Consider the following 144,179-nt stretch of genomic DNA (forward strand, 5'->3'; position numbering starts at 1 on the left):
ATCTTGATATCCGTAGCTAATAACGAGATTGGACGGTACGAGTCAGGGATTGTGGGATCTTTACCCGGCTTGGGCAGTACAATCACAACGACCTCACGCATGGAAAGAGGAAGACTATCACGTTCAAACAAAGCATTAAATAATGTTAGTAAATATGGGGCAAGAAATTCCTTGAATTGTTTATATACCTCGATTGGTATTCCATCCCCTCCTGGTGCCTTTTTGTTAGGGAATGAGGCAATAGCTGTCTCTATCTCGGGAAGGGTAATATCCGCCTCTAAAGAGTCTCTCGCCTCTTGAGATAAACAGGTCAATTCTATAAGGGTCAGGTACTCTCTCAGTTGTTGTGAAGAGTATGTTGCCCTAGATGTATACATAGTTGAAAAATAAGAGAGAAAGACCTGAGCAATATCCGGTGTAGTGTAGTGTATTATACCCTTCTGGTCTCTCATCTGCTGTACAGAAATATTCTCTCTCTCGTTCCTAGATAAGTAGGCTAAATAACCACCTGCAGCATCCGCCTGCAAATACATAGCATGTTTTGAGAAGAGCAATTTGCGTCTGGATTTATCCAGCAGGCAATTTGTACATGCCTTTTTTGCCACATCCTATTTTAGTCTAGTTTCAGGGGTGCCAACCTCCAAGTATATTTTCTCAGTTATATGACAGTCCCCCTCCAATCTTCTTTCCTCCTCCCTCGCGCATCTCTTTACTCTAGCAATTTGTTAAATAAAGGATCCCCGTATTGTGGCCTTGAAAGCATTGTGTTTAATTAAAGGGTCCTCATATGAGGCATTATGTTGTATAAATTCCCTCTAGTTCATAGTCACGTCTAAATCTTTATTTAGTAGAGTTAACCAGAATGGGTTTAATTTCCACGACCTGGAACCTCGTGACGGCGCACAGTCTACAGTTACCACAATGGAGGAGTGATCTGAAATACTTCTCTGTAAGTACTGTATATCTTTTAGTTTAGGGACCATGTCAGTGGAAATCAAAGCCAGATCTATTCTGGAAAAGGAGTGGAAACTCGCTGAATGACAGGAGTACTGTTTTGTGGCTGGATGCCTGATTCTCCATACGTCAAGCAAGCCCAGCTCCTGTAACAACCTAGCAAATGGGGTAGAAGATGCAAGGGGTCCCTGAAATACACTTGGTACCTCACTCCACCTATCCAAAGATTGATCTACAATATTATTGAAGTCCCCAATACATAAAATAGGAGCCGTGCGGGAAGTGGGCACAAAAGCCATAGCATGCCTCAATACTTTGTTACTATAGGGAGGGGGGTACATACACCGCAAGAAGATGCATAAGTACCCTATTAAAATATGCTCTCAAAAAAATATAACGGCCATATGGATCAATTTGACTATGTATCATATGAAAATTAACAGTTTTTTTTAATAAGAATGGAGACTCCCCTCGCATTATTGGAGAAAGTGGAATGAAAGTGCGAGCCCACCCAGGGTTTCTTGAGAGCCAAGGTCTTTGAGCCAGTTAAGTGGGACTTAATGGTGGTTTTACCAAAACCAAAACGCAATGATGATTTAGAACCAATACACGGGGGTTTGCGCCAGGGTCGTGCGGTGAGCTAAATAGCTCATGATGCACTGGCTGGCACCAGAGCAGGATTTACATGCAATATATGAGCCAAAGGGTACATCTGGGCATTATACACAGGTGCAGTAGTATAAACTGCTGGAAATTTGGTGAGTTTTGATCAGAGATGTGCGGAAAAGTTAGACAGGTGAAGCACTGCCTCACCTGCCATAGACTTTTAACTCCAGAGTTTTGGCTATAAAAATTATTAGAATAATGCAAAGAAGATATTTCAAACATATCTTTGTATTTTTCATATACTTTATACAATCAAAACTCTGGTACAAACTTTAGTATGACAGGAAAGGCTCTGCCTCACCCCACCGCACGTCACTGGTTTGCGCACATCTCTATCTTATAGTCATGTGAAGTAGAGCTATATCAAGCTTTGGAGAGAGATAAAGTGAATATGTTGACCAATTCAACCAATCAGCTACTGTCATTTATATAACACAGTCTTTGAAATGACAGTAAGAAGCTGATTGCTTTATCTCCAAGACTTTTTTTTATATCTCCCTGTCAGGCTTTCTACAAAATGCACAGAAATCATCAACTTACTACTAGGGTAGTTTCATCGAACTGCCTCATACTTCAGATTAGGCCCCTATTGGAGAAGGTCTTTCTTGTGCTCTTGGGCATCCCAGACATCATGGAGCCATTGCAGGAAGAAGGGACCCAAGCAAGAGTGGACAGTGTCTGATGAGCACCAGGAAGAATGTGTAACCAATGAGACATCTGGGAAAGATGAGGATCCTCTGTGAAGGATAAGGGCACCACTGAGCACTGGCATATTTATAATGGGTGCAGTGTGTGCGGTGCATGCGGGCCCTCAGGGTCCAGGGGGGCCACACCGCAAACCCTGCACCAGTTATTTATAATACTTACCCTCCAGAGTCCTGCGGAGAAGCAGCAGCCCTGCAGAAATCACTGGGAAAATGGTGCATGTACAGTAAGTAAATCACGGGGAACATGGGCGGCACACCATTTTCCTGGGAGCTCTGTATGTGCTCTAGACTCTGCTGGCTAGAGAGGAGGGGGCCCAAACAGAGCCTGCACACGTGCCTCCTCCTCTCTAGATACGCCCCTGCCACTGAGGCTGGAAGATGGGACTGTATAAGATCCGCCTTCTCGGACTGTTTGGGGTATATTTACTAAGGTCCCGATTTTGACCGAGATGCCGTTTTTTCATCAAAGTGTCATCTCGGTAATTTACTAAGCAAAAATCACGGCAGTGATGAGGGCATTCGTAATATTTTGGAAGTCCTAGGAAAAAAATCACGAATCAATACACCATCGGTCAAATACGCCTGCAATTTGCTAGAAATCGTGAATTTACTAAAAAGTGCAAAACACAAACACTGCCGACAATAGCCAAACACTGCCGTGATAAAATACAAATCGTGAAAAAGTGCTAAAAAAAAACAGACCTGCTTTTTTATCCCGTGTGTGTATAGGCATGCAGGGATCCATGAGATCCGTGCATGTTTTTCAGTGGGAAGGGGGGTGAAATGTTCTAAATTTACAGAAAAAAAATTGCGTGGGGTCCCCCCTCCTAAGGCAAACCAGCCTCGGGCTCTTTGAGCCGATCCTGGTTGCAGAAATATGGGGAAAAAATGGACAGGGGTTCCCCCATATTTAAGCAACCAGCATCGGGCTCTGCGCCTGGTCCTGGTTCCAAAAATACGGGGGACAAAAAGAGTAGGGGGTCCCCCGTATTTATGAAACCAGCACCGGGCTCCACTAGCTGGACAGATAATGCCACAGCCGGGGGTCACTTTTATACAGTGCCTTGCGGCCGTGGCATCAAATATCGAACTAGTCACCCCTGGCCGGGGTACCCTGGGGGAGTGGGGATCCCTTCAATCAAGGGGTCCCCCCCCCCAGCCACCCAAGGGCCAGGGGTGAAGCCCGAGGCTGTCCCCCCCATCCAATGGGCTGCGGATGGGGGGCTGATAGCCTTTGTGATAAGTGTTTGATATTGTTTTTAGTAGCAGTACTACAAGGCCCAGCAAGCCTCCCCCGCAAGCTGGTACTTGGAGAACCACAAGTACCAGCATGCGGCGGAAAAATGGGCCCGCTGGTACCTGTAGTACTACTACTAAAAAAATACCACAATAAAGACATTACACACACACCTTGACAGTATAACTTTAATACATCCATCCACACCTCCATATACACATACTTACCTTATGTTCCCACGCAGGTCGGTCCTCTTCTCCAGTAGAATCCATGGTGTACCTGTTGAAAAAATTATACTCACATAATCCATGGTTGAAGGCTCCTCGGTAACTCCTTTTGTAATCCACGTACTTGAAAAAATAAAAAAATGGATACCCGACCACGAACTGAAAGGGGACCCATGTTTTCACATGGGCCCCCTTTCCCCGAATGCCAGAAACCCACTCTGACTGATGTCTAAGTTGGTTTCTTCAGCCAATCAGGGAGCGCCACGTTGTGGCACCCTCCTGATCGGCTGTGTGCTCCTGTACTGTCTGACAGGCGGCACACGGCAGTGTTACAATGTAGCGCCTATGCGCTCCATTGTAACCAATGGTGGGAACTTTCAGGTCAGCGGTTGACCGAAAGTGACCTCACCGCTGACCTGAAAGTTCCCACCATTGGTTACAATGGAGCGCATAGACGCTACATTGTAACACTGCCGTGTGCCGCCTGTCAGACAGTACAGGAGCACACAGCCGATCAGGAGGGTGCCACAACGTTGCGCTCCCTGATTGGCTGAAGAAACCCACTTAGACATCAGTCAGAGTGGGTTTCTGGCATTCGGGGAAAGGGGGCCCATGTGAAAACATGGGTCCCCTTTCAGTTCGTGGTCGGGTATCCGTTTTTTTTATTTTTTCAAGTACGTGGATTACAAAAGGAGTTACCGAGGAGCCTTCAACCATGGATTATGTGAGTATAATTTTTTCAACAGGTACACCATGGATTCTACTGGAGAAGAGGACCGACCTGCGTGGGAACATAAGGTAAGTATGTGTATATGGAGGTGTGGATGGATGTATTTTTCCGCCGCATGCTGGTACTTGTGGTTCTCCAAGTACCAGCTTGCGAGGGAGGCTTGCTGGGCCTTGTAGTACTGCTACTAAAAACAATATCAAACACATCACAAAGGCTATCAGCCCCCCATCCGCAAACCACTGGGTGGCTGGGGGGGGACCCCCTTGATTGAAGGGGTCCCCACTCCCCCAGGGTACCCCGGCCAGGGGTGACTAGTTCGATATTTGATGCCACGGCCGCAAGGCACTGTATAAAAGTGACCCCCGGCTGTGGCATTATCTGTCCAGCTAGTGGAGCCCGGTGCTGGTTTCCAAAATACGGGGGACCCCTACTCTTTTTGTCCCCCGTATTTTTGGAACCAGGACCAGGCGCAGAGCCCGATGCTGGTTGCTTAAATATGGGGGAACCCCTGTCCATTTTTCCCCCATATTTCTGCAACCAGGATCGGCTCAAAGAGCCCGAGGCTGGTTTGCCTTAGGAGGGGGGACCCCACACAATTTTTTTTTTACATTTAAACTTTATTATTTTTTTTAACAAAGTGCACAATGAAGCCCAGCACGGATCTCTCAGATCCGGCCGAGATTCATTGTATTAAAGTCGGCAGTGTTTTACAAGTCACTCACGTAAAACACTGCCTAAAAAAACGAATGACATCGACATCGGAAAACCCGAAAATGCAGAATACGGCAGCTTAGTAAATTAGTCGTAATCAATTCAAAAAGTTGCATATTTACACTTTCAATGTCATTCGTGATTGAACTTTGACCTCAAACGGGAAAACACGAATCTTAGTAAATTTACCCCTTTGTCTCACTTGCAGCAACTGACATCTATTAGAGGTTTTAGAATCAAAATAAAAAAGCATTACATTTATCTAGGAAGAAAAGCATAAAAAGCAAAAGTACTGGCCATATGCATATTTATAATGGGTGCAGAGTGTGCGATGTATACAAGCACCACACTGCACACCCTACAACTAGAGCATACTTACCTTGTCCTGGCAAGCACATCCCTCCTCCTCTTCCATGACGCCATCTTCCCTGGGATATCTATGGGAAGATGCGCATACCCCATCTTCCTGAAAATCACCAGGAGGAGGGATCCGCTTGCCAGCACAAGGCAAATGTAGGGCTGAGGGGAAGGCGCTACACATTGCCCCCCCGGCCATTAATATGTCCTGGTACTGGTTGTTCTTTTAATGATCAGTCATAGAAATTATCTGTAGCATTATGATCACAGTCTGCAGTGACCATTAATCTATTTCCTTTAATTATCTGTCATTTGAGGTAACCAAAAAGAGTTTACAATAAATGGGGTCAATGCAATTGGAAGGCGCCATACCTTTGATGCAGTGGTGGGCGTACCCCTAGCATTGTGGCAGAATCCTGGATTTTTTTTGTGCACGCCTTTATGGGCGTGAACAAAAATCTGTGACATAAGTGTGATGTAAAATTGTGATTCGCATATACCTAAATAGACAATTTGCTAATGTTTTCCAAGGCCTGGATTTGTAGACAGGCCATGTAGGTTTCAGCAGCAGAATTGAAGGGGTTGACACATTTCAGAATTTTAATACTTTTTCTCTGACGTCCTAGTGGATGCTGGGGACTCCGTAAGGACCATGGGGAATAGACGGCTCCGCAGGAGACTGGGCACAATTAAAGAAAGATTCAGGAATATCTGGTGTGCACTGGCTCCTCCCCCTATGACCCTCCTCCAGACCTCAGTTAGATTTCTGTGCCCGGCCGAGCTGGATGCACACTAGGAGGCTCTCCTGAGCTCCTAGAAAGAAAGTATATTTTAGGTTTTTTATTTTACAGTGAGACCTGCTGGCAACAGGCTCACTGCAACGAGGGACTAAGGGGAGAAGAAGCGAACCTACCTAACTGGTGGTAGCTTGGGCTTCTTAGGCTACTGGACACCATTAGCTCCAGAGGGATCGCACACAGTACCCGACCTCGTCGGACGGTCCCGGAGCCGCGCCGCCGTCCCCCTTACAGAGCTAAAAGCAAGAAGTGTCCGGAAAATCGGCGGCTGAAGACTTCTGTCTTCTCCAAGGTAGCGCACAGCACTGCAGCTGTGCGCCATTGCTCCTCATGCACACCACACACTCCGGTCACTGATGGGTGCAGGGCGCTGGGGGGGGGGGGGGGCGCCCTGAGCAGCAATATTAACACCTTGGCTGGCAAAACTGACACCATATATAGCCCTAGAGGTTATATAGGTGTAAATTACCCCTGCCAGATTTACACAAACAGCGGGAGAAAGCCCGCCGAAAAAGGGGCGGAGCCATCTTCCTCAGCACACTGGCGCCATTTTCCCTCACAGCTCCGCTGGAAGGATCGCTCCCTGGCTCTCCCCTGCAGTCCTGCACTACAGAAAGGGTAAAAAAGAGAGGGGGGGCAATAAATTTAGGCGCAGTATATATAATACAAGCAGCTATAGGGGAAAACACTCTCTATAGTGATATCCCTGTGTTATATAGCGCTCTGGTGTGTGCTGGCATACTCTCCCTCTGTCTCCCCAAAGGGCTTTGTGGGGTCCTGTCCTCTGTCAGAGCATTCCCTGTGTGTGTGCTGTGTGTCGGTACTGCTGTGTCGACATGTATGATGAGGATAATGATGTGGAGGCAGAGCAAATGCCTGTGAATGTGATGTCACCCCCTGCGGGGTCGACACCTGTGTGGATGGACTTATGGAAGGAATTACGTGACAGTGTCTGCTCCTTACATAAAAGGTTTGACGACATAGGACAACCGGCTACTCTGCTTGTGCCTGTCCAAGCGTCTCAAATGTCATCAGGGGCTTTAAAACGCCCGCTACCTCAGATGGCAGACACAGATGTTGACACGGATACCGACTCCAGTGTCGACGACGATGAGACTAGTGTACCTTCCAATAGGGCCACCCGTTACATGATTGAGGCAATGAAAAATGTATTACACATTTCTGATAGTACCCCAGGTACCACAAAAAAGGGTATTATGTTTGGTGAGAAAAAACTACCAGTAGTTTTTTCTGCATCTGAGGATTTAAATGAGGTGTGTGAGGAAGCGTGGACTTCCCCCGATAAGAAATTGATAATTTCTAAACGGTTATTGGCAGCGTACCCTTTCCCGCCAGAGGATAGGTCACGTTGGGAAACACCCCCTAGGGTAGATAAAGCGCTTACACGTTTATCAAAAAAGGTGGCACTACCGTCTCCGGATACGGCCGCCCTAAAGGAACCTGCTGAGAGAAAGCAGGAGGCTACCCTAAAAGCTATATATACACACACGGGCATTATATTGCGACCAGCGATTGCATCGGCATGGATGTGCAGTGCTGCTGCTGCGTGGTCAGATTCCCTGTCGGATAATATTGATACTCTGGATAGGGACAATATTTTGCTGACAATAGAGCATATAAAAGACGCTGTCTTACACATGCGTGATGCACAGAGGGATATTTGCCGGCTGGCATCAAAAATAAGCGCAATGTCCATTGCCGCCAGAAGGGGGTTATGGACTCGGCAGTGGTCAGGTGATGCCGATTCAAAAAGGCACATGGAAGTTTTACCTTATAAGGGGGTGGAACTGTTTGGGGATGGTCTTTCAGATCTCGTTTCCACAGCTACGGCTGGGAAATCGACATTTTTGCCACAGGCTACCCCACAGCAAAAGAAAGCACCGTATTATCAAGTACAGTCCTTTCGGCCCCATAAAAACAAGAGGGCTAGAGGCGCATCCTTTCTGCCGAGAGGCAAAGGTAGAGGGAAAAAACTGCAGCATACAGCCAGTTCCCAAGAGCAGAAGTCCTCCCCCGCGTCCGGTAAGTCCACAGCATGACGCTGGGGCTTCACAGGCGGACCCGGGTACGGTGGGGGCCCGTCTCAGAAATTTCAGCGCACAGTGGGCTCTCTCACAGGTGGATCCCTGGATCCTTCAAGTAGTATCTCAGGGGTACAGGCTGGAATTCGAGGCGTCTCCCCCCCGCCGTTTCCTAAAATCTGCCTTACCAGCAACTCCCTCTGCCAGGGAGGCAGTGTTGGTGGCTATCCAAAAACTGTATTCACAGCAAGTGATTGTCAAGGTACCCCTCCTTCAACAAGGAAAGGGTTACTATTACACAATGTTTGTGGTACCGAAACCGGACGGTTCGGTGAGACCCATCTTAAATTTAAAAACCTTGAACACATATATCAAAAGATTCAAGTTCAAGATGGAATCGCTCAGGGCGGTTATTGCGAGCCTGGACGAGGGGGATTACATGGTCTCCCTGGACATCAAGGATGCCTACCTGCATGTCCCCATTTACCCTCCTCACCAGGAGTACCTCAGGTTTGTGGTACAGGACTGTCACTATCAGTTCCAGACGCTGCCGTTTGGGTTATCCACGGCACCGAGGGTCTTTACCAAGGTAATGGCCGAAATGATGATACTCCTTCGGAAGAAGGGGGTTTTAATTATCCCGTACTTGGACGATCTCCTGATAAAGGCGAGGTCCAAGGAACAGTTGTTAGTGGGGGTAGCACTTTCTCGGGATGTGCTGCAGCAGCACGGCTGGATTCTCAATATCCCAAAGTCACAGCTGGTCCCGACGACACGTCTTCTGTTCCTGGGAATGATTCTGGACACAGACCAGAAAAAAGTGTTTCTTCCAGTGGAAAAAGCCGAGGAGTTGTCATCTCTAGTCAGAAACCTCCTAAAACCAGGACAGGTGTCGGTACATCAATGCACGCGAGTCCTGGGAAAAATGGTAGCTTCGTACGAAGCAATTCCATTCGGAAGGTTCCACGCAAGGATTTTCCAGTGGGACCTGTTGGACCAATGGTCCGGGTCGCATCTCCAGATGCAGCAGCGGATAACCCTGTCGGCAAGGACCAGGGTGTCACTACTGTGGTGGCTGCAGAGGGCTCATCTACTAGAGGGCCGCAGATTCAGAATACAGGACTGCGTCCTGGTGACCACGGATGCCAGCCTTCGGGGCTGGGGAGCAGTCACACAGGGAAGAAATTTCCAAGGGCTGTGGTCAAATCAGGAGATTTCACTACACATAAATATCCTGGAGCTAAGAGCCATTTACAATGCCCTATGCCAAGCAAGTACCCTGCTTCAAAACAAACCGGTTCTGATCCAATCAGACAACATCACGGCGGTCGCCCTTGTAAACAGACAGGGCGGCACAAGAAGCAGGAGGGCAATGGCAGAAGCCACAAGGATTCCCCGATGGGCGGAAAATCACGTGCTAGCACTGTCAGCAGTGTTCATTCCGGGTGTGGACAACTGGGAAGCAGACTTCCTCAGCAGACACGACCTTCACCCGGGAGAGTGGGGGCTTCATCCAGAAGTCTTCCGATTGATTGTAAACCGTTGGGAAAGACCACAGGTGGATATGATGGCGTCCCGCCTCAACAAAAAGCTAAAAAGATATTGCGCCAGGTCAAGGGACCCTCAGGCGATAGCTGTGGACGCTCTAGTGACTCCGTGGGTGTACCAGTCGGTTTACGTGTTTCCCCCTCTGCCTCTTATTCCCAAGGTGCTGAGAATAATACGAAGGGGAAGAGTGAGAACTATACTCATGGTTCCGGATTGGCCAAGAAGAACTTGGTACCCGGAACTTCAAGAGATGCTCTCAGAGGACCCATGGCCTCTACCGCTAAGGTGGGACCTGCTGCAGCAGGGGCCCTGCCTGTTCCAAGACTTCAGCGGCTGCGTTTGACGGCATGGCGGTTGAACGCCGGATCCTGAAGGAAAAAGGTTTCCGGAGGAAGTCATTCCTACCCTGATCAAGGCCAGGAAGGATGTGACTGCAACCCACTATCACCGCATTTGGCGGAAATATGTGGCTTGGTGTGAGGCCAGGAAGGCCCCAACGGAGGAATTTCAACTGAGTCGTTTCCTGCATTTCCTGCAAGCAGGGGTGACGATGGGCCTCAAATTGGGGTCCATTAAGGTCCAGATTTCGGCTCTGTCGATTTTCTTTCAAAAGGAACTGGCTTCGTTGCCTGAAGTTCAGACTTTTGTCAAGGGAGTTCTGCATATTCAGCCTCCTTACGTGCCTCCTGTGGCACCTTGGGATCTCAATGTGGTTTTGGGATTCCTGAGGTAACATTGGTTCGAGCCACTTAAAACCGTGGATTTGAAATATCTCACGTGGAAAGTGGTCATGTTGTTGGCCCTGGATTCGGCCAGGCGTGTATCAGAATTGGCGGCTTTGTCGTGTAAAAGCCCTTATCTGATTTTCCATATGGATAGGGCAGAGTTGAGGACTCGTCCTCAGTTTCTCCCGAAGGTGGTATCAGCGTTTCACTTGAACCAACCTATTGTGGTGCCTGCGGCTACTAGGGACTTGGAGGATTCCAAGTTGCTGGACGTAGTCAGGGCCCTGAAAATTTATGTTTCCAGGACGGCTGGAGTCAGGAAAACTGATTCGCTGTTTATCCTGTATGCACCCAATAAGCTGGGTGCTCCTGCTTCTAAGCAGACCATTGCTCGCTGGATTTGTAACACTATTCAGCTTGCGCATTCTGCGGTAGGACTACCGCAGCCAAAATCAGTACAAGCCCACTCCACAAGGAAGGTGGGCTCATCTTGGGCGGCTGCCCGAGGGGTCTCGGCACTGCAACTTTGCCAAGCGGCTACTTGGTCAGGGTCTAACACTTTTGCTAAATTTTACAAATTTGATACCCTGGCTGAGGAGGACCTTGAGTTTGCTCATTCGGTGCTGCAGAGTCATCCGCACTCTCCCGCCCGTTTGGGAGCTTTGGTATAATCCCCATGGTCCTTACGGAGTCCCCAGCATCCACTAGGACGTCAGAGAAAATAAGAATTTACTCACCGGTAATTCTATTTCTCGTAGTCCGTAGTGGATGCTGGGCGCCCATCCCAAGTGCGGATTGTCTGCAATACTTGTAAATAGTTATTGTTCCACAAATCGGGTTGTTATTGCGAGCCATCTGTTCAGAGGCTCCGTTGTTATCATACTGTTAACCGGGGTTCATATCACGAGTTGTACGGTGTGATTGGTGTGGCTGGTATGAGTCTTACCCGGGATTCAAAATCCTTCCTTATTGTGTCAGCTCTTCCGGGCACAGTATCTTAACTGAGGTCTGGAGGAGGGTCATAGGGGGAGGAGCCAGTGCACACCAGATAGTCCTGAATCTTTCTTTAATTGTGCCCAGTCTCCTGCGGAGCCGTCTATTCCCCATGGTCCTTACGGAGACCCCAGCATCCACTACGGACTACGAGAAATAGAATTACCGGTGAGTAAATTCTTATTTTTTTCCTAACATTTACTAGCACCACAAAGAACAATACAAATTTTAAATTAGTGCCTGATTCGTGTTTGTAAGTAAAGCAAAAATAGCAAGTAACTTTGTGTCTGGAACAAAGCATGTTGCCATGCAAGGGGAGCAAATACATTTATATTTTGTCTGTGCAGGGTAAATACTGGCTGCTTTTGCATGAAGCCCGCAAATGTTAGACAGCTTTATTTTTGAGCCACAATTTAGATTTCAGTTTGAACAAAATCCACCCAAATCTAACTCTCTCTGCACATGTTAAATCTTCCCCACCTGCAATATGGTTTTACACAGTTGCTTGCTTTTTTGTTTTATTTACCGACATGATTCGGCCTTTAGTTTCTTTACTTATTTATTTTATAGAGGTGATATGTGAGCAAGGATAGTGCAATGAGTGATTGGGAAGAACATAGGTGAAGCCAAACAGTTGGGGTGACAAATAGGTAAAATTCCAATCAGGGACGTTTCTAGAGAGGATGAGGCCCGTGTGCAGGCTCCGTCTGGGCCCCTTCCTCTCTAGCCGGTGGCAGCGCTTAGCTCTGGGCACTAGGGTGTAGACCCTGGGACCCTAGTGCTGTCCCAGAGTCTACAGTGCATGTGCACATCTCTGTGAAAATGGTGCGGTGGCCATTTTCCCAGTGATTTTTCTACTACGCATGTGTGAAGCACTGGGAAAATGGTGCCGCACCAGTTTCCCAGTAATGTCTGTAGCGCTGCTGCAGCGCCGCTGGACTCCGGAGGGTAAGTATTCAAAATATTGGATGCAGGGTGGGCCATGTGGGCCCCCTGGACCCCGGGGCCCCGTGTGCACCCCACACAGTGCACCCATTATAACACGCGAGTGATTTCAGTATTTGGGCGGGATGTACTATCCTTTGCCCTCGCGTTAATTGCCGTTTTCTCTCCGTTCACACTCACCGCTCCGCTGCCCGCCGCTTCCCCTTAGCTCCCCCATCTGCTTTCTCATTTCCCTCTCCCTCCTCTTCACCGCCGTGGCCACTGAGTTCTCCTCTTGCAGCGCTCCCCATGGCCATTGGCGCATGCGCACCACTCACTGTGTTTTCCGGGCATGCGCACACAGCCTTCCTGGACGGATCCTGGAGGCTTCCTGCGCCGCAGTTGCAGCTTCCGGCCTTGCGCATGCGCCAACGGCCATGGGGAGTGCTGCGAGAGGAGAACTCAGTGGCGGTGAAGAGGAGGGAGAGGGAAATGAGAAAGCAGAAAGGGAGCTAAGGGGAAGTGGTGGGCAGCGGAGCGGTGAGTGTGAACGGAGCGAAAACGGCACTTAACGCGGGGGCGAAGGATAGTACATCCCGCCCTATGTTTGTTATTTCTCCCCCCCCCCCCCAAAATTGCTTTTTCTTCTTTCATAATATAATTACTAGTCTTAGTCTACCAAGTCACACCAGCTTTTATTCAGCTGTTATTTGCTAAAATAGTACAGTATGGGCTGCTAAAATATGCCAGTAGTTTCTTTTACCCTGACTGTTTATGCATTGTGTTCTACTCTTAGGCATGAGGTAATTCTGTCATTACTAAAACCAACTGCAATTGTAAATACGTGTTTTAATCATCCTATATTACCACTGCCAAGTGCGTCTCTTAATACCCTTTTCTCAAATGACAACCTATATAGGTTTTTTAAGCAATATGCTAAACAAAAAAATTGCATCCATGTCATTTCCATAAATACCATTTTTTTCAATTAGATATTTTAGTACCTGGCCTATTAATATTAAGGGGACCATTGAGTACAAGAGGCCCACATGGCAAGTGCAATCTAGCACAACTACACAAGAGCAATAAATTATTCCCATGATGACATGCTAATTAAAATTTTGATTGTAACTCATGTAAGTGATTCAGGCCCAGCAAATTCCTTTTTTCATTTGTGAAGTGAGATGGTAAATTGCTCAGTGTTAGTAGAACATCTATAACAAGTGCAAATTGAATAACATGCTATCTTGCACTATTAGTCCCGGCTAGAATGGCTGAATTAGATATTCAGTGCGTTTGCTATTGTAGGCCTGATTGATAAATGCTGAGGCAAATTTGTCAAAACAACAGGGGCTGCGCCCAGTGGGACATCAATATGCTCCATTCAGGCTCCCAAACGGCATTTCCTACACAAAATTGTCACATTAATTAAGACTAGCCACTAACCAGCCAGCAAGATTGCAGCAGACATCAGACAGCCTGTGTAGTGCTATATGTATATCAGTCATGAGCGAAGCAGTTTTGGCTGTCGTGACTGAGGCCTGCCGTGACCTTTGTAGTAAAGGTTGAAATTTCCAACTAGGCCGAGACATCACGCTCAGCTGTTGAAGCTTTTAGACCATTTCCTGCCAGATATGTTCACAGATGCGATGCCCTAAGCTATAATCTGCGGTCTAGTCCAAATGACAAATGGCACAGCATAGATTATTGCATTATATATTAAGTACTACAAGTCTGTAAATTATAAGAAAGCTACTGTTCCGTCCAACTGCTTTCTGCTGCCTTTAATGCAATCACTGTAATAAAGTAAAATAAAATAAAATCTTCTCTTAGTCACTTGACATAAATATGTTGTAAAAAGAGTAATCAAAAAGTTAGCTAAGGGGAATTAACTGTTTATCTCATTGTTGATGCAACAAATAAGCTGCACAGCCCATCTGTTACACAATAGACATGACTCTGTCTTGTTTTATTATACTGTTTTAAAGAAAAGTGTTTACTTGATATTTATTAGCCAGGGATATTTTTTTCTTCTTCTTCTGCCCAGAACGCAGTTTGTATAAATGAATGTACCAGTCGCTGTGTGAAATTACAGTGTTTCCCAGAACCCCACAGTAATAATCTGTTGAAATGTCACAAATAACTATAATGGCAATCCACTTGCTGTCATCGGATGAAAGAAGCAAAATTGTTCTTTGCATCAGCGGACGGACAACTGCTACGGTGTTAGGGAGGTGTAAGGAGACGTTTTAAATTAGGCCCATTGACTCAACACTTTGAATGCTGAAGATGGTGTAGACTAGCTTATTTAAAAATACATGCACATGTTATTTTTAACATTTAAGGCTAAGTATACTTGTAAATCAATTTATTAATAGACAAATATCAAAATTCCAAAGATCCATACATTTGCAGATTAAAAACACAAGATACATAATATAGAGATACAGGAATAACAAACTACAGTAAAGAGAAGTAGGTGTTTGTTTATTTTTATTTTTAGAAAATAAAGGGACATTTAAAAAAATGCAGCACTGGAGCAGATTGGTATTCCGCCCATCTGTACTGTGTCCACCTTGCCACCAGGTCTTGTGACATGATGACGTCATGATGTCACAACTAGGGGTGGGGGGGGGGCAATGGGGTAGGCTTGGGGGGGGGGGCAATAAACACCAGGAAGAAGTGCTGTGCCCAGAGCATCCTTAGGGAACTCTGAGCAGCTCTACAGGTTGCAGGTTGTTTATGTGTGAGGCGTGGCCAAGGGCGCATTAAGAAAGGAGGGGGCCCATATGCAGTCCCCGTCCGGGCCCCCTCCAGTGAGACATTATAGTGAACACTAGTAGGCTGGCATGGTGGCTATTTTCCTTGTGATTTTCCCAGCGATTTGTGCAGTACTTCCGCTGTTGACGTGGGTCTCCGGAAAGGTGAGTATGGAAGAAATAGGTGCAGGGTGTGCGGTGTGGGACCCCTTGGACCCAGTGGCTCGTGTGCACTGAAAATTCTGCACCCATTATAGATGGCATGGGCACTGATGCCGATGAGTATATTCCTAAAGACACCGTCTGTGACCTAATAGTTAGAAACTATTTGAACCAGCCTAGGACTGAACTGTCCTGTCCACAGAAATGTTTCAGGTGCTTCTTTAAAGTCTTATGATCCATAATATCAAATGCTGCATGGAGGTCCAGGATGATTCATATTGCACAATTACCACTGTCTATCGCCATCAGAGATCATTAGGCATACCTCCCAACTGTCCCGATTTTCACGGGACAGTCCCATTTTTTTGGGACTGTCCCGCTGTCCTACCCCCTGGCCGCAGTGTCCCGCGGTGGGAGGGGCAGTTGGGAGGCTCCTGCACTGGCTGCTCTGCTGTGAATAGACGCTGTGCACATGCGCACAGCGTCTATTCACTGGAGACAGAGGTAGAGGGGGCATGCCAGCAGCTCACAGAGCGCTGGGCATGCCCCCTCAGTGATGAAAACGAGGCATGGCTCGCGATCTTGGACCCTCCCATGAAGCCATGTCCCCTTTTCCATAGGCCATGCCCCCTTTTGGCCGGGCGTGCGATACGCGTGCAAAGATGTCCCTCCTTCCACAGGCATAAAGTTGGGAGGTATGCATTAGGCACATGCATGAGGGCTGTTTCAGTGCTCGCCACAGGTTCTATTCCAACTCTATGGGTGTCATGGACACCCACGACTGGGAATAGTTCCTGTTAGTCGGCATTCCCACTGTCGGGCTCTGAATCGGCTGGGATCCCGGCATCGGTATAGTGACACAATTACATCCTGTAGATAGATAGATAGATAGATAGATAGATAGATAGATAGATACAGTAGATAGATAGGGGGAGATTGATGAGCTTTTTGACTGGAAGTATCCTATGAGATGTGATGGGAAGGGCATTTCATAAGAATGTATATTGGTAGGGACAGTTCTTCATCTTTGCTGTTTGTATTGTCCAGTTTGTATTGGTTTAAAGTAGAGATGTGCGGCTGGCTTTTTTCGTGTTTTGTGTTTTGGTTCTTATTCCCCGCTCATGTTTTGGTTTTGGATCTGGATGATTTTTGGAAAAAAAACATAAAAACTGCTAAAATCACAGAATTTGGGGGTAATTTTGATCCTACGGTATTGTTTTCAATAACAATCATTTCCACTCATTTCCAGTCTATTCTGAACACCTCACATCTCACAATATTGTTTTTAGGCAAAAAAGTTGCACCGAGGTGGCTGTATGATTAAGCTAAGCAACACAAGTGGGCGACACAAACACCTGGCCCATCTAGGGTTGGCACTGCCGTGGCAGACAGGATGGCAGATATAAAAAAAGGCTCCAAACAGCATATTACCCAAACATGTAAAAGAGGTGCAATGAGGTAGCTGTATAACTAAGCTAAGCAACACAAGCAATTGGCCCATCTAGGAGTGGCACTGCAGTGTCAGACAGGAGGGCAGATATAAAAAAACGTCCCCAAACAGCACATCATGCAAAGATGAAAAAGAGGTGCAATGAGGTAGCTAAGCGACACAAACAATTAGCCCATCTAGGAGTGGCATTGCAGTGTCAGACAGGATGGCACTTAAAAAAAATAGTACCCAAACAGGACATCATGCCAAGAAGTAAAAGAGGGCAATGAGGTAGCTGTATGACTAAGCTAAGTGACACAAGTGTGCGGCACAAACACCTGGCCCATCTAGGGTTGGCACTGCAGTCCCACTGCACTAATGGCAGATACCGCACGCACGTCTAACACCAGCATAGTTGTTATGGCCTCAGTAATCCGCTTTGCAATAGGGTATATATGTACGTCAGTATCACTGAAATTATATGGCAGTACCACTGGACATATACGGCAGTGTCACGATCCGGGTATCTGGACGCCATTTCTTACCCATCAGATGCCTCCTAAGGCTGGCTCAGCGCTCCAGGACCGGATCCCATCTGTTATCCTAATGTTCACATTCCTGCATCCTCTCCTGTCTCTCTGAGACGCTGTCACAGTAACGCCTTATTACATCTGGCATGGCGTCTCCCGCGGCCTCCGCCGCCGTCCCTGAGCTTCTGCATGCAGAGTGTCAGAGTGGCGATTACGTCAGCCGCGGACTTCGCTGTGTCCGCGTGGTTGGATGTGCACTTGTCAGCCTGGCGTCTCCTGTCTCCAGTGGCCGGCGCCGCCATTACTGTTTTCATTACCACATGGATTACAAACCAAACTTCCCTCCAAGTGTCTACATGGGCGCAGCCATCTTGGATTCTGTCAGCTGATCATTTCCTCCAATCTGTTGTCAGTATTGTTAATCTGCATAATTGCCTAGCCAATCCCTTCCTTGCTGCAGGTATAAATACACTGTGCCTGAGCAAGGAAGGCGTCAGTGCTTTGGTTGTCAAACCTAGTTCCTGTTTGTCTCTCTCCTGTGATTGTCTTCCAGGTTCCAGCTCCTGTCTCAAGACTTCCACCATAGAGATCCGCACCAGCATTCCACCTGCGGTGTAGCCTGACTCTCCAATCCATTGTGGATTCATCTGTTTCCAGCTACAACATTACCTGCTTCCAGCTCAGCTTCCAGCAGAGTACAGCTTCCCTTAAAGGGCCGGTGTCCTTTCTACACTTTACCACTCTCCACCGGTATTATTATTTCTCCGCTCTCAAGTTCTACATTTCAGTTCATATTTCATCGCTCCCAAGTTCATTTATTATTTAACTGGTTCCAGCCAGTATCCACTCCGTGCTAACAACAGTCTGGTTCCAGCCAGTATCCACAGCAGCTGTTTTATCTTCAGCAACCCAGCTTTTCCTGGAACACCAGCTGGCACAATCCTGGGTTATCTCCATTGCTACAGTCGGGCCTGGTAAGGACTTTCCATCTAGAAGATCATAAGAACTATCTCACACTACCAGTGCCCTGTGGCTCCTGCCATCCTGTAGTACCCAGGAACTGTATTTATTCTTTGCTGACTTTTACGTTTTCTTTTACTGCTGCTGTGTTGCGGAGTTGTCATAATAAACATCATTGACTTTTATCCAAGTTGTCGTGGTCACGCCTTCGGGCAGTTATTATTCATGTTACTTACATGTCCAGGGGTCTGATACAACCTCCCAGGTTCCGGTACATCTCAGCCCCTACAACTGAGGCTGCCTCCCGTCAGCTCAGGCCCTCAGTTGTGACAGTAAGCACTGACCTAATGAATCCAGCCGGAGACCAGGATCAAGCGGCCAGGCCGATGCAAGAACTGGCAGCCCGACTAGAACATCAGGAGGCTGCACAGGGCCACATCATCCGCTGTCTCCAGGATCTCTCTACTCGGCTGGATGGGATTCAGACAACTCTCCGTGGGTCAGGCGCGTCTGGTGCGTCAACCACAGTGACTCCAGCTATAACCCCACCCACCTTACCCATTTCTGCTCCACGTCTTCATCTTCCAACGCCAGCAAAATTTGACGGATCTCCAAGATTCTGCAGGGGATTTCTCAACCAGTGTGAGATTCAGTTTGAGCTACAACCTGGCAATTTTCCCAGTGACCGTACAAAAATTGCCTACATTATTTCTCTTCTCAGTGGCTCAGCCCTTGATTGGGCATCACCGTTATGGGAGAGGTCCGACACCCTGCTATCTTCCTACACTGCCTTCGTGTCAACATTCAGGCGCATCTTCGACGAGCCAGGCCGGGTAACCTCAGCTTCATCCGAGATTCTCCGTTTACGCCAGGGGTCACGTACTGTAGGACAATATCTGATACAGTTCCAGATCCTGGCATCCGAACTGGCATGGAACGACGAGGCCCTGTATGCTGCATTCTGGCATGGCTTATCTGTGCGTATTAAAGATGAGTTAGCTACCAGAGACTTACCTTCTAAGTTAGATGAGCTAATCTCACTCTGCACGAAAGTTGATTTACGTTTCAGAGAGAGAGCAACTGAGCGTGGAAGATCATCTGCTCCAAAATCTTCTGCTCCTCCTCCTCGTCAACTGTCACCATCTAAAGATAAGCCCATGCAACTTGGCCGTTCCCGTTTAACTCCTGCTGAGCGCCGAAGACGTCTCTCCGAGTTTCTCTGTCTCTATTGTGCAGCTCCGTCTCACACCATTAATGCCTGTCCCAAACGTCCGGGAAACTCCAAATCCTAGCTCGCCAAGGAGAGGGCCGGCTAGGAGTAATGATCTCCTCTCCATCTCCTCAAGATTGTAATCTCCCAGTCTCGCTTCAAGTTGCTCAACGTTATCGGAACGTCATTGCCCTCCTTGATTCCGGAGCAGCTGGGAACTTTATTACCGAAGCCTATGTTAAACGGTGGTCCCTACCCACCGAGAGACTTCCTTCGTCCATTTCTTTAACTGCCGTGGATGGCAGCAAAATTTTTGATGCAGTTATTTCTTTAAGGACTCTACCAGTTCGTCTGAGAGTGGGAGTTCTTCATTCCGAACTTATTTCTTTTTTAGTGATTCCAAGAGCCACACATCCTGTGGTCCTGGGCCTTCCATGGCTCCGTCTTCACAATCCTACAATTGATTGGACGACTACGCAAATCCTGGCATGGGGTTCCTCCTGTGCTGAGACATGTTTGTTTAAAGTATTGCCTGTCTGTTCTTCCTCCCCCAGGTCGTCTGATGTTCCACCTCCTCCATATCAAGATTTCACGGATGTGTTCAGTAAAGCTTCTGCTGATATCCTTCCTCCTCATAGAGAATGGGACTGTCCGATTGATCTCGTTCCAGGGAAGGTTCCACCTCGAGGCCGAACTTATCCGTTGTCTCTTCCTGAGATGCATTCTATGGAGGAATATATTAAAGAGAACCTAGCAAAGGGGTTCATTCGACCTTCTTCTTCTCCAGCCGGCGCAGGCTTCTTTTTTGTAAAAAAGAAAGATGGTGGTCTGCGGCCGTGCATCGACTACAGAGGTTTGAATGACATTACCACCAAGAACCGTTATCCTTTACCCCTGATTACTGAGCTCTTTGACAGAGTTAGCGGAGCTACCATCTTTACAAAGCTGGACTTGCGAGGTGCATACAATCTCATCCGGATCCGTGAGGGTGACGAGTGGAAGACCGCCTTTAACACCCGTGACGGACATTATGAGTACCTCGTCATGCCCTTCGGATTGAGCAATGCTCCAGCTGTCTTCCAGCATTTTGTCAATGAGATCTTCAGAGACATTCTATACCGTCATGTCGTGGTCTATCTAGACGATATCCTCATTTTTGCCAACGATTTAGAGGAACATCGTTTTTGGGTTAAAGAGGTTCTGTCCCGTCTCCGTGTCAATCATCTCTATTGCAAATTAGAAAAATGCGTCTTTGAAGTCAAGTCCATTCCGTTTCTAGGGTACATTGTGTCCGGTTCCGGACTAGAGATGGATCCTGAGAAACTACAAGCAATCCAAAATTGGCCGGTACCCTTAACCCTCAAAGGGGTCCAGAGGTTCTTAGGGTTCGCCAACTATTACCGAAAGTTTATACGAGACTTTTCCACCATTGTGGCGCCTATTACTGCTTTCACTAAGAAGGGTGCTAACCCGTCCAAGTGGTCTGAAGAAGCCATGCAAGCATTTCATCTTTTAAAACAAAGGTTCATCTCTGCGCCTGTTCTGAAACAGCCTGACATCGACTCTCCTTTCATCTTAGAGGTGGATGCCTCCTCCGTTGGAGTAGGAGCGGTGTTATCTCAGAGGGCTAAAGATGGCCATTTACACCCTTGCAGTTTCTTCTCCCGGAAGTTCTCCCCAGCTGAGCGCAACTATGCCATTGGCGACCAGGAGTTGCTAGCCATCAAGCTCGCTCTAGAAGAGTGGAGGTATCTGTTGGAGGGAGCTTCTCATTCAATCACCATACTTACAGACCACAAGAACCTTTTATACCTGAAGGGCGCACAATGTCTCAACCCTCGTCAGGCCAGATGGGCACTTTTCTTTTCCAGGTTCGACTTTAAACTCCAGTTCTGTCCGGGCTCTCAGAATCGCAAGGCCGATGCCCTTTCCCGCTCATGGGAGCAAGAAAATGAGTCAGAGTCTTCAGACAAGCATCCTATTATAAATCCGTTGGCATTCTCCACGGTAGGGATGGACTCTACGCCCCCATCAGGGAAAAGTTTTGTGAAGCCGATGCTAAGGAAGAAGCTCATGCATTGGGCCCATGCTTCCCGTTTTGCCGGACATACAGGTATCCAAAAAACCCTGGAGTTTATCTCTAGGTCCTATTGGTGGCCAACTCTGAAAAAGGACGTCTTGGAGTTTATTGCATCTTGCCCAAAGTGTGCCCAACATAAAGTATCCCGCCAGTCGCCTGCGGGGCAACTGGTTCCACTATCCGTTCCCCGTCGACCATGGACCCACTTGTCGATGGATTTCATTACAGACTTACCCATGTGCAACAAGTTCAATACCATCTGGGTGGTAGTTGACCGGTTCACCAAGATGGCACACTTCATTCCTCTCACCGGTCTTCCGTCAGCTTCCAAGTTGGCTCAAGTATTCATACAAGAGATCTTCCGACTCCACGGTCTTCCTGAAGAAATTATCTCAGATCGAGGAGTTCAATTCACAGCCAAATTCTGGCGAAGTTTATGTCAAGTCCTCCAAGTCAAGCTAAAGTTTTCCACGGCTTACCATCCTCAGACCAATGGTCAAACCGAGAGGGTGAATCAGGACTTGGAGGCCTTCCTCCGCATCTATGTGTCCTCCTCTCAAGATGACTGGGTTTAATTACTTCCCTGGGCCGAGTTCTGTCATAACAACCAGTATCATTCTTCATCTGCTTCAACACCATTCTTCACTAACTTTGGATTCCACCCTAAAGTCCCTGAGTTCCAACCGCTTCCAGCAACTTCTGTTCCCGCAGTGGATATCACCTTGCATCAGTTTGCCAATATCTGGAAGAGCGTACGATCAGCTCTGCTCAAGGCATCGTTCAGGTACAAGAAGTTTGCGGATAAGAAGCGTCGAGCAGTTCCTGCTCTCAAGGTGGGTGATCGGGTATGGTTATCCACGAAGAATCTGAGGTTAAGAGTTCCCAGTATGAAGTTTGCACCTCGCTATATCGGTCCTTTCAAGATTGAACAAGTCATCAATCCTGTTGCTTACAGACTTCAGTTGCCTCCCTTCTTAAAAATACCCAGGACATTCCATGTTTCCCTGTTGAAACCGCTGATCTTGAATCGGTTTCATTCCTCACTTCCTCCAACTCCGAAAGTCCAAACTCAACGACGCGTTGAGTATGAAGTGGCCAAGATCCTGGACTCACGTCACCGTTACGGTCAACTACAGTATCTTATTGACTGGAAGGGTTACGGCCCTGAGGAACGTTCATGGACCAATGCTTCTGATGTCCATGCTCCTGCCTTGGTCCGGAGATTCCATTCCAAGTTTCCTCAAAAGCCAAAGAAGTGTCCTGGGGCCACTCCTAAAGGGGGGGGTGCTATCACGATCCGGGTATCTGGACGCCATTTCTTACCCATCAGATGCCTCCTAAGGCTGGCTCAGCGCTCCAGGACCGGATCCCATCTGTTATCCTAATGTTCACATTCCTGCATCCTCTCCTGTCTCTCTGAGACGCTGTCACAGTAACGCCTTATTACATCTGGCATGGCGTCTCCCGCGGCCTCCGCCGCCGTCCCTGAGCTTCTGCATGCAGAGTGTCAGAGTGGCGATTACGTCAGCCGCGGCCTCCGCTGTGTCCGCGTGGTTGGATGTGCACTTGTCAGCCTGGCGTCTCCTGTCTCCAGTGGCCGGCGCCGCCATTACTGTTTTCATTACCACATGGATTACAAACCAAACTTCCCTCCAAGTGTCTGCATGGGCGCAGCCATCTTGGATTCTGTCAGCTGATCATTTCCTCCAATCTGTTGTCAGTATTGTTAATCTGCATAATTGCCTAGCCAATCCCTTCCTTGCTGCAGGTATAAATACACTGTGCCTGAGCAAGGAAGGCGTCAGTGCTTTGGTTGTCAAACCTAGTTCCTGTTTGTCTCTCTCCTGTGATTGTCTTCCAGGTTCCAGCTCCTGTCTCAAGACTTCCACCATAGAGATCCGCACCAGCATTCCACCTGCGGTGTAGCCTGACTCTCCAATCCATTGTGGATTCATCTGTTTCCAGCTACAACATTACCTGCTTCCAGCTCAGCTTCCAGCAGAGTACAGCTTCCCTTAAAGGGCCGGTGTCCTTTCTACACTTTACCACTCTCCACCGGTATTATTATTTCTCCGCTCTCAAGTTCTACATTTCAGTTCATATTTCATCGCTCCCAAGTTCATTTATTATTTAACTGGTTCCAGCAGGTATCCACTCCGTGCTAACAACAGTCTGGTTCCAGCCAGTATCCACAGCAGCTGTTTTATCTTCAGCAACCCAGCTTTTCCTGGAACACCAGCTGGCACAATCCTGGGTTATCTCCATTGCTACAGTCGGGCCTGGTAAGGACTTTCCATCTAGAAGATCATAAGAACTATCTCACACTACCAGTGCCCTGTGGCTCCTGCCATCCTGTAGTACCCAGGAACTGTATTTATTCTTTGCTGACTTTTACGTTTTCTTTTACTGCTGCTGTGTTGCGGAGTTGTCATAATAAACATCATTGACTTTTATCCAAGTTGTCGTGGTCACGCCTTCGGGCAGTTATTATTCATGTTACTTACATGTCCAGGGGTCTGATACAACCTCCCAGGTTCCGGTACATCTCAGCCCCTACAACTGAGGCTGCCTCCCGTCAGCTCAGGCCCTCAGTTGTGACAGGCAGGATCACTGGACTGGACTTATACGCCAGTACCACTGGAATTATACGGCAGGATCACTGGATTTATGCGGCAGTACCGCTGGATATATACGGCAGTACCTCTGGACATATACGGCGGTATCGCTGGATATATACAGCAGTATTACTGGACTGGACTTACATGGCAGTACCACTGTAATAATACGGCAGGATCACTGGACATATACGGCAGTACCACTGGACATATACGGCAGTATCACTGGACATATACGGCAGTATCACTGGACTGGACTTATGCGCCAGTACCACTGGAATTATACGGCAGGATCACTGGAATTATATGGCAGGATCACTGGATTTATACACCAGTACCACGGAATTATACGGCAGAATCACTGGAATTATACAGCAGGATCACTGGATTTATACAGCAGTACCGCTGGACATATACGACAGTTTCAATGGACATATACGGCAGTATCACTGGACATATACGGCAGTATCACTGGACTGGACTTATACGCCAGTACCACTGGAATTATACGGCAGGATCACTGGAATTATACAGCAGGATCACTGGATTTCTACGGCAGTACCGCTGGACATATACAGCAGTATCAATGGACTGGACTTATACGCAAGTACCACTGGAATTATACGGCAGGATCACTGGACTTATACACCAATACTATCGGAATTATACGGCAGGATCACTGGAATTATACGGCAGGATCACTGGAATTATACGGCAGGATCACTGGATTTATACGGCAGTACCACTGGACATGTACGGCAGTATCAATGGACATGTACGGCAGTATCAATGGACATGTACGGCAGTATCAATGGACATATACGGCAGTATCAATGGACATATACGGCAGTATCACTGGACATATACAGCAGCACAGGGACACTACCACTGGACTGAAGCAGGACAACACAGCACCACTGCAATGGACTGGGCTTATACAGCAGCACTGGAAATATGGCAGCAGAGGACACCGCCACTGTGACTGAATAGCACAAGACACCACCGCTAGACTGATGCAGCACAACACAGCACCACTGGACTGGACTTATACAGCAGCACTGGGCATATGGCAGCAGAGGACACCACCACTGTGACTGTACTGATGCAGCACAACACAGCACCACTGAACTGATGCAGCACAACACCACTGGACTGGACTTATACAGCAGCACTGGACATATGGCAGCAGGGGACACCACCACTGTGACTGGACTGATGCAGTACAACACAGCACCACTGGACTGGACTTATACAGCAGCACTGGATATATGGCAGCAGAGGACACCACCACTGTGACTGGACTGATGCAGCACAACACACAACCACTGAACTGATACAGCATAACACAACACCACTGGACTGGACTTATACATTAGCACTGGACATATGGCAGCAGAGGACACCACCACTGTGACTGGACTGATGCAGTACAACACACCACCACTGGACTGATGCAGTACAACACAGCACCACTGGACTGGACTTATACAGCAGTACTGGACATATGGCAGCAGAGGACACCACCACTGTGACTGGACTGATGCAGCACAACACACAACCACTGAACTGATACAGCATAACACAACACCACTGGACTGGACTTATACATTAGCACTGGACATATGGCAGCAGAGGACACCACCACTGTGACTGGACTGATGCAGTACAACACACCACCACTGGACTGATGCAGTACAACACAGCACCACTGGACTGGACTGATACAGCAGCACTGGACATATGGCAGCAGAGGACACCACCACTGTGACTGGATTGATGGAGCATAACACACCACCACTGAACTGATGCAGCACAACACAGCGCCACTGGACTGGACTTATACAGCAGTACTGGACATATGGCAGCAGAGGACACCACCACTGTGACTGGACTGATGCAGCACAACACACCACCACTGGACTGATGCAGTACAACACAGCACCATTGGACTGGACTTATACAGCAGCACTGGGCATATGGCAGCAAAGGACACCACCACTGTGACTGGACTGATGCAGCACAACACACCACCACTGGACTGATACAGTACAACACAGCACCACTGGACTGGACTTATACAGCAGCAATGGACATATGGCCGCAGAGGACACCACCACTGTGACTGGACTGATGCAGTACAACACACCACCACTGGACTGATGCAGTACAACACAGCACCACTGGACTGGACTGATACAGCAGCACTGGACATATGGCAGCAGAGGACACCACCACTGTGACTGGACTGATGCAGTACAACACACCACCACTGGACTGATGCAGTACAACACAGCACCACTGGACTGGACTTATACAGCAGTACTGGACATATGGCAGCAGAGGACACCACCACTGTGACTGGACTGATGCAGCACAACACACAACCACTGAACTGATACAGCATAACACAACACCACTGGACTGGACTTACACATTAGCACTGGACATATGGCAGCAGAGGACACCACCACTGTGACTGGACTGATGCAGTACAACACACCACCACTGGACTGATGCAGTACAACACAGCACCACTGGACTGGACTGATACAGCAGCACTGGACATATGGCAGCAGAGGACACCACCACTGTGACTGGATTGATGGAGCATAACACACCACCACTGAACTGATGCAGCACAACACAGCGCCACTGGACTGGACTTATACAGCAGTACTGGACATATGGCAGCAGAGGACACCACCACTGTGACTGGACTGATGCAGCACAACACACCACCACTGGACTGATGCAGTACAACACAGCACCATTGGACTGGACTTATACAGCAGCACTGGGCATATGGCAGCAAAGGACACCACCACTGTGACTGGACTGATGCAGCACAACACACCACCACTGGACTGATACAGTACAACACAGCACCACTGGACTGGACTTATACAGCAGCACTGGACATATGGCAGCAGAGGACACAACCACTGTAACTGGACAGATGCAGCACAAGACACTACCACTGAGGACACTGCGATCCAACCCGAATTAGACCGATAATTAACACTGAGGATGGATGACCTTTCTACAATATGCAACCTGGGTGAAGTGCATAAAAATATGGTTAAAACCATCAGGGATTCAAACCAAAATATGGCAACCGGGATTGCAGGTCCATATATGAGACTGATAGTGACCATAAGGAAAGAACAGGAGGTTTTTTTAAAAGGTGTCAAATTGATGACGTTTGCACTTGTTATTAATAGTGGAAAAATTCTAGCAAACGATTTTCATCAAAAATAAAACCTTTCCAGCATTTTGGGGTACAGAAAAATGTCTGTAAATTGATTTTTCAATGTTTTTACAATGTTTTCGAAAAGTTGAAATAAACACTTTTAGATCTAATTTTCATGTTCACAACCCTCTCTTCCATCAATACAGCACTTCTATGTACCTTTCCTACTGCATTTACTCCTCCACGTACCTGTCCCACACCATTTAATCCATTCTGGAGCCTTCTAGAGAAATTCCCTGACTGTCTGTATTCATACTGTATCTCCCGACTGTCCTGCTTCTAGTGGGACATTCCCGTTTTTTTGGGGTACTGTCCTACCCACGGACCACAGTATCCCACTGGCGGGGGTGGGGGGTGGGGGGAGTCAGGGGGGAGCACTGTTACCGCTGATCTGCATAGCACAGAAGCCACCCGCATGGCATCTATTCACAGTGCACCCAACTCACACCTAACTGGGTTGACCCAATTGAGTGACATTCTATCAAAATTTATAGGTGTTTAATCCTACCCATGAGTCAGCTGAGCAAAACTTCTTGGGGTTAATACTGTCAGGCTTGGTAAGAATATCAGGCGCAGAATGGACACTGTGCTTGCTGCATTGGTGTATCATGAGGAGGGCAGTGGGTGCTGTGTAGCATGGGAGCCAGTCTAGAGTGTCATGTTGCAATGCCTATAATCCAGCTTTGCAGATCGCTATTGTGGCAGAAATGAAAAGTGAAATGAAAATGATAATTAAGAAGTCTTAAAAATGTCACATTTGGTTATTTGACTATAATGCCCTTAGTGCCATATGGCAAGTCTTTATGTTTTAGAGGTTAAATATTTAAGGTATTTATCATATGCTTGGTAGCACAATTTAGCTTTAATAACACAAATCCATGTTAAGGTTTATCATCAATTGCTCAAGTACACAAACTTAATAAAAATAGAGAATGTCAACCCAAGGGTAGGTGGCTCTTAACCCATATCTCAAAACTATGAATGACCAGGAACACATGCTATTAGTGTATGGTAGATTGGCTCCCAGCTCGTACAGAGATAAGATCCATATGTTAGAAGGCTGGATTAGCACAAGGATTAGATCATTCTATAGTAGGACATAGATTTACTTTCATCAGTTACACAGCCATAGAACACTTTGATATTATATTTGAACAGATTGATAAGAAAGAACAAAACACACAGCACACTTACTGTGGCAGAGCTGTTTAGGATTATAGAAAACTAAAGATAAGGCTTTATGTGAATGAAACCTATTGGTGAATTGCTAGTGAATCTATAATGCATGTAGGATGTGCATTGCACGAGTCCCTGGATCCATGGGGGGTACATATTGCACACCCTGCACCCATAATCTATATATTTAATCAGCAAAGCAATTATTTTTTGTGAGAGCGACTACTCCAAAATGACAACACTGATTTTGTTAGTTAAGGTGTCATTCGAAAGGGTGTGTGATGTAGATGTGAATTTTGATAAGTGGTCAGGTTGTTGAGGAATAACGCATCAAAGTTGAGAATGTTTTCCCCATAGACAAAGCATTGAGTGGGGATCATGTGCTTCTAACACACAATAAAAAATGTTTTTGCTCGATTTCAACCAACATGGTAGACTAATTATACTTATCTCTTCAGAATCTTGCATTGGCCAGCACTGCTGTACAGAACAGCAGAAATCACTGGGACAATGGTGTGACGGCCATTTTCCCAGTGTTTTGTGTGTGCGCAAGAAATACGTTTCCAGGCAGAAGTATTTTTACAGAGGAGGGGTACCCACAGGCAACCTCCGTTGCGGGCCCCCTTCTCTCCTGCAGCAAGTAGACTCTGGCATAACATCAGAGTCTACTGTACATACTGTATGCAGGTCTCCGGGAACATGGCACCCGAACCTTGTTTCTGGGGACATCTCTAGTGCTCAGGCATAAATCACACGGAAATGGCCACGGGGGTCATTTTCCAAGTGATTTTTGTCCCACTGCAGGGATGCCGACGCAGGACCCTAGAAGGGTAGGTATAATAAATGTGTGCAGGGTGTGCGGTGTGGGCCCCCCTTGACTCAGGGGCCCATGTGTACTGCACACACTGCAGCCATTATAGAGACACCAATGTCTCCAGGAATGTTGCGCAAATGCCATGTTCCCGGAGACCTGCCCATGCGCAGTAGACTCCAGTACAAAGCCAGAGTGTACTGCGCTGCTAGACAGGGGGATTCTCACATTAAGACTGCACACTGGCCCTTTATTCTCTTAAATTACCTCTGTGCCATGCAAATGGGCCCTTGGACCCAACGGCCCATGTGCTCCACATACCCTGTACCTATACATTATACTTACCTCTAGTCTGGATCTGCAAAAATCACAGGGAAAATGGTGCAGTGGCAATTTTCCTGAAAATTTGTGCATGTGCAGTAGAGAAACCACTGGGAACATGGCCTGGAAGGATGTTGTTATGGGACACATTACTTCCCCCTACATCCCAACCCTTCACAATCCCGACGGTCGGCATGCCGACCAACAGGGACTATTTCCAGTCGTGGGTGTCCACGACACCCCTAGAGTGGGAATAGAACCCATGGAGAGTGCAGCGAGCCCACAATGGGGATTGTTGCTTTCGTCCCATCCCCCCGCGTCGGCATTCTGCGGCCGGGATACCGGTGTCGGGATGCTGAGTGCCAGGATCTCGGGCGCTGGTAACCCGATACACACCCGGCCTTGACATCATGTTAATCGAAAACCTGCGGATGTGAAGTAGAGTGCCCAAGTTTAGTTTGCACTGTCGAGAGAGGACACATGGAGATGGCAGATAGGCTCCATTCTGTCTTAAATCCCCACACATAAACATATAAAAATTTGAGATGTGCGCCGGCCCAAGTCTTGGGTTTCAGTTTTGGATTTGTATCTCATTCGTGTTTTGGATCTGTATTGGTTTTGCCAAAACCGCCGTTGCGGTTTTTGGTTTTAGAGCATTATTTTTTTTTTATAAAATCAGAAAAACAGCTAAAACCACAGAATTTGGGCTTGTGTTCATTTCTAACTATTATTAACCTCAATAACATTAATTTTCACTTATTTTCAGTAAATTTTGACCACAGCACTATATTGTTTTCATCCATCATCGGATCTTGCAGGTTTTGGATTCCACGTAAGGGAGCCGCATCCAGGACTCGGCGCAATTGCACTCCCTTTCTGCCACAATGTCTGCAATAATGTGGAAATATGTTGACATAATACAAACATTAGTTGTGTATATCTGTCAAAAACATTTACATCGTACTACCTACCTTACGTAAAGCTGGATGATGTGGTTACCTTCTCCAGGTCGACCATAATTTGCAGGAACTGATCCTACATTGAGGCTGAAAATAATTTGTACTGATGATTATAGCATCTAAAAATATATATTGTACAGTATATTTTTTTCATTGTTTGTACTGTAGTCAAAATTGCCTGGAAATACCTGGACATGAATGTTATTGGGGTTAATAATACTGTAGGAACAAAAAAAGGCCAAATCATGTTATTTCAACTATTCTAGTAAAAAATTATTTAAAAAAAATTGAAACCAAAATCAGCAAAAATTGTCTGACACAATCTGTATAAACGGATGGTGTAATGGGCGGCACGGACGGTGTAATGGTTAGCATTACTGCCTCACAGCACTGAGGTCATCGGTTTGATTCCCACCATGGCCCTAACTATGTGGAGTTTGTATATCCTCCCCATGCTTGCGTGGGTTTCCTCTGGGTACTCCGGTTACCTCCCACAATCCAGAAATATACTGGTAGTTAACTGACTCCAAACAACACTGACCCTAGTGTGTGTGTGTGTGTGTGTGTGTGTGTGTGTGTGTGTGTACATGTGGTAGGGAATATAGATTGTGAGCTCCACTGGGGCAGGGACTGATGTGAATGGCCAAATATTCTCTGTAAAGTGCTGTGGAATATGTGTGCACTATATAAATAACTGGTAATAAGTAATAAATAACTAGATCAGGGGCAAAGGGAGGAAGAGTATACATGTAGTGGAAGAAAGGATTGATTAGAAATTTTATTTAATTTGTTTGATTTAAAAAAAAAGCAGACAGAGCACCCCTTTCAGATACAGCAGACAGAGCACCCCTGGACTGATACAGCAGAGCTTCCCTTTTAGATACAGCAGACAGAGCACCCCTGGACTGATACAGCAGACAGAGCACCCCTTTCAGATACAGCAGACAGAGCACACCTTTCAGATACAGCAGACAGAGCACCCCTGGACTGATACAGCAGAGCTTCCCTTTTAGATACAGCAGAAAGAGCACCCCTTTCAGATACAGCAGACAAAGCACCCCTTTCAGATACAGCAGACAGAGGGAACACCCCTTTCAAATACAGCAGACAGAGGGAGCACCCCTTTCAGATACAGCAGACAGAGCATCCCTTTCAGCAGTGCCGTAACTAGGCATTTTAGCGTTGTGTGCAAGAAACGACAGTGGCGCCCCCCCATGTAAGACAGGGGCAGTGCGCGTCGTAGGCGCGCGAAAAATTTATAGGGGCGTGGCTTCACGGGGAAGGGGCGTGGCCACAAAATAATAGCAATTCATACTACGGTGCACAGTAGTCTACATTATTCAAATTACGCTGCACAGTAGCGCCACTACACCAGGTAGAGCCCCTTTTATACATTACAGCAGACAGCGTCCCCCTTTTTACACATTACAGCAGACAGTCCCCCTTTTTACACATTGCGGCAGCCAGTCCCCCTTTTTACACATTGTGGCAGCCAGGCCCCCTCTTTACACATTGCGGCAGCCAGTCCCCCTTTTTACACATTGCGGCAGCCAGTCCCCCTTTTTACATATTGCGGCAGCCAGGCCCCCTTTTTACACATTACGGCAGCTAGGCCCCCTTTTTACACATTGCGGCAGCCAGGCCCCCTCTTTACACATTGCGGCAGCCAGGCCCCCTCTTTACACATTGCGGAAGCCAGTCCCCCTTTTTACACATTGCGGCAGCCAGGACCCCTTTTTACACATTGCGGCAGCCAGTCCCTATTTTTACACATTGCGGTAGCCAGGCCCCCTTTTTACACATTGCGGCAGCCAGGACCCCTTTTTACACATTGCGGCAGCCAGGCCCCCTTTTTATACATTGCGGCAGCCAGGCCCCCTTTTTACACATTGCGGCAGCCAGGACCCCTTTTTACACATTGCGGCAGCCAGGCTCCCTTTTTATACATTGCGGCAGCCAGGACCCCTTTTTACACATTGCGGCAGCCAGGCCCCCTTTTTACACATTGCGGCAGACGGTGTCCCCCTGAGAGAGAGAGAGAGAGAGAGAGAGAGAGGAAGAGAGAGAGAGAGAGAGAGGGAGGGATATACTTACCTTCTCCCCGCTGACAGGCTCCTCGTGCTGGCATCTCCCTCTCGGTGCAGGCAGTGAGGTGAGAAGGAGGAGGAGGGAGGGGGATTGGAGCCGCAGCAGCGCTATTTGATTGGTAGTAAGCGCCGCTGCAGCATCCCCCTCTCCTTCCGTATTGGTTGCCTGGCGCTGCTGTGGATGCTGGGATGAAGGAACCGCATCACAGCATACATAGCAGCGCCGGGCAGCCAATACAGAAGGAGAGGGGGATGCTGCAGCTGCGCTTACTACCAATCAAATAGCGCTGCTGCGGCTCCCTGCTCCCCCTCCCTCCTCCTCCTTGAACGCTGCCCGGCGCTGGTCTCATCTCCCTCCAGCGCGGCGCACACAGCAGCCAGAGGCGGCATGTAATGAGTCAATTTGACTCATTACATGCCGCTGGCCGTTGCGCCCTCAGGGCAACTGCGCTGTGTGCCAAGCCCACTTGGCACACACGTAGTTACGGCCCTGCCTTTCAGATACACCAGCCCCATGCCAGTCATACAACACAGTACTGAGAAGGATACTACCGCTCAGTACACTCTCCGCAGCTGGAGTGAAAATGGCGCCGATCACCGGGGACCTTTATAGAATCCAAAACCCGAGAGAATCCGACAGCGGGATGATGACATTTTGCATCAATTTGGGATCCGAGTAAGGTGGGAAACCCCAAGCCGGACTTGGATTTGGACTCGGATCGGAAAGTTCGGGTGGGTCTGGTTCTCGGCTCATCTCTAATATGAATAAATGCACAAACATTTACTACGCACACATTTACTACACAATGTCTTAACCACTCTGTTTAGATATACATTATACAGATTTTTGCAGATTGTTATTTTGGCATGAGCCGCACAGTCAGCATTGCCCTTTAGTGATTTCATTGCTCCTGCATTTGTGTTAGTATGAAAAGTTATGCATTCCAGGGTGGAGAGGAATCTGCTAGGACATCTGTCCTAATACCACGTAATTAGTACATCTGTTGCTAGTTTCCATATACAGTGTAGACACTTTATACAAGTACAGAAGTAAACTGGAGACAGAAGCAGCATCTGGACTGGCTGTTGCCTCAGTGGAAAGTAAAGTGGTGATGGCAGGGGGGTGAACATTGAGCCCTGTGGGCCATGAATCTTTGCCAAGTTGAGCTGGCATTATTTTAATAATTGACATCCTTTGCTGGTGCTCTGAGTTCCAGCTTCCCTATGTTCTAATGTGACCAGTAGCTAATTACAGTATATTGTGAAAGTATAGCATCACAGATATTACATCATGCTATCTCGGTATAAAATAATGTAACCAGTTCAAATTTGATGGGGAGCAGGTACAAACCGCAACAAGTAATCTCCAATAAAGACTGAACTAAGACATAGCGGAAGCAGTCAGTAATAGATGGTTGGAGGAGAATAGCCACACTAGCTCACGCTGACAGCAAGGTAACAGTAACTCAAAAAAACATATGCTACAACAGTGGCACGCAGAGCGGTGTCTCTGAACACACAGCATGTCAAACCTTGAAGCGGATCGGCTACAGCAGTAGAATTTCACAACTACTAAAGTAAGCACAGTCTCACTAACCATCGATGGTCATTATCGATGGTGATATTGGTGCTTGACATTTGTGGCATGAAAATATCAAAAGAGAACCATCAATTATTTGCACCAATTGATGGACTTCCCTGCAACAGCAAAATGTGGTTAAACCTCTGAAAACTGTCATTTTTGTAGGTTTGCAGCATTCCCCATATGTATCAAGTTGTCGTTGCCTATCAGGTAACAGTGTAACACCCCTAATGGTGTGTTTGTGTTACTGTCTTGACTGTAAATGTTCTCTTCAGGACTCCCCAAGCCACAGAAGAATTGCCCTAGATCCCAACACAATGATGACATAATAGGGGAAGTGACATCTCATTTATTTAGCTGGATCACTCTACCACTCTCTGGTTTACCTTAAACAACAGTGGATAAACACAACACAATGCAACACTATATCACATAATTGTGCAGTGTGAAATATCAACATTTGTATTTCAACACAATATGTGGACTTCACTATTTTTTATTCGCAATTTATATAATGTTATAGCTTCAATAGTGCAAATAATGTCACAATAGGGTAGCCCTAGTCACAGACTTAAAATAGTCCATTCTATATTTGAGGTAGGTATATAATACTTTATATGTAGCCTTTCTAAGGCCTAAGCTTCAAACCAATACACTTTTATGGTTAACCAATTCCAAGCAAAATGTCCCTCAGTATTTACCCCCAAATCTTCCTTGGCCAGGCTTCCATTGGTGCATTTAGGATGTGAAGAAGAAGAAGAAGGCAATAATGTGGGCCTACTGTAATTCAGACCTGATCGCTAGCAGGCGATTTTTGCACTGCTGCAATCAGAATGTCGCCGCCTACAGGGGGAGTGTATTTTAGCTGTGCAAGTGTGCGAACGCATGTGTAGCAGAGCTGTACAAACAGATTTTGTGCAGTGTCTGCACAGCCCAGGACTTACTCAGCCACTGCGATCGGTTCAGCCTATTCAGGATCGGAATTGACGCCAGACACCCGCCCTTCAAACGCTTGGACACGCCTACGTTTTTCCAAACACTCACAGAAAACATTCAGTTGCCACCCACAAACGCCTTCTTCCTGTCAATCTCCTGGTGAACCGCTTTGTACCTGTGCGATGCACCTGTGCATTGCGGTGCATACGCATGCGCAGTTTTAGCCCACTGTACGAAAATGCAGCCTAGTGATCAGGTCTGAATTAGCGCCTATGTATGCTACACTTGGTGTTGCAGAGTACTGTTGTGGTTTCCCATACTCAAATGGCAGAGCCGGCCCTAGGCATAGGCAAACTAGGCAATTGCCTAGGGCATCTGGTATGCCTAGGGGCACATGCAGCTTCTGCTGATTAAAATGATATGCGGCATGCCTATATTCTGTGTGTAGCATTTCGTATGCAGATACAGCCACAGTCGCACACAGTATATAGGCATGCTGCATATCAGTTTAATCAGCAGAAGCTGCTTGTACATCCTAGCCACATAGCAATGCAAATAAGATGCATTTTCATAAGGAAAATAGGCACCCGACATTAGCAGAGCTGCCAGTTGACTCACGCCAGGAACTATATGTGTCATTATGTGTATAAGGACATTAATAATGTGTAACATATGTGTAAGGGACACTACAGTATGTGTGTCATTATGTGTATAAGGGCACTAATAATGTGGGGCATATGTATAAGGGAAATTCTGTGTATAAGGGCATTAATAAGGGTTGGCATAATGTGTAAGGCGCATTATGTTTATAAGGACATTAATAATGTGTGTCATATGTGTAAGGAGCATTACTGTGTGGTATTATGTGTATAAAGGCATTACCAATGTGTGGCATTATGTGTATAAGGTGCTCTACTGTATGGCGTAACGTATAGAAAGGGCACTACTGTGTGGTCTAATGTGAATAAAGAGCAATATGGTGTGGTGTAATGAGAATAAAGAGCAATTCAGTATGTTGTTATGTGAATAAGGGGCACTACTGTGAGGAGTAACGTATATAAGGTAAAGTGGTACTACTGTGTGATGTAATGTGAATAAGGGACACTATCGCATGATAAATTGTGAATAAAGTTGCACTACTGTGAGGCATTATTTGAATTGGGGGTACTATTGTGTGGCCATGCCCCTTGCCAGCAAAAACACATGCCTTTTTGGGCTGTGCGCCGAATGTACACACTGTTCTTATTTAAATTACAGGGGGTTTAAAAATAAAAATAAAAAGTGGACTGCTAAGGGTGGGGGTGATGGTGCTGGGAAAGGGGTGCAGGGTCAGAGGCGGAGCTAGTGGTGGTGCTAGGGGGCACCAGCCAAAATCTTGCCTAGGGCATCATATTGGTAAGGGCCGGCTCTGTCAAATGGGTATATAAACACTGCTCTATAACAATGAGAACAAATAATGAGGCTGCCCCTTGCATTTAAGCATTGCACTGTTCTAGGGCTGCTGTTTCTTAGTGCTGAGGTAAATCGACTAGTACTGCTAAATACTGAAGCCGTCCCTTTATGTTGAGGTAAACTGTTGGATCGGCTATGCCAGGCCTTATGCTATATGTGGGAGAGTTACTAACTTCCACTTAATCCTGCTCACTGGAAACCTTCTTTGGGTTCACTTGTCAGGGTCAGTTTGGTGCTGGCTACTTATGGCTCTATCCAGTAAATGCTGCACAATGAACCTTTTATGTCTCTAAATAACTTGAAGTATTAATGAGACAGTGAGCTGCGGCTTCAGAGTGGTTATGAAACTTATGAACAGTCCGACAGGATTTTACAGTTAACTGCAGTTGCAAAAGTCACTGAAGTTCAGGAACTACTGTGATATATCTTTGTATACCTTACTATTGGCTAAGGGGCACCTAACACATGTACAGTAGGCAGGGCCGGTTCAAGCCCGCTCTGCGCCACGGGCAGTAAATGGGCGTGGCTTAATACAGGGGGCGTGGTCAGTTACGCCCCCTGTACAGTAGTAGTGCCGCTTAAATGCTGAGCGGTGCGCGATGACGTCATTGCGCACCGCACAGCAAAAGGTCCCCTCCACGAAGGGAAACTAGATGCGTAGGGTCTAGTTCCTTTCGTGAAGAGGACCTTTGCTGTGCGGTGCGCGATGACGTCATCGCGCACTGATCAGCAAAGGTCCTCTCCACGAAGGGAAACTAGACGCTACGCGTCTAGTTGCCTTCACAGGAGGCACAGGCAGTGGCGGATCTTGCCATGGTGCGGCGCCCTCCGGATGGCGCCAGCGCCCTCCGGAAGGCGGCGCCCCGGGCAAAAGTCCTGCTTGCCCGTGGCAAGATCCGCTACTGACAGTAGGTGGTTCTTACTCCCAATGTAACTCTCTGCTGCTGGTTTTTAGCATGTGTGTGAGGTGGGTGCAAGATTATTACTCTGGATTTTATGAACAGACATGGGGCCGATTCAGACCTGATCGCTGCTGTGCGTTTTGGATAGACTGCGCATGCATATGCACCGCAATGCGCATGCGCGTTGCCAAACAACAGGCATCGCCAAACAGAGATAAGTTGGTGGGAAAATTTCAATCGTACCGCCATTTGCAAGCTGATTGACAGGAAGAGTCCATTTGTGGGTTGTAATTTACTGTTTTCTAGGAGTGTTAGGGAAAACACTGGCGTTCCCAAGCGTTTTCAGGGAGGGTGTGTGACATCAGCTCCGGCCGCGATCAGCCTGTTCTCTTCGCACAATAGGAGTATGTCCTGGGCTGCGCACAGACTGCAGACAGTGGTGAAAACATTCACTGGTGAGTGAGGTGTGAACGGATTTACAGCTGTCCACCTACTGAGGGACATTTTTTAGCTTGGCGTACACATGCAATCGCACACTTGCACAGGAGAATTTACACTCCCCCTGGGGCGGCGACAATCTGATCGCAGGACAACGCGGTTAGCAGCCCAGCAATCACGTCTGAAACACCCCCCTGGTCCAAAATAAACCAGCGAAAGAAAGTGCTAGTAATCAGTTTTTAATACTCAGAATTAATTTGATATAAAATAACAATAAAATATCTAAAGTTATAAAACACCGACCAGTATATATAAAAATAATCAACCTATAATGAGAACAAACCAAGCTAGGTCAAATCAAGGGGTCATTCCGAGTTGATCGCACGTAGCAACTTTTTGCTGCTCGTGCGATCAACTAGACGCCGCCTAAGAGGGAGTGTATTTTAGCATAGCAGGGCTGCGATCGCTTGTGCAGCCCGGGTTCACTACGATATGCCGGCGATCGGGCTCCCGGCGACCAGCATACCGGCGCCGGGAGCCCGACCGCAGGCTTACCGACAGTGTGGCGAGCGCAAATGAGCCCCTTGCGGGCTCGCTGCGCTCGCCACGCTACGTGCGCCACACTATTTTATTCTCCCTCCAGGGGGGTCGTGGACCCCCACGAGGGAGAATAGGTGTCGGTATGCCGGCAGTCGGGATCCCGGCACCGGTATACTGTGCGCCGGGATCCCGTCAGTCGGCATACTGAAGACCACCCGTGCAGCCCTGCTATGCTAAAAATGTTTTGTGTAAAACAAGACTAGCCCTAGACATACTTACCTGGTGCAATGATTTCAGCGATACAGGTCCCGGAATTGACGTCAGACATCCGCCCTCCAAACGCCTGGACACGCCTGTGTTCGCCGAACCACTCCCGGAAAACGGTCAGTTGACGCCCTGGAATACCGTCCTCCTGTCAGTCTTCTTGTGGTCGCCGCTGCGACTGCTTTCTTCGTATGCGGCGGCGCTGCCTGGTGACAGCCATCACCGGGCAACGACGCGCCTGCGCAATAAGGCCACTGCGCATGCACAGCTCTGACCCGACCGCACGGCTGCGAAAAAGTGCAGCATGCGATCGGGTCGGAATGACCCCCATTATCCCTTAAAATGTCCATGCAGAGGAATACATTAACTTCTGTAGTGAATCAGCATTCGGTTTTATTTATTACAATGGGTATTTGTTGTTAGTTAGATAGAGATGCTCGGCGGGCACTTTTTGTGTTTTGGCTCTGGATCCTTGCTCGTGTTTTTGATCTGAATTGGTTTTGCCAAAACCACCCTTTCGTGTTTTGGTTTTGGATCTGGATGATTTTTGAAAAAACATAAAAACAGCTAAAATCACAGAAATTGGGGATAATTTTGATCCTACGGTATTATTAACCTCAATAACATTAATTTCCACTCATTTCCAGTCTATTCTGAACACCTCACACCTCACAATATTGTTTTTAGGCCAAAGGGTTGCACCGAGGTAGCTGGATGACTTTGCCAAGCGACACAAGTGTGCGACACAAACACCTGGCTCATCTAGGAGTGGCACTGCAGTGTCAGACAGGATGGCAGATTTCAAAAATAGGCCCCAAACAGCACATGATGCAAAGACAGCACCATTGGATGGGACTTATACAGCAGTACCACTGGACTTATACGGCAGTACCCTTGGACTTATAAGGCAGCAGCACTGGACTTATGGCAGCACAGGACATCACCACTAGACTTATGGCAGAACAGGACACCACCACTGGACTGATGCAGCACAACACAGCACCACTGCACTGGACTTATTCTACAGCAGCACTGGTCTTATGGCAGAACAGGACACCACCACTGGACTGATGCAGCACAACACAGCACCACTGCACTGGACTTATACAGCAGCACTGGTCTTATGGCAGCACAGGACACCACCACTAGACTTATGGCAGCACAGGACACCACCACTGGACTGATGCAGCACAACACAGCACCACTGCACTGGACTTATACAGCAGCAGCACTGGACTTATGGCAGCACAGGACACCACCACTGTGACTGAAATGATGCAGCACAAGACACCACCACTGGACTGATGCAGCACAAGACAGCACTGGAGTGACACATAAGAGAGCAGGTCGCCACCCCACGCGCCACACCACTTTCCCGTACAGACACTGAGGAGACATGTCCTCTCCACTGGAGTGAAAATGGCGGCGACGCGAGGCTCCTTATATGGAATCCAAAACCCGTGAGAATCCGACAGTGGGATGATGATGTTTTGCCTCGTTCTAGTTTCCGAGTCTGGTGGGAAGTCCCGAGCCGGGCTCGGGACGTGATGTTTGGCAGGGTTCGGTTCTCAGAGAACCGAACCCGCTCATCTTTAGTTGAAAAGCATGTAAATCAATTCACTTAGTGACATTGCAATGTCCCATCCTGGCCAGGAAGTGACCTCGCAGTGGTATGTCTCCAATCACTGCAGATTCTTCTCAGGAGCGTGTACAGGTAATCCAGCTGGTGCTTATTTGTGGCAATAATGCATTTCCCCACCTCAACAACCTGTCAGCGGCTCCCCTATCCAAGCCTTATTTTTGCTGTGAGACACAGCGTTCCATGATTTCTGTGTTCCAGAGCACTCCTGAAAGCGGTAACAGCACCCAGTGACAGCGCAGTGTCTTGGCCACAATAAACTGAGGTGTAACATTGTTCTGTGTCAACAGGGCTATAACTCCATTGGACTGGGCACTTTATAATAAGATTTATTTATATTTAAAGAGTGACGATCTCCGTCTCCATGCATGATCAATTGAGATTCAGGCCAAATATGGGTGATGGGCCTGATTCAGACCTGGCCACATGGGGCTACATGCAGATTCCCAGTAATTATCAGTAATATGCGGCTGCGCAGGGTCTCGTCTGCACTTACCCTCTGCTGCTGCCTGATTGACAGACAGCAGCATTAGGGGGTAGCGAGGGGACGTGGGTGAGCCCTGCATTTCCATAAACAGAGGGGGGAGGGTGTCACCCCTTTTTTCCTGGAGGGGAAATCCAGGGGTCTAAGTGTTACCACGCAGACTTCCTGGCCTCGCATCCTCCGCTTCTGTCGGTCAGCGCTACCTGAGCCCCTGGCCCGCCTTCCTGCACTGTTAGATGCCGTGCACACACGCACGGCATCTATTCAGTGATTACCACCTGCTTTGGAGAGCAGAGCAGCGGTGATCACAGGCTCTCCCAACCTGCCTCCTGCCCACGGCACACTTCAGCTCCTGGGTGGGACAGGGGGACAGTGTCCGAATAGCGGGACTGTCCCGATTCTGTCCCGCTGGAATCGGGACAGTTGGGATGTACAGTATGCAATTGTTCGTGCATATGGTGTTAATAAATAGGGTTATACATGCGATAAGTGGCTGGATGTATCACATGAATTATGTAATGCATTATATATCCTACCCTATATCCCAGTGATGGCTAACCTTGACACTCCAGCTGTTGTTGAACTACACATCCCAGCATGCCCTGCTACAGTTTTGCTATTTGGCCTTGCCAAAACTGATGCAGGGCATGCTGAGATGTGTAGTTCAACAACAGCTGGAGTGTCAAGGTTAGCCATCACTGCTATATCCTTTGTTCACCTGGTAAGAACTTGCGCTTATATTATTTTTCACACGTATCACTGAGTAAATATATAACACTAATTTCTTCTGGTATTTGTTTTATTCCTTTTACAGTTTGGAGGCCACAAGTTGCCAAGAGCCCATAAGAATGGAGAACTTCCATCGAACCACAGTCGTCCTCTGTCGTCCTCTGCAGTGGCGTATAGAGGTGGAGGCAGTGCCAGATTAAGGTCCGCATGGGCCTGGAGCTGAAATTCATGAAGGGCCTATTGTATGCAATCGCAGGGTGCGTAATCAGTGCTGTGGGTTTGTGTGGTCTACACATAGGGTGTGGCTTGCATAAGCTTACTGCTGTTTGTAACTGTATCGCTTACGCCATTTATAGACGACAAAAGCCTTTCCAGCTTCAGTGAAGCCTTCCAGGCTTTGCCGAGTCCCTTCCAGTCAGAGCACAATGTGCATTGCTTTTTAGCCTAGAGGGACAGGACAGAAATGACAGAGGGGCCAAAACAGTAGGGACAGGGGCAGGACAGAGCCTTGAATTCAGCACTAGTGGGAGGAGGTAGTTGGCACTCACTATATATACTAAAACCTATAATATTAGAGTTTATACTGTACATAATCTGCAAGGTGGATTATAACACCCCTCTCCAGCCCCACTCACCACTTGTTCTTGATCTGGTTCTTGCTCTGGCTATGTACTGCAGCCTGCAGCTGCTCAGAGAGCCTGCTCCCACAGCCAGAGGAGGAAGTTCCCAGTAAAACCCGTGCGGAGAGGAGGAGCCAAGAAAGAGAGGCCGTCACTCCAGCATCTGCCCTTTTGCCACAGCTGAAGGGTAGCGCACACAATATCCTTCAGATGGTCTAGCCTCCGAGTAAGCCGTCTGTGTATCCACCCTTCAATTTGGCCTGGCCATTCACCATGGTTACCAGCTAGTAAGCCTGAGTCACATACAGCAATAATAACAGAGCTTGGTCGAGTACTCTGTTGTTGTTATTATTGTTGTATGCAGTGGTCGAAGTGTGTATTTAGAAGTGGGGGTATTGAAAATTTAATAAAATGGCCTGGGATCTGGAGTACACCTAGAATCCCAGAAACTATAGGGATTATGATAAAGTAAATAACTTTAGATACTTTTTACAACTACAGTATATAGTATAAAAGAAACCATGCTATATAGTTATCCAACCTGTGCTTCCTACCTCCCCTGTGCTCATCATCCTTTTCCCTATACAGTAACTGTTTTATATCAGCTATTCTTAATGTCTCACGGGTCGCTCCTGCTACTCTTACTTCCTCTTTCCTTTATTTACCCCCTATGCCTCTCATACCCTCTATCCTTCTTCCACCCTGCACTTTTCACTCCCTCCTTCCATCTCTCACCCCTGCACTTCACTATCTCCTTCCATCTCTTGTCCTTGTACCTCACTCCCTCCTTTCTATCTCTGGCCACTGTACCTCACTCCCTCCTTCTCTGTCCCCTGTACCTCATTCCCTCTTCTATCTCTCACATTTGCAGTGCACCACACTCATTCCCTCCTTTTCTCATCCCAGTACCTCGCTTCTTCCTTCCATCTCTCACCCCTGCACTTCACTATCTCCTTCCATCACTTGTCCCTGTACCTCACTCCCTGCTTTTATCTCTCACCACTGTACCTCACTCTCTCCCTCCTTCTCTGGCCTCTGTACCTCAATCCCTCTTTCCATCTCTAACCCCTGCACTGCACCTCACTCTCTCCTTCCTCCTCATACCCTAGCACCTCACTCCCTCTTTCTTCCTCATACCCCTGCACCTCACTCCCTCCTCATACTCCTGCACCTCAATATCTCTATCTTCCTCATATTATAGCACCTCACTCCCTCTTTCCGCCTCATACCACTCCACCTCACTCCCTCCTTCCATCTCTCACCCCTGCACTGTACCTCACTCTCTCTTTCCCTCTCTCACCCCTGTACCTTACTCCCTCCTTCCTCCACCTCTCACCCCTGCACTGTACCTCACTCTCTCCCTCCTTCTCTGGTCCCTGTACCTCATTCCCTCCTTCGATCTCTCACCCCTGCACCTCACTCCCTCTTTCCTCCTTATACCCCTGCACCTCACTCTATCCTCATACCCATGGACCTCACTACCTTCTTCCTTCTCATACCACCTCACTCTCTCGTTCCCTCTCTCATCCCTGTACCTCACTCCCTCTTTCCATCTCTCACCCCTGCACTGCACCTCACGCCCTCTTTCCATCTCTCACCCCTGCACTGCACCTCACGCCCTCATTCCATCTCTCACCCCTGCACTGTACCTCACTCTCTCCCTCCTTCTCTGGTCCCTGTACCTCATTCCCTCCTTCCACCTCTCACCACTGCACCTCACTCCCTCTTTCCTCCTTTTACCCCTGCACCTCACTCTATCCTCATACCCCTGGACCTCAATACCTTCTTCCTTCTCATACCACCTCACTCTCACGTTCCCTCTCTCGTCCCTGTACTTCACTCCCTCTTTCCATCTCTCACCCCTGCACTGCACCTCACGCCCTCTTTCCATCTCTCACCCCTGCACTGCACCTCACACCCTCATTCCATCTCTCACCCCTGCACTGCACCTCCCTCCCTGCTTCCTTCTCTCGCTCATGCACCTCACTCCCTCCTCATACCCTTGCACCTCACTCTCTCTTTCCCTCTCTCACCCCTGCACCTTACGACCTCCTTCCATCTCTCACCCCTGCACTGTACCTCACTCTCTCCCTCCTTATCTGGTCCCTGTACCTCATTCCCTCCTTCCATTTCTCACCCCTGCACCTCATTTCCTCTTTCCTCCTTATACCCCTGCACCTCACTCCATCCTCATACCCCTGGACCTCACTACCTTCTTCCTTCTCATACCACCTCACTCTCTCGTTCCTGTACCTCACTCCCTCTTTCCATCTCTCACCCCTGCACTGCACCTCACTCCCTCCTTCCATCTCTCACCCCTGCACTGCACCTCCTTCTCTCGCTTATACACCTCACTCCCTCCCTCCTTACATCTCTCACCCCTGCACTGCACCTCACTCCCTCCCTGCTTCTTTCACTCACTCATGCACCTCACTCCCTCCTTAGTTCTCATACTCCTGCACCTCACTCCCTTTTTCCTTCTCATACTCCTGCACCTCACTCCCTTTTTCCTTCTCATACTCCTGCACCTCACTCCCTTTTTCCTTCTCATACTCCTGCACCTCACTCCCTTTTTCCTTCTCATACTCCTGCACCTCACTCCCTTTTTCCTTCTCATACTCCTGCACCTCACTCCCTTTTTTCTTCTCATACACCTGCACCTCACTCCTTTTTCTTCTCATACTCCTGCACCTCACTCTCTCAGTGTGCATGTGCCCAGTGCCTCAGTGTGTATGTGCCCAGTGCACCTGCCCCTAGCATGCAGAATAGGCAGCCTTATAGAAGAGAAAGTATACCCCTGAACTAGCACTGCATCCAGCACACAGGCAGTGCCCCATTGAGGTGGGTCACGCTATAGGGATGCGGCAGGGAGCAGGTGCTGCTGGTGGACATAACACTGGCAGCAATGGATGAAAGGGATCCAGCACACAGGGTTTGCAGAAGAACACATGCCGGCACCCGCTCCGCTACACCCGGTGCGGGTGACTCGGCTCACTACACAAAAGCATCATGAACCTATCAGATGCTGTGCCGCCGGTGTACCTACTCACGTTCTTAGAGCTGGCGCCGCCTTCTCCCATTCCTGGAGCCACCTCCGCCCGTTCCTGGAGCCGCCGCCTCCTCCCGTTCCTGGAGCCGCCGCCTTTTCCATTCCTGGAGCCACCTCCGCCCATTCATGAAGCCGCCTCCTTAGCTTTGGAAACCCAGGTATCAGAGAGGTGGTGGCAAGTGGCGTCACGTGTGGGTGGCACCTGCTATCTCCTGAGCCGGCCCCTTCATTCTACACACCAATACTGATAAAGGGGGTGGTCTGTTGTTTAAGCAACAGCACAACAGTCCTTGCACTACAGATGAGATCACTGAGTGGAGCGGTATTCGATCGTTGGTTGTATGGGAATCCAGCATACTAGCCAGACAGCGGGGTGTATGTTGGAGGTGTTGGAAGGGCTGCAGGACCTCCGATGGATTCCGGCGCTGGCTGTAACAGGAAACATTTTTTTTCCTGTACATGCTGCCAGGCCTCCAGCGGATCTCTCTGGGCCTATTTTCAATGGGGGGCCTGGAGCTGCAGCTCCATCCGCCCCATTGTTAATCCGGCCCTGGGTGGAGGGGCACCAATATTTATCTTGACGATATATATATCCCACCATTCTTCGCAGGCATAACGGCGTAAGGGCTGTTCTGTGTTATGATAGGAATTCCTGAAGTCCTATCTGCGCATGCGTGGGCAGACACGTGCCACTGGGAGGGATCTATTTGAAACGCGGGAGAAGCCCATAGACACCATCTTAGTCAAGGGAGGGGGGGGGGGGCAGGCGGTGGCAATGGAGGTCAGAGTGGAGAGTGGAGGACAGGATGAGGCAGAATGGGGGTCATTGGTGACTAGTATATATATATATATATATACATATATATAGCTATATCTATTTATTCATATATATATATATATATATAGCAGAAAGTGGAGGGTACGGCACTCCAGGCGACTTGAAAAAACACTCTTAAGCCAGTATGAAGTAAAGACAACGTTTCAGGGCTTTTATTCTTGACCTGACGAAAGGGCAAGAATAAAAGCCCTGAAACGTTGTCTTTACTTCATACTGGCTTAAGAGTGTTTTTTCAAGTCGCCTGGAGTGCCGTACCCTCCACTTTCTGCTGTTGCTGTCTCCTCGTTTGGGCACCCGGCGCTGAGAGAATCTAAGGGAGAGCCGGACCACACTTTGTATATATATATATATATATATATATATATATATATATATATATAAAAAACATATACTGTGTGTATGTATATATATATATATATATATATATATCTCACAGTATATCACAAAATATATTTACTAGAATATGGCAGTGCACTCTGAGAGGGAGAAAGGGAGCGTACGTTTTTATATAGGTACGTACAGAACACAGACACCTCGTTCCTAATCTTCTCCTGGTGCCCCTTCTACTCCTCCTCCTCTGCACTAGTGAAAGAAGGCTCTGCTCTCCCCGCAGAGCGCCAGCCACAATAGGGAATCTGAGGTGAGCGCTGTAGCTGTACCGGCTGTTCTTATCATAACAGCACCTCGCACGTCTGTCCCCCCATCCCTCCCTCCCGCAGCAGAAGTTCCTCTCCCAACTTTCACAACCACTGCAGTCGCGCACAAGTGCAATGCCTTCCTGGAGAGAAGTGCTGGAGGGACCGCATCACAGTCTGCGGCCAGCGGGCTTACTGTACAGGAATGAGTCAGTTTGACTCATTGCTGCCATCACGTAACTGGAGACAACGGAGGTGAGGTGCCCCCTTTAAAGCAGGAGCCCGACGGCAGCCGACTCCGTTGCCTCCCAGAGTTCTGCCTCTGGTCCTCTGCTTTACTGTAGTATTTAAAATACACATTTCTTCCAAAGTTATTCTTCTATTTGAAGGTCTCAGCTAGTGTAACACTACTATCTGAATACAATATGGTATATTATTATCTAATCTATATTTGACTTGTCAAGCTTCCAAAAATACATGAATCATTTATAGGCCTTGTATGCAGTTTTGTTTTATACTTCTGTACTTACTCAAGAATAAGAGGGCGGCCTGGTTGCTAGACAGTAAGCGCCTTGAGTCCTATTTGAGAAAGATCGCTATATAAATAAAATTATTATTATTAGATTATTAAAACACCATGCAAATTAAGGGGCCTCGTCTGTGTCCAGTGGCGGATTTAGGGGAGGGGCACCAAGGCACGTGCCCCCCCTGTCGTTGAGGAATTGATTTATGCAGGCAAGCATTCCTCCTGATTGGCTCCCTGGAGTCTGAAGACATGTGACATGCAGGCATCCTAGATTCAGCCTCGCCGCCGCCGAGGGTGAGAGACAGCGCACCCGCACCGCCCGCCACCAAGTCACAGCGCACCGCTGCCCACCGCCGAGGGTGAGAGACAGCGCCGCACCTGCACCGCCAGCCACCCAGACACAGCGCACCACCGCCCACCGCCGAGGGTGAGAGACAGCGCACCCGCACCGCCAGCCCACCCAGTCACAGCGCACCGCCGAGGGTCCGGGTCTCCAGGACGCCGCACCGGAGAGGAACAGCACACCGGTGCCAGCCCACCAAGGTACAGCGCACCGCCGGCGCCGCTGAGGGTCCGGGACATCAACAGCCAGGGCAGACACCAAGGGGTCTATTCATAAAGATAGGGAAGTGGCTGGCGGTAAGTTTCAAGGCAGATCGCAAAAATGTATATGTTTGACCCACCACTCAGTGATAGGAAAAACTATTTCCAGGCGCTGACTATTCTCTTGGTGAGACACTCTACAATTCCACTCTGGGACAGCTGCTGCTCCGACCAGGGGCCACTCAACCCCTAAAAGAATGTAAAACTAACTAAATTTATTCAGAGCGCTACTGTCCCAAATGAAATTGACAACAATAAAACTTAAATACTTTACATAAAATATTTATTATACATTACATTACACACGGCCGGTGTTGCACAATACACTAACACATAATAAAATCATGCAGTCAGTCATAAGAGATAGAACAGTTCAACTAATTCTAATACTGTATAACTTTCTCACCCAACCAGTGAGATCCTGGAAACAGGGGTCTGTCCTTACTGCATATTGTACTCCATTAGAGACCAAGGTCCCCAGGCGAGTGCTCCAAATAATAACGTGGGTAATTCCCAGCAAGCTTCCACATTTATCTCACCCGCTCCACTTGAGCTGGGATAGTGTGAAGTCTCCTCTCTCCCACTGGATAGCAGCTCCCTCTGGCAGACCAAACGTGTGTGCACACAGCAACTCCGGGCGTCTCACTTCCTCCTTTACGCGTTTCTCCACCTAAGAACCTCGGCGGCTTCCTCAGAAGAAGGGAGGGAGCTGTTATCCAGCAGTGATTTCTCCATGGTAACCCCTTCTATGAATAGGAGATAGCAGTGAAAAGCCCTGTTATCTCTGATAAAGGGCTTTTCACTGCTCCATGAATAGACCCCCAAGAATGAAGACACAGCACAGCACCAGTGGTGCTGCCGCTGCGGACTGGACGCCCAGGCCAGCAAGCAAAAGAAGACGCTGCGGCCTGTCCCTGCTTTCTTCACTGGTGGTCAGTGTCTGGTGAGCTGGGTGAGGCAGGGTAGAAGGGCCAGGAATAAATCATATATTAGGGGTTTCTGTGCTGCATGCTGCTAGTAGGGGTGTCCAAACCCCTTATTCCTATAGAAGATATCTGGTATTTAGCCTAACTGCACTCCACCCCTGGGTGTTCATTTACATATTGGAGCTGATTGTCTTGTGCCTTTATCACCTTGCACATATCACAGGTTTATAACTTCCTTATGCCTTCTCCAGGTTAATACATCTGCCCCTAAGTATACAGGACAATTCCGCTAATTAACATTATGTGCTGGCACATTGAGCACTTGACCACACCCCCTCACACAATTGGTCACACCCACTGAAACGTGGTCACGCCTACTCCACTTCTAACTCCACCCCTCCTTGATAGCCCAACCACTTATGGTGCCCCCCCTGTAATTTTTTTCTGGATCTGCCCCTGTCTGTGTCTATAGAGCCAGAAATGTTAAATTCAATGTAGGCATTCACGAGTTTATCGCTTGTGTCCTTTTCATCTTTATTTCCACTTTGCATTGGCGTTTCTATAATGGGTGCAATGTGTACAGTGCACACGGACCCCTGGGTTTAGGGGGGCCCACACCGCACACACTGCACCCATATTTATGGGCGGGCACCATGTTTTCCGGATTCCTGCGCATGCACAGTAGACTCCGGCAAATGCAGAGGAGGGGGCCCAGCGGGAGGTGCACACGGGCCCCCTCCTCTGTTGAAACACCCCTGCCACATTGTTTATCTTCTTTTCTGATTAAATACTATTCTGAGATAGTTATTTATTAGCAGTTAATAATACAGTATAGTTTAGTAGCATTTGTCATCATTCGCATCAGTCCCTGTCCCTGTGGAGCTTACTGTCTATAGTTATTACTACATACATAGACCTACTGTATACACATTGGGTGAACATGCAAACTCCACAAAGATAGGGTCCTGGTTGCAATCAAACCCATGACCACAGTGCAGTGAGGTACCAATGCTAACCACTTTGTCACCATGCTGCTCAGCTAAAGACTATGGGAGTAATTCAGAATTGATCGCAGGGGGGACAGATATAACATTTGCAAAGAGAGTTAGATGTGGGTGGGTTATTTTGTTTCTATGCAGAGTAAATACTGGCTGCTTTATTTTTATACTGCAATTTAGATTTCAGTTTGAACACACCCCACCCAAATCTAACTCTCTCTGCACATGTTATATCTGTCCCCCCTGCAGTGCACATGGTTTTACCCAACTGCTAACAAATTTGCTGCTGTGATCAACTCTGAAATAGGCCCCATATCTTAGCTACTTTTCTGTAGAAGACTAAAGGTGCCAATACATGTGATCTAGCAATCTGATAGATCATTCAATCATGTACAGTTGGAAGTCCCACCCGATCAATATGATAGATCAATCATATACGGCTGGATGTCCCAGCAAGCTAAATAAAAGTTGTGCTGGGTACACACCCAGTGATATATCGGACATTCCGGCAAAAGGTGATATATATTGCTCTACAGTCTTAGCCTCTACCACCTCCCATCAGAGGTGGTAGAGGCTAAGACTGTAGAGCAATTTAAACATGCTTGGGATAGACATATGAATATCCTTACAAAGAATTAAGGATCAAAAAGGGTTGAGATTACCTAAAGGATAAAAAGGGGCCGACTAGATGGGCCAAGTGGTTCTTATCTGCCGTAAAATTTTATGTTTCTATGTCTCTATATCACGAGCTGGGCGGTTTGTGTATACAAATGATATGTCTGCATGGATTCAGTAGGATTTCCCGACAGTCAGAATCCCAGCAGTTGAAATACCGATGCCGGATTCCCGACAGTCAAAATCCCAACATCGAGCGCAGTGTACACCCTAGCGGGCTCGCTGCGCTCGCTTCGTGCTCGGTGGCGAGCATAGTTTGCCACACTATTATATTCTCCCTCTTGTAGTGTGCAAACAGTGGCGGTACAGCATACAGGTATAGCATCCAGTGGAGACGGAAGTACAAGGTTAAAAAAAAAAAAACACATGGTAAAGAAACAGTGAAATGAAAGCAAACAACATAGACCCTGGAGGATAATGTTAGTAGAGAGCACAGAAGACTTTGTAGCCTGCACATACTGCCAGATGCAGCAGCTGTTGGTAACGTCCCTGCACGGTGAAGTGGAGGAAGTTTTGCAGTAGCTGGAGAGAGGGACTGCCATTTGGGTAGGTAAGCGTATATACTGTACTTAACTGAATTGGCCACTCTGTATAAGTCAGCCCTGTGTGTACCCAGCTATAGGAATGGACATCCGTGAGTTAACAATTGATGGTCACACCACCTGGATTTGACAGAAGGGGGGGGGGGGGGGACTTCAAAAAGGGGCCATCGAATGTTTGCATCCATCAATAAACTCCCAGCTGTGTGTAATAGCAGCAGTGGACCAATCAGGGAAGGGACAGCGTTTCCTAAAGTACTCTACACAGTGTTGTCACTCTCCAACAAAACCTATTGTTTGGTCCTTTCATTTTTCTGATTTTCATCCAATTAGGTATAAGACATACTCAATGCTCTTATTGAACCACTGTGTGCTTCAATTTGCCCCGGGTCACAAAGGTCAGTTGAGCAAGACTGTTTCCAAAGTAGTATAGCAGAGAAAATTGGTGGAATGAAGACATTCCTAGTGAAGTACTGAATCAGTGTTCCTCATTTTGCAGAATAATGGACATAAAGTTCCGTCAATGCGGTTCTGCCACTGCGTCTAGACAATGTCTTCTTTGCCCATTCCTCTTTACAATAGTGTCCAAACTCCATCACGTTGGATGATGATCATTCTACAGTATATTGATAGGATATTGTCCTGCCCCTTAACTGGTTCCCCCTACAGATGGTTTTGTATCTATTTGTAGGCTTCTCCATTGTGGCTTTTGCTGTATGCTCTCAGTTACTGCCCTGCTAACATAGAATTCTTCTCCCAAGTCTTCAGTATCTCACACACTTCAGCAGATTTCCCTGCAAGATTTGCTCATAAATGTTGCCCTCTCAGTTCTACAGTCCAATGATGCAACCCTGCCGCTATGCTTCTTAGTAGAGATAGTGTTCTTGGGATGATGTTCAATGTTGAACTAAAGCCAAAAGTACAATCTTGATCTCATCAGAAAATATTGTTATAATTTGTATGTGGCTGTTATTGGCAGACCCTTATGTGTTTAGAAGTGTCACTATGTGTAATGGAGGTTAGCCTGCTTGATGGATAGCTTAACAAGAGATTGATTTATTAACCAGGTAGAACACAGGATGCTAGTCCATGTAGGGTTAATGCAGTAAGTATACAATGCAGGAACATCCAGTATATCAGGTCCAGATGTTAGGGTCTCCTGCCCTGTGCTGCCACGTCGTCATGGCAACCGGGAGACAAGTGCTAGCGGAGTAACCTGAGCGCAGCTGATACTCCGGTTCGGGTCTTTTGCTGTGCAGTGGTTATAGGCTCTGTGCATGGCAGGGGATCCGGTGCTGGTTTTTGTGCTCACAGTCTGTAAGGTCTGAGTGGGGCGTGGACAGCACCTGCTTTATAAGGCCTCTTCTCAGGGTAAGCAGATGCTGCTGAATCTTTGTTGGTTAGTCAGTTTCTGAAAGTTAGCCAGTACTGTGTAGCTTTGTATTTGTTTGTTGCTTACTGCAAATAGGCCTGGGGATTTGGTATTACACTCTGCCAATCCAGACCTAGCAGTAAGACTGGAGTCAGTCGTTTAGCTTGCTGGGGTTCTGTTACTACTCTGTGAACTTAGCAAGTTTGCGGCTGTATTCTAAGACTTGCCTGTCTAATCCTGTCTCACTGTGCTAGGTGTCAGGGGTCAGTTTAGTGGCAGTAAGCTGAACCTGTGCACTGCAAGTGAGAATTAGGATTGTGGAGACTCTCCTTGTGTCTATCATTCCATCTCTGACCAAGGAGTTTACTGCCACACCCGTTGGTAACCCTTTAGGGTTTTGCTGTTGCCCTTAGCAACAGCATTTTGGGTTCTCTACGTATTAAAACACAACATCTTGCTTTTCCCATCTGAGCAGTTCTAATACAAGGGAGATACCCAGTTCCTTAGCCTCTGGGCTTCTCTGTTCACTTTGTGTGTATTTTGTTACCCTATCACCTTCTGTGTACGTTATGTCATTTTCCCCAGTCTGTCTGTGAGTCCATTTGTTTTGCATAACAGTTCAAACACCAGTACATTCCTGCAGGCACTGGAGTGCATAACAGTCCTGACACCAGTACTTTCCTGCAGGCACTGGTGTGCATAACATATTCAGCAGCCTAATACTCCTGTTGAAATTTTGTGGGAATATGGAGCATACCCCTCAAAATACGTTGCAACAGGTGGTCGATCAGGTGCAGGTCCTGACTCGACAATTTAATGATTTGTCCATTAAAATGCACACCTCCCAGGCTGCTGGCGGAGCTCCCGCAGCAGCAGCACCTGCAGGGGTTAAGGAGCCGAAAGTAAATCTCCCGGATCGTTTTTCTGGAGATCGCTCGCAGTTCTTTTCTTTCAAGGAGAGCTGCAAGCTATACTTCCGGCTTAGGCCTCAGTCTTCTGGGTCGGAGATTCAGCGGGTGGGCATAGTGATTTCCTTGCTACAAGGAGACCCACAGGTCTGGGCATATGGGTTGCAGCCTGACTGTCCGTCGCTTAAAAGTGTTGATGCTTTTTTTACGGCACTGGCATGTTGTATGATGACCCTGACAAGACGGCCTCAGCCGAGGCTCAGATTTCGATCCTTAAGCAAGGGCGAAGGCCAGTTGAGGTTTACTGTACGGAGTTTCGGAGGTTGGCCCATGATACCCAGTGGAATGACCCAGCCCTGAGACACCAGTACCGAAGAGGTCTTTCTAACCAGATAAAGGACCAACTGGTACAATATCCCTTGCCTGATAGCTTGGATCAGCTCATGCAGTTATCCATCCGGGTGGATAGACGGCTGAGAGAGCGTAGGCTTGAAAGGGAGACTGAGATTTCCTTCCTTCCCAAGGGAACCTCAGACTCTGAGGAATTTTCCGAGGAGCCTATGCAGATTGGGGCTACCCGCCTCTCCTCGCGTGAGAAGACGCGGAGGAGACAGCAGGGGTTGTGTTTGTACTGTGGGAATAAAGGTCATGTGGTAGTATCATGCCCAGAAAAGACGGAAAACTTCAGGGCCTGAGGGTGATGGGAAATATCCTGTCAGGCCAGAAGTCAGAATTTCCCAAGAAGACTTTTATCATTCCGGTGACCTTGAAGATCCTCGGTCAAACTGTCAAGACTGAGGCCTTTGTGGACAGTGGGGCCGACGGGGTTTTTATGGACCGCCAATTCGCCCTGAAACACTCTGTTCCCTTAGTACCCTTGGCATCGGAAATTGAGATTTGTGGGTTAAACGGGGAACCATTATCCCAAGGTAAAATTACCTCTTGCACTAGCCAGATTTCTTTGTTTATTGGAGCCACACACTCTGAAAAATTGTCCTTTTATGTGACTGTCTGTACTTTTGCCCCATTGGTGTTGGGGTTACCCTGGTTAAGGGCCCACAATCCTCAATTTGACTGGGTCTCTGGGGAGATTCTTAGTTGGGGTACTGATTGTTTCAGGAGTTGCTTGAGCCTTCCAGTCAGGCTCTCGCAGCTAAGTTTGCCAGGATTGCCAGGGTGTTATGCAGATTTTGCGGACGTGTTCTCCAAAAAAGTTGCAGAGGTACTACCTCCCCATCGCCCCTATGACTGTGCCATTGATTTGTTGCCAAATGCTAAGCTTCCCAAGAGCAGGTTGTACTCCCTGTCACGTCCTGAGACTCAGGCTATGGCAGAGTACATTCAGGAGAACTTGGCTAAGGGATTTATCAGACCTTCACAGTCTCCAGTTGGGTCGGGGTTCTTCTTCGTGGGTAAAAAGGACGGTTCGTTGCGACCCTGCATCGACTTCAGGGAATTGAACCGTATCACGATTAAAAACTCATACCCACTGCCTCTCATTTCGGTCTTGTTTGACCAGCTTCGTACTGCCACCATTTTTTCTAAGATTGACCTACGCGGTGCGTACAATCTAATCCGAATAAGAGAGGGGGATGAATGGAAGACTGCCTTTAATACCCACTCAGGGCATTATGAATATTTGGTGATGCCTTTTGGGCTCTGTAATGCCCCGGCAGTCTTCCAGGATTTCATGAATGATGTGCTCAGGGAATATTTGGATAGATTCTTAGTTGTATACTTAGATGACATCCTAATCTTCTCCCATTCCCTGGAGGAACATCGGAAGCATGTACGCTTAGTCCTCCAGAAACTCAGAGACCACCGGCTTGGGGCGAAGCTGGAGAAGTGCGAATTTGAAGTTCAGCAAATCGCATTTCTAGGATATATTATCTCCCCAGAAGGTTTCCAAATGGAGGATTCCAAGGTACAGGCAGTCCTGGATTGGGTGCAGCCCACTAGTTTGAAGGCGCTTCAGCGTTTCCTGGGCTTTGCGAATTTTTATAGACGATTTATTGCTGGATTTTCGTCTATAGTGGCGCCCTTGGTGGCACTCACTAAGAAAGGGGCGGATGTTTCTCACTGGTCTTGTGAGGCTAAAGCGGCTTTTGCCCGTCTCAAAAGGGCATTTGTTTCGGCCAAGGTGCTGCGACACCCAGATCCAGAGCGTCCTTTTGTGGTGGAGGTGGATGCCTCTGAGATGGGTATTGGGGCAGTGCTTTCTCAGATGGGAGTGTCTGATAATCGCCTTCATCCCTGTGCTTACTTTTCCCGTAAATTTTCGCCTGCCGAGATGAATTATGACGTGGGTAACCGGGAATTGTTGGCTATTAAGGATGCACTCGAGGAGTGGAGACACTGGCTTGAGGGGGCTAAGTTTGTGGTCTCAATTCTCACTGACCATAAGAATCTGGCATATTTAGAGTCAGCGAAGCGTCTCAATGCCAGGCAGGCACGATGGGCTTTGTTTTTTGCTCGCTTTAATTTTTTGATAACATATCGCCCTGGGTCAAAAAACATCAAGGCTGAAGCGCTCTCGCGGAGTTTTGCTCCAATCCAGGAGACCACCGAGGAGCCGTTGCCCATTGTTTCCCCATCATGTATTAAAGTGGGCATTACCCAGGACCTCTTATCATTAGTCCTTAGAGCACAGGAGCAGGCTCCTCCAGACCTTCCGGTAGGTCTTTTGTTTGTGCCTCCTAGGTTAAGACAGCGAGTGTTCCTGGAATTCCATGCCAAGAAGTCTGCAGGTCATCCGGGTATTGCCAGAACTCGGGAGTTGCTATCTAGGGCGGTGTGGTGGCCCTCGGTGGCTAAGGATGTGGATCAGTGGGTTCGGGCATGTGACATCTGTGCCCGAAATAAGACTCCTAGAGGGGTTCCTGTTGGCCCATTACATCCACTCTCTATCCCATCTAAGCCATGGACCCACATTTCAATGGATTTTGTGGTGGACTTGCCCAAATCCTCGGGGATGACAGCCATCTGGGTTGTCGTTGACAGGTTTTCGAAGATGGCGCACTTCGTTCCACTGGTTGGGCTGCCATCGGCCAGACGCCTGTCTGAATTATTTATGCTGCATGTTGTGCGTCTCCACGGGTTGCCACTTGATGTGGTCTCTGACCGCGGATCCCAGTTTGTGGCCAAATTCTGGAGGGCATTTTGTTCCGATCTCCAGATTTCTGTCAGCTTGTCGTCGGGCTACCATCCGCAGTCTAATGGGCAGACTTAAAGGGTGAACCAGTCCTTGGAGCAGTTCCTCAGGTGTTATGTCTCCAAGTGTCAGACTGACTGGGTTGCTCATCTGTCCATGGCGGAGTTTGCCTATAACAACGCGGCTCACTCTGCTACAGGGATCTCTCCCTTCCTTTGTGTGTATGGGCATCATCCTAAGGCCAATTCTTTTGACCCCCTGGACTCCACGCCTGGTGGTTCCTCTGTGGTTTCGGTCCTTAGAGGTATTTGGCGGAAAGTGAAGAAAGCCCTTGTGTCTGTGTCATTAGTGACCAAAAGGGTTTTTGATAAGCGGAAAAGACCCTGCAGCTTCAAATTAGGAGACTTCGTCTGGTTGTCTACCAAGAATTTGAATTTGAGACAGCCATCTCATAAGTTAGGCCCCCGGTTCATCGGCCCTTATAAGATCACCAGGGTTATCAATCCGGTGGCATTTCAGTTAGATCTGCCCCGTTCTTTGGGTATCAATAAAACATTTCATTGTTCCCTTTTAAAACGGGCGATTAGTAATCCTTCTTCCAGTGGAAGACCTTCCCCTCTTCTGATACGTGGCCAGAGGGAGTTTGTTGTTGAAAGGATTCTTGACTCCAAGGTGGTTCGGGGTCGGCTGTCATTTTTGGTGCACTGGAAGGGGTATGGCCCGGAGGAGCGGTCGTGGGTGCGCAGTTGTGATCTTCATGCCCCCAGACTGATACGCTCTTTCTTCTCGCAGTTCCCCGATAAACCCGGTGGTAGGGGTTCTTTGACCCCTCGTCAGAGGGGGGGTACTGTTAGGGTCTCCTGCCCTGTGCTGCCACGTCGTCATGGCAACCGGGAGACAAGTGCTAGCGGAGTAACCTGAGCGCAGCTGATACTCCGGTTCGGGTCTTTTGCTGTGCAGTGGTTATAGGCTCTGTGCATGGCAGGGGATCCGGTGCTGGTTTTTGTGCTCACAGTCTGTGAGGTCTGAGTGGGGCGTGGACAGCACCTGCTTTATAAGGCCTCTTCTCAGGGTAAGCAGATGCTGCTGAATCTTTGTTGGTTAGTCAGTTTCTGAAAGTTAGCCAGTACTGTGTAGCTTTGTATTTGTTTGTTGCTTACTGCAAATAGGCCTGGGGATTTGGTATTACACTCTGCCAATCCAGACCTAGCAGTAAGACTGGAGTCAGTCGTTTAGCTTGCTGGGGTTCTGTTACTACTCTGTGAACTTAGCAAGTTTGCGGCTGTATTCTAAGACTTGCCTGTCTAATCCTGTCTCACTGTGCTAGGTGTCAGGGGTCAGTTTAGTGGCAGTAAGCTGAACCTGTGCACTGCAAGTGAGAATTAGGATTGTGGAGACTCTCCTTGTGTCTATCATTCCATCTCTGACCAAGGAGTTTACTGCCACACCCGTTGGTAACCCTTTAGGGTTTTGCTGTTGCCCTTAGCAACAGCATTTTGGGTTCTCTACGTATTAAAACACAACATCTTGCTTTTCCCATCTGAGCAGTTCTAATACAAGGGAGATACCCAGTTCCTTAGCCTCTGGGCTTCTCTGTTCACTTTGTGTGTATTTTGTTACCCTATCACCTTCTGTGTACGTTATGTCATTTTCCCCAGTCTGTCTGTGAGTCCATTTGTTTTGCATAACAGTTCAAACACCAGTACATTCCTGCAGGCACTGGAGTGCATAACAGTCCTGACACCAGTACTTTCCTGCAGGCACTGGTGTGCATAACACCAGACAGGAGCGGGTTAATGCAGGTGGTGGACCATGTCTGGAACTAACACCTGCACATACACTCAGTGGTGGCAGTGGAATGTATAGTACACCCAGCGGTGGTGACACAGTGGTTTCATCAATGGACTGCAGTGTGTCTATGGCAATCAGGAGCATGTTCTACTCTGCATTAGGTTAGATGCCATGCGCGTGACGTCGCTATGGAACCCTGCAATAGCACCAGTAGTAACGAGGAGACCGTTGTCCCACATGCTTTCTATCAAGCTCTAGTCAAAATATTATGTGAGTTTTCTTCAACAATATTTTTCTTTTTGAAATCCTCTCATAGGGGCTGATTCAGAGTTGCGCAGTGTTTCAACCACTTTAGCAGGTTTTGCTATAGTCACACCTGGGACTCTATGCTAATCCTAGTATAAACCTTTCCTCTGGTATACTGTATATGCTAAGGGTGTGCAATAAGTTTCCGGATGCACAAAAAGTATTATAGTTACAAAGTAGACATTAAATTTTTTTCAGAGCATTCGCCAGAGGAGTCTTTGCAAAGTTGGATGTGCTCAAACCACTTGGTGAAGCAGCTGGACCAGTCCGAAGAAGGTATTTCTTCTACATGTTGAATGAAGGTCTCCACTGTAGCTTCCAGTGACTCAAAATGAATCCCATGCATCTTGCACTTAATTTGTGGGAACACAAAGAAGTCACTGGGGGCCAGATCTGGACTGCACAGCGATGACCAAGCTTATGGATGCATTCATGTGCCAGAATTTCCACCACTTTTCTGGACTTGTGGTTAGATACATCGTGTTGGAGAAGGGTACCATGAGCGCAAGTTCTTGTACAGTGTCTGGAAATGGCTTCCAGCACTTGCGGCATGCATTGGTTGTTGTACCAGTCCCCAGATGGTGCACTGCTGCATGAGTGGTACGATAGCTAGATGACCAGTCTTTGGCACAAAAACAGCCACCATCTGTTGGTCCACGGTGCACTCACATCAGAACTTCTGTGGCACACACCTCCAACTGGGGTTCACTGGGCCGACTGATGTTTGGATCTTGGTGTTGAATCTGTTGATCCAGGATTCATCGCCACTGATGATCTACTGTACTAGACAAAGTTTAAGTGACCACCATCAAGCCTGGCCAGCAAGTCACCTGAGTTGTCTGCTCTCAAGTCAGCAAGCAGAAACTTTGGTCATGCCAAGCTTTTCATGCATCAGCAACGTTGTCGACGATGATGGCGGACACAGGTTGGCCCCATTGGTCCTCCTCTTCCAGGGACCATCTCCAACACTGAAATTCGCAAACCACTCAAACACAGTGGCTCAGGACAATGCTTCCTCCACAAAAACTGCTCGCAGCTGGTCAAAACTTTCCTGCTATCGCAGACCACTCTTGTAGCCATACAAGTTCATGGCTCTACACTGGCCTCTGTTGAGCTCCATAACGAGTTTGTGAAGGAAGTGAACATGCTGACTTCTTCGGTGCTCAGTGCTGCTTATTGCTGGTTCTGTGCCCTGACATTTCACTAGATCTTTAGTCAGTCGCAGTTCACAACCAGTTTGCGTCTACTTTACCTATGACCTACACTTACGGAAACGTGTCGCTCACCCTTTGGATGTGCGTCTGACTGTGCAAGGTTGGAGATGCCCACTTAGAGATGTTGTAATACTACTTGATGCGTCTTTGGGCTCCACCATCAGTTGAACCATCAAAACTTGCACCATACCTATTGTAGCTGCAGATTTTCTGTCTGAGTATGACCACCATAGTGAGTCTGTGTATTCAACAACTACAGTGACACACCTGGGACACTCCCATTTCATGCTCCTAAAATGGATTTTCTCTGTGTATCTGAATAGCCATCTCCCAGTCACCAGATCTCCATTACATTTCTGATACTATGCATCACAATCACAACTGCTCCATTGTGGGAACACACTGTGTAACACATGCACTGTAAGAGTTTTTAGGGTGTACTTGCAATAGCAGAAATTTGCTGGACTTCGTTGCTATAGTTCTCCTGCTGCCTCCCTAATATCTGGCCTAAACAATGACAGGATAATAACCTGTTCCAGGCAAATTCACAGATACACCATAATATCATCCTCTATGGTGGATTTGCTCTAAGAAATAAATGACTTAAAAAAATTCTTATGTATTGTGCCGTTTTCAATCTCCTTTTGTAGGATATGTACAGTTCTGTGATCTTCATGACGAAACACTATTAATTAATTAATTAATTAATTAATTAATTAATTAATGTATTTATTTATTTTGGAATCATCGTAAAAAAAAACTCTGGGACGTCTCCCAGACTAATGTATTAATTTTGAAATCCAGTGAAACAATTTATTTGTGCACATAAAATATGGCTGTCATTTTATTATTTGATCTCATAGTAGTATATTACAGTACAGTAGTATGTGCTTTATAACTTATTTCTGAATAAATTCAGTTTTATTGCATAAGTTAATAAAATAAAATGTGAGAAAAGTCTACAAGGGTGAATTCATTTTACAACTACTTTATAAATGTATAATATTTTATTAATGTATTTATTTTCATCTCTAAGGGTCATTTGTTTGTTCTATTAATTGTAAACTAGATGGGATCTCTTTTTTTGTATCTCAATGCATTTTCCATATAATATCTCTCTTACCCTCCAACCCTCTGTCATTACAATAGGCTGATACATCATAACTTTAAAATAAAATGTAATACAATAATAATAGATTATATGTTTCAGCTCTGCAGACAGTCTGTCTCTCTATAACATTCTAACTCCTTTATCAAACATGTTTCTCTGTATTGTTCAGTATTAAATATCATTTGTTTAAAAAATTAAATTTATATATATATATATATATATATATATATATATAAAATATAATTTTTGTGAGTGACAGACTTTTATAATGTATATTGAGTCACAGTATGATGGGCCAGATGTACTAAGCCTAAAACGTGATAAATATCACAGTGATAAAGTACCAGCCAATCGGCTCCTAACTGTCATTTTTCAAACACAGCATGTGACATGACAGTTAGGAGCCGATTGGCTGGTGCTTTATCACAGTGATATTTATCACTTTTCAGGCTTAGTACATCTCCCCCGATATGAGTAAAATGTTAGTCAAGCTAATTTTTTGGGGTACCTTTGGTTCTGAGAGTTTATGTGTGAGAGCAGATTGGGTAGTCTGCAGAATTGCTGTAGGTGTCCATATGCAATTAAATCAGACAGCTGCAATGCAAACAGAAAGACAAGGCAGATTAATGAGATACTTCTTATCCAGTACTTGAAAGTGATTTATGAGACATATGTCTATCTTGATCCATTCAGCTAACTGGATTACTGGGGAGAGCCAAAGGGAAAAAAAACCCTTGCCACCGGCCACTGCAGATGTAGAGCAGCCAAGTATCCACCCTTGTTATCTCCTTTATTGACAGAATACTAATTCAGACAAAGGAAACATGTCTTTGGCAATTATCTGCAGAAGACTTAGTACCTATATCTTGTCAGGATGTAAACCTCCTCATAAATCAGAAGATCTGGACAGAGTTAGAGACTCTTGGAAGCTGGGAAAAATTATTCTGATGAAGTTGCAATCATTAGACAGATCCGTACACAGATTATGGTAATAATCATAATCATAATTATAATTTGGAAATTTGCACAAATAGTGGTGACTGAAAAATGATTTGTGCAAATGCATCTTAAAGGGCTGTAAAATAGGGGTGGTCTTCAGGTTGCCGACTGTCGGGATCCCGGCGCACAGTATACCGGCGCCGGAATCCCGACAGCCGGCATACCGACAGATTTTCTCCCTCGTGGGGGTCCACGACCCCCTGATGGGAGAATAAATAGCGTGACGCGCTTAGTGCGCCACCGTGCCCGCAGCATGGCAAGCACAGCGAGCCCGCAGGGGGTTCATTTGCTCTCGCCACACTGTCAGTATGCCGGCGGTCGGGCTCCCGGCGCCGGTATGCTGGTCGCCGGGAGCCCGGCCGCCAGGATACCATACTACACCCATAAAATAGGTTGCCTACAGTAGCGTATCTATGATGGTTGTAGGGGTGCACAAGGGCCCCTGGGTCCAGAGCGTGGCAGGACTAAAATATGTCCTGTGCTGACCCAGCCCCAAAACGTGAGACATCATGATGTCTTGTTGAGGGTGCAGAGCCACCAGTGCCAGCAATAATAGAAGCCTGGAGCATCCTAGGAATCCTAGGAAGGCAAGTAGCTCTACAGGCTGGAGGACAACATTCCAGGTGACATGGGGCAGCTATGGTGCCACAGTTATGACATGCAATTATTCTGTTGATATCTTTGGAAATATCTAGCTGTCTCCATGTTTCTGAAGTAATCACCTGAAATATGGTGCCAGCATCATAGTCCAAAGATAATGCCGCTTTATTGCATATGCGCAAGAGAGAGGACTCTGGCACTGCATCACAGTATTCCTTGTTGGTGACATTTTTGTCCAAGAGGACAGTACAAATGGTGTAATGTTTAGCATTACTGCCTCTGAGGTCATGGGTTAGTTTCCTACTACAGCCCTGTATGGCGTTTGTATATTCCCCCTGTACTTGCGTGGGTTTTCTGTGGGTACTCTGGTTTCCTACCACACTCCCATAATATACTGGTAGGTTAATTAACTCCCAACAAAGAATTAACCCTAGTGTGTAAGTGTGTGTATGTACATGGGCAGACTAGAGGGGCCAGGTGGTTCTTATCTGCCGTCAAATTATTTCTATGTGGAGGAGGCCCACAGACATCTGCACATGGGATTCCTCCAGTTTTGTAAACGTCCCTGGCTGTCCACACAAATATAAATGCAAGCTTAGTAACATTCTTATTGTTTGAATAATGATGAGACTCATCTGTTTGCCAGTTTCAGCCTACCCACTGGTATGTATCGCTGTCCCTGGCAACTAATGCTTAGTAGAGATGTGTAACAATGGTCAGAAGAACAGAAAAAAGAACACTACTTTAAGAAATGTATGTGCAAGGGCTGAGATGTCCACTTTTAGAGTATTTAGGTGCATGTATACCACTTGGAGCATCTTTAGCCACCACAAATGGTGACACCATGGAAATTTACACCAGCCCTATCACAGGCAGGTGCACAATCTCTGTACTCTCAAGTATGGCTTCTGATTGGAAATAGGAGCATCTCTGAACCCAACTACTTTCAGCATCATGCCTAGACACTCCCATAGCAGTCCAATAAGATGCAGCATCTCTGCACGTCTGAATGGCCATCCCCTGTCACTGCCCAGGAATGCCCAATACATTTCTAATACATTGCACAGACTGTGTGTCTGATCTGTGCTACCCCTTTGTGTGCTGGCAATCAGGATGTGACATAAAACATATGAGCAGGAGCAAAACATCAGCAGTGCAAGCAACTCAGAATCAGGCCCCAGGCGTGGTCCATAAATTACACCAATCATTACCAATTTTGGCCTCTGTGAGTGGTCAGTATAAACATTAAAAAAACTGTTTGTTCTGCTAATACATATTGGGCCTTATTCAGAGGTGAATGTTCCTGCATGTGCTCTAGTGTCTGTTGCCGGAGTCGTGGGTGCAATAAAATGCATATGCTAGTTTCATCATCCTCGTTGTGTACTAGCTAGTTTCTGAAATGCTCCCTTTCACTGTCTCCATTTGTACATGGCCTTTTTGGAAGCAGCTACAGTATGCACCAGGGAACACTGCTGCTTCCATGACTCTCCCATAAGACACCCATGAGACATATTTTTTTCTGTGTATTTCAGGTCACCTTGCAGTCACTGCCGGGGCATGCCCATCACATTACAGCTCCATTTCTGATCCCATTGGATCCATATACAATGGCACCTACCACATACACTCATGGTAACGCATGCGCTACAGGGGGTTTCTGAATCTTTCATGCATGCACATGAAGGTGCATCACAGACATGACACTGACCAAAGTCTCAGCATATCCTCTTATCCTCTCTCCAGAGGTAGATTTTACCTATGGGCCGAAGGACTGCAACCCCCCCCCCCCCCCAGGTTAAAACCACCACCCCGCTAAGTGTCAGTGAAGCCAGATTCAGTCCGTGAGTGTACTGTCTTCACTATGACTGGCAGTGACTTACTATTGGAAGTCCAACCTGTCAGTCACAGACACTACAGGCAGTCCCATTGGGAGGTGTTTCCACCCTCTGGGACTGCCAGACCTTGCAGCAATAAGCAGAGAGCTGGCTTCCTATACGAAGCCACTTCCAGCCTTTCGATCAGTCCAATCAGGCTTCTATGGGCTGAAGCCGATGCAGTTCTTAGAAGCTGGGATCCATTGCGTAGGTGCCATCACTTGGGGCTGTCTGTTTCCTCTCTGGGCATGGAGGTAGCAGCAGCCCCCCTACTACAATTAGGTATGAGCCGTCGCTGCTTCTCTCCTCCATCTTCCATTACAGAGTTTCTCCATACAAGAACACTGTGTATAGGATACAGACCGGCTATAACCCACTATGTTACCAATGCTGGATGTGGATAAGCCACTGCCACCACAGACTATACAACATGCACAACACCTGTATTAGACTCATATCTTCCTGCCATACCTGCATTAACCCCATGTTTAGAGATTTGGTTACCCAAGGGTACTCAGGCGCTTTGGGTATAAGGTGTTTCACAGAGCTGCTGCCTGAGATTAGGGGGAGTCACCCCCACAAGGTAGGTAAACAAGAGAAAATGGAAGGCTGCGCTAAATGAATATAATGTGACAGCAATAATAATAATAGGTCTATTAGTTGTACAATTTATTATTAAAAGATAATATCACTAAATTCTTGTGATAGATATATCATAAAATGCATGCAACATAAATAAAGCTTGGTAAAAACATACAATAAGAGTATAAGAAAGGGTTACCCAATTAGCCAGCAATGAAGGAAATTGGTGAATGGAAGAGTCCGTTCCAAATTGATCCCCCAGATCGATCTGAGTCCGGTATATGTAGATATTTAGGAGGTAAGCAGTGTCCCATATGATAGCAAGTTACCGCTAGAGGAATTGGTGCTCCTATGTAGAGGTTATCGGTCCAGTCTGCGTGAAAAAGCTGCTAGCTGAACGCAGCGAAATGCGTCAGGTGTACAAGGGACCCAAAGACAGATATTACCAATTGGAAGACCGAACCACCCCATCCAAATTCCGGATCACCATATGTAATTGGAGGACTCAAATAGCAGACTGGACCGATAACCTCTACATTCCGCATTGCATGAGGAGCTCACCATCAAAAATATAGGGCCGTGGCTTCATATGGTAGGGGCATGGCCACATAGCTCCCTTTTACACAGTATGGCAGGCAGAGATCCCTTTTACACAGTACGGCAGGTAGAGTCCCCATTTTACACAGTACGGCACGTAGAGTCCTCCTTTTACACATTATGCCAGGCAGAGTCCTCCTTTTACACAGTACAGCAGATAGAGTCCCCTTTTTTACACATTAGGCGGCAGAGTCCCCCTATTTTACACATTAGGCAGCAGAGTCCCCCTTTGTTACATATTACAGCAACAGAAAGAGGTATGTGTGTGTGTGTGTGTGTGTGTGTGTGTGTGTGTGTGTCTGTCTGTCTGTCTGTCTCAGGGTCACCTGCAGCATCCATGACTACCAGGTGCAGGCACTCAGTTACAGGGACTCTCTCTCCAATGCTGAGATGGATCTCACCAGCGGCATCAGTACAGGCAGCGGTGGCTCATTCACGGGTGCAGGTGGTTGAACTAGCGCTCCCACTCCCTCTCCAGTGCTGAGGTGGGTCTCACTGGTGGCATCAGTACAGGCAGTGGTGGCTCATTCACGGGTGAAGGCAGCTGAAGGAATGCTTCCACTCCCTCTCAGAGGTGACGGCGTGGCTCATAGGCGGATTTACCGCATGACGGGCTGTGTATTGTCAAATGGCGCCTGCGGCACCGCTTCCCATCCCTGACAGAGGCGGTGGCTGGGGACAGGTGCCGCAATACAGTGGAAATCTCACTCCTCCCTCACTGAATAAAATGGCTGACCATGGGGGTATGCTGCCAGATGGTGCGCCTTCAGTGCAGTTGCGCTGTGGGCAAGGCACCACGGAGCTGACTTGTATATGTGTATGAACCACTGCGACAGGGCCATAACTAGGTGTGTGCCATACCTAGTTATGGCCCTGTCGCAGTGGTTCATACACATATACTAGTCAGCTCCGCAGGGACTCTGCAGATACCTGTGTTTGTCCTGTCATCCTGCCTGCATGCATGACTGGCAGGTCCTCTGTATGCTCCTCTGCTATATGCTCCACTCCATCACCGCTATCTGTACACAGAACTGTAAGTACAGTATGACTGCGCTATAACTAAGCACTACAATAAACACAAATTTAATTAGTTAGAAAACAAAATGGAGTGGGATTCCCCCCAAAAGCATAACATGACCCAGACCTCTGAACCCATTCTGTTACTAGAAACTCAGGAAAAACAAAAAGTGGGGGGCCTGCCAATTTTTCCAGTAACCTGCACCATGCTGTAACAGCTGAGGGTGGGGGGCTATGCCATAGCAGGGAGAAACACATAACAGTGTCACTGTGCCTTCCTGTAAATGGCAAATGGGCTGACCACACTGGTCAGCCCAAGTCTGGGGGTACCTTGAAATAGATGGATCCCCAAAACCGGGGAACCCCCCAGGCCTGGACTGAAAGCTTAGGGCTATTCCCCGTATCCCTGGTGGTTATAGATGCGGGATTAATCTGGAAAAGAGTAAATATTGTTATTTACAGTGGAACTACATGTACCAGCAAGCCTGCCCAGCACTCCAAAAACTTGGAGAATCACAAGTGCCAGCTTGCCCAGACAGTAACGGCCCACTGGCACATGTGCCCCCTCTGTAAAGAATATATATATATATATATATATATATATAAACAGTACTCACAAACCAACTGTTTTAACACTTTACTACACACAATCACCCTCACACACAGGTACAGGTGCTGGATACTGGAAGAACAGGGGAACCCCCTCCCCCCTCTAGTTTCAATACCAGAATGGGCTCAGAGGTCCAGGGCCGGTTATGCTTTTGGTGGGGAGCTCATGCCTTTTTTTTAGGTAATTCAGTTACTTTTAACCTGAAGAAGGCACCTCAGAACTGTGTGCGTGCCCCTTTAACAGACTTTTTGCTGAAGCTCCGCAGCAGCAGGAGAAATGCTGGTGCAGGAGGAATTAACTGAGGGTTGAGGCTAGATCCAAGTGGCCTAAGGGACCTTTTCCATCAGGGGGAGGAGCCACGACACAAAGGGGAGGAGCTACACCAGCGGGACCGTTGCTCTAGTATCCACGCCACCAACTATTACCTTTAGTAATTAGGTGGCGAGCGAAGCGAGCCACCGTGCCCGAAGCGTGGCGAGCGTACTTTTCGGGTACCTTGTTCGGACGTAGCTCCTCCCCCTGGTGACGTGTCTCCTCCCCTAGGTATGTCAGAAGGTCCCTTCTCCCACTCCGATATAGAATCAACCATTAACTGAGCCCTGGGTCCAGTCATGTGGCCTGTGGAGAGGGAGTTGATTGGCAGGAGGCTGCTGGGAGATGTGTGGAGTGCTGGGAAGTTGGAGAGCATGGTGTGTGTGTGCTGGCTGACGGAGGAATGCTGAGCAGAGTGGTAACTGTATGCTGGAGAGAGCCAACGGATGCGAGGTGGTGAGAGCAGCACTGCTGGAGAGAGAGCAGAGGAGTGTTGCCGGGGAGTGTTACCAGAGAGCAGGTGTTGAGAACTGTTTGTGCTCCAGAGCAGAGTTTTCAATGCAAGGATAAGAGACATAACTGTGCTAAAGGACTAAGCAGTGATAAGAGCGGAGAAGTGAGCCAGTGGAGAAGTTGCCCATGGCAACCAATCAGCACTGAAGTAACATCTATAATTTGAATACTATAAAATGATACAGAGCTGCTGATTGGTTGATGGGGCAGCTTCTCCACTGGCTCACTTCCCCACTCTTATCACTGCTTAGTAAATGTCCCCCTGAGTATGTGCAGATAGGTAATTACTGCTGAAGTCATACCTCCCAACTGTCCCGATTTTGGCGGGACAGTCCCGTTTTTCACAGTCTGTCCCGCTGTCCCACCCGTGGGTCGCAGTGTCCCGCGGGTGGGGGGGGGGGGGCAGTTGGGAGATCCCCCCTGTCACTCGCTGCTCTGAGCAGAGCAGAGGTGAATAGATTATGCGCGCATGCGCACAGCGTCTATTCCTGGCAGAGAGGGACAGGGGGCATGGCCAGCAGCTCTCTCAGCGCTGTCCATGCCCCCATAATGACAAAAAGCGGGGCCGTGGCTTGCGATCGCGGCAGTTGCCGCGAGACCATGCCCCCTTTTCATTAGGCCAGGCCCCCTAAATTCGGGCGCGCCTTCGGCGTGCGATGATGTCCCTCCCTGGATGATGCTAAAGTTGGGAGGTATGATAAGTGTTGACCCGGCCGTGCAACTGAAAGAGACTGAGTTTGTTCCATACCTAGAGCGCCTTATGGTGATATCAGAGCCGTTGGTAAGAGACATTGATATTCCTTCGCTAGTTACATCCTCTTTGAAATAAAGAACTGTGAAAAGTGAAATGTTTGACACCAGGATTCCCCCTCAGTAACTGTATGCCCATTTCCCCCATTGACACACTGTGGCACAGCAAGTTGTAACAAGAGCTCCAACGATAAGGGGAAGTTAGAAGTCAGTAGCTAGGATTACTGAAACATATTGTCTTTACCCTTCTTGTGATCACATTATAGAATGGAATGCACAGTGTCTGATTTGATTTTCCTGATTCCAATGATTTTATGTTAACTTTGTGATCTGAATTGCTTCTCATCTTGATTATAATTGTTTTGTGATTCTATTAACTTGTCTTTTGCAAATTCGGTGACTTTTTGTGGTGTAACTGCAGTGAAAATGACATAATCCTGTTTTCTTGTATGGCAGTCTTCTTTTTGTAATTTATCACCTAAGCAACCTTTCTAAATCAACCCATCATCCTAAATCCAGAGTTCATTGCAGATTAATAAAAAGACTTTCTGTTGGAATTGTCGATTAACTTCTGATTTGTATCAATCTTTCCCACCTCTCTGAGCATGGTATTATGAAACAAGGTATGGGAAGCAACAGTTAAGGGGGAAAGGTCAGTCACATAGTCACCCAGCACTTGTGATACATCTCTCAATCACCTAGACATACTCTGCCAACCCCAGGGGTGGTACACTTCTCCCAAACGCAACGATCACTTTCAGGTCTATTGCTTGGGCAGGTTGTCCCTTGATTTTAAGTTCAGTTTTGGTCGGTTCAAAAAACAACCTTTATTCAATCTGGGGATTCTGTTTCTATCTATGGAAAATACTGATGTTTTTCCAGTGATTCCATTTTGAATGGAAATATATATTTATTTTTTTTGTCGATTTTTCAGTTGGTTCTGCCTTTAGAAAATCTCGATTTGTAAAGTCAACTGAAAATCGACAACAATAAAATTAAATTTAAATCAACAAAAAAATTGACCTTTAGCAAATTACCCATTTAGGGGGGTCATTCCGACCTGCTAGGTTTTTTCGCTGCGATCATGTCAGAAATGCGCATGCATATGCACCGCAATGTGCAGGTGCATCGTACGGGTGCAATGCGGATCGTTGCTGTGCGATGGATTTAACGAAGAATCCATTCGCACAGCTGATCGCAAGGAGATTGATGTTAGGGTCTCCTGCCCTGTGCTGCCACGTCGTCATGGCAACCGGGAGACAAGTGCTAGTGGAGTAACCTGAGCGCAGCTGATACTCCGGTTCGGGTCTTTTGCTGTGCAGTGGTTATAGGCTCTGTGCACGGCAGGGGATCCGGTGCTGGTTTTTGTGCTCACAGTCTGTGAGGTCTGAGTGGGGCGTGGACAGCACCTGCTTTATAAGGCCTCTTTTCAGGGTAAGCAGATGCTGCTGAATCTCTGTTGGTTAGTCAGTTCATGAAAGTTAGCCAGTACTGTGTAGCTTTGTATTTGTTTGTTGCTTACTGCAAATAGGCCTGGGGATTTGGTATTACACTCTGCCAATCCAGACCTAGCAGTAAGACTGGAGTCAGTCGTTTAGCTTGCTGGGGTTCTGTTATTACTCTGTGAACTTAGCAAGTTTGCGGCTGTATTCTAACACTTGCCTGTCTAATCCTGTCTCACTGTGCTAGGTGTCAGGGGTCAGTTTAGTGGCAGTAAGCTTAAACCTGTGCACTGCAAGTGAGAATCAGGATTGTGGAGGCTCTCCTTGTGTCTATCATTCCATCTCTGACCAAGGAGTTTACTGCCACACCCGTTGGTAACCCTTTAGGGTTTTGCTGTTGCCCTTAGCAACAGCATTTCGGGTTCTCTACGTATTAAAACACAACATCTTGCTTTTTACATCTGAGCAGTTCTAATACAAGGGAGATACCCAGTTCCTTAGCCTCTGGGCTTCTCTGTTCACTGTGTGTGTATTTTGTTACCCTATCACCTTCTGTGTACGTTATGTCATATTCCCCAGTTTGTCTGTGAGTCCATTTGGAGTGCATAACAGTTCAAACACCAGTACATTCCTGCAGACACTGGAGTGCATAACATATTCAGCAGCCAAATACTCCTGTTGAAATTTTGTGGGAATATGGAGCATACCCCTCAAAATACGTTGCAACAGGTGGTCGATCAGGTGCAGGTCCTGACTCGACAATTTAATGATTTGTCCATTAAAATGCACACCTCCCAGGCTGCTGGCGGAGCTCCCGCAGCAGCAGCACCTGCAGGGGTTAAGGAGCCGAAAGTAAATCTCCCGGATCGTTTTTCTGGAGATCGCTCGCAGTTCTTTTGTTTCAAGGAGAGCTGCAAGCTATACTTCCGGCTTAGGCCTCAGTCTTCTGGGTCGGAGATTCAGCGGGTGGGCATAGTGATTTCCTTGCTACAAGGAGACCCACAGGTCTGGGCATATGGGTTGCAGCCTGACTGTCCGTCGCTTAAAAGTGTTGATGCTTTTTTTACGGCACTGGGCATGTTGTATGATGACCCTGACAAGACGGCCTCAGCCGAGGCTCAGATTTCGATCCTTAAGCAAGGGCGAAGGCCAGTTGAGGTTTACTGTACGGAGTTTCGGAGGTTGGCCCATGATACCCAGTGGAATGACCCTGCCCTGAGACACCAGTACCGAAGAGGTCTTTCTAACCAGATAAAGGACCAACTGGTACAATATCCCTTGCCTGATAGCTTGGATCAGCTCATGCAGTTATCCATCCGGGTGGATAGACGGCTGAGAGAGCGTAGGCTTGAAAGGGAGACTGAGATTTCCTTCCTTCCCAAGGGAACCTCAGACTCTGAGGAATTTTCTGAGGAGCCTATGCAGATTGGGGCTACCCGCCTCTCCTCGCGTGAGAAGACGCGGAGGAGACAGCAGGGGTTGTGTTTGTACTGTGGGAATAAAGGTCATGTGGTAGTATCATGCCCAGAAAAGCCGGAAAACTTCAGGGCCTGAGGGTGATGGGAAATATCCTGTCAGGCCAGAAGTCAGAATTTCCCAAGAAGACTTTTATCATTCCGGTGACCTTGAAGATCCTCGGTCAAACTGTCAAGACTGAGGCCTTTGTGGACAGTGGGGCCGACGGGGTTTTTATGGACCGCCAATTCGCCCTAAAACACTCTGTTCCCTTAGTACCCTTGGCATCGGAAATTGAGATTTGTGGGTTAAACGGGGAACCATTATCCCAAGGTAAAATTACCTCTTGCACTAGCCAGATTTCTTTGTTTATTGGAGCCACACACTCTGAAAAATTGTCCTTTTATGTGACTGTCTGTACTTTTGCCCCATTGGTGTTGGGGTTACCCTGGTTAAGGGCCCACAATCCTCAATTTGACTGGGTCTCTGGGGAGATTCTTAGTTGGGGTACTGATTGTTTCAGGAGTTGCTTGAGCCTTCCAGTCAGGCTCTCGCAGCTAAGTTTGCCAGGATTGCCAGGGTGTTATGCAGATTTTGCGGACGTGTTCTCCAAAAAAGTTGCAGAGGTACTACCTCCCCATCGCCCCTATGACTGTGCCATTGATTTGTTGCCAAATGCTAAGCTTCCCAAGAGCAGGTTGTACTCCCTGTCACGTCCTGAGACTCAGGCTATGGCAGAGTACATTCAGGAGAACTTGGCTAAGGGATTTATCAGACCTTCACAGTCTCCAGTTGGGTCGGGGTTCTTCTTCGTGGGTAAAAAGGACGGTTCGTTGCGACCCTGCATCGACTTCAGGGAATTGAACCGTATCACGATTAAAAACTCATACCCACTGCCTCTCATTTCGGTCTTGTTTGACCAGCTTCGTACTGCCACCATTTTTTCTAAGATTGACCTACGCGGTGCGTACAATCTAATCCGAATAAGAGAGGGGGATGAATGGAAGACTGCCTTTAATACCCACTCAGGGCATTATGAATATTTGGTGATGCCTTTTGGGCTCTGTAATGCCCCGGCAGTCTTCCAGGATTTCATGAATGATGTGCTCAGGGAATATTTGGATAAATTCTTAGTTGTATACTTAGATGACATCCTAATCTTCTCCCATTCCCTGGAGGAACATCGGAAGCATGTACGCTTAGTCCTCCAGAAACTCAGAGACCACCGGCTTGGGGCGAAGCTGGAGAAGTGCGAATTTGAAGTTCAGCAAATCGCATTTCTAGGATATATTATCTCCCCAGAAGGTTTCCAAATGGAGGGTTCCAAGGTACAGGCAGTCCTGGATTGGGTGCAGCCCACTAGTTTGAAGGCGCTTCAGCGTTTCCTGGGCTTTGCGAATTTTTATAGACGATTTATCGCTGGATTTTCGTCTATAGTGGCGCCCTTGGTGGCACTCACTAAGAAAGGGGCGGATGTTGCTCACTGGTCTTGTGAGGCTAAAGCGGCTTTTGCCCGTCTCAAAAGGGCATTTGTTTCGGCCAAGGTGCTGCGACACCCAGATCCAGAGCGTCCTTTTGTGGTGGAGGTGGATGCCTCTGAGATGGGTATTGGGGCAGTGCTTTCTCAGATGGGAGTGTCTGATAATCGCCTTCATCCCTGTGCTTACTTTTCCCGTAAATTTTCGCCTGCCGAGATGAATTATGACGTGGGTAACCGGGAATTGTTGGCTATTAAGGATGCACTCGAGGAGTGGAGACACTGGCTTGAGGGGGCTAAGTTTGTGGTCTCAATTCTCACTGACCATAAGAATCTGGCATATTTAGAGTCAGCGAAGCGTCTCAATGCCAGGCAGGCACGATGGGCTTTGTTTTTTGCTCGCTTTAATTTTTTGATAACATATCGCCCTGGGTCAAAAAACATCAAGGCTGATGCGCTCTCGCGGAGTTTTGCTCCAATCCAGGAGACCACCGAGGAGCCGTTGCCCATTGTTTCCCCATCATGTATTAAAGTGGGCATTACCCAGGACCTCTTATCATTAGTCCTTAGAGCACAGGAGCAGGCTCCTCCAGACCTTCCGGTAGGTCTTTTGTTTGTGCCTCCTAGGTTAAGACAGCGAGTGTTCCTGGAATTCCATGCCAAGAAGTCGGCAGGTCACCCGGGTATTGCCAGAACTCGGGAGTTGCTATCTAGGGCGGTGTGGTGGCCCTCGGTGGCTAAGGATGTGGATCAGTGGGTTCGGGCATGTGACATCTGTGCCCGAAATAAGACTCCTAGAGGGGTTCCTGTTGGCCCATTACATCCACTCTCTATCCCATCTAAGCCATGGACCCACATTTCAATGGATTTTGTGGTGGACTTGCCCAAATCCTCGGGGATGACAGCCATCTGGGTTGTCGTTGACAGGTTTTCGAAGATGGCGCACTTCGTTCCACTGGTTGGGCTGCCATCAGCCAGACGCCTGTCTGAATTATTTATGCTGCATGTTGTGCGTCTCCACGGGTTGCCACTTGATGTGGTCTCTGACCGCGGATCCCAGTTTGTGGCCAAATTCTGGAGGGCATTTTGTTCCGATCTCCAGATTTCTGTCAGCTTGTCGTCAGGCTACCATCCGCAGTCTAATGGGCAGACTGAAAGGGTGAACCAGTCCTTGGAGCAGTTCCTCAGGTGTTATGTCTCCAAGTGTCAGACTGACTGGGTTGCTCATCTGTCCATGGCGGAGTTTGCCTATAACAACGCGGCTCACTCTGCTACAGGGATCTCTCCCTTCCTTTGTGTGTATGGGCATCATCCTAAGGCCAATTCTTTTGACCCCCTGGACTCCACGCCTGGTGGTTCCTCTGTGGTTTCGGTCCTTAGAGGTATTTGGCGGAAAGTGAAGAAAGCCCTTGTGTCTGTGTCATTAGTGACCAAAAGGGTTTTTGATAAGCGGAAAAGACCCTGCAGCTTCAAATTAGGAGACTTCGTCTGGTTGTCTACCAATAATTTGAAGTTGAGACAGCCATCTCATAAGTTAGGGCCCCGGTTCATCGGCCCTTATAAGATCACCAGGGTTATCAATCCGGTGGCATTTCAGTTAGATCTACCCCGTTCTTTGGGTATCAATAAAACATTTCATTGTTCCCTTTTAAAACGGGCGATTAGTAATCCTTCTTCCAGTGGAAGACCTTCCCCTCTTCTGATACGTGGCCAGAGGGAGTTTGTTGTTGAAAGGATTCTTGACTCCAAGGTGGTTCGGGGTCGGCTGTCATTTTTGGTGCACTGGAAGGGGTATGGCCCGGAGGAGCGGTCGTGGGTGCGCAGTTGTGATCTTCATGCCCCCAGACTGATACGCTCTTTCTTCTCGCAGTTCCCCGATAAACCCGGTGGTAGGGGTTCTTTGACCCCTCGTCAGAGGGGGGGTACTGTTAGGGTCTCCTGCCCTGTGCTGCCACGTCGTCATGGCAACCGGGAGACAAGTGCTAGTGGAGTAACCTGAGCGCAGCTGATACTCCGGTTCGGGTCTTTTGCTGTGCAGTGGTTATAGGCTCTGTGCACGGCAGGGGATCCGGTGCTGGTTTTTGTGCTCACAGTCTGTGAGGTCTGAGTGGGGCGTGGACAGCACCTGCTTTATAAGGCCTCTTTTCAGGGTAAGCAGATGCTGCTGAATCTCTGTTGGTTAGTCAGTTCATGAAAGTTAGCCAGTACTGTGTAGCTTTGTATTTGTTTGTTGCTTACTGCAAATAGGCCTGGGGATTTGGTATTACACTCTGCCAATCCAGACCTAGCAGTAAGACTGGAGTCAGTCGTTTAGCTTGCTGGGGTTCTGTTATTACTCTGTGAACTTAGCAAGTTTGCGGCTGTATTCTAACACTTGCCTGTCTAATCCTGTCTCACTGTGCTAGGTGTCAGGGGTCAGTTTAGTGGCAGTAAGCTTAAACCTGTGCACTGCAAGTGAGAATCAGGATTGTGGAGGCTCTCCTTGTGTCTATCATTCCATCTCTGACCAAGGAGTTTACTGCCACACCCGTTGGTAACCCTTTAGGGTTTTGCTGTTGCCCTTAGCAACAGCATTTCGGGTTCTCTACGTATTAAAACACAACATCTTGCTTTTTACATCTGAGCAGTTCTAATACAAGGGAGATACCCAGTTCCTTAGCCTCTGGGCTTCTCTGTTCACTGTGTGTGTATTTTGTTACCCTATCACCTTCTGTGTACGTTATGTCATATTCCCCAGTTTGTCTGTGAGTCCATTTGGAGTGCATAACAGTTCAAACACCAGTACATTCCTGCAGACACTGGAGTGCATAACAATTGACAGGAAGAGGGCGTTTTTGTGGGTGGCAACTGACCGTTTTCTGGGAGTGTTTGAAAAAACGCAGGTGTGTCCAAGCATTCGCTGGGAGGGTTTCTGACATCAATTCCGGTCCCGGAAAGGCTGAAGTGATCGCAGCGACTGAGTAAGTTCTGGGCTACTCAGAAACTGCACAAATCTTTTTTGTACCGCTCAGCTGTATATGCGTTCGCACACTTGCACAGCAAAAATACACTCCACTATAGGCGGCAACTATCTGATCGCAGCGCTGCAAAAAATAGCTAGCGTGCAATCAGGTCGGAATGACCTCCTAAGTCAAGAGGACATTTCAGGTGACAAATTATATCCAAATTCCAAAAAAAATTTCAGAGTAATTTTCTTAATGATTGTGCAGCAATTAAAATGTTCTTTTTATGTGTGAAGCCAAAACATTTATTTTAGTTTACACATACACTACTTTAACAAATCACAATTTTGAAGTTATTTTTAGCTTAAAAATACATTTTTTGTAAAAATATTACTTTAGACTGTATATGAATGCCATGATTTTCCTTTTTCTTTTTTCTTATTGTAATATTGTACTTATTCATTATTATATGAATAAGTATAATAGAAATATTTATTTATTATTATTAGTAATTATGTATTCAATTGTCGTACTTTCTATATATAGCTAAGCTATAAGCAAGAGTAACTACACTAGGAACTGCTACTTTTGATGACTTGCTTCCTACTTTTAATCGTAAAGAATCCAAGAAGAAAAACATTGTAATATTAGACAAATATGATACATTCACTGCATTACGAATTATTCCAACATGCCCTTTTTATATAGTATGCCACACAACCCATCTGTTTCTTTTATAAAATATTATAGAACGTCACTCATCACCCAGTTAAAAAAAATAAAAATAAAAAAGAAATCAGTCCATTGAAATGTTAAAAGTGCCCACATTGTGGGAAAACGTCCCTACATCTGGCAGCAATACACAAGACAATAAATTCTCACATATTGTAAATGCAGTTTATTGAACCAATACTTTTAGTTTTTATAAAAAATAGACTTATTAAAGCTCTTACCAATTATAATGTACAACAGGCTCTACAATTAATGGTTGTACAGTAGATGTTTGGAGGGTGTTGATTGTATCAAGGTAATATCTACTGTATACAATAAACTTTAATTTAAGGATATAATAGCAAACTGGAAAAATTAAAAGCTTGTGCAGGAAATCATGGTTTATCATAAAAAGTTATTTACTAAATAAAACAAATTTTACTCTCAATTTAAAACATAAGAAATATATTTTAGAATTAATAAAACATCAATATCAAAATATACATTTCAAAAAGCACACATAAATTCAACTTTATATGTTTATATACAGTTACTGTATGTATATATATATATATATATATATACTCTATCTATCTATCTATCTATCTATCTATCTATCTATCTATCTATCTATCTATCTAGGCAGTATGGATGGTGTAATGGATAGATAGCATTACTACCTCACAGCGCTGAGGTCATGGGATCGATTCCCACCATATCCCTAACTGTGTGGAGTTTGTATATTCTCCCCGTACTTGCGTGGGTTTCCTCCGGGTACTCCGGTTTCCTCCCACAATCTAAAAATATACTGGTAAGTTAATTGGCTCCCAACGAAATTAACCCTAGCGTGAATGTGTGCATGTACATGTGATAGGGAATATAGATTGTAAGCTCTACTGGGGCAGGGACTGATGTGAATGAGCAAATATTCTCTGTAAAGTGCTGCGGAATATGTGTGCGCTATATAAATAACTGGTAATAAATAATAATAAATAATATCTATCTATCTATCTATCTATCTATCTATCTATCTATCTATCTATCTATCTATCTATCTATCTATCTATCATCTATCCATATCTGTTAGCAATAGATGGAAAGGGGCACTCCATAGTGCAAAAAAATTCTTGGACATACATTAAGAAACAACACTTAGGGGTACATGTACTAAGCAGTGATAAAAGTGGGGAAGTGAGCCAGTGGAGAAGTTGCCCATGGCAACCAATCAGCTGCTCTGTGTACTTTTATAGTATGCAAATTATAAATGGTACGTCAATGCTGATTGGTTGCCATGTGCAACTTTTCCACTGGCTCACTTCTCCACTTTTATCACTGCTTAGTACATGTCACCCTTAAAGCAGATAGCTTCGTACCCTGTATATATACTCTGTGGGTTGGCTACCACATGACTTTCAATGTATATCCCTGGCAACCCCTCCAGTTTACCTCCGCTGGGCTCACTATAAAGCAGGCTGAGGGCTGCCTAAGCCTGAAGCCACATAAGCACCCTGTTTTTTTGTGACTAATGTGTTAAAGACAGGGCAGTGCTAGCTTAGTGATGTCATATTGGGTCAGGTGCTCTTGTCTGCCTATTAGGGAGATTGTAGGAGGAGTGTATGATACAGTACTTACAGGCAGGTCCTGGGGGCCATCTTTCTCTTCTCCCACCCACCCTGCTATTTACTAAGCTTTGGATGGAGATAAAGTGGCTGGAGATAAAGTACCAGCCAATCGGCTCCTAACTGTTATTTTTCATACCCAGCCTGTGACATGTCAGTTGGGAGCTGATTGGCTGGTAATTTATCTCCGTCCACTTTATCGCCTTTCTAAGCCTGTTAAGGTGCATACACACTTGCCGAGAAAATGAGCGACGTCGCTCATTTTCACCCTTCCTGAGTGATGTCGCTCACGTTCTCTGTAAGTGTGTATGCCGCCGTCGACCAGCAATGTGGGCCCCGTGGGTCGTTAACAACCCTCACTGTTGGCCGTGCAGGCAGCTCTACGTAGACTGTCATCCAACGGCCGGGCCACTGCGTGACTTCACTGAGCGATATGGTCGTTATATCACTCAGTGTGTATGTCCTGCCGCCAGGACCGATGCTGCCCGTTCACCAAAGGTATGCATAGCAGGTAGGCGCAGCTGCTGCAGCTCCTAAAAGCAGTTCACAGCTTGATTAGTTGAAGCTCCTCCCTCTCTCCACCTGCTGTTCCCGGCGTGCTGCAGCTCCTAAAAGCGTTTTTAGGAGCTGCAGCATGCCGGGAACAGCCGGTGGAGAGAGGGAGAAGCAGGGACTCCAAACGAGACATAGGACTTCATCAGAGGGCATGTTTCAGATGACACTAGGACTTGGGTTTAACAGAGCTTCAACCAATCAAGCTGTGAACCGCTTTTAGGAGCTGCAGCACGCCGGGAACAGCCGGTGGAGAGAGGGAGAAGCAGGGACTCCAAATGAGGGAGAATATAACCTGTGGAAAGCTCAGCGAGCCACCGTGCCCGCAGCGTGGCAAGTGCAGCGAGCCCACAGGGGGCTTTCTAGCACTCACCCCACTGCCGGCATACTGGTGGCCGGAATGCCGCCATCGGTATACTGACGGTCGGCATTACGGCTGCTGGTTATTCATACTGAAAGCTGGTAGCCAGCCCGCAGAGTGCATATACAGGGTACGAGGCTATCCATTTTTAAGTGCTGTGTCTTAATGTACAGGTATGTACAAAAATAAATACTTTTATGCACTATGGAATGCCTCCTTTCCATCTATTGCTAACAGATATTGCAGTTCTGTGGGATTCCAGGATTATCCAGAACGGAAGGGGAGCTGCAGTCCTACAGAAGATTGGACTTTGGTGTGGTGTTCCTATAGTAATAAGTAGTGATGAGCGGGTTCGGTTCGTCAGAATCCGAACCTCCCCGAACTTCACCCTTTTTACACGGTTCCGAGGCAGATTCGAATCTTCCCGCCTTGCTCGGATAACCCGAGCGCGCCCGAACGTCATCATCCCGCTGTCGGATTCTCGCGAGATTCGGATTCTATAAAAAGCCGCGCGTCGCCGCCATTTTTCACTCGTGCATTGGAAATGATAGTGAGAGGACGTGGCTGGCGTCCTCTCACTTTGTTTCAGGGGGCTGCAGTGCAAATATCTTTACTATGGGGACCAGCAGTATTATAGGAGGAGTACAGTGCAGAGTTTTGCTGACCAGTGACCACCAGTATACGATGTCTGTCTGAAAACGCTCCATATCTGTGCTCAGTTTGCTGCATATATCTGTGCTCACACTGCTTTATTGTGGGGACTGGGGACCAGCAGTATTATATAGGAGGAGTACAGTGCAGAGTTTTGCTGACCAGTGACCACCAGTATTATACGTTGTCTGCCTGAAAAACGCTCCATATCTGTGCTCAGTGTGCTGCATATATCTGTGCTCACACTGCTTTATTGTGGGGACTGGGGACCAGCAGTATTATATAGGAGGAGTACATTGCAGAGTTTTGCTGACCAGTGACCACCAGTATTATACGTTGTCTGCCTGAAAAACGCTCCATATCTGTGCTCAGTGTGCTGCATATATCTGTGCTCACACTGCTTTATTGTGGGGACTGGGGACCAGCAGTATTATATAGGAGGAGTACAGTGCAGAGTTTTGCTGACCAGTGACCACCAGTATTATACGTTGTCTGCCTGAAAAACGCTCTATATCTGTGCTCAGTGTGCTGCATATATCTGTGCTCACACTGCTTTATTGTGGGGACTGGGGACCAGCAGTATTATATAGTAGGGATGAGCGGGTTCGGTTCCTCTGAATCCGAACCCGCCCGAACTTCAGTTTTTTCTTCACGGGTCCGAGCGACTCGGATCTTCCCGCCTTGCTCGGTTAACCCGAGCGCGCCCGAACGTCATCATCCCGCTGTCGGATTCTCGCGAGGCTCGGATTCTATCGCGAGACTCGGATTCTATATAAGGAGCCGCGCGTCGCCGCCATTTTCACACGTGCATTGAGATTCATAGGGAGAGGACGTGGCTGGCGTCCTCTCCGTTTAGAGAAGAGAGTGAGACAGTAGAGAGAGACACAGTAGTAGTAATTTTGGGGAGCATTATTAGGAGGAGTACTACTATACTACTACTACTTGCTGAAGTGATATAGATTAGATAGTGTGACTGTATTAATTATCTGACTTGTGGGGGAGACACTGACAGTGGGGAGCAGTTAGAGTCTGAGAGCAGGACTCAGGAGTACATATAACGTACAGTGCACACTTTTGCTGCCAGAGTCAGTGCCACACTGCCATTGTGACCACACTGACCACCAGACCAGTATAATATATTTTGTTATTGTCTGCTTAGGAGTACTACTTGCAAGTTGCTGATAGTGTGACCAGTGACCTGACCACCAGTTTAATAATCAATCACCACCAGTTTAATATATATATATATATATATAATTGTATATAATATATATATATATATAATATTGTATACCACCTACCCGTGGTTTTTTTTTTTTTCATTCTTCTTTATACATACTACTATAGTAGCTTACTGTAGCAGTCTGCGGTGCTGCTGAGCTGACAGTGTCCAGCAGGTCCGTCATCAGTCATTACATAATAAATATATATACCTGTCCGGCTGCAGTACTAGTGATATTATATATACATATATATTGATTTCATCTCATTATCATCCAGTCTATATTAGCAGCAGACACAGTACGTTAGTCCACGGCTGTAGCTACCTCTGTGTCTGCACTCGGCAGTCCATCCATAATTGTATACCACCTCCCCGTGGTTTTTTTTTTTCTTTCTTCTTTGTACATACTACTATAGTATAGTAGCTTACTGTAGCAGTCTGCGGTGCTGCTGAGCTGACAGTGTCCAGCAGGTCCGTCATCAGTCATTACATAATAAATATACATACCTGTCCGGCTGCAGTACTAGTGATATTATATTGATTTCATCTCATTATCATCCAGTCTATATTAGCAGCAGACACAGTACGTTAGTCCACGGCTGTAGCTACCTCTGTGTCGGCACTCGGCAGTCCATCCATAATTGTATACCACCTCCCCGTGGTTTTTTTTTTCTTTCTTCTTTGTACATACTACTATAGTATAGTAGCTTACTGTAGCAGTCTGCGGTGCTGCTGAGCTGACAGTGTCCAGCAGGTCCGTCATCAGTCATTACATAATAAATATACATACCTGTCCGGCTGCAGTACTAGTGATATTATATTGATTTCATCTCATTATCATCCAGTCTATATTAGCAGCAGACACAGTACGGTAGTCCACGGCTGTAGCTACCTCTGTGTCGGCACTCGGCAGTCCATCCATAATTGTATACCACCTCCCCGTGGTTTTTTTTTGTTCTTTCTTCTTTGTACATACTATTATAGTATAGTAGCTTACTGTAGCAGTCTGCGGTGCTGCTGAGCTGACAGTGTCCAGCAGGTCCGTCATCAGTCATTACATAATAAATATACATACCTGTCCGGCTGCAGTACTAGTGATATTATATTGATTTCATCTCATTATCATCCAGTCTATATTAGCAGCAGACACAGTACGTTAGTCCACGGCTGTAGCTACCTCTGTGTCGGCACTCGGCAGTCCATCCATAATTGTATACCACCTCCCCGTGGTTTTTTTTTTTCTTTCTTCTTTGTACATACTACTATAGTATAGTAGCTTACTGTAGCAGTCTGCGGTGCTGCTGAGCTGACAGTGTCCAGCAGGTCCGTCATCAGTCATTACATAATAAATATACATACCTGTCCGGCTGCAGTACTAGTGATATTATATTGATTTCATCTCATTATCATCCAGTCTATATTAGCAGCAGACACAGTATGGTAGTCCACGGCTGTAGCTACCTCTGTGTCGGCACTCGGCAGTCCATCCATAATTGTATACCACCTCCCCGTGGTTTTTTTTTTCTTTCTTCTTTGTACATACTACTATAGTATAGTAGCTTACTGTAGCAGTCTGCGGTGCTGCTGAGCTGACAGTGTCCAGCAGGTCCGTCATCAGTCATTACATAATAAATATACATACCTGTCCGGCTGCAGTACTAGTGATATTATATTGATTTCATCTCATTATCATCCAGTCTATATTAGCAGCAGACACAGTACGGTAGTCCACAGCTGTAGCTACCTCTGTGTCGGCACTCGGCAGTCCATCCATAATTGTATACCACCTCCCCGTGGTTTTTTTTTTCTTTCTTCTTTGTACATACTACTATAGTATAGTAGCTTACTGTAGCAGTCTGCGGTGCTGCTGAGCTGACAGTGTCCAGCAGGTCCGTCATCAGTCATTACATAATAAATATATATACCTGTCCGGCTGCAGTACTAGTGATATTATATATATATATATTGATTTCATCTCATTATCATCCAGTCTATATTAGCAGCAGACACAGTACGGTAGTCCACGGCTGTAGCTACCTCTGTGTCGGCAGTCGCTGGTCCATCCATAATTGTATACCACCTACCCGTGTTTTTTTTTTTTTTCTTCTTCTTTATACATACTACTATAGTAGCTTACTGTAGCAGTCTGCGGTGCTGCTGAGCTGACAGTGTCCAGCAGGTCCGTCATCAGTCATTACATAATAAATATATATACCTGTCCGGCTGCAGTACTAGTGATATTATATATATATATATATATTAATTTCATCTCATTATCATCCAGTCTATATTAGCAGCAGACACAGTACGGTAGTCCACGGCTGTAGCTACCTCTGTGTCGGCAGTCGCTGGTCCATCCATAAGTATACTAGTATCCATCCATCTCCATTGTTTACCTGAGGTGCCTTTTAGTTGTGCCTATTAAAATATGGAGAACAAAAATGTTGAGGTTCCAAAATTAGGGAAAGATCAAGATCCACTTCCACCTCGTGCTGAAGCTGCTGCCACTAGTCATGGCCGAGACGATGAAATGCCAGCAACGTCGTCTGCCAAGGCCGATGCCCAATGTCATAGTACAGAGCATGTAAAATCCAAAACACCAAATATCAGTAAAAAAAGGACTCCAAAATCTAAAATAAAATTGTCGGAGGAGAAGCGTAAACTTGCCAATATGCCATTTACCACACGGAGTGGCAAGGAACGGCTGAGGCCCTGGCCTATGTTCATGGCTAGTGGTTCAGCTTCACATGAGGATGGAAGCACTCAGCCTCTCGCTAGAAAACTGAAAAGACTCAAGCTGGCAAAAGCACAGCAAAGAACTGTGCGTTCTTCGAAATCCCAAATCCACAAGGAGAGTCCAATTGTGTCGGTTGCGATGCCTGACCTTCCCAACACTGGGCGTGAAAAGCATGCGCCTTCCACCATTTGCACGCCCCCTGCAAGTGCAGGAAGGAGCACCCGCAGTCCAGTTCCTGATAGTCAGATTGAAGATGTCAGTGTTGAAGTACACCAGGATGAGGAGGATATGGGTGTTGCTGGCGCTGGGGAGGAAATTGACAAGGAGGATTCTGATGGTGAGGTGGTTTGTTTAAGTCAGGCACCCGGGGAGACACCTGTTGTCCGTGGGAGGAATAGGGCCGTTAACATGCCTGGTGAAAATACCAAAAAAATCAGCTCTTCGGTGTGGAAGTATTTCACCAGAAATGCGGACAACATTTGTCAAGCCGTGTGTTGCCTTTGTCAAGCTGTAATAAGTAGGGGTAAGGACGTTAACCACCTCGGAACATCCTCCCTTATACGTCACCTGCAGCGCATTCATAATAAGTCAGTGACAAGTTCAAAAACTTTGGGCGACAGCGGAAGCAGTCCACTGACCAGTAAATCCCTTCCTCTTGTAACCAAGCTCACGCAAACCACCCCACCAACTCCCTCAGTGTCAATTTCCTCCTTCCCCAGGAATGCCAATAGTCCTGCATGCCATGTCACTGGCAATTCTGACGAGTCCTCTCCTGCCTGGGATTCCTCCGATGCATCCTTGCGTGTAACGCCTACTGCTGCTGGCGCTGCTGTTGTTGCTGCTGGGAGTCGATCATCATCCCAGAGGGGAAGTCGGAAGACCACTTTTACTACTTCCACCAAGCAATTGACTGTCCAACAGTCCTTTGCGAGGAAGATGAAATATCACAGCAGTCATCCTGTTGCAAAGCGGATAACTGAGGCCTTGACAACTATGTTGGTGTTAGACGTGCGTCCGGTATCCGCCGTTAGTTCACAGGGAACTAGACAATTTCTTGAGGCAGTGTGCGCCCGTTACCAAATACCATCTAGGTTCCACTTCTCTAGGCAGGCGATACCGAGAATGTACACGGACGTCAGAAAAAGACTAACCAGTGTCCTAAAAAATGCAGTTGTACCCTATGTCCACTTAACCACGGACATGTAGACAAGTGGAGCAGGGCAGGGTCAGGACTATATGACTGTGACAGCCCACTGGGTAGATGTATGGACTCCCGCCGCAAGAACAGCAGCGGCGGCACCAGTAGCAGCATCTCGCAAACGCCAACTCTTTCCTAGGCAGGCTACGCTTTGTATCACCGGTTTCCAGAATACGCACACAGCTGAAAACCTCTTACGGCAACTGAGGAAGATCATCGCGGAATGGCTTACCCCAATTGGACTCTCCTGTGGATTTGTGGCATCGGACAACGCCAGCAATATTGTGTGTGCATTAAATATGGGCAAATTCCAGCACGTCCCAAGTTTTGCACATACCTTGAATTTGGTGGTGCAGAATTTTTTAAAAAACGACAGGGGCGTGCAAGAGATGCTGTCGGTGGCCAGAAGAATTGCGGGACACTTTCGGCGTACAGGCACCACGTACAGAAGACTGGAGCACCACCAAAAACGCCTGAACCTGCCCTGCCATCATCTGAAGCAAGAAGTGGTAACGAGGTGGAATTCAACCCTCTATATGCTTCAGAGGTTGGAGGAGCAGCAAAAGGCCATTCAAGCCTATACAATTGAGCACGATATAGGAGGTGGAATGTACCTGTCTCAAGCGCAGTGGAGAATGATTTCAACGTTGTGCAAGGTTCTGCAACCTTTTGAACTTGCCACACGTGAAGTCAGTTCAGACACTGCCAGCCTGAGTCAGGTCATTCCCCTCATCAGGCTTTTGCAGAAGAAGCTGGAGGCATTGAAGGAGGAGCTAAAAGGGAGCGATTCCGCTAGGCATGTGGGACTTGTGGATGGAGCCCTTAATTCGCTTAACAAGGATTCACGGGTGGTCAATCTGTTGAAATCAGAGCACTACATTTTGGCCACCATGCTCGATCCTAGATTTAAAACCTACCTTGGATCTCTCTTTCCGGCAGACACAAGTCTGCTGGGGTTCAAAGACCTGCTGGTGAGAAAATTGTCAAGTCAAGCGGAACGCGACCTGTCAACATCTCCTCCTTCACATTCTCCCGCAACTGGGGGTGCGAGGAAAAGGCTCAGAATTCCGAGCCCACCCGCTGGCGGTGATGCAGGGCAGTCTGGAGCGACTGCTGATGCTGACATCTGGTCCGGACTGAAGGACCTGACAACGATTACGGACATGTCGTCTACTGTCACTGCATATGATTCTCTCACCATTGAAAGAATGGTGGAGGATTATATAAGTGACCGCATCCAAGTAGGCACGTCAGACAGTCCGTACTTATACTGGCAGGAAAAAGAGGCAATTTGGAGGCCCTTGCACAAACAAACTGGCTTTATTCTACCTAAGTTGCCCTCCCACAAGTGTGTACTCCGCAAGAGTGTTTAGTGCCGCCGCTCACCTTGTCAGCAATCTGCGTACGAGGTTACTTCCAGAAAATGTGGAGAAGATGATGTTCATTAAAATGAATTATAATCAATTCCTCCGTGGAGACATTGACCAGCAGCAATTGCCTCCACAAAGTACACAGGGAGCTGAGATGGTGGATTCCAGTAGGGACGAATTGATAATCTGTGAGGAGCGGGATGTACACGGTGATATATCGGAGGATGATGATGAGGTGGACATCTTGCCTCTGTAGAGCCAGTTTGTGCAAGGAGAGATTAATTGCTTCTTTTTCGGTGGGGGTCCAAACCAACCCGTCATTTCAGTCACAGTCGTGTGGCAGACCCTGTCACTGAAATGATGGGTTGGTTAAAGTGTGCATGTCCTGTTTATACAACATAAGGGTGGGTGGGAGGGCCCAAGGACAATTCCATCTTGCACCTCTTTTTTCTTTCATTTTTATTTGCGTCATGTGCTGTTTGGGGAGTGTTTTTTGGAAGGGCCATCCTGCGTGACACTGCAGTGCCACTCCTAGATGGGCCAGGTGTTTGTGTCGGCCACTAGGGTCGCTTATCTTACTCACACAGCTACCTCATTGCGCCTCTTTTTTTCTTCTTTGCGTCATGTGCTGTTTGGGGAGTGTTTTTTGGAAGGGCCATCCTGCGTGACACTGCAGTGCCACTCCTAGATGGGCCAGGTGTTTGTGTCGGCCACTAGGGTCGCTTAGCTTACTCACACAGCTACCTCATTGCGCCTCTTTTTTTCTTCTTTGCGTCATGTGCTGTTTGGGGAGTGTTTTTTGGAAGGGCCATCCTGCATGACACTGCAGTGCCACTCCTAGATGGGCCAGGTGTTTGTGTCGGCCACTAGGGTCACTTAGCTTACTCACACAGCTACCTCATTGCGCCTCTTTTTTTCTTCTTTGCGTCATGTGCTGTTTGGGGAGTGTTTTTTGGAAGGGCCATCCTGCGTGACACTGCACTGCCACTCCAAGATGGGCCAGGTGTTTGTGTCGGCCACTAGGGTCGCTTAGCTTACTCACACAGCTACCTCATTGCGCCTCTTTTTTTCTTCTTTGCGTCATGTGCTGTTTGGGGAGTGTTTTTTGGAAGGGCCATCCTGCGTGACACTGCAGTGCCACTCCTAGATGGGCCAGGTGTTTGTGTCGGCCACTAGGGTCGCTTAGCTTAGTCATCCAGCGACCTCGGTGCAAATTTTAGGACTAAAAATAATATTGTGAGGTGTGAGGTATTCAGAATAGACTGAAAATGAGTGGAAATTATGGTTTTTGAGGTTAATAATACTTTTGGATCAAAATGACCCCCAAATTCTATGATTTAAGCAGTTTTTTAGGGTTTTTTGAAAAAAACACCCGAATCCAAAACACACCCGAATCCGACAAAAAAAATTCGGTGAGGTTTTGCCAAAACGCGGTCGAACCCAAAACACGGCCGCGGAACCGAACCCAAAACCAAAACACAAAACCCGAAAAATTTCAAGTGCACATCCCTATTATATAGGAGGAGTACAGTGCAGAGTTTTGCTGACTAGTGACCACCAGTATACGTTGTCTGCTTTAAAAACGCTCCATATCTGTGCTCAGTGTGCTGCATATATCTGTGCTCACACTGCTTTATTGTGGGGACTGGGGACCAGCAATATTATATAGGAGGAGTACAGTGCAGAGTTTTGCTGACCAGTGACCACCAGTATACGTTGTCTGCCTGAAAAACGCTCCATATGTGTGCTCAGTGTGCTGCATATATCCTTGCTCACACTGCTTTATTGTGGGGACTGGAGACCAGCAGTATTATATAGGACGAGTACAGTGCAGAGTTTTGCTGACCAGTGACCACCAGTATTATACGTTGTCTGCCTGAAAAACGCTCCATATCTGTGCTCAGTGTGCTGCATATATCTGTGCTCACACTGCTTTATTGTGGGGACTGGGGACCAGCAGTATTATATAGGAGGAGTACAGTGCAGAGTTTTGCTGACCAGTGAAAAATCTAAATCAAAATCGTCTGAGGAGAAGCGGAAACTTGCCAATGTGCCATTTACGACACAGAGTGGCAAGGAACGGCTGAGGCCCTGGCCTATGTTCAAGGATAGTGGTTCAGCTTCAGCTGAGGATGGAAGCACTCATCCTCCGGCTAGAAATCTTAAAAGAGTTAAGATAGCAAAAGCACAGCAAAGAACTGTGCGTTCTTCTAAATCACAAATCCCCAAGGAGAATCCAATTGTGTCGGTTGTGATGCCTGACCTTCCCAACACTGGACGGGAAGAGGTTGCGCCTTCCACCATTTGCACGCCCCCTGCAAGTGCTGGAAGGAGCTCCCGCAGTCCAGTTCCTGATAGTCAAATTGAAGATGTCACTGTTGAAGTACACCAGGATGAAGATATGGGTGTTGCTGGCGCTGGGGAGGAAATTGACAAGGAGGATTCTGATGGTGAGGTGGTTTGTTTAAGTCAGGCACCCGGGGAGACACCTGTTGTCCGTGGGACGAATATGGCAATTTACATACCTGGTCAAAATACAAAAAAAATTACCTCTTCGGTGTGGAATTATTTCAACAGAAATGCGGACAACTGGTGTCAAGCCGTGTGTTGCCTTTGTCAAGCTGTAATAAGTAGGGGTAAGGATGTTAACCACCTAGGAACATCCTCCCTTATACGTCACCTGGACCGCATTCATCAGAAGTCAGTGACAAGTTCAAAAACTTTGGATGACAGCGGAAGCAGTCCACTGACCACTAAATCCCTTCCTCTTGTAACCAAGCTCCTGCAAACCACACAACCAACTCCCTCAGTGTCAATTTCCTCCTTAGACAGGAAAGCCAATAGTCCTGCAGGCCATGTCACTGTCAAGTCTGACGAGTCCTCTCTTGCCTGGGATTCCTCCAATGCATCCTTGAGTGTAACGCCTACTGCTGCTGGCGCTGCTGTTGTTGCTGCTGGGAGTCGATCATCATCCCAGAGGGGAAGTCGGAAGACCACTTTTACTACTTCCAGTAAGCAATTGACTGTCCAACAGTCCTTTGCGAGGAAGATGAAATATCACAGCAGTCATCCTGCTGCAAAGCGGATAACTCAGGCCTTGGCAGCCTGGGTGGTGAGAAACGTGTTTCCGGTATCCACCGTTAATTCTCAGGCAACTAGAGACTTGATTGAAGTACTGTGTCCCCGGTACCAAAAACCATCTAGGTTCCATTTCTCTAGGCAGGCGATACCGAAAATGTACACAGACGTCAAAAAAAGAGTCACCAGTATCCTAAAAAATGCAGTTGTACCCAATGTCCACTTAACCACGGACATGTGGACAAGTGGAGCAGGGCAGACTCAGGATTATATGACTGTGACAGCCCACTGGGTAGATGTATTGCCTCCCGCAGCAAGAACAGCAGCGGCAGCACCAGTAGCAGCATCTCGCAAATGCCAACTCGTTCCTAGGCAGGCTACGCTTTGTATCACCGCTTTCCATAAGAGGCACACAGCTAACAACCTCTTACAGAAACTGAGGAACATCATCACAGAATGGCTTACCTTAATTGGACTCTCCTGGGGATTTGTGACATCGGACAACGCCACCAATATTGTGCGTGCATTACATCTGGGCAAATTCCAGCACGTCCCATGTTTTGCACATACATTGAATTTGGTGGTGCAGAATTATTTAAAAAACGACAGGGGCGTGCAAGAGATGCTGTCGGTGGCCCGAAGAATTGCGGGCCACTTTCGGCATTCAGCCACCGCGTGCCGAAGACTGGACCACCAGCAAACAGTCCTGAACCTGCCCTGCCATCATCTGAAGCAAGAGGTGGTAACGAGGTGGAATTCAACCCTCTATATGCTTCAGAGGATGGAGGAGCAGCAAAAGGCCATTCAAGCCTATACATCTGCCTACGATATAGGCAAAGGAGGGGGAATGCACCTGACTCAAGCGCAGTGGAGAATGATTTCAACGTTGTGCAAGGTTCTGCAACCCTTTGAACTTGCCACACGTGAAGTCAGTTCAGACACTGCCAGCCTGAGTCAGGTCATTCCCCTCATCAGGCTTTTGCAGAAGAAGCTGGAGACATTGAAGGAGGAGCTAAAACAGAGCGATTCCGCTAGGCATGTGGGACTTGTGGATGGAGCCCTTAATTTGCTTAACCAGGATTCATGGGTGGTCAATCTGTTGAAATCAGAGCACTACATTTTGGCCACCGTGCTCGATCCTAGATTTAAAACCTACGTTGTATCTCTCTTTCCGGCAGACACAAGTCTGCAGAGGTTCAAAGACCTGCTGGTGAGAAAATTGTAAAGTCAAGCGGAACGTGACCCGTCAACAGCTCCTCCTTCACATTCTCCCGCAACTGGGGGTGCGAGGAAAAGGCTAAGAATTCCGAGCCCACCCGCTGGCGGTTATGCAGGGCAATCTGGAGCGAGTGCTGACATCTGGTCCGGACTGAAGGACCTGCTAACGATTACTGACATGTCGTCTACTGTCACTGCATATGATTCTGTCACCATTGAAAGAATGGTGGAGGATTATATGAGTGACCGCATCCAAGTAGGCAAGTCAGACAGTCCGTACGTATACTGGCAGGAAAAAGAGGCAATTTGGAGGCCCTTGCAGAAACTGGCTTTATTTTACCTAAGTTGCCCCCCCTCCAGTGTGTACTCCGAAAGAGTGTTTAGTGCAGCCGCTTACCTTGTCAGCAATCGGCGTATGAGGTTACTTCCAGAAAATGTGAAGATGATGTTCATCAAAATGAATTATAATCAATTCCTCCGTGGAGACATTCACCAGCAGCAATTGCCTCTAGAAAGTACACAGGGACCTGAGATGGTGGATTCCAGTGGGGACGAATTAATAATCTGTGAGGAGGGGGATGTACACAGTGAAAGGGGTGAGGAATCGGACGATGAGGAGGAGGTGGACATCTTGCCTCTGTAGAGCCAGTTTGTGCAAGGAGAGATTGATTGCTTCTTTTTTGGTGGGGGCCCAAACCAACCAGTCATTTCAGTTACAGTCGTGTGGCAGACCCTGTCACTGAAATGATGGATTCGTTAAAGTGTGCATGTCCTGTTTTTACAACATAAGGGTGGGTGGGAGGGCCCAAGGACAATTCCATCTTGCACCTCTTTTTTCTTTCATTTTTCTTTGCATCATGTGCTGTTTGGGGACTATTTTTTTGAAGTGCCATCCTGCCTGATACTGCAGTGCCACTCCTAGATGGGCCAGGTGTTTGTGTCGGCCACTTGTGATGCTTAGCTTAGCCATCCAGCGACCTTGGTGCACCTCTTTTTTTCTTTGCATCATGTGCTGTTTGGGGACTATTTTTTAAATCTGCCATCCTGTCTGACACTGCAGTGCCACTCCTAGATGGGCCAGGTGTTTGTGTCAGCCACTTGGGTCGCTTAGATTAGCCATCCAGCGACCTTGGTGCACCTCCTTTTTTCTTTGCATCATGTGCTGTTAGGGGACTATTTTTTAAATCTGCCATCCTGTCTGACACTGCAGTGCCACTCCTAGATGGGCCAGGTGTTTGTGTCGGCCACTTGGGTCGCTTAGCTTAGTCACACAGCTACCTCATTGCACCTCTTTTTTTCTTTGCGTCATGTGCTGTTTGGGGACTATTTTTTTGAAGTGCCATCCTGTCTGACACTGCAGTGCCACTCCTAGATGGGCCAGGTGTTTGTGTCGGCCACTTGGGTCGCTTAGCTTAGTCATCCAGCGACCTTGGTGCAAATTTTAGGACTAAAAATAATATTGTGAGGTGTGAGGTAATCAGAATAGACTGAAAATGAGTGGAAATTATGGTTATTGAGGTTAATAATACTATGGGATCAAAATGACCCCCAAATTCTATGATTTAAGCTGTTTTTGAGGGTTTTTTGTAAAAAAAAACACCCGAATCCAAAACACACCCGAATCCGACAAAAAAATTTCAGGGAGGTTTTGCCAAAACGCGTCCGAATCCAAAACGCGGCCGCGGAACCGAATCCAAAACCAAAACACAAAACCCGAAAAATTTCCGGTGCACATCACTAAAGAGACAATCAGTGTGCTGGAAACTGAATTCATTTTTCAAAAGAAAGAAGCATTATTATAATACGAATAATAATAGTTTAATATTTTGAGACTGCCAAAAATTCTTTCTAAGCTCTCAAAGCTGATTTCTTTATCTGCTCACAACGTACAAAACACTGTAATAGGCAGAATGTTGTTTTACAATATACAGTTTCTCTCCTGGTTATTGATTTATTGGCTGTAGACTGAAATGTACGTTACACACTGTCACTAAACACGTACATGTTAAGAGTAATTGTGTACTGTATAGCTACACTGTCATATCCACTGACAAAGAACTGATTCATAGGAGCGGAGCAATCTCTAGAAAATAGGAGATATATTTACTAAAGTGCAGGTTTATAGAAGTGGAGCACCCAATCAGATTCTAGCTATTATCTTCTAGAAGATGCTAGTTAATTGATAAGCAGAATCGTATTGGTTGCTATGGGAAACACCTCCACTTCTAAAAATCTGCACTTTAGTAAATATACCCCTATAACTCCCAGAGTGTTGAATTTTCAATAAATCTCAATTTTGTTTCTTATGAAATAAAGTGTAAATGGTCCATAATCATTACAGTGTAATGCAGAAGATAAAGCAGTCTGCGCTTGCTCCAAGGATTATCAATATCTCTATGTAGCCATCCTACACTGTACCTGGTGGCTGATATTTAATCGCACGCTGCTGCAATGTCAAGGTGTCAAAGATTTTTTATGTTGAAACGTATTAGTGGAACACAGGGACTGCTGCCATTTGGGACCATGGGAAGCGAACCATCTTATGCATGGAGGTATTTAACCTCGTATTCTTGCTTTCACGTTGTTAAAGTGCCTTGTTGAAGGCCCACATCAGTACACAGTCATTTTTATTAATTGCATATTTTTATTAGATTTTTATATTTTTCTTGATGTTGTGCAATAAATTGTAAGATGTTTTAAGCTATGAGATGCACGTTTATGATTTTTTGGAGGTTCATCAGTGTGGTCATATTCTATTGGTCGAGCCTTTCATGGGAAGCTGGCATTAATTCATGACCTACTTTAAAGGACCCTCCCTATCCTGAGTTCCGAAAATACATTAAGATTTGAATCTGCCTGCAGTTATTTAAGGACTATGGGGCATATTTATCATGGAAAAATTGTGCAATGAGAATTGTTAGTTTTCAATTCTCATTGTATTCGTGCACAAATTTTTCATAATTCATCATAGCCCCATCATAAAATTAGCACTTCTGAAAAACTGGTCTTTTTGTGAAGACAGTTTTTTTAGAAAGTGATAATTTTCCCCTCCGCATCAGTGTCTCTATACTGGCAGTCTGTGTCAGTCTACATTCTGTGCAGTGCCGGACCAATCCAATTTGATGCCCCAGGCAAAATTTTGGCTGGTGCCCCCTAGCACCACCGCTTGTTCTGCATCTGACCCAGCAACACTCAGGCAGTGGGGCCCACCGGGGGTTACCCTGTGGCCCTGTGGGACAGTTCAACCCTACATAATGCCCCACAATAATGCCCATAATACACATAATTCCACACAGTAATGCACCTTACACATATGCCCCACATTAGAAATGCCCATAATACACATAATTCCACACAGCAACTCACCTTACACATATGCCCCACATTAGTAATGCCCATAATACACATAATTCCACACAGCAATTCACCTTACACATATGCCCCACATTAGTAATGCCCATAATACTCATAATTCCACACAGCAACTCACCTTACACATATGCCCCACATTAGTAATGCCCATAATACACATAATTCCACACAGCAACTCACCTTACACATATGCCCCACATTAGTAATGCCCATAATACACATAATTCCACACAGCAACTCACCTTACACATATGCCCCACATTAGTAATGCCCATAATACACATAATTCCACACAGCAATTCACCTTACACATATGCCCCACATTAGTAATGCCCATAATACACATAATTCCACACAGCAACTCACCTTACACATATGCCCCACATTAGTAATGCCCATAATACACATAATTCCACACAGCAATTCACCTTACACATATGCCCCACATTAGTAATGCCCATAATACACATAATTCCACACAGCAACTCACCTTACACATATGCCCCACATTAGTAATGCCCATAATACACATAATTCCACACAGCAACTCACCTTACACATATGCCCCACATTAGTAATGCCCATAATACACATAATTCCACACAGCAATTCACCTTACACATATGCCCCACATTAGTAATGCCCATAATACACATAATTCCACACAGCAACTCACCTTACACATATGCCCCACATTAGTAATGCCCATAATACACATAATTCCACACAGCAACTCACCTTACACATATGCCCCACATTAGTAATGCCCATAATACACATAATTCCACACAGCAACTCACCTTACACATATGCCCCACATTAGTAATGCCCATAATACACATAATTCCACACAGCAATTCACCTTACACATATGCCCCACATTAGTAATGCCCATAATACACATAATTCCACACAGCAACTCACCTTACACATATGCCCCACATTAGTAATGCCCATAATACACATAATTCCACACAGCAATTCACCTTACACATATGCCCCACATTAGTAATGCCCATAATACACATAATTCCACACAACAATTCACCTTACACATATGCCCCACATTAGTAATGCTAGTAGCTTTTTTTTAAATAAAACTTACTTTTGCTTGCTGGCGTGCTTGCAGTCAGTGTGTGCACCCATGCAGCTCCCTAGATCCGTGACTGCGTTTTGTGAGATGGGGGTGGCAGGATGGGTGAGTGCTTGCGCTTGCACCCATTAAAGGGGCACCCATACAAGGGATGTGACCCCAAGGGTATGCCGTCCTTTGCAAGCCTCATCCATTATTTTAGCTTGTTGGTTGGACACAGATGGCAGCAAAGTCCAGATACTGCTATACTTGCTGGTTATACAAAAAGACCAGTATCAAACATGTAGTATCAAACATGTCCATTCTCTTCACTGTTCAGTGTTTGCTGATGTCTGCTACTCCCAGCAACTGCATGCCCTTTATTTTATACTGCGGGAGTAATATGCTCTGCTCTCCAGTCGGACGCTTCTGAAAGTCACTCTTCACTTACGTTTCATATAGAAATAGCGCAACGCAACTTACTGACCACGTTACAGTGCTGGATGGCTGAATTTTACTGCATGGACTGACTGAGAAATAAAGTGTGGGGAGAACACTGCCCATGTTATATCCCTGCAGATACCTGGGGTTTGCACAGGGATAAGGGACACAGGATAGCAGGGTCCCCCTCCCCATGTGCACAAGCAGTATAGGTGATGTCAGATTTATGTGGAGCAGTCTTCCACAATACACATGTGGTATCATAAGGAGCCATCCAGTAATAACCTTATATAGTCAGTGAAAATGTCACAGGTCCAGGAATTGCAGTTACTGGGCTTCTGCTGTCAAAGGTCTCACAAGTGGGGCATTCAAGCATGTTGGAGGGAGTTCAAGGGACAGTGTGCATTCTATTTGACAAATGTAAACAGCAGTGTATACAAGTACTGATTGAATACATTTAGAAAGTAACAGATAGTTTGCAGACTGTCCCTCCCAGCATGAGATACTGCAGGGACATACTTGGATGTCCCTAGACATGCTTGGATGCCCTAGGCCTATAGCTAAGGCCGGCTCTGATTCTGTGCATGCACAGCACCTGAATTGACCATCAAGTCATGAAGTATGTGCCACAGGAAGTCTTCATGCTGCGCATATGCAGTGCCCGGCAGCAAAATTCAGCGTCCAGCTGGAACTGGAGCACATGCCTGGAGAGCTGTTTGGGGCTCCCTGCTTAAAAGGTATGAAAGCCGCAGCACTCCAGAACACAGCGGTGAGGGATCTGAATAGATCCCACCAGTATACGCACAGCTACACAAGCTGCCAGCAGCTTGTGAACAAATTCAAGAAACTGAACGCCCTCTCAGGATGGAGAACAGTTTCCCTTCCAAACTCCAAAAATTATGCATTTTCGGAGTTTGATGAATTTCACAATGGGGAGTGTAGAAATTCTCACAGCAGACTGTAACAAGGAGATATGAGTTATATATCTTTCATTACAGCCTTTGATGAATGAGGCAGCAACCTAAACCATGAGAAAAAGGGGTGATAAAACTGTAAAAAAAAAAACGTTTTAGTGTTGATGAATATGTCCCTTAGTTTGCAGAGATAATATCTTAATTTAAGAGTGCTTGTTCACATATTTTTGTTCCTGTATTACTTATTGCTTGGTAGTAACCCCTTATTGATTAAACTGCACCTTTATCTAAGCGCAGAAGGTGATTCTTTTATTTTCCTGAATAAAATATTCTTGCCAGCAGGCACCCTAGTGGTGAGAGCACCATCCAATTGCCAGGTGTCCTCAATTTCACCACAGGAAAGGCCATGGATATGTAAAATATTCTATAACATGCATCCTTATATTACTGATACATAGTACAGTACCAGTCCAGCAGCAATGAGGACTTGTGTCACATTCTCCATTTTTGTTCTGTGATGAACGAAAGAACTAAGGGGTCTATGTACCAAGCCTTGGAGAAAGATAAAGTGGATGGAGATAAAGTACCAGCCAATCAGCTCCTAACTACCATGTTACAGGCTGTGTTTGAAAAATAACAAGAGCTAGTTTGTTGGTACTTTATCTCCATCTAATTTATCTCTCTCTATCCAAAGCTTAGTACATATACACCTTTATCTCCTCGACTTTCAAGTTTGTCAACTGCAACTTTTCACGCACACCAAAAGGTTTATCTGCCCTCTACTGTATACACTGCCTCTTATTGGACATTTGAATGAAGGCCACACCTGGGCCATTCAGCGCTTTGGAAAAACGTTTTCACATGAAGGAACCCACCCCAAGTATTTTTCCCAGTCGGTGCCTCTTTTATTTATTGAGACGGTAGGAGCATGGCTCCAGTATGTGAGATCCATGTTAATGAGCTATCCAGCTGCGTTATATCGGTAGCATATGAAGGATGTGTTTAATATTCAATATGAGATTAAACTGTAAAGAAAGGATTTTCACATAAAGGAATTCATTCTTATCATATGATAGGACTAATGCAGGACGATCACTCACTCAAGTGTCTGAAGTAAGAGCTGATTATGAGTGTTTGACTGATGCAGTTGTAAACAAAGTTCCGCACAGAAGACTTTTAAGCAGCCTTTTGTACATTTGTCATCTACAAGGAGAATGCGGTGTCTCTGACTGCAGGCAGAATACAGTATTTTCAGTGCTGTAACTTTTTGAAGATGTTTATTTTTCTACACACATTAAAATGTAGTCAGTTTAAAGGAACAAAGCCTGCATTACTGTAGCATTAGTCTAGCTGATTGACAGTTCAGTCTGAAAAAAGAATAGTGTCACTTTGAGAGATTAGCAGCAGTTTATGGTAGGTAGCGTGTATGTGTACGATATGTATTTTGGCTGGGATTTTGAAGACCTCTATCTAACCACTTACTCTAACAGCAAAGTCATAACTTTGGGGCAGCTTGGAAGCGGAGCACGCCCAAATCACTTCCACCTGTGCAATCATGCCCATAGGCTAGAAGACAGTCTCCCCCCAACCCCCTAAAAAGAAAAAAAATAAACATTCAAATGGTTCCCTGTGTATATGGTATACTGTGTATTGGCAAATTGTTTATATTTACTGTAATGGGCAGCAGGTAACTGCTTTTGTGCATGGGTTGGGTACAAAATGTCGACATGCCATCATGTTAACGAGAATGTTGACATAGTCATAATATTGATATTGACCATGTCAACATTCATCAAATAGACAGTGATGAAATGCTGACAGTAAGTCTTGGCAGCCATGGGGTAAATTACCTAGTCCTTGTGGCTCCAGTGGAATCTTCCGCATCCTGGTGGATATGTGTCCATCACTTCTGGGTCAGACCACTGATCCTTTGATTTTCAAGTATTCCTAACCCAAATACCTACCTCTAACCCACCCTCTAGAGCTTAACCCTAACTTCCTCACCACAGCATAACTGTAACCTTCTCCAGCAGCCTAATCATCATTTTGAGAATGTTGATATGTTGCATGTTGACATTAACAAAATCGACATCATAACTGTTGACATTGCTATCGACATGTAAATGTCAACATTTTGACTACATCCCTTTCTGCACAGGTGTTTTGATTGTTTTCATTGGTGGTGCTTTACTGTCATATGCGATCGTATCATCTTCACAAAGCAAAGAGACAAGTTTTTTAAAAAGACTGGATGTGCTCAAGTTACTGCAATAAGACAATAAACCACCAGGTTAGCGTCAAAGTGTTTTATCATAAAAAGGGGTGTCATTATAAAAACATTTTTTCTAATGATACCAGACCCCTTACTTACCAACATTCTAGGTAGGATTTGTAGAAGTTGGGCGGAGCGGAAAAGTTACCAGCAAATTGCATATTCATGGCACCTCCCCCACTCACCCCACTGCTCAATGCTCTGTTTGTGCCGTTGACAAGTGGGAGGCAGGGAAAAGATTATGGCCCTGATTTATCAAGCCTTGGAGAGTTATAAATTGCACAGTGATAAACTTTTGTTTTTTTTCATGAATCAGTGAAAAGCATGGAGAAGTGAGCCAGTGGAGAAGTTGCTCATGGCAACCAATCAACATTGAAGTAACATTTATAATTTGCATACTATACAATTGTACGGAGCAGCTGATTGGTTGCCATGGGGAACTTCTCCACAGGCTCACTTCCCTACTATTTTCACTGCTTCATGAATATACCCTACAGTACTAACCAACCAGCTCATAACTGCCATGTTACAGATTGCATTTGAAAAATGACAGTTATGAGCTGATTGGTTGTTGTGAGTCATGACAAGTCCCATTACAAGCCCCAGACTGCCTGCTTGGGAACTTGTTATTTTTAATCTCATGGGATTTATATGTAGATACATTTACTGGTTTTAGTGTGTTCTATAATTTGTCAATAAAAGTTAATATTATTCTAGGTGTCTACGGTAGTATATTTCTCTATTGATATATAGGGAGGCGGTCAATTGACCGCCTGTTGGGATCCTGACGGTCAGGATACCGATGCCTGAATCCCGACACCAGCTGATATACCAGAGTTTGGAGTCCTGACCGCCTGCTGATTACCCCTCTTGGGTGGTGGTCCATGCCACCACCCGGAGGGGAACAGAAACTTGTGGTGACCGAAGGTCGCCACTGGGCCCAAAGCATGGCGAAAGCTGCGAGCCCACTAGGGGACACGCTGCGCTCGCTGTTGGGATCCCAGCGTCGGTGTCCTGACCGCTGGGATCTTGACCTCCGTTCTCGTACTGATCCTGATATATGAAACACCGAGGAAACCATAGCATTGCATCATTCATTCATTTGATATAAAATCCAAGTTAAGACGTAGGAACCAACTTGAAAAATATTGCATTAGTGTGCTATAAGACGCTTATCTCCGCATGCTTGATAAAACATTTTTTTTCTATTTTGACCTTTAAATATTAAGGTCCTTCATTATGTTATGATAATAGCTAGTTATGAGTACAGACCTCACAAACCACCGATTGTCCAGAAAGATTCTTCTGTTTTTTGAGACGCCTCTATCTTCACTTTAATATTATTATTAACATTATTGTCGTTGAATATGTAAGGAATATGTAAGGAGCCAGACAGTGTGGAATATAGAACACATACTGAATAGCACAGGGACATACACTGTAGTATTTCTTATATGTAGACCTGAAACCAGTGAGCATGGATGGCTCATATTAGACACCACCTACAACGGGTTCAGTATGATATACCGGCGACTGGGATGCCGGGCGTTAGTATATCGACAATGGCATCCCGGCTACCAGTATGCCGGCAGCGGGGCAAGTGCAAAGAGTCCCCTTGCGGGCCTGGTTGCTCGCTGTACTTGCCACAGGTTCTATACCCACTCTATGGGTGTCGTGGGCACTCACGAATGGGAATAGCCCCTGTTAGCCAGGATTCCGGCTGGCGGCTTTGTCAGCAGTCGGGATTCTGGCGTCGGTATCCTGACTGCCGGGATCCTGACCGTCGGCAACATAACTACATCCCCCTACAATGCCTAAACAGTAGGCAGATTTGCATAAATGAACAATCTGGACTTTTTAACTTAGAAAACATTTCTAGTTAAAAAAAAGAATATTTTTGGAAATGTATTTTCCTATCATCATTACAACAGACTATAAATAGTTTTCATGCATAAATGTCTACTTTTTCCCTGAAACTCATTTTACTTTAATTCAGACTCCTAATGTCCCCAAATAACAAGATTTCAGCCGGGCCCCTGTACTAGACCATATAAAGACACAGATCCATATTTTTTCATGCTGAATTGAGCTATAAGGTAAAAGTTGTTATAGTTATATCAGCAAACAAGTAGCAATAGTTATATAATCAAACAAGTGGCAAACAAGTAGCAACAATGTAGGAAACTATGTAACAATGACTTCCGGTTCCGGCATTGCATGGAGTGACACGCAGCTCATGTAGCTCCGGTGCCTGCCGCCACTAACAGCCCCATATCGCCCGTTCTGGGCGTCCACTGAGCGGCCTGCCATACCTGTTCACCTCCTGCAGCTCCGGCCACCCTGTATGGACCGTTTCCTGGTCCCAGCGATGCAGGGAAAGAACACCCGCGCCAGGTCTGAGGTCCGCGGCTCGGCTTCTAAAACGGCCGCCGCAGCCTCCCTCGACGCCGGAGCTCACCCAACAGCTGCACCCACTGCTCCTGCGGCCCTTACCTTCTCCAACTCTCCTGCCCTGGTGGGCTCCACGGCTCCTGGGACCCCATCACCCTTAGATATACCTGGGCATCCATTATCTTATATATATATTGGTAGATGCTCAATTAGCTTAGTGATATCATTCAGGTGCTCGAAAGGGAGGGGTATTTCTGAGCAAGAAAAAAAGGGCATTTGGTTTCCCCCAGCACCCTGAATGATAACAGTAACCAGATATAAATCCCACATAATAATAGAATTCAGAGATCTTCGTTACACATATTTGCGCAAATGTGTGGTTAAGCCCCAAAGCCGCATCAAGGCGTATCTGTACATTTGGGGTCCCTAGCGCTATATCTAGGTGCAGGGTGTGGCACCCCAAAACACCAGCATAAGCCAGAAAGTCCAGCGTAGCATACCAGTGAAAAACTATAGTGTTAATAAATTCGTATTTAGAAAGCCGAAGCTATGGAGAAAGTGATACAAAAATGAAATGCAATTAAAATATAGAAATAGTGTTAAAAAATTAATAAGTGAAAAGTGTTAATAGAATGTAAAGGTATGCCACACTAAAGCCATCCAGCTCAGCCAGTCCAGAGGCACCACACCTCACACCTCCATTACCCCAATCTGGGTCTAAGATTAACCAGCAAGAAGCCACATGATAATGGCTCCTTACTACAATATGTCTAAGCTAAGAGCTACCTACCGTGGAGCAACCCCATAATGCTCCATGTGGCATGTCAGGGCCTGCACCTCCTCCTAATGCAGGAACCTCTCTGCCTCTCACAACAAACATATATATTGGTAGATGCTCAATTAGCTTAGTGATATCATTCAGGTGCTCAAAAGGGAGGGGTATTTCTGAGCAAGAAAAAAAGGGCATTTGGTTTCCCCCAGCACCCTGAATGATAACAGTAACCAGATATAAATCCCACATAATAATAGAATTCAGAGATCTTCGTTACACATATTTGCGCAAATGTGTGGTTAAGCCCCAAAGCCGCATCAAGGCGTCTCTGTACATTTGGGGTCCCTAGCACTATATCTAGGTGCAGGGTGTGGCACCCCAAAACACCATCATAAGCCAGAAAGTCCAGCGTAGCATACCAGTGAAAAAACTATAGTGTTAATAAATTAGTATTTAGGAAGCCGAAGCTATAGAGAAAGTGATACAAAAATGAAATGCAATTAAAATATAGAAATAGTGTTAAAAAATTAATAAGTGAAAAGTGTTAATAGAATGTAAAGGTATGCCACGCTAAAGCCATCCAGCTCAGCCAGTCCAGAGGCACCACACCTCACACCTCCATTACCCGAATCTGGGTCTAAGATTAACCAGCAAGGAGCCACATGATAATGGCTCCTTACTACAATATGTGGCTCCTTGCTATAAAGAAGCTCTCTGGTCGGCTTCCCGTCGTGTAGGGGATCTTGTTTGGGAAGATGCCAAATTGTTACTCTTTCAGGATTTTTCTCCGGAGCTCACCAGACTCCGTAAGGCATTCTCACCTATATGCTCTAAATTGGTCCAGGAGGGCCGAAAATTCGCACTGCGCGCCCGAGGATCTTTGACGGCACGTCCTTTAAGGATTTTCCTACCCCGGAGGATGCTGCTGCTTATCTTTCGGAAGCCGCCACCTCTGACCCGTCGCTGAAATAGCCGAGCTCTCCTGAATCTGATCTGGAACTCTCCTCATCCCTTGTTGCTCTGTTGCTGCTTTATATATTGCATGTTTCTCTCTCCCTAACCTTGTGGACTATGTGATCCTCTGTCGGTCTATTTGGACTTGTTCACCGCATCCACGTTGGTCCTATGGGTGATGTATATGTACCTCTAGAGTAACATAAGTGCATTCTCTGTTATGCGTTCCCATGTATACATGTTTGTTCTTGTGAAGTTATATATCCACGCTACCTGTTTTGTGCTCTGCCTCCACACGTTTGGGAGCCGGTTGATATTATCTTGGCCCTCACCTCCATTCACCCATCTCCCCCTTAACTCCCCCTCCCTTCTCCTCCCCTCCCCCCCCACTCCTCCCCTATGCTGCTCGATATAGTGGTATTGGTTAGGAGCAATGTCCTCCTCGCTGTATACGGTTATTGCCTCACTTGACTTACCGTGAAGTTATTTTCTAATTGTTATTGCGGGACCCCCCGGTGGGTCTTGTTTCTTTTTCTTGTTTCTATGTCTATACTGCCTTTTTGTCTTCCCCTTCCCTCCCTTCCTCCTGTGTCTCTCTCTCCCCTCCGTTACTTATGGGATTGTAGGATGTTTTCATTTGTGATTGCCCCCAGTCATATGTCTGTTTCTGGAAGAAAATACTGCTTTATTTAAATAAAATGCATATGGATCTAGTGTTTTTGCAGGAAATGCACCTTCTTTCCCCGGAGGCCCAAAAGCTGGGTATCCTCGGTTGGCAGGTGCTTTCTGATGCTCCTTACTCCTCTAAGGCTAGGGGTGTACTTATCCTTGCTAAACACAACCTGCATATAGAGGTTCTCACCTCTTTGTGTGATCCTGCTGGTAGATTCCTTATTCTTGAGATTTTACTTCATAACACCAAATATGTTTTATGTACTGTTTATGCCCCAAATTCTTATTCGAAGGTATTTTTCAAGAGTCTTATTACTAAATTGTGCCCATTTATGTCTCTCCCAATGATTGTGGGTGGAGACTTCAATGTTGTGGTCTCCGCCTATATGGACTCGAATTCCTCCGCTCGTGCACGCCTCCCCCCTGCCCTAGGTGTCCCCTTCTTTGCTCAGCAATTGCATCTGACTGATGCTTGGAGATTCCTTCACCCCATTGATAGGGAGTACTCGTGTCTCTCGGCTGCCCATGGCACCTTGTCCAGAATTGATTTTTTATTGCTATCGGATTCTCTGATCCCTCAAAGTAGTGAGGCTCAGATGGAAACGATATCCCTTTCTGATCATGCTTTGGTCTGGGTTTGCTTAACTACTTCGCTAGATCGCGGCTCTTTTAAGTGTTGGCGTTTCCTGACTTCCTTCACCTCCTCATTGCAGTTTCGGAATAGGTTGGAGGCATTTTGGGAGGAGTTCAGACTGGATAAAGCAAGCACTTTTGAGACTGATCTTTTATTGTTTTGGCAGACCTCCAAAGCAGTTCTCCGGGGTAGGCTTGTGGAATGTTTCCTCGAGAAAGAAACAGTTTCTTTCTGAATTTAAAACATCTCAACGATGCTTAACTGATGCTTACCAACATTTTAAACAGTCTCCCTCTCCTGCCTCAAAGAAAACATACTTAGAATGTAAATCCCAATTTAACGCTGTATTAACACTAATGGGAGATCGTCATACTTTTCACAAAAACCACAGTTTTTACAGATTTGGCAATAAAACAGGCCGTCTCCTTTCTAATCTTCTGCGGGGTTCTGTGCCTTCTTCGGTGATCCAGTTGCTTAAACGCTGTGATGGCTCGTTGGCTACTAAGTCTGTAGACATGGCGCAGCTCCTCTCAGAATTTTACACGGACATTTATGCCCATTCCCCAGATGATGTGCGCACTAAAATGTCTTTCTGGAATTCTGTTTCCCTACCTCAAATCCCGCCTTCGGTTGCTGAGGGCTTTTGCTCCCCGATTACCGCTCGGGAGGTGAAGGCTGCTATCAAACATTTAAAACCCTTATAAGCCCATGGACCTGATGGGTTCTCTGGCAAATTCTATAAAATGCTCCAGCCTAAACTGCTGGATATTTTGGTTCTAGTGTTTAATGCAATTCTAACCTCTCACTCCCTCCCTTTATACTTCAATGATGCTCTGGTCCGTCTTCTTCCCAAGCCCGGGAGGGATCCCCATCTCCCTGGCTCCTACCGCCCCATCTCTCTCCTTAAGGTTGACTATAAACTTTTTACAAAAATTATTGCTGACAGATTAAAGGGAGTGCTCCCCTCAATTATTCATCCGGATCAAACCGGTTTCATCTCGGGCAGGCATTCCACTAATATTATCCGTAAAGTTCTTGCAGCGGCTAGCTGGTTGCACTCCAGCGGAGACCCGGACCCCCAATACGTCCTTTCATTGGACGCGGAAAAGGCGTTTGACCTTGTTACTTGGGAACACCTGTATACCACGCTGGAGAGGTTTGGGTTTCTGCTGGACTTGATCAACATGCTCCGAAATTTATATTCCCCCTCCTCTTCCCGTATTATGTGTAATGGCTACTTATCTGCACCCATTCCCCTTCACAGGGGCACCAGACAGGGCTGCCCCCTCTCCCCACTCTTATTTGCCATCGCCATAGAGCCCTTGGCTATTAAGTTGCGTCACCTTCCCGGATACTCTGGAGTTCTGGTCCGTAACCATGAGCTTCGTGTAAGTTTATTCGCGGATAATATGCTCCTCTTTATTTCAAATCCTGAGACCTCTATCCCGCCAATTATGCAAGTCATTACTGAGTTTGGTTCTTTTGCAGAGTACCGTGTTAATGCTTCCAGGTCTGAACTCTTCCCACTCACTCCGGCTGCCTGTACACGCACCTCTTCACCTGTCCTTACTCAATTCCAGATGAATACTATGAAACTTAAATATTTGGGTATATATTTCCCAGTGAATATCTCAGATTTATATTCGGCCAACTAAACAGGGGTTTTTAACAAGGTATCACAGTTGCTGTCCACCTGGTCCTCTCTTCCTGTCTCTTTATTAGGGAGAGTGGCCATCCTGAAGAGCATTGTGTTCCCTATAATCTCTTATCTCCTCCAGATGATCCCTATCCAGCCCCCTGGCAAAGATTTGTTGTTATATGATAAACTGTTTTCTAAATTCCTTTGGAACCATAAGAGATCTCGGGTCTCCCTTCCCAAGCTTAAGCTTCCTCGTGCTTAGGGTGGGCTGGCTGTCCCTGACCTCTTGGCATTCTTCCGGGCTGTGAATTTTAGGTATATCTCAGATTGGCTATTAGGCACCTCCTCATATGCTAATTATGATGTAGAGCAAGACCTTGTGTATCCCTGTGATCTCAGAGTGCTGCTACACACCCCAAAAACCCTCCTCCCATCTCTGGCGCGTTCTAATATTCTTTTTTGGGATACTTACCGCTCCTGGGGAGCCATAAACAAAGCCCTACACCGAAACCCAGAATATTCCTCTTTTATTCCTTTTTGCGTAAACTCCTGTTTCACTCCACCTTTTAACAATACCAAATTCCTTGCGTGGAAGTCTAGGGGCATCGTCCTTATTCGTGACGTATTTGACCCGGGTGGACTTGTGCTGTCATTTGCGGATTTAGCCGAGAGACACTGTGTGCCCTCATCTGATTTCTTTATGTTTCTCCAAGTTCGTCATTTTGTACAATCTCTCCCCATCCCTCCGATGCACGAACGGAGGATGAATCCTCTGTCCCTCTTATTGGTCACATTACCGACTCTTTCATACAAAGTCAGCTGGTTGTACCAGGATTTGTTACCTAGCAAGCCTGATGTTCTCTGCCCCCCCATGTTATCTAAATGGTCAAGTGAGTGGTCCTGGGATCCGGAGGTGAACTGCTTCCTTCACCCCCTCCCCTCTATCCTGAAAGCCCTGCATTCTGCTCAGCTTCAGGAAATCCACTTTACATTATTACATTGGGCTTATATTGCCCCAGGACAGCATAAATATATGGTCTCTTCAGACTCTGGACACTGTCTTAAGTGTAAAGAGCCGAATGCCCCTTTTATGCACAATTTCTGGCACTGTCCAAAGATTAAAAGGTTCTGGAATAAGATATTGTGGTATGTAAGATCTACTTTCCAGATAACGCTCCCTCTGGACCCAGCAGCGCTCCTTGGCCTTAACACTACAGCCTGGTGTTTACCCCCATCTCAAGCTCATTATGTTCCGTTTCTGTATGTCTTGTTGACTTTGGGAAATAAATTAATTTTAAATCATTGGATATATCGAACTTCTCCCTCTCTTGCTAACCTCATGTCCCTTCTTACTACTACGTTATATTTTGAGCGTCAATCTACTTTCCCAGACCTTGACCGTAATGCTCTGCGTTTCTACAAGAAGTGGGGACCGTATATTGACTCTCTGCCATCTCCCCAACAACTCCATGTACTAAAAATATTTGATTCCCTTAGTTGGGATTCTTATCGCAAAATATGTATTTCTATGGGTGATAATCCCCTTCTGGCCCTTAGGTGACGCTCGTTCCCTTCCCATTGGCACGGAACGGGTTGGTCCCTTCACTAGTTATGTGTGTGCCGTGTTTCACAGGTTTTAGCATCTGCAACCCCCCCCCCCCTCCTCCTCCCTATTAATTCATATCCATGTCTCTGTTGTTCTGCTCTTTTTCTTTCTCTGTTGCAGTATTATTAATTTCGTTTGTATGTATTAGTGTGCAGATTTTATATTGTATATTGCACTTTGGGTCTGGACTTTTGACAATATGTACTACTGTTAGTGATGTGCACCGGAAATTTTTCGGGTTTTGTGTTTTGGTTTTGGGTTCGGTTCCGCGGCCGTGTTTTGGGTTCGGACGCGTTTTGGCAAAACCTCACCGAAATTTTTTTGTCGGATTCGGGTGTGTTTTGGATTCGGGTGTTTTTTTCAAAAAACCCTAAAAAACAGCTTAAATCATAGAATTTGAGGGTCATTTTGATCCCATAGTATTATTAACCTCAATAACCATAATTTCCACTCATTTTCAGTCTATTCTGAACACCTCACATCTCACAATATTATTTTTAGTCCTAAAATTTGCACCGAGGTCGCTGGATGGCTAAGCTAAGCGACCCTAGTGGCTGACACAAACACCTGGCCCATCTAGGAGTGGCACTGCAGTGTCAGACAGGATGGCCCTTCAAAAAACATAGTCCCCAAACAGCACATGATGCAAAGAAAAAAAGAGGCGCAATGAGGTAGCTGTGTGACTAAGCTAAGCGACCCTAGTAGCCGACACAAACACCTGGCCCATCTAGGAGTGGCACTGCAGTGTCACGCAGGATGGCCCTTCAAAAAAATACTCCCCAAACAGCACATGACGCAAAGAAAAAAAGAGGCGCAATGAGGTAGCTGTGTGACTAAGCTAAGCGACCCTAGTGGCCGACACAAACACCTGGCCCATCTAGAAGTGGCACTGCAGTGTCACGCAGGATGGCCCTTCTAAAAAATACTCCCCAAACAGCACATGATGCAAAGAAAAATGAAAGAAAAAAGAGGAAGGTCAGGCATCGCAACCGACACAATTGGACTCTCCTTGGGGATTTGTGATTTCGAAGAACGCACAGTTCTTTGCTGTGCTTTTGCCAGCTTAAGTCTTTTCCTTTTTCTAGCGAGAGGATGAGTGCTTCCATCCTCATGTGAAGCTGAACCACTAGCCATGAACATAGGCCAGGGCCTCAGCCGTTCCTTGTCACTCCGTGTCGTAAATGGCATATTGGCAAGTTTACGCTTCTCCTCAGACGCTTTTAATTTTGATTTTTGGGTCATTTTACTGATCTTTTGTGTTTTGGATTTTACATGCTCTGTACTATGACATTGGGCATCGGCCTTGGCAGACGACGTTGATGGCATTTCATCGTCTCGGCCATGACTAGTGGCAGCAGCTTCAACACGAGGTGGTAGTGGATCTTGATCTTTCCCTATTTTTTTAACCTCCACATTTTTGTTCTCCATATTTTAATGCGCACAACTAAAAGGCACCACAGGTATACAATGTAGATGGATGGATAGTATACTTATGGACGACGAGTGACGACACAGAGGTAGGTACAGCAGTGGCCTACCGTACTGATATATACAGTATTATAAATGGACCTGGTGGACACTGTCAGCAAACTGCTAAACTAGTATAAAGAAAAAAAGCCACCACAGGTATACAATGTAGATGGATGGATAGTATACTTATGGACGAGTGACTGACGACACAGAGGTAGGTACAGCAGTGGCCTACCGTACTGCTATATACAGTATAATGGACCTGGTGGACACTGTCAGCAGACTGCTAAACTAGTACTACTAGTATAAAGAAAAAAAGCCACCACAGGTATACAATGTAGATGGATGGATAGTATACTTATTATTATTAATGGATGACGAGTGACTGACGACACAGAGGTAGGTACAGCAGTGGCCTACCGTACTGCTATATACAGTATAATGGACCTGGTGGACACTGTCAGCAGACTGCTAAACTAGTACTACTAGTATAAAAAAAAAGCCACCACAGGTATACAATGTAGATGGATGGTAGTATACTTATGGATGACGAGTGACGACACAGAGGTAGGTACAGCAGTGACCTACCGTACTGCTATATACAGTATAATGGACCTGGTGGACACTGTCAGCAGACTGCTAAACTAGTACTACTAGTATAAAGAAAAAAAGCCACCACAGGTATACAATGTAGATGGATGGATAGTATACTTATGGACGACGAGTGACGACACAGAGGTAGGTACAGCAGTGGCCTACCGTACTGCTATATACAGTATAATGGACCTGGTGGACACTGTCAGCAGACTGCTAAACTAGTACTACTAGTATAAAAAAAAAAGCCACCACAGGTATACAATGTAGATGGATGGTAGTATACTTATGGACGACGAGTGACGACACAGAGGTAGGTACAGCAGTGGCCTACCGTACTGCTATATACAGTATAATGGACCTGGTGGACACTGTCAGCAGACTGCTAAACTAGTACTACTAGTATAAAGAAAAAAAGCCACCACAGGTATACAATGTAGATGGATGGATAGTATACTTATGGACGATGAGTGACGCCACAGAGGTAGGTACAGCAGTGGCCTACCGTACTGCTATATGCAGTATAATGGACCTGGTGGACACTGTCAGCAGACTGCTAAACTAGTACTACTAGTATAAAGAAAAAAAGCCACCACAGGTATACAATGTAGATGGATGGATAGTATACTTATGGACGACGAGTGACGACACAGAGGTAGGTACAGCAGTGGCCTACCATACTGCTATATACAGTATAATAAATGGACCTGGTGGACACTGTCAGCAAACTGCTAAACTAGTATAAAGAAAAAAAGCCACCACAGGTATACAATGTAGATGGATGGATAGTATACTTATTATTATTAATGGATGACGAGTGACTGACGACACAGAGGTTGGTACAGCAGTGGCCTACCGTACTGCTATATACAGTATAATGGACCTGGTGGACACTGTCAGCAGACTGCTAAACTAGTACTACTAGTATAAAAAAAAGCCACCACAGGTATACAATGTAGATGGATGGTAGTATATTTATGGACGACGAGTGACGACACAGAGGTAGGTACAGCAGTGACCTACCATACTGCTATATACAGTATAATGGACCTGGTGGACACTGTGCAGACTGCTAAACTAGTACTACTAGTATAAAAAAAAAGCCACCACAGGTATACAATGTAGATGGATGGATAGTATACTTATGGACGACGAGTGACGACACAGAGGTAGGTACAGCAGTGGCCTACCGTACTGCTATATACAGTATAATGGACCTGGTGGACACTGTCAGCAGACTGCTAAACTAGTACTACTAGTATAAAAAAAAAGCCACCACAGGTATACAATGTAGATGGATGGTAGTATACTTATGGACGACGAGTGACGACACAGAGGTAGGTACAGCAGTGGCCTACCGTACTGCTATATACAGTATAATGGACCTGGTGGACACTGTCAGCAGACTGCTAAACTAGTACTACTAGTATAAAAAAAAGCCACCACAGGTATACAATGTAGATGGATGGATAGTATACTTATGGACGACGAGTGACGACACAGAGGTAGGAACAGCAGTGGCCTACCGTACTGCTATATACAGTATAATGGACCTGGTGGACACTGTCAGCAGACTGCTAAACTAGTACTACTAGTATAAAAAAAAAGCCACCACAGGTATACAATGTAGATGGATGGATAGTATACTTATGGACGACGAGTGACGACACAGAGGTAGGTACAGCAGTGGCCTACCGTACTGCTATATACAGTATAATGGACCTGGTGGACACTGTCAGCAGACTGCTAAACTAGTACTACTAGTATAAAGAAAAAAAGCCACCACAGGTATACAATGTAGATGGATGGATAGTATACTTTTTATTATTAATGGATGACGAGTGACTGATGACACAGAGGTAGGTACAGCAGTGGCCTACCGTACTGCTATATACAGTATAATGGACCTGGTGGACACTGTCAGCAGACTGCTAAACTAGTATAAAAAAAAGCCACCACAGGAGTGTTTTTCAGGCAGACAAACGTATACTGGTGGGTACTGTCCGCAAAACTGTGCACTGTACTCCTGCTATAGCTGCTCCCCAGTCCCCACAATTAAGCAGTGTGAGCACTCAGCACAGATATATCATGCAGCACACTGAGCACAGATATGGTATGGAGCGTTTTTTTCAGGCAGAGAACGGATGAAAAAAAAACTGGTGGTCACTATCAGCAAAACTCTGCACTCTACTCCGAGTCCTAACAGCTGCTCCCCAATCCTCCCCACAATTAGTAATAAAACAAGCAATCAACTGTCTCTTCTACAATTATAAACGGAGAGGACGCCAGCCACGTCCTCTCCCTATCAATCTCAATGCACGTGTGAAAATGGCGGCGACGCGCGGCTGCTTATATAGAATCCGAATCTCGCGAGAATCCGACAGCGGGATGATGACGTTCGGGCGCGCTCGGGTTAGCCGAGCAAGTCGGAAAGGTTCGAACCTGCCTCGGACCCGTGTAAACAAGGTGAAGTTCGGGGGGGTTCGGTTTCCGAGAAACCGAACCCGCTCATCACTAACTACTGTTGTTGTGAAGCTGCATTGTCATGGTTTCCTATGCTGTTTAAATTTACCCACGGCGCCAGTGGTGGTTTTCAATGCTTAGTCTTACCCTCTGTTGCCTACCTGTACCGAGCATATAGTTCATCTGCACTTTGTATTGTACTGCATTGTTTTTCTATGTCTTTTGTGGAAAAAACCTAATAAATATATTTTCAAAAACAAACAAACTATGTAACAAAGACAACAGATGTCTATGTAAATGTTGTCCTACTAGTGAGCTCACGCTGACTTTAAAACTGGCAATGGTGAGACTGATAAACAAATAAATCTTGAGCAATTTTCTTTTGAACTGCAACTCTATCATTTTCAAATTGTGTAATCAGAATTGGACAGTAATTAATCGTAGTGTTACTGTACTGCAAGATAATAATGATTGTTTTCAGTTCTTGCTCCCTGTAGTAGTAATGCACAGTCCAATACCAGGCTATTCTCTCAAAGGGGGTCATTCCGAGTTGATCGCTCGCTAGCAACTTTTTGCAGCGCAGCGATCATCTCAACCGCGGCTAAACTGCGCATGCATATGCACCGCAGTGCGCAGGCACATCGTACGAGTACAAAGCAGTTCGTTGATGAGCTATGGATTTAACAAAGAATCAATTCGCACAGCCGAACGCACGGTGATTGACAGGAATAGGGCATTTATGGGTGTCAACTGACCATTTTCAGGGACTGGTTGGAAAACGCTGGCATGTCCATGCGTTTGCAGGGTGGGTGTCTGACGTCAAAACTTGGACCAGACACGCTGAAATGATTGCAAGGGCTGAGTAAGTCTAGGGCTACTTAGAAACTGCACAAAATGTTTTCAGCTCGCTCGGCAGCACACGTGTTTGCACACTTGCAAAGCAAAAATACACTCCCCCATAGGCGGCGACTATTTGATCGCAAGCCAGCAAAAAGTTGCTAGCGAGCGATCAACTCGGAATGACCCCCAATGTCTTTAAGTTAAGGTGCTGCTTTATTAATGACCTTTAGTACTTATGAGTAATTGAGAGCTTGTCAAGAGACAATCTGTGGAATTACTTGCCTTCTTAATGTGTTTGAGACCATCAGTTGTGTTGTGCAGAGCTAGGGTTAGTACACAGTGGACACCCCTATTTGACTACTGTTGTAATCCATATTATGCCACAAACCACTCAGCTCAGCAAAGAGAAACGACAGTCCATCATTACTTTAAGACATGAAGGTCAGTCTATATGGAAACTTTGAATGTATCCTCAAGTGCAGTTGCAAAACCCATCAAATGCTATGATGAAACTGGCTCTCATGAGGACCGCCCCATGAAAGGAAGACCAAGAGTAACCTCTGCTGCAGAGGATAAGTTCATTAGAGTTACCAGCCTCAGAAACCGCTACTTAACAGCACCTCAGATTAGAGCCCACATAAATTCTTCACAGAGTTCAAGTAGCAGACAAATCTCAACATCAACTGTTCAGAGGAGACTGCGTGAATCAGACCTTCATGACTAAATTGCTGCGAAGAAGCTACTACTGAGGATGAACAACAAGAAGAAGAGAATTGTTTGGGCCAAGAAACACAAGGAATGGACATTAGAGCAGTGGAAATCTGTACTTTGGTCTGATGAGTCCATATTTTAGATTTTTGGTTCCAACTGCCGTGTCTTTGTGAGAAGCAGAGAAGGTGAGCAGATGGTTTCTGCATGTGTGGTTCCCACTGTGAAGCATGGTGGAGGAGGTGTGATGGTGTGGGGGTGCTTTGCTGGTGACACTGTTGGTGATTTATTCAAAATTCAAAGCACACTTAACCAGCATGGCTACCACAGCATGCTGCAGCGCCATGCCATTCCATCTGGTTTGCGCTTACTGGGACCATCATTTGTTTTTCAACAAGACAATGACCCCAAACACATCTCCAGGCCATGTAAGGGCTACCTGACCAAGAAGGGAAGTGATGGAGTGCTGCGTCAGATGACCTGGCCTCCACAATCACCCAACCTAAACCCAACTGAGATGGTTTGGGATGAGTTGGACTGCAGAGTGAAGGAAAAGCAGCCAACAAGTGCTCAGCACCTCTGGGAACTCCTTCAAGACTGTAGGAAAACCATTCCAGGAGACTACCTCATGAAGCTTATTGAGAGAATGCCAAGAGTGTGCAAAGCTGTCATCAAAGCAAAAGGGGGCTACTTTGAGGAATCTAAAATATAAAACATATTTTGATTTGTTTAACACTTTTTTGTTTACAACATAATTCCATATGTGTTCTTTTATAGTCTTGATGTCTTCAGTATTAATCTACAATGTAGAAAATAATTAAAATAAATAAAAAACATTGACTGGTACTGTAAATCCCGGAGATTTCCGCTCACAGTGTTATTATAGAGATAAAACCAAGTCTTCGGTTACCTGACATTTGTCTGCCATGAAAAAGACATTCGTCCTCTGCAATCATGTGGTGTGGATGCTGTAGCTGGCTCCCGTGCTCTGGTATTAGTGGTGTGCTTCACAAAAACCAGACATTCCGCTTCCATTGCAGTTCCCAAAAGGCCTCCTCCTTCTGAATATTGGATCCTGACTCCCTGTCACAGCACATAGGCCTATTCTCCTTCCTCTGCTTATCCTGGTGCCAGAATTTGGCCATTTATGCCATTCCACATGAAGGGCACCTGATTAATGAGGAATATATCTCAAATGAATTATATACCTGGGGGTAGATTTACTAAAAATTAAAAGTGGTGGTGTTGCCCTTAGCAACCAATCATATTCTAGCTATCATTTCTCTTTGCATTCTAGAAAATGATAGACAGAAGCTGATTAGTTATGCTACTATCGGCAACATACTGTAGCTGCTTTACATTTTTCGAAACTTGGCAAGCTGGCAACTCCAAGGACATACGCAACCTTAAGCTTGGATATTGTGACCCATAAGATGGTACTACTAATAGAGAGCTACAAGGGGAATACATTGTTAGGTGCTGTTGCACCCTTGTTGCTCCTTATAAATAAATAATAATAATAATAATAATAATAATAATAATAAAGCAGTACTTTAATAAGTATGATTTGCCTAAAAGCAATAGGGGATTTTCTAATTTAGAAAACAAATACCATCTTGATATTGCCAGATTGGATTGACTGGAGCTAAGTATCCAAACATGAAGTAAAATTTTCCACTTTAACTTAATTCCTTTCTATACAGACATAAAAAAATATAGGCAAAGAACAGTCCTTTAACATACCTGGCATATGTCCCAATTTTGCGCAACAGTCCCATGTTTTGGGACTTTCCCGCTGTCCCACCCGTGGGTCAGTTGGGAGGCTCCTGTCACTGCCGCTCTTTTTAACAGAGCAGTGGATAATAGGCACTGTGTGCATGTGCACAGCATCTATTCAGTAGAGACAGAGGGAGAGGGGGCATGCCAGCAGCTCACAGAATGCTGGGCATGCCCGCTCAGTGACAAAAATGGGGTGTGGCTCGTGATAGCGGTCTCTCCTGTTAGACCACGCCCCCTTTTCAATAGTACACACCCCTTCTTACATGTGTGCAGATGTCCATCTCCATCGGCCTCAAATGTTGAGAGGAATGCTTTAATAATTCTGTGACGTGAATTGAAAGGACAAGTTAAACTAAAGTATGTATGTCTTCTTATAAAACATAGAACGTAGAGAGACATTCCCCTATAAAATATAAGACATACATTATAGAGAAGTTGTGTAGTGGAAGCACACACTGACTCTGGACTTCTTCACCATGGTTTTATTTTGTCAGGATGACCACAGACCAGTAACCATTACACTGTAATATCTCCATGGCCCTGTCGCTAACTAACAGAGATTTACTCCCTATCCACCGGCCAGTTTTCCCGTTTTCGGTCATACAGACAAATGGCATAGACAGACCTTTTATAGCCTAGACTCGTCCCCCTCACAGACTGACAATCCCACTCATACTTACCCTTCTGGAGTACCGCAGAGGCGGGCAGACATGAATTACTAGGAAAATGGCCACCATAGCAATCTTCCTGGTAATCACGCATGCACAATAGTGATGTCCCCAGGAACAAGGCACAGAAGCCATGTTCCCAGAAACCTGTGCATGCACAGTAGACTTTGGTGTAAATCCACAATCTACTCGCTGCCAAAGAGGGGGCCTGCACAGAGCCTGCTCCTGTCTTAAAACGTCCCTGACCATGGGCCACGAAAATTTGCTTTGTTATACTGCTGACTGCTGAAAAGATATGTGCTGGTGTTGATGATGATGACATCAGCATGTATCTTTATTGGTAAAAAAAAATAATGAAAGAATAAAAAGAGTTCCCCTTCTCCCCAAAATAAGTAACTAGCACCAGGGCAATAACCTTTGCTGGTGATCACTAAAGCAGGTGGACAATGGACTCAGAATTTCCATCTGACACTTGGCTATACAAGGCTACGTGGTTACATTACCACAAGGAAACCTACAGGCTGTGGGGCTCTCCTGTCATAATGTGAGACCAGCCGCAGTCTTGGCAGTACGAGAGAGGCATCCTTAAGGGAATCAAGGTGGCAAAAAACATGCAGCTCCATCTCCTGGGCAATACTTACTGGGAACTGGGCCCTTTCTTTTTAATAGTTGGGGACAGGGTACTAGCCAAAAGTAAAAAAAATATGAAGTGCTGTTATAGAACTACAAGTACCAGGATGCCAGGGGCTGCAAAAGCATATAGGGGCTTGTGGAACCATCCCAATGTTAACCTCTTTATTTCTCCTTTCTTTGCCTGTGATATAGTCCGATTGGAATAAAAATAAGAAATTGATAAGTACTTGCTGCTTGGGGGTCCACAGTGACCTCAATGAATTAGTATATGAACAGCTATCATTCACCCTTTTTTTCTATTTGGTAATATTGTGAAACTACATGTTCCAGTGGACAGACAATGCTGGGGACTGTAGTCTCATAAGATCTAGCCTGCTATAGCATCCATGGCCTTGCTTGTTCTTGTAGTTTTATAAACTGTCAATGGCTGCCAGTATTTGGGACTTGCAGTCCACAAACATACTTATTTATTAGAATGACTTTATACCAATAACCTAATACCCACCACTCCAGAAGTGCCAGCTAGTGCTGGTGTTATATCATATTATAGAAGTAGGACCTAATGTTCTAGGTGTCCCTGGTTTAGTGAGACCAGCCTAGCCTGTTACAGCTTTGTAATATTCTTCATCCTTCACCCAAATATTGTATCAGTGTGAAGACTGCAGACGGACACAATTGCTTTTTAAGGAAAATATCTTAATACAGTCAATTAATAAAAGCTAATAAAACTGTGAGCTAAAACCATACTTGCCTACCTGACCCTCTCCATGAGGGAGAAAATGCTCTGTTCCTGGACTTTCCTGGTAATGTATGATTGCCATCACCTGTGGTGAGCTAGTTAATTGATAAGAAAGGTGTTTCACCACAGCTGATGGCAATTATACATTACCAGGAAAGTCCAGGAACAGAGCATTTTCTCCCTCATGGAGAGGGTCAGGTAGGAAAGTATGGCTAAAACCCATCTACATTATCATCTTCATTGGTCAAGAAAGCCTGCAAATCTATCCATACAGTATCACCTTCTACTTTCTGAATTAATTATTTGCTCTGCAGGGTCTATTTATCATGGTGAAAATTTAACAGGTGATAATTTTGTACATAGCAAGTTCAAAGGAAATTTTGGAGGCCTTCATCAAGCCTCCTCTACTTACAGTAATTATCACTTCTGAAAAGCTGCTCTTTTAGTGGAGGCAGCTATTATTATTATTATTATTATTATTGCTATCCTTTATTTATACACAAGGGTTCCGCAGTGCCCAATTACAGAGTACACAAACAAATAATCAAAACAGGAAAACAGCAATTTACAGTTGAAGACAATATAGGACAAGTACAGGATAAATAAACATAGCTACAAAAGCAGATGACACTGGAATAAGTATCAGGTGGCAGAAGACTGCTGGATTTGGTGCAGCTGAAGATTATTAAAGTAAGAGAAAGGATAAGCACATGAGGGAAGAGGTCCCTACTCGTGAGAGCTTACATTCTAAAGAAAATTTTAGGAAGTGTGAGACCCTTCACTCTCTCTGCCGCTGTTCCATTGATAATTGCATGCTGTCTTCAGACTGCGCATGTGCCTTCTCAATAACTGGTTCTTCCAACCCTAATATTTTCAATTTACTTGGGGGTAGGAACATGCTGGTTTTACTACCTGGAAGCCCTTATACCCCTCTAAATCTCAAGCTTAGAACCATGGGCAGCAGATCAATAAGCTTCTAACCATGGGGTGTCTGAGGTGTATGTAGCAGGAGTGGGGCACATCACTTTTGATCCCGGTTCAGACCCAGTTCCAAGCATCCTAGAATCTGGCCAGTGCTACCCTTTGTAGCTCAGGGTCTAAGCTTTTGAATGAGAATGCCACATCTCCCAGCATAATCCTACACCCTGAAATGTGTACTCTAAGGTCCCCTCTGTAGTATGAAAAATGACCCACATCAGTCTTATTTGTGGCTATGAGTAGGTATAGGGAGAAAGGGTCTTAGCACTTTGAACCGGCTCAGCTCCGGTACCCCGCAACTCTGAACCTAGCCCATGGTACCATTAGAAAGCTGAGAGTCCCCTCTATCCATTTGCATCACCCAGGAAGGGGGGGGCTACAACTGCACATAATGATTACCCCAAGACCATTCTACCACTGGCAGGGGGGTGCTTGACCTTTAACCCCAATTGTGACCAAATTTTCCGGATCCACAGAACCTTGCTGTCTAAAAAAAGAATCACCTAGCCCCGTAGCAGGGCTCTCATGCAGGTGAGTATGCTGTGCCACTCCCCCCACCTACAACAGGAAGTGTCAGCCCTAGGCACTTGCCTCACGTGCCTAGTGGGAAATCCACCACTGCTTCTGAACCACTGGCAACAGGAGATACGGCCACTGAACTGGGATGGGGCGGCAGAGTCATCCCAGTAATGTCACTTTCCGGGGAGAAGAAGTCAACAGCTTTTAACATATATGGGATGGGCTGCATAAAATAAATTGTACATTGTGGGCCTGATTCACAGTTGGACGCTGATACTGCAGCATCTTTTGCAACAGTTGCATCTGCATCTTTTAGCAAATTCCCCTACAAAGTCATTCACTGGTGTACTGCACATTCGTATTTCTGAATGTGCAAAGACTGAGACACCCACTGTCATCATCCATAGTCGGCGAAATACCAGTCGCACCATTGGTCACACCATCAAAACTTGCACCTGCCCTATGGCAGGTGCAGTTTTGCTGTCTGTGTATGGCCACCCATATGAACTGTTCAGCAGCTTTGTGTGCAACTGATTTCAACAACATGACCGCTACACGGCTGTGACATTCCCATGAGATGCAACATCTCCGTGAATCATTTTAGCCAACCCACCTGTTACTTCCCAGTAACACCCTTTACATTTCTGAGTGCCCAAATCTGTACTGTGACTCTGTACACATACGAAAAACAATGCTACAGCGCATCCATTTTATTATAATGTTCTATTATGATGCAAACATTGGGACTGGTGCAATGTTGGCCGAATATTGGGTGCATGTAATTCCGCTTTGTGTGCATGCAAAACAATGCATCTTACACTGCATCCACTCCTTATGTTGGTAATTGTTTTGATGCTAGTCATCATCATGAGAGCACCCTTACACCTACTCTATACTAAGTGCAAAGGATATGCCTGAAAATAGGCGTTTTTATGCTAACACCCAGATCTGGCAACACAACTGTTCTGTACCTGAGAACGCCCCATTACGACTCCGCAGTCATAAATAGAGATATGATTTCAAAGCACTCAAATCAGCATCACCCGTACTTGCATTTACTGTGTTACAGAAAATGCACATTCCGAAAACTCTTAAGAAACGCTCAGCGAATAGTTGTATGTTCAGTTCTGCATCTAACCCATAATTTGTAATCTGATCTGTGATCTAGTTGCAAAGGTATTACATTCCTCTGTTCATTAAGGGGTCAGTCCTTATGAAAGGAAAGTGGAGATTTTTGTCATCTATATCATACAATTGTGCTGCGTGCATTATATAAGAGTGCGCTTACTACTGTCATTACGTCAGCAAGATGAAGTACAGTTTAAAAATGATACATGACGAGCAGCAGGCACTGATATACAAGGTACAAGTAGTAACGCTCCTTACACTCTGCAGTATGGGAAAGGTTATCTAATGTGCTGATAAACAATGGCATTAGAAAACTCAACGCATGTTCCATCGTAAGGCATTTGACATTCCCATTGATACTTTCCACCTCATTGAATGTAAACATGAGTCGAAGGGTTGCTGGTGATATCAGGGCCGCTCCACCGTTGGACCATGTTTCCACCAACAAGAAACATGACAGTATCCTCTTTCCAATGTTACTGTAGCATAAAGAAAGATAAAGGGTGTCATGTATGCTTCTTCTGGAGGTAATAAGCCATTGCAAGACCAACTTCACACTTCGCTCGTCTATCAAGGGGAGTTCTTGTTCACAACAATAAGCTAATGTTTTGGTAGGCTGGCTCCAGCCCACTTAGCAAGTGAGGAGGCACGGCTGGAATGCCAGGTATGTCTGCATTGCGGAGCAGTGCAGGCAGCCTGACGCCAGGAGAGAATAGGCAGGTACCTATTGAGTTACAGGATTTCTACAAATCTAATCCATGTGTAATGTGAGACTTATAAGCGTCAGCTTCTGCCAGGCCTGCAAAAAAATATCAAGATCTGAGAAACCTTGAAGAACTGATCCCTCTTAACACATGATAGCTATGCCCACACTTATCATATTGAATAATTAGTACATGTTACATTCTCCAGTTTAGAGAAAGAAGTTAAAAGTCACTAACTTGGACCAGTTTGTATCCACGTAAATTTCTTCGCACTGTGGGTAATTGAATTTAAGAAATCTGTGAATAATATTAAGTAAAAACAAAAATAAAGGTTTAAATAAAATGCAAAATCAACAAAAGATAAGGGTTGCATGTTTAGATTGCAAGACAGGTATAAGATATATTATGAAACATATACGATATATTATCCAATATGATGGGCAATTAAAATTGCCAGATAAGTGTTTTTTTTTTTTTTTTTTATGATTTAGAACACCATAATGGTACCTGGCATTGGAAATATGGTGATGGAAATGGTTTGGACGAAAAGGTTATAGTCAGTTTTTTTGCAAACTACCTGCACATAGAAAGTGCAGACCAATGCAGTGATTTATAGTACATATGGCAGATATTGATTAATGGCAATGCTTAGTATTACCTCCCAAGATGAGTATGAATAATGAATTAAAATGAAATTAAGTTGACATCATCTAACACAGACTGAAATTTTTGTCATTTTGATTATTTTACCTTCTAGGTTGGTGCTTCCCAAGTCTGCCCTCAAGGCACACTTAGGGGTACATTTACTAAGCAGTGATAAGAGCGGAGAAGTGAGCCAGTGGAGAAGTTGCCCATGGCAACCAATCAGCACTGAAGTAACATCTATAATTTGCATACTATAAAATGATACAGAGCTGCTGATTGGTTGAGGGGGAAATATCTCCACTGGCTCACTTCTCCGCTCTTATCACTGCTTAGTAAATGTACCTCTAAAGGATTTAGGGGTCTATGTACTAAGCCTTGGATGGAGATAAAGTAGCTGGATATAAAGTACTAGCCAATCAGCTCCTAACTGCCATGCCACAGGCTGTGTTTGAAAAATGACAGTTAGGAGCTGATTGGCTTGTGCTTTATCTCCATCCACGTTATCTCCATCCAAGGCTTAGTAAATAGACCCCATATTTACTAAAGTGTGGGTTTGTAGAAGTGGAGAAGTTGCCCATATCAATCAATCAATCAATCAATCAATCAATCAATCAGTCAGATTCTAGCCATTATCTACTAGAAGGTGCTAGATAAATGATAAGAAAAACCTCCATCTCTATAATTCTGCACTTTAGTATATATACCCCAAACTGTCCAGGTTTTAGTAATAGTCATGCTTGAGCACAGATGCTTAAATCAAAATAACAGAGGTACTAATTAAATCACTGGTGCCTTTGTTAGGATATCCTTAACACCTTGACTGTTAGTGTGGTTGGGAAATAAAAATGTTTGTTTCCATAATTTGAATTCTACATGTGTATATGTATATGTATTGTATGACAATAAAAATGAAAGAAAATTGGAGAGTTTGGATAAATTAAGAGACTGTAAAATAACATTTGTAATTTTCATTTTGTTTACTGGAGCTTTAGTTTGGTAAATAATTTTAATAATGTCGTTGGTTGGGGAATATGATTTTTGATTTTTGCTGTTTGAGTTGTTTAATAACAAAATCTTTTATCAATCAAATTGTATTTGTTGCTGTTTTTACGCCCATGTAGATTGCGAACGCTTAAGAATATTTAGCATTTGTTTGATTTGCATTGCTCTTGCTAAACATAAATAATAATAGTAATAATAATAATAATAATAATAATAAATATAATAATGATGATGAAAATAATAATAATAATAATAATAATAATGATTATTATTATTAATATTATTATTAGCAGAAGAGAAATTATTGATTAAATAAAATAAAATAGTAAAACTATTATTTAAAAAATATATTCCCCCAAATCAAACTTTATTCCTTATGATTGTACAGGGAGCCAGGACGTGGGCAGATTAGTGTTTACCATTGGAAAAGTAGACTATAGTATCTATAGCAATGTGCATCGCTTCAGAAATTTCATATTTTATTCTGTACAATAAGCTATTCCAAATCATTTCAAGCTGTCGAACTGATATGAAAAGTATCAACATTTATTATTGGCACAACCAAACCACAGCCAGGTTTTAAAGTTTAGACTCAAAGTTCAAGTTTGCAGGTTACAGTTTTTTATTTATTTATTTATTTATTTATTTATTTATTTAATATTTATGTTTAAATTCAAACGGCAAAAGTTATTGTGTTTGAGCTTGAAGTATTGGTCATATGGATCAAAACATTCAAATACAATATATACATTTAGGATGTAAGAAAGTTAAACATGTTGAGTGTGGAACCGGTTTACCATGCTTGAATTTTGAGATCATTAGAAATAAATTTGTAAAATATCTAATCTTTGGATAACTGTACAAAAGTTTGATCTACTCTACTGGTAACTCAGTATTCATGACTAATTATTACTTGAACTAAGTATAACATAAATTTAAATTTAGTTAGCAGTATTTAAAGAGAAAAAAGGGAACAATATAATTAACTTAGTTGGTGGCTTAAGTGTCAATATGTTTATCCTATTCAGTGATGTTATTAGACTAGATATGTGCAGAGGAATATAAAAATCATAGAGACATACACAACCTATATATACATGTAACCAGCAAATATTTCACTGCAATTTAGATATCAGTTAGAGCACATCTCTACGTCTCTCTGTACACGTTACATGCCTCACCTTCAGTGTGCCATGTTTTTGCCAAAGTGCAAATTTACTCCTTATTTTTGCTTTGCTCCCAAATCAGAATCAGACCATTATCTTTAGAGTTTCCTTAAGTAGATGGAGTGAGGCTGTTGGTATGTCTGTTACAACTTGCAGAAAAAGTGAGACCAAAACATATTAAAGAGATTGACCCAACCTCTCGTGTTTCATAAGATACTTTAGGTGAATCAGTTGGTGAAAGCTATAGCTATTACTTTCTTTCATCAATCAGTATTGAAGTATTGACTGCCATTGTTTTCTTCACAGCTCATTTCACAAACACTAAAGGGAGAAAAATCTTAACAAGCATAGACAAAAACCCAGACAGGGATAGACAGAAAGATAGATAGATAGATAGATAGATAGATAGATAGATAGATAGATAGATAGATGTTAAATAGGAGATTGATAATTAGATAGATGACAAAATAATAGATACATAGGGGTAAATTTACTAAGGTGGGAGTTTTTTTTAGGACTGGTGATGTTGCACATAGCAACCAATCTGATTCTATCTATTATCTTTTAGAAACAGCTAGATAAATGTTAAATAGAATCTGATTGGTTTCTATGAGCAACATCACCAGTTCTAAAAAAAACTCCCACCGTAGTAAATTTACCTCATAGATTAAAAATGAGGCTTGTGAACTCATCTATGAAATGCATTAGGTGCACAGTATAAAACACAGCGGCTTTGGACTAGTGTTCCTAAATGGTTCTCCCAGCTCTCTTGAAAATCTCTTGGGAGATGCTACTAACGCAACAAATAAAAATGAAGCAACACAGTCATAAATGTTTTTTTTTCTTATTTAATTTAATTGCAAAGAGTGATCTAAACACAAATATTTCATTTTTTATACACACCGCAATGAAAAACTGAGTGGGTCTCGCTTCAGAATTAATCTGCCTTTCCAAAACAACAAGAACAGGATTCTGGAGTTTTTAATAATAAAATCTGTTACTAAAACTAATAACCCCCAAACATTGGAATCTGCTCAATCAGTTTGGCAGCACTTATCAGGTGCATGAAAGGGAGCGGCATCCCCCTGCACACTAAATAGTACTTGCAACAATACTTGAGAACTATGGGAGTCATTCAGACCTGATCGCACGCTAGATTTTTTTGCTGTGTTGCGGTCAGGTCAGAACTGCTCATGCGTATGCACCGCAATGCGCAGGCATGTCGTAAGGGTGCAAAGCAGATTGTTGCTGTGCAATGGGTTTTACGAAGATTCCGTTCGCACAGCCGATCGCAAGGAGATTGACAGGAAGAAGGTGTTTGTGGGTGTCAACTGACCGTTTTCTGGGAGTGTTTGGAAAAATACAGCATTTGTCCAAGCATTTGCAGGGTGGGTGTCTGACGTCAATTCCGGGACCTGACAGGCTGAAGTGATCGCAGCGGCTGAGTAAGTTCTGGGCAACTCAGAAACTGCACAAAACTTTTTTGTGGTGCTTGGCTGCACAAGCGATCGCACACTTGCAAAGCAAAAATACACTCCCCTATAGGCAGTGACTATCTGATCGCAGCGCTGCAAAAAATAGCTAGCGAGTGATCAGGTCTGAATTATGCCCTATGGGCCTAATTCAGACCTGGTCGCACACAGGCTATTTTTTGCACTGCTGCGACCAGGTAATCGCCGCCTACAGGGGAGGGGGTTAGGGCTTTGCAGGGCTGCATTCGGCTGTGCAGTGAGCTGCACAAACAAAAGTTTGTGCAGTTTCTGCACAGCCCAGGACTTACTCACCTACTGCGATGATCCATGGAGAAGCTGATGTCAGGAACCCTCCCTGGAAACGGCCGGGCACACCTGCATTTTTCTGACCACTCCCAGAAAATTGTGAGTTTCCGCCCACGAACGCCTTCTGTCTGTCAATTTTCTCGTGATCGCTGCTGCGAATGCTTCCTTTGTACGGATTGTCGCTGCACAGCGGCGGCCATAGCCGGTGGCCGACGCGCCTGCGCATTCTTGGTCACACGCATGCGCAGTTCAGACCCAATCGCACGGATGCGAAGAAGTGCAGCGTGCGATCAGGTCTGAATGAGGTCCTATATGGTAATAGAAATGCAGAGATATTTGTTGCATATATTTGCATATATAAAACTAATAATGCAGTGCACCCCTCTTGCCCCTAAAATGTGTCTGCTTCATCCCCTAATCTCATTTCAATTATTCATGAAAAATATAATCTCATTTATAGTGGGCCGACAAACCTCGGGTCACCAGAGTGCCTGTAGTATACTTTTCCATCAACAAGTTTCCAATATAAACTTCTGCTCCTCTACTAGCTCATCATCTTTGGCATATATATGTCCATTTACCATCTTGGTCATGAACATAGGCTATCTATAATTGGTGCAGGGTTTGCGGTGCACATGGGCCCCTGGGTCCAGAGGGGCCATACAGATGACACTTACCTGTTCGTCGGTGCTGCAGGAAAATGGTGTATGTGCCAATTTTCATGACATCTGCACATGCGCAGTAGAGCAATCACCGGGAAAAATGGCGCCTTGTCCCTGAAGATCAATGCAGATGTGCCATCGTGAGAGTGGGGAACCCACATGGAGACAACACATGGGTCCCATCCCCTCTTATTCTGCCCCTGACCTCGGTGTATGAAAAATAATTGTTCTTCCTATTTTATTGATGCATTTCTCAATTAGTGTACAAAGTATTTTTTACTGGTCACAAAACTATCTTAAAAAACGTAGATGTGTTGCAGAAGTAATAGTTTAAATTGTGAAACACTGGAATGAATAACTAATATTTATTGTCTTCCCTATGAAATTTATCACCATAATTAACGCTATCTTTTTATTCTGAGATAAACCAGATTTTCAGGATTTACTATTGCTGTATATGCATACAGATATATATTTTTTCACATTGGGATTATAGTACTCATACAATATTTATTCTAAATGTCGACAGGTTAATACTGAATCAGTGTAAGGTTTATATTCTAGATAAAATTGATTTAAAAAACCCTTTGTGTCTGACCTAGTGAAGTTTCTTTGATTTAGGTATTTGTGAAAAATGTCCACGTGAGCAAAGTTTAATAGTCTGTTTATTCTATAAACTTTTGCTAGCTGGAAAAAAAATATTATTTCACATAGCAATAGATTAAGTTAGTTATTCTAAATAAAACCCCACTGAAATGTAAAGCATATAGGGCCTGATTCATCCTTTTACGATACTTCACAGCCGCGGGGAAGCGGCTGTACAATACCATACAACGAATATACCAATGCCGCAGGAGGTGTGAAGAAAAAGGCACCGCTTGCCGGCAATGCAGATCCAAGGGGATCGGGATCCTGGCACCCATCATACCGGCACCAGGATCCCGACTGCTTGAATGCCAGCAGGGGAGCGAGTGCAAAAGATCCCCTTGTGGGCTCGCTGCGTGCCACGTTATTTATTCTTCTTTCAGTGGTGTCATGGACACCCCAAGAGGGAGAACAGTTGTTGATTTCCCTGCAAGCGGGATCCTGGCGCCGGTATGCAGAGCACCGGGATCCCGACAGCCGGGATATCGAGAGCATCCTGATCCAACTGCTACATCCAAAGATACAGCATTGGGCCATCATAATAAACATCATTCATGATGGTGGCACCATCGACCATCTGGGATGGAGGGCGGAGGATCGCTCAGCAGGCAGGAGCTGGCGCCGGTGTCCGACACTGCAATGTACTACAGGGAAGAAACTGAAAATAAACTACAACTCCCAGCAATCTTTGCTGTCGAGAGCTCCCGGCGGCAAGGGCTGCTGGGAGCTGTAGTTTATTTTAAGTTTCTTCACATAGTTTGGTGCGGTGCCAGACACCAGCTCCTGCTGGCTGAGCGATCCTCCGCCCTCCATCCCAGGTAGCTTGGCACAGCAGGTATTGGCAGACACTACGGCTATCTGCTGGGTTGTTGTGGGGTGGGGACTAGGGCTATGTGCTGTGTGGGGAGGCTATGTATGTGCTGGAGTGGGGGAGACTACTACTACTGTATGTGCTAAGGGCGGACTACAGCTATGTACTGGGAGGGGGATGGGGACTATGGCTATGTGCTTTGGGAGGTTAGGGGCTATGTGCAGGGAGGGGGACTATGACTATCTATGCTGGCAGTGAACTATTGTTATGTGATGGGAGGGGGGTGGGGACTACTGTATGACTGTGTTGGGAGAGGTGGAGACTACGGTTATGTGCTGGGGGACTACGGCTATTGCTTGGAGATGTGGGGAGGCTATGGCTATTTACTGGGAGGGGACTATGGCTATGTGCTGGGAGGGGGATGGGGACTATGACTGTGCTGGGAGGGGGGAAATAGCTACGAGCTGTGTTCTGGTGAGGGCTATGGCTATGTGCTGAGGGGGGACTACAGCTATGTACATTTGAATCAGAATTAGGTAGTGCCAGTGCTGCAAGTATGGTGGTACTGCGTACTGGTAAGAAATTCCCAGCCGGTACGCAGTACCGCCGGGCCGCCACCTTGCAGACACTGTGGAGAGAGGAGAGTGCAGCATGCGCCTCTCCTGGCCCCTTCAGTATATAGACTGGTGGTTTATCCTCCCCTTTGAGTCTGGCGGCTGCAGCGGCATGTACTCAAATGCTGGTTCATGAACCAATCAGAGCTCGCAGGCCAGCAGCCAATTAGGAGCCACCGCTGCCTGACCATGAGCTCTGATTGGCTCGCGGACCGGCACCAGAATCTGAGCTACAGGATGCCGCCGCCGCCGCAGAAGGAAACTGGACTGAGGGCAGGAGAGGCACATGCTGCACTCTCCTCTCCCCGACAGCAGCAGCAGACAGTGCCGGCCCCAGGCAGAAGCATCAACAACAACGGTGAGTTGCACTGCTGGGGGCATATCTGGCACTGTGGGTTCCACAAAAATCACTGGAAAAATGCTGCGGATGCCATCTTTCTGATGCGACGTAGAGAAATCACCAGGAACATGGCATGGGTGTTGTATTCTTAGAGACCTGCACAGACACAGCAGACTCTGGTACAGTGCCAGAGGTAAATTTACTAAAAATAATGTTTGCCAGGAAACTTACTAAGAATTGTGTTCATAAACATGGAGCAAACTCGGAACGATATACACTTTTAAAATAGACTTCCCGCTGTGCAGCATGTTTGCAGAAGCCTGAAGGGCAGTGTGATCTGCAGTGCTTCGTGTGTAAAAGTAAAGAAAGAGTTAGAAATCACTCAGCAAATCCAGCCCCGGGCTATTTGAGCCGTCCCTGGTTGAAAAATTTGGGAAACAAATTGTGTAGAGCAGCTGTGCAAGTAGAATTTTTTTCTTAGTGGTACTGATAGTAAAAAAAATGGGCGTGGTCACATGTCATGAGGGGGCATCGTCACATGAGAATAGGGGAGTGGCTGCATGAAAATAGGGGCATGGCCACCTTATGCCACACACCGTAATGCTCCTTACCCATTATGCCAAACACCATAATGCCCATTACACATTATGCCACAAACCGTAATGCCCATTACACAGTATGCCACACACCGTAATGCTTATTACACATTATGCCACACACCATAATGCTTATTACACATTATGCCACACACCGTAATGCCCATTACACATTATGCCACACACAGTTATGCCACTGACACCATTTTACAAAAATGCCCCTTATAAATTATGCCCCAGCGGTGGGCTGGTGGTATGATTTCTTAATGGTTCTCAGTACCACCCTACTTTCAGCACTGGTGTAAGGATCCCCTGTTTTTAATGAACCAGTAACAAACTCTTGGAGCCAGCCCTGGTTCTAAAAATACGGAGAAAATTGTGTAGGGGGTCCCCCGTATTTTTAAAACGAGCACCGGGCTCCACTAGCAGGAGGTAATGCCACAACCAGGGGATATACTTCATGGGGTCACACCAGTCAAAGTTTTAAACCCCAACTAGTCAGACCAGGCTGAGAAGTCATGGGGAAGTAGGTATCCCAGGCCTGGGCTGAAGCCCAGCACTATCCCTGCATCCCTTGGCATCTATGCTATAATTTTTAAACTTAAACATTACTCTTAGTAAATTTACCACTGGAGTCTACTCAGCAACAGCACCAGCGAGAGAGGAGGGGCCCACACAGAGACTGCATACAGGCCCTCTCCTCTCTTAAGCTGCTACTGGAGTGAAACCTCAACCCAGCAAATGATGTGTCAGATATGCTAGTGTGCTAATAAAGTGAGCATCACAGTTTTGCCATCTATTATCTTATACTTATTCATGGACTGTCATTGTTTAACTTTCATTTTAGTGTCTCACAACCACTCACAAGTGTGTTGTTCTTACTACATTCACTTTCTAACGTGTGTGTGATATCCTAGAGTGGCCCTGTGTGTTGGGGCTGTTGTCTGATTGCCACATGAAACTGGGTGCTGTGGATGAGCTGAATGAGCTGTTAGCAGAGTCAAACATTGGGAGAGTGAATCCAGCATGGAGAAGATATTAAAGAGAGCTGAACAGAGCAGAGCCAAGCTGCACAGCTGCATTATCGATGGAGAACAGGTCTGTTAGACATTTTCAGTACAGCTTTACACTCCGCTGAGGCATACAAGTGTACATTGAGTCAACAAGCCAATGGGCATTCATAAGTACCTTGTGTTTCCTTTACTTTAAACTAGAGATATGCGCCAACCCTGGTTTTGGTTTTGGTATTTGCATCTATATTAACTTTGTGTTTTGGCAAAACTGCCCTCATGTGTTTTGGTTTTATATCTGTATTTTCCCCCCAAATTGATAAACACTGCTAAAATAACATAATTTTGGCCTTTTCTTTGTTGCTACAGTACTATTGACCTAATAACATTAATTTCCCATAAAATTTGACCACCGCACAGCACACAACAATTGTTTGCATCTAGTTTAGACCAAAGGCTGAAGCAAGCTGGATGGTTACTAAGCAACAGAGCAGAGGCACAAAGGCACAGCAGTTTATAGCACATTTATGAAACACTGCCACACAACAGTGGCAGAAAAGAAAAGTGGTGCAATACAGAGTTGTCCTTGGACCCTTCCACCCAGATGTATGTTGGATATTGGAAAAACATGCACATTTTAACAAACCAAGCACTTCAGCAACAGGGACTGTCACTTTTGTGGCTGAAGTGCTTGGTTTGTTTGGGCCTCCACAAAACCAAGTTTTTAGAAGGACTACCACTTCTCTCTAATGAGGACGTTTATTACATGGAGTTGGTAACATTACATGGAGTTGGTGCCTAGATCAGTTGTTCCCAAACATTTTTAAATCTTGGCTCCCTAAAGTATCAGAATTTTTTTTATGGTACCCCTAGGCCAGAAGATTTTTATTCAATTCAATTAAGTAAATTGTGTTTATATGCAATCATTAGGTTCAATTGTGTGGTGTGGGAATTATTTGCTTCTGTTTTTCCACATATTTTATAATTGGTAGCCACCAGCACTGGTTTTGCCTATTATATTGACCACAAATAATTTGTATCCTGGACCACCAATCCAAGACACCCCTGCAGGTGCCCTGAGGCACTCCAGGGTGTTTAGGCACACAGTTTGAGAACCACTGGCCTACTAGATGGTTAATGTGCCTACATCTACTAACTTTTGCCTCACAAATGGAGCAGATGCCATTACAAATGTTGTCAGGATTTTGGTAAAAATAATCGCACACCCAAGAGGTGACTTTTTGATCTTATGCCCAGGCATTACAGTGTCTTTATTTTTATCACTGCAAGAACTGCTGCCACCATAGGCGTTTCTATAATGGGTGCAGTGTGTGCCGCGCACATGGACTCCTAAGTCCAGGGGGGCCCACAGCTCACACACTGCACCCATATTGTATACTTACCCCTCTGGAGTCCTGCGGCGGCGTACCTGCAGTGCGGGCACAAATCACTTGGAAAATGGCCGCAGCAGCCATTTCCAAGTGATTTGCGCATGCGCACTAGAGATGTTCCCGGGAACAAGGTGCAGGCGCCATCTTCCCGGAGACCTGCGCATCTACAAACTGCTAAAGAGGAGGATGTCCGTAATGGAGGCTGCACGTTGGGCCTTTTTCTATCTTGAAACACCCCTGGCTGCCACTGGTGGCTGTCTTACACAAACTACATCATCAACATCCAGTGTCGGACTGGGACATGAAGGGCCCACCAGGGAAATGCATTGGTAGTGGCCCATGCTTAAGGGTGTGGCCAGGCAATAGTGGTGATGTGGGCAACCACCACAGAGGCTTGGCTAACCTTTATGATAATGTACCAGATTAATAATGGCAATGCACTGTAGAAAATACACTATAGTCCTGTGCAGTATAATGTAACATATGTATAATGTATAATTAAAGTACACTAGGATAGAGTTTGGAACCTAATCCCTAGAGGAGAAGGTGGGCCAACAGGCAGAGGAGGTGGGCCCACAGGCAATGGGGCCTACCAGTGGTTTCCCCTGTTCCCCTCTGGGCCAGTCCAAGCCTGTCAACATCATCAACATCATCTTCAAATATCCCCCTTATCTTTTTGCACTTCCACACTAGCATCCAACATTTCTATTATGTCATCATCACCGCTTCTACATGTACTGCTCATCCCCACATGTGCAGGTGGTGCAGAAATGGTGTGACAAAAATGCAAGTAATATTATAGATGTTCCTAACCTGCACTATAAAAAAATAAAAATGTTTTGCTAACTGCCTTCATCCATCTAGCTCGGCCAATAGTCAACTAGGGACATGTCTAACAGTGACTTATTGCTTTATAGCTTCCTCAGCAGCAGTGAGCAGTGCACCAGTGTGACTGTGCATGTGCACCAATAATGATGGTTAACAACAGTAACACTGCCCAAAGGAGCTCTGGGCTGCGGGCCATTAAAGGACTGTTAAATAAAATAAATTTATTAATATTAATATAGGGCGGGATGTAATGCCGCCAGAATTCGGCCGACGTGCAGGATTCCAGCCAAACACTGACATTTTTGAAGGGACAATCATTTACAAGGCATAGTTTTGCCTTGTAAGTTATTGCCCCTTTAAAAAAAGTCAGAGTTTGAATGGAATCTCGCACATCAGTTTAACTCGGGCGGCACATCTTAATTTCTACCCTGGCAGCCTAGTGGATGCGCTCTTACTCCGGCGTCTTCTTTGAAATGGTGCCAGAATCTACTTAAAACCTATTTAAAACCTATACCCTAAAACAATCCTTTACCCAGAAAAGAGACATTTTGTAGCCTTACACTGTTCAGTGCAGCATTTGCAGTTAGGAGCCAGCTTGATAATTTATACTAATTGACTGCTGATTGTGAACAAAGCACAAGCCATTTACACAGCCACCATACAGGGCTAAGATTATCCTTGAACACAGTTCTGAAAGGACCAGCAAGGGAACAGCATACTTATTGCGTGCCCACAGGGTTGGACTGGCCCACAGGGGTACAGGGGAAACCACTGGTGGGCCCTCCTGCCTGGGGCCCCACCCCCTCCTCTAGGGATCTGGTTCCAGACTGTGTTGTTACTAATCTAGTAAATTATCTTACATGCACTACAGTATTTACTGTATATATTTATCTAGGGGACCAACACTTGCAAAATGGTTAGGCAAACCAATGTGGTGGCTGGGCATATCCACTCTAGAGACTGGCCACACCCCTAAACATGGGCCCCTACCACTGCATTCCCCCGGTGGGCCCTACATGCCCCAGTCCGGCACTGCATGCCTCAATGCTGCCACCCAAGGGACGAGGTAGGACCTTTTCATTTTGAACTTTTTTTTTCACTTACCAGAGTGTGAATTTGACTTTGTTTAATCTAATACCACCTAAAAGGCCTCCTCGACCCTGGGGTGTTGCAGCATCCACTGGACATGTATAAGGTTTAGGGCTGGATGTACTAACCATGGGGGTAATTCCAAGTTGATCGCAGCAGGAAATTTTTTAGCAGTTGGGCAAAACCATATGCACTGCAGGGGAGGCAGATATAACATTTGCAGAGAGAGTTAGATTTGGGTGTGGTGTGCTCAAACTGCAATCTAATTTGCAGTGTAAAAATAAAGCAGCCAGTATTTACCCTGCACAGAAATAAAATAACCAACCCAAATCTAACTCTTTTTGCACATGTTATATCTGCCTCCCCTGCAGTGCACATGGTTTTGCCCAACTGCTAAAAAATTTCCTGCTGCGATCAACTTGGAATTACCCCCCATGACTGGTACATCCACCCACACATCGCATCCATACTAATTGCATATGCACTAACATATGCAATTAGTACCGCAACGGACAACTCTCTTGATAAGAGCTGTCCTTAGCAATCAGCACCAGTCTCCGGACTTCCGGGTTTATGACCTGGGAGTACGTCTGCGCAGAAGGATGCGGCAGCCATGGGGGATGTTGGGAGGGATACAGGCAGATCCCTCTTAGCTAGGAATGTGGAAAGAAGCCCATAGGCTGCTTAGTACATTTGAAAATGCGGTAAAATCCCTGAAAATTTGATTTTTACTGCTTTTTTGCTATAGTACATCCCACCCACAGTCACCATTTAATATGTTTTAATTATATGTCTCATTTGCATAAATATAAGATGAAATCTTGATCGTCTGACTAAAGAAACCATTATATGAATGGCAAGACACATCATACTGTGAGTACTGGTACGCATATAGGGGGTCATTCTGAGATAGCGCCATCTTCTTCTTCACCACACCTCTCTCACTAGCATTTGGACTGTCTGGGATAAGTCCTTTAGAAGTAACAAGGCCGCCATAAAGTCTTTTGAAGCGCCCAGTAAACCCCAAACAAACCATTCCTTTTGGTCATTCTGAGTTGATCGCTAGCTGCCGTTGTTCGCTGTGTAGCGATCAGTGAAAAAAATGGCTAATCTGCGCATGTGTATGCACCGCAATGCGCACGCGCGTCGTACGGATACGAAGTCCATTGTGGTTTTGCACTGGTTCTAGCGACGATTCCAATCGCACAGCTGAACGCAAAGAGATTGACAGAAAGAGGGCGTTTACGGATGTCAACTGACTTTTCTGGGAGTGTTTGAAAAAATGCAGGTGTGGGCGCGCATTTGCTGGGCGGGTATCTGACGTCATTACCGTGTAACTCGTCGCAGCAATCATCGCACAGGATAAGTAACTACAGGGCTGGTCTTGTTTTGCACAAAATGTGTTTGCAGCCGCTCTGCTGCACAGGCGTTCGCACTCCTGCAAAGCGAAAATACACTCCCCTGTGGGCGGCGACAATGCGTTTGCACGGCTGCTAAAAACTGCTAGCGAGTGGTCAACTCGGAATGACCCCTATACTGTATACAACAATACAGCTATAAAGAAAGTACCTTTATACGTTTGACATCCTTACTTCACATTGTGAGAGGATAAAATCCTTTGAAAAATTATTTGTGAAAGAAAAGAAAGAACCCCGTTATATAACGGGGTTCTATATCTGTGTTTTTGTACCTAAGATGATGACTTTTTAGGTAGCGCCATCTCCCACACTATACGCCCAAATAGATGTTCTTTTTAGGATCAGAGGGATTGATCCAAAGGGCGGAATGCAGCAAACCTACAAATGTGGCCAAATCTCTGAAAATGGCATTTCCGGAGGTTTGCCTGCTTTCCTTGTATACACCAAGCCCCGGAATGCGATACATCCCGGGACTTGGATGTGGTGGGCAACAGGGCATTGCTCAATAGAAGCCTATGGCATCCTATTGCACTTCCCCTTTGAGAGGGATCCAATTGTATCTTTCCCAGCAACCCCGTGGTATGTGCGTCACTTGACGCATGCACAGATAAGACTCTAGGTCAGGGGTGGCCAACCAGTCAGAGACAAAGAGCCAAGAAATCTTGTTAGGTACATCAAAGAGCCGACTTCGAGCCAAAAGCGCACTTGCAAAAATGGGGTGTGACCTTGTGCCTGCTAGGCCACACCCCGGTATAAAATACATTGAAAAAGCTAGATCCAACATAAAATACAATGAAAGAGCCACTTCTACATCAAATAATTGAAAAAGACAGATCTGCATAAAATATATTGAAAAGCCAGATTCACATAATACACTTCAGTTCCCCCATGTGTCACTCCAGCTAGTACCCGCCTGTGTCACTCCAGCCAGCACCTGCCTGTGTCACTCAAGCCAGCACCCGACTGTGTCACTCCAGCCAGCACCCGCCTGTGTCACTCCAGCCAGCTTCCCCGTGTGTATTTGGCTCCCTCAGTTCTCAGTCTACGTAGTGCTGCTGCATGTCTGGCTGGACTGCAGCAGTTTACAGATCTCTTGTGGTCATGTGACTTTGAGTGTTGGGAGCCACATTTGAATGAAGAAAGAGCCGCATGTGGCTCAAGAGCCACACGTTGGCCACCACTGCTCTAGGTCCTATCATTCCTTTACCTTAAACCACAGGTTCTCAAACTCGGTCCTCAGGACCCCACACGGTTTATGTTTTGCAGGTCACCTGTACATTTTTTTAAATGTGACAGTTGGTGATACACAGTGCAGCTGCTGGGAGACATGGAAAACGTGAACCGTGTGGGGTCCTGAGGATCGAGTTTGAGAACCACTGCCTTAAACAGTTAAAGTGTTGCAGTTTAATAAATATAAATGTCACTCCTGGTGTCTGCCTTACATCTGGGTTTTGGGGTTCTCTGCTCCTCTGCTGTGCCGTGACAGGAAGACTACCAAGAAGGGCCTTCTAGGACCAGGTGCGATCCGCACTACACACTGTTAAGTTTGATTAACTTTCAGGAAAAGTGCAATACCTTAAATACACAAATGTTCAGGCCGCTGCGACCGCTAAGCGTGTGTGTGTGTAAAACCCCTATGAAATGCGTACACGTTGCGTAAGCACGCCGGCACGCTGTAAGCACAAAGTATCTACACGTGCGGCGGAATACACTTTATAACCCCTAACATGAAAGGAAATGCAACACTAATTGTATATGTAATGTTGAGGTCCAACCCAGCGACAAATATTTACTCAAAAGGGGGTACAACAGAAATACAATCATATAAGAGAAAAGGCTACAATCAATGGATACATATGTTTGTTCGCCAGCGCCTCCCGGTTCCGGTCCTCAGTCAATCTGGATAGATGACCTTCAGAGAATGTGACTGACCGGCCAGGAGGCTTGGCTTTTATACATTAGTCCAAATCATGAAACAATGGAAACTGTAATCTCTTCACCCATAGGTCAAAGGGCTGGTCATTTACAGTACAGGAGGGGTCATAGGCCAGTTTCAGTAGGTGGGCGATGCCTGGTCCAGGTGCACTTGCAGATGTTCTCCACTGGGTTCCCGTTGAATATCAAGAGTACAGTAAATACAGTGTAATATTAATTTTCTGTTATGCGCAGGAGCGTGCTACCTTCTGCAAACTGCAATCGGAATATTGCCCTTGAAATACTGTACAACTGGATACCAAACACCACCTCCTAACCTAATTCTGTCCCCTCGAATCCTCTGTTGTTATACCTTTAAAGCAAATGTAACTCGCTGGTGTGGTGCATGTAGGCTATGTGTAAATTATGTACTATGTGGATTAAATATGAGATATGTCTTTGTGGCTTTTCCATGCAAATGCGTATGCTACCGTAATTACTCATACCACGCGCTAATATGCAGGACCTCGTGAGCCAATATACACAACGTGCGAGTATGCGCACGCACGGGCAGAACAAGCACGTGCACGGAGGCCACTCTGTGTGGTGTTTGTACGTGATGCGTGTGACTATAAAATTTTTGACTTCGACAACACTCAACACTTAACACCTACCACTAGGGGCATCACATAGGCACCTGCATAAATGTGGGCTAGTTACAGACATTCACATGCCCAAAATAAAATAGATCATATGCACTTCCTCCTACTTCATAAAAGGACAGCAACAGTTGCCAGCCAGAGCAGCTGAGATCACCTACAGCTACATAATACCTACAAATGCCAATATGGAGAGTTCTGGTAGAAAAGGTGCCAGAAGACACGACCTGCCCCAGCCCTCCTTTCGTGAGGTGCAGCTACTTCAAAACTTCTACTGGTACTTCATCCAGACTGGGCCAAAAACTCACAGGTGGAGAATTTCAAACCGGCTGCATATTATTCCTGGTATGGAATTTATAATTAGTACAGAAGTGTAAGAAAATTGTAAATTTTAGATTGGTTAAATAAATTCAGCTGAATTCGAGAAAGCGTTCAAGCCAGTTTGCACTTGTACAAACCGCATCATACATGTCTGAGATTAATTGATACATTATAACTAGAGATGTGCGGCGGGAACTTTTCGTGTTTTGTGTTTTGGTTTTGGTTCTGGTTCCATGCTCGTGTTTTGAATCTGGATTGGTTTTGCCAAAACCACCCTTTCGTGTTTTGGTTTTGGATCTGGATGATTTAAAAAAAAAACATAAAAACAGCTAAAATCACATAATTTGGGGGTAATTTTGATCCTACGGTATTATTAACCTCAATAACTTTCATTTCCACTCATTTCCAGTCTATTATGAACACCTCACATCTCACAATATTGTTAGGCCAAAATGTTGCACCAAGGTGGCTGGATGACTAAGTTAAGCGACACAAGTGTGCGGCACAAACACCTGGGCCATCTAGGAGTGGCACTGCAGTGGCAGACAGGATGGCAGATATAAAAAATAGGCCCCAAACAGTACATGATGCAAAGAGGAAAAAGTGGTGCAATTAGGTAGCTGGATGGCTAAGCTAAGCGACACAAGTGTGCGGCACAAACAACATGGGACATGCTGGAATTTGCCCAGATGTAATACACGCACAATATTGGTGGCACAGGAGAGTGTACCCCTAAACCACACACACACATGGCAAAACCTGTAAAATTAATTTGGATAATAATAATAACCCTTTTATTTGGCGCTATTATAATAATATACAGCACAGGCGAGCGTACCCCTACACCACACAGGGCAAACCCTGTAAAAATTATTTGGATAATAATATAAGTAATGTATATAAACCTTTTATTTGGAGTAAATAATATACAGCACAGGACACCATCACTGTGACTGGACTGATGCAGCACAATACACCACCACTGAACTGATGCAGCACAACATAGCACCATTGGACTGGACTTATACAGCAGCACTCTACATATGGCAGCAGAGGACACCACCACTGTGACTGGACTTATGGCAGCACAAGACACCACCACTGGACTGATGCAGCACAAGACAGCACCACTAGACTGGACTTATACGGCAGTACCCCTGGACTTATATGGCAGTACCCCTAGAGTTGTACGGCAGTGTCAGACAGGATGGCACTTTTAAAAACTAGTCCCCAAACAGCACATGATGCAAAGAAGAAAAAGAGGTGCAAGATGGAGTTGTCCTTGGGCCCTCCCAGCCACCCTTATTTTGTATAAACAGGACATGCACACTTTAACAAACCAATCATTTCAGCGACAGGGTCTGCCACACGACTGTGGCTGAAATGAGTGGTTTGTTTGGGCCCCCACCAAAAAAGAAGCAATAAATCTCTCCTTGCACAAACTGGCTCTACAGAGGCAAGATGTCGACCTCACCCTCATCCTCCAATTCCTCACCCCTTTCAGTGTGTACATCCTCCTCATCACAGAGTATTAATTAATCTCCACTGGAATCCACCATCTCAGGTCCCCGTGTACTTTCTGGAGGCAATTGCTGGTGAAGGTCTTCTCTGAGGAATTTATAATTCATTTTGATGAACATCATCTTCTCCACATTTTGTGGAAGTAACCTTCTATGCCAATCGCTGACAAGGTTACCGGCTGCACTAAACACTCTTTCAGAGTACACATTGGAGGGGCGGCAATTTAGGTAAAGTAAAGCCAGTTTGTGCAAGGGCATCCAAATTGCCTCTTTTTCCTGCCAGTATACATATATACTGTATGACATGCCTACTTGGATGATGTCACTCATATAATCCTCCACCATTCTTTCAATGGTGACAGAATCATATGCAGTGACAGTAGACATGTCAGTAATCGTTGGCAGGTTCCTCAGTCCGGAACCAGATGTCAGCACTTTCATCTCCGCCAGGGGGTGGGCTAGGAAATCTTATCCTTTTCCTCGCAGCCCCAGTTGCAGGAGAAAATGAAGGAGGAGCTGTTGACGGGTCACGTTCCGCTTGAGTTGACAATTTTCTCACCAGCAAGTCTTTGAACCTCTGCAGACTTGTGTCTGCCGGAAAGAGAGATACAACGTAGGCTTTAAACCTAGGATCGAGCACAGTGGGCAAAATGTACTGCTCTGATTTCAACAGATTGACCCCCTCGAATCCTGGCAAAGCGAATGAAGGGCTCCATCCACAAGTCCCACATACTTTGCGGAATCACTCCATCTTAGCTCCTCCTTCAATTTCTGCAGCTGCTTCTGCAAAAACCTGATGAGGGAAATGACCTGACTGAAGCTGGCAGTGTCTGAACTGACTTTATGTGTGGCAAGTTCGAAGGGTGGGAGAACCTTGCACAAGACGGAAATCATTCTCCACTGTGCTTGAGTCAGGTGCAATCCCCCTCCTTTGCCTATATCGTAGGTGGATGCATAGGCTTGAATGGCCTTTTGCTGCTCCTCCATCCTCTGAAGCATATAGAGTGTTGAATTCCACCTCGTTACCACTCGCTCCAATCTTCGGCACGCAGTGGCTGAATGTCAAAAGTGCCCCACAATTTCTCGGGCCACTGACAGCATATCCTGCACGCCCCTATCATTTTTCAAAAAATTCTGCACCACCAAATGAATTGTATGTGCAAAACATGGGACGTACTGGAATTTGCCCAGATATAATGCCGCACAATATTGGTGGCGTTGTCCGACATCACAAATCCCCAGGGGAGTCTAATTGGAGTAAGCCATTGTGCGATGATGTCCCTCATTTTACGTAAGAGGGTGTCAGCGGTGTGCCTCTTATGGAAAGTAATGATACATAGCTTAGCCTGCCTAGGGACGAGTTGGCATTTGCGAGATGCTGCTACAGGTGCCGCTGCTGTTGTTGCTGTTGGAGGCAATACATCTACCCAGTGGGCTGTCACAGTGATATAGTCCTTAGCCTGCCCTGTTTCACTTGTCCACATGTCCGTGGTTATGTGGACAGTGGGTACAACTGCATTTTTTAGGACACTGAGGACGCTTTTTCTGACATTCTGTACATTCTCGGTATCGCCTGCCTAGTGAAGTGGAACCTAGATGGGATTTGGTACCGGGGACACACTACCTCTATCAATTCTCTAAGTCCCACTGAACTAATGGCGGATGCACGTCTAACACCAATATAGCTGTCAAGGCCTCAGTTATCTGCTTTGCAACAGGATGACTGCTGTCATATTTTATCTTCCTCACAAAGGACTGTTGGACAGTCAATTACTTAGTTGAAGTAGTACAAGTGGTCTTCCGACTTCCCCTCTGGGATGTCGATCGACTCCCAGCAGCAACAACAGCAGCGGCAGCAACACCAGCAGTAGGCGTACCACTCAAGGATCCTCCGGAGGAATCCCGGTTAGGAGAGGACTCCTCAGTCTTGCCAGTGACATGGCCTGCAGGACTACTGACATTCCTGACTGAGGAGGAAGTTGACGTTGAGGTAGTTGGTGGTGTGGCTTGCAGGAGCTTGGGTACAAGAAGAAGAAATTATTTAGGTGTCAGTGGACTGCTTATGCTCTTACCCAAAGGTTAACAACTTGATACTGACTTCTGATAAATGCGCAGTAGGTGGTTGTGATGCAGAACAATACACCACCACTGAACTGATGCAACACAATACAGCACCACTGGACTGGACTTATACAGCAGCACTGGACATATGGTAGCAGAGGACACCACCACTGTGACTGGACTGATGCAGCACAAGACACTACCACTGTACTGATGCTAGACACTGCGGATGGAGACACGTCCTCTCGCTACACTCTCCAATGCCGGAGTGAAAATGGCAGCGACGCGTGGTTCCTTATATGGAACCCATACCCTGCAAGAATCCGACAGCAGGCTGATGACGTTTTGCCTTGTTCTGGTTTCCAAGTCAGACGGGAAAACCCGAGCCTGACTCGGAACCGGGCTCAGTAGTGAAGTTCAGGGGGGTTCGGTTCTCAGGGAACCTAACCCGATCATCTCTAATTATAACGGTTATGGAAGTGAGGATGATGAACCTGAAACATAAATGGTGTACAACAGGAATGTTATTATTATACTGAATGAGGTGTGCTAACCTTGTCATAAATAATGACAAATATAAGTTCTGGGTGATCGTATCATACAACCCATTAAGAATCTAGCAATCTGGAGGACCATAATGCAAGAGGTAGCATCTATCCTTGTGTATAAATGCCTATTTTCCTATAGATTGTAAGCTTGCGAGCAGGGCCTCACTACCACTATGTCTGTCTGTTTTTGCCCAGTTTTGTTCTATTTCTGTTGTTCTAATTGTAAAGCACAACGGAATATGCTGCGCTATACAAGAGACTGTTAATAATAATTATGGAACAGCATAACAGTAATGTTAGCTCCAGCGGCTGTGCGTGCCAGAACGGAGCAATGTTTGATTTTCTCTGTCCTGTGCCATCTAGTGGCTGCTGCATGCAAAACACTTGAATCCCACCCATAGAGGTGAGGAGCAGCGTTAGCCTTTTATTATAATGGACTAAATGGAGGAATTCCTATATAGCTGTACCACAACCATCACCCTTCCTGGACATATTGCATAAGGGACTTAAAAAAATTATATAAAAAAAAACAAAACACTGTTTCTGTCACTCTCTCTCTCTCTCTCTCTCTCTCTCTCTCTCTCTCTCTCTCCCTCCCTCCCTCCCTCCCTCCCTCCCTCCATCTTTCTACATTTAAGTATCATTCTTCCTCTCTTCTCTGGGCGGTATCCATCATGCCTCACAAATTGCATGCGATACAGCCCACCATTTATCACATGCATTGTGGAATTTATTACTGCCGTATGCATGAATAAATACAATAAAAACTCAAAGGACAGATCTTCTGATAAGTGCTGTCCTTTGTGCGGTGAAGACTTCCAGGATTATAACCGATTGTGCATGTGTGGCCAATTTGTTAGCAGTTGGGCAAAACCATACGGGTAATTCAGACCTGATTGCTAGGCTGCGTTTTCATACAGCGGGCGATCAGGTCTAAACTGCGCATGCGTATGCAGAGGTACAAAGCGGATCGCTGCTCAGCGATGGGTTTGCGCGAAGGATCCATTCGCACGGGCATTCGCAAGGAGATTGACAGGAAGAAGGCATTTGTGGGTGGCAACTGAACATTTTCTGGGAGTGGTAGGAAAAACGCAGGCGGGTCCAAGCATTTGTAAGGAAGGTTCCTGACATCAATTTACGGTCCCGGACAGGCTGAATTGTTCGCAGCAGCGGAGTAAGTCCTGGAATACTCAGAGACTGCACAAAATCAGTTTGTACAGCTCTACTACACATGCATTCGCACACTTGCACTGCTAAAATACACTCCCCTGTGGGCGGCAACTATTTGATTGCAGCAGTGCAAAAATCGCTTGCTAGCGAACAGGTCTGAATTACCCCCCATGTGCACTGCAGGGGGGGGGGGGGGGGGGCAGATATAACATGTGCAGAGAGAGTTAGATTTGGGTGGGATGTGTTCAAACTGAAATCTAAATTGCAGTGTAAAACTAAAGCAGTCAGTATTTACTCTGCACAGAAACAAAATAACCCACCCTAATCTAACTCTCTCTGCAAATGTTATATCTGCCACACCTGCCTAATTCAGACCTGATTGCTCACTAGAGTTTTTTTGCACTGCTGCAAACAGATAGTCGCCGCTCATAGGGGAGTGTATAACGCATGTGCAGCCGAGCACTACAGAAAAACTTTGTGCAGAGTCTGAGTTGCCCAGGACTTACTCAGCCTGTCCGGGACCGGAATTGACGCCAGGAACCCTCCCTGCAAACGCCTAGACACGCCTACGTTTTTTCCAACCGCTCCCAGAAAATGGTCAGTTGACACCCACAAACGCCTTCTTCCTGTCAATCTCCTTGCGTTCGGCTGTGCGAATTGATTCTTCGTAAAAGCCATTGCACAGCAACAATCCGCTTTGTACCTGTGCGACGTGCATGCGCATTGCAGTGCATACGCACGCGCAGTTCTGACCTGATCGCAGCGCTGCAAAAACGCTTGAGAGCGATCAGGTCTGAATTAGGCCCATGGTTTTGCCCAACTACTAACAAATTTGCTGCTACGATCAGGTCTGAATTACCGCCATAGTTAGTTATGTATGAATCAATTTGCTTAAATTCGTCTGAAATTCAGCAAATTTGTTAGTGAAACAGTCCTAATGTGCAAAC

This window comes from Pseudophryne corroboree, chromosome 1 (genome assembly GCF_028390025.1).
Source record: "Pseudophryne corroboree isolate aPseCor3 chromosome 1, aPseCor3.hap2, whole genome shotgun sequence".
Taxonomy (NCBI): Eukaryota; Metazoa; Chordata; class Amphibia; order Anura; family Myobatrachidae; genus Pseudophryne; species Pseudophryne corroboree.